Consider the following 144,179-nt stretch of genomic DNA (forward strand, 5'->3'; position numbering starts at 1 on the left):
TCCACCCCCCTATTCCCCCCTCCATCCCCCCCTATTCCACCCCCTCCATCCACCCCCCCTATTCCCCCCCTCCACCCCTATTCCCCCCTCCCTTTCCCCCCCACCCCCTATTCCCCCCTCCCTTTCCCCCCACCCCCTATTCCCCCCTCCATTCCTCCCCGATTCCACCCCCTCCATCCCCCCCCAATTCCACCCCTCCCTATTCCCCCCTCCATCCCCCCATCCATCCCCCCCTCCCTATTCCCCCCTCCACCCCCTATTCCCCCCTCCATCCCCCCTATTCCACCCCTCCATCCACCCCCCTGTTCCCCCCTCCACCCCCCTATTCCCCCCTCCATCCACCCCCCCTATTTCCCCCCCTCCCCCCCTCCATCCCCCCATTCCACCCCCTCCCTCCCCTCCCCCCTATATCCCCCCATCCCATCCTCCCCCTATTCCCCCCTCCACCCCCCCTTCCATCCCCCCTATTCCGCCCCTCCATCCCCCCTATTCCCTCATACCCCCCTCCATCCCCCCCTATTCCGCCCCTCCATCCCCCCTCCACCCCCCTCCATCCCCCCCTATTCCGCCCCTCCATCCCCCCATACCCCCCCTATACCCCCATCCTTCCCCCCCTCCACCCCCCTATTCCCCCTCCACCCCCCTATACCCCCATCCTTCCCCCTCCACCCCCTATTCCCCCCTCCACCCCCCTATTCCCCCCTCCATCCCCCCCATTCCACCCCCCTACCCCCCTCCATTCCTCCCCTATTCCACCCCCCCAATTCCCCCCCACTCCACCCCCCCTATTCCCCCCTCCATCGCCCCCCTATTCCCGCCCTCCATCCCCCCTATTCCCCCCTCCACCCCCCCCTATTCCCCCCTCCATCCCCCCCTCCACCCCCCTATTCCCCCCTCCATCCCCCTACTCCCCCTATTCCCCCCCTCCACCCCCCGTCCATCCCCCCCATTCCCTCCCTCCATCCACCCCCCCCATTCCCCCCCTCCATCCCCCACCCCTATTCCCCCCACTCCCATCCCCCCCACCCTCCCCCACCCCCCTATTTCCCCCCTCCATCCCCCCCTGCATTCCCCCCCTCCATCTATTCCCCCCCTCCATCCCCCACCCCTATTCCCCCACTCCATCCCCCCCTATCCCCCCCACCCTCCCCCCCTCCATCCCCCCATGCATCCCCCCCTGCATTCCCCCCTCCGTCCCCCCATCTATTCCCCCTCCATCCACCCCCCCATCCCCCCCTATTCCCCCCCTCCATCCCCCACCCCTATTCCCCCACTCCATCCCCCACCCCTATTCCCCCACTCCATCCCCCCATCCCCACCCACCCTCCCCCACCCCCCTATTTCCCCCCTCCATCCCCCCCTGCATCCCCCCCTCCATCCCCCCATCTATTCCCCCCTCCATCCCCCACCCCTATTCCCCCACTCCATCCCCCCCCACCCTCCCCCCTCCATGCATTCCCCCCTCCATCCCCCCCTGCATTCCCCCCTCCGTCCCCCCATCTATTCCCCCCCCTCCATCCCCCACCCCTATTCCCCCCACTCCATCCCCCACCCCATCCCCCCCTCCACCCCCCCCACCCCCCTATTTCCCCCCTCCATCCCCCCTGCATTCCCCCATCTATTCCCCCCCTCCACCCCCCACCCCTATTCCCCCACTCCATCCCCCCCTATCCCCCCCCACCCTCCCCCCTCCATCCCCCCATGCATTCCCCCCTCCATCCCCCCCTGCATTCCCCCCTCCGTCCCCCCATCTATTCCCCCCCTCCATCCCCCACCCCTATTCCCCCACTCCATCCCCCCCACCCTCCCCATCCCCCCCTGCATTCCCCCCTCCATCCCCATCTATTCCCCCCTCCACCCCCTATTCCTTCCTCCACCCCCCCTATTCCCCCCCTCCATCCCCCCCCTATTCCCTCCCTCCATCCACCCCCCCTATTCCCCCTCCATCCCCCATATTGCCCCCTCCACCCCCCACCCCTATTCCCCCCTCCATCCCCCACCCCTATTCCCCTCCCCCATCCCCCCCTATTCCCCCATCCCCCCCTATTCCCCCCTCCATCCCCCACCCCTATTCCCCCCTCCATCCCCCCCACCCTCCCCCATCCCCCCCCTCCATCCACCCCCTATTCCCCCCCCCTCCATCCACCCCCTATTCCCCCCCCCCTCCATCCTCCCCTCCATCCCCCACCCCTATTCCCCCCTCCATCCCCCCCTATTCTCCCCTCCATCCCCCACCCCTATCCCCCCCCTCCATCCCCCCCCCTCCATCCCCCCCCTATTCTCCCCTCCATCCCCCCCCTATTCTCCCCTCCATCCCCCCCTATTCTCCCCTCCATCCCCCACCCCTATTCCCCCCCTCCATCCCCCCTATTCCCCCCCTCCTCCATCCACCCCATTCCCCCCTCCATCCCCCCATTCCCCCCTCCATCCCCCACCCCTATTCCCCCCTCCACCCCCCTACTCCCCCCCCTCCAGCCCCCCCTACACCCCCCCTTACACCCCCCCCTCCACCTCCACCTCCCCCCCCCCCCCTCCCCCCCCTCCACCCCCCCCCTCCCCCCTCCACCCCCCCCCTCCCCCCTCCACCCCCCCCTCCCCCCCCCCCCTCCCCCCTCCACCCCCCCCCCCCTCCCCCTCCACCCCCCCCCTCCCCCCTCCACCCCCCCCCCCCCTCCCCCCTCCACCCCCCCCCCCACCTCCCCCCTCCACCCCCCCCCCCACCTCCCCCCTCCACCCCCCCCCCCACCTCCCCCCTCCACCCCCCCCCCACCTCCCCCCCTCCACCCCCCCCCCCCCACCTCCCCCCTCCACCCCCCCCCCCACCTCCCCCCTCACCCCCCCCCCTCCCCCCTCCACCCCCCCCCCCCTCCCCCCTCCACCCCCCCCCCCCCTCCCCCCTCCACCCCCCCCCCCCCTCCACCCCCCCCCCCCCTCCCCCCTCCACCCCCCCCCCCCCACCACCCCCCCCCCTCCACCCCCCCCCCCACCCCCCCCCCCCCTCCACCCCCCACCCCCCCCACCCCCCCCCCCCTCCACCCCCCCACCCCCCCCACCCCCCCCCCCCACCCACCCCCCCCCCCCCCCCCCACCCCCCCCCCCCCCAACCTCCCCCCCCACCTCCCCCCTCCACCCCCCCCCTCCACCCCCCCCCCCCCCCCAACCTCCCCCCTCCACCCCCCCCCCAACCTCCCCCCTCCACCCCCCCCCCCCACCTCCCCCCTCCACCCCCCCCCCCCCAACCTCCCCCCTCCACCCCCCCCCCCCACCCACCTCCCCCCTCCACCCCCCCCCCCCCTCCACCCCCCCCCCCCACCTCCCCCCCCCCCCCACCTCCCCCCCCCCCCCCCACCTCCCCCCCCCCACCTCCCCCCCCCCCCACCCCCCACCTCCCCCCCCCCCCCACCTCCCACCTCCCCCCCCCCCCCCTCCCCCCCCCCCACCCCCCCACCTCCCCCCCCCCCCCTCCCCCCCCCCCCCCCCACCTCCCCCCCCCCCCCCCCCCACCTCCCCCCCCCCCCCCCACCACCCTCCCCCCCTCCCACCACCTCCCCCCCTCCCCCCCCCCACCTCCCCCCCCCCCCACCACCTCCCCCCCCCCCCCACCTCCACCTCCCCCCCCCCCCCACCTCCACCTCCCCCCCCCCCCCCCCCCCACCTCCACCTCCCCCCCCCCCCCCCCCACCTCCACCTCCCCCCCCCCCCCCCCCACCTCCCCCCCCCCCCCCCCCCCCACCTCCCCCCCCCCCCCCCACCACCTCCCCCCCTCCCCCCCCCCCCCCCCACCCCCCCCCCCCCCCCCACCTCCCCCCCCCCCCCCCCCCACCACCTCCCCCCCCCCCCCCCACCTCCCCCCCCCCCCCCACCACCTCCCCCCCCCCCCCCCCCACCCCCCCCCCACCTCCCCCCCCCCCCCCCCCCACCACCTCCCCCCCCTCCCCCCCCCCCCCCCCCCCACCTCCCCCCCCCCCCCCCCCACCACCTCCCCCCCCCCCCCCCCCCCACCACCTCCCCCCCCCCCACCTCCCCCCCCCCCCCCCACCTCCCCCCCCCCCCCCCCACCTCCCCCCCCCCCACCTCCCCCCCCCCCCCCCCCCACCTCCCCCCCCCCCCCCCCCCACCTCCCCCCCCCCCCCACCTCCCCCCCCCCCCCCCCACCCCCCCCCCCCCCCCTTCCCCCCCCCCCTCCCCCCCCCCCACCTCCCCCCCCCCCCCACCTCCCCCCCCCCCCCCCCACCTCCCCCCCCCCCCCCCCCACCTCCCCCCTCCCCTCCCCCCCACCCACCTCCCCCCCCCCCCCCCACCTCCCCCCTCCCCTCCCCCCCACCCCCCCCCCCCACCTCCCCCCCCACCCCCCCTCCACCTCCCCCCCCCCCCCCCCCCCACCTCCCCCCTCCCCTCCCCCCCCCACCCCCCCCCCCCACCTCCCCCCTCCCCTCCCCCCCCACCCCCCCTCCACCCCCCATCCTCCCCCTAATTCCCCCCCTCCACCCCCCATCCTCCCCCTAATTCCCCCCCTCCACTCTCGCACTGGTAATTTAAATTGCTGCCGGGGTGATTGGCGGTTGCCGGGTCACGTGCCGCTCTCGCTCGGAGTCTGGCGCTCGAGCCACAGACGGACGCGGCTTCGCTTCGCCCGGGCTCCGCAATCCGGCTCGGCTCCGGCTTCACCTCCCCCACTCCCCAGGCGAGAGTCGCTGCACCCGGGACTCCAATCTTCAGTTTCCCCTCCTGGTATAACCGACTCCCGAGCGGCATGGGGGACAAGAAGAGCCCGAACAGGTGAGAGAGAGACAGAGAGAGAGAGCTGGAGCTGAGGGAAGACCTTTAAATGGTGGCGGGGTTGTCTGCTCCGGCCGAATGGCGGTGGCCTGTGCTGGCCGGCCTCGCCGTGCGGCTATGGCGACCGGAGATACATCTAGGAAGAGAAGAAGGGGGGGGAGTAGAGAGAAAGAGCAACGCGGCTGCAAAGAAGCGACGGAAGAAAACGGGCACGGGCGCGCCCCCCCCCCCCCCCCCCCCCCGGGCGATGGGAGGCGAGCGGCGCTCGTGTGTCTGTAATGTCGGGCTGTGTCTGGTGTGTACACACACACACACGCATCTCTCTAATGCTGTTCCTCCTTTTGTATTTTTTTTGCAGCTTTTCAAGGCCAAAGAGGCAAGCCAAACCTGGCTCGGAGGACGGCTTCTGGGACTGTAGTGTCTGCACCTTCAGGAACAGTGCGGAAGCTTTCAAATGCAGCATTTGTGATGTACGGAAAGGGACGTCCACACGGTGAGCGACCGGTTCTTTTTGTGTGTTGCCTTTTTTTGGAGGGGGCGATTTGTGTCTGGAAATAATTAAATACTGAAATACTGGTTGAATCCAGACTTGTTGATTTTCATGTCACCCTGGCTGGGTTGGATTCGATTCCATTTTCTTGTTTTGTAGTAGCATGGTTATGTAATGCCAATCTCTCCCTCCCTCTCCTCCTGTTCACCTTTCTGGACGATCGTTTAAGATGTGGGGTTGCCATGACATTCTTGTTGTAAATGGCAGGCGGGCTGGTGATGGGCATGATGATCATGGCTGAGGAAGAGGAGGTAACCGAGAATTGGTGGTGGGGGGTAGGGGTGGTGTAGCTTCTGGGGAATGTGGTGTTAATTCCTCAACCCCTTGCAAAACAGGCTGTTATGAGCCTGTCGCTTTCTCAGAACATTTCACGTCGAGGTGAGTGCAAGTTTGTTGTTGGGAGGGTTTTAAAATTGAATGTCATTGCAGATGGTGTGCAGAGGTTGCTGCTTTTGTTGATGTATTCTTTTTGCGTAGCGACACACTGCATGGTGAAGTAGTGTGAGGATTTATTTCTCTGTATCTTTGCAGTTTTTTATCAGACGTGACGAGCTTAAAAGTAAATCATTTACCAATAGTTTGGGTAAATCCACTTTCTTCAGCAGTTGACATGGCACCTCTGAACTTAAAGTGATGAGTACATGGAAGGGTTTCAGGAACTGCTTTTATAAGCCTCGATGATTGTCGTCATTTATGAAAATATTTTTCTCCTTTTTAAAAAATGACGGCATTTCTGTACTTACTTCCAGCTCTGAGTAATAATTGACTTTCTGCAGAAATCCCTGTGTGGGCTGTTTGTTGTGATGTGGCCGAGTTCTGACTATCTGACGCAGTGATTGAAACTCATTGTGGGGAAACACTTTCAGAAAGTTTTATGTCTTTTTTCTGCGGAAACAACTGATGCGTTTAAAAAATAGCCATAATAACCGTGAGAACAGTGAGCTGAGCACCTCATCCCCGTCGCAAACAAATGCGCTTCCCTGTCTCTTTAAATTGCTCCGACGTGTTGGATGACTTGGCTTTACAACATCGGACAGTTTCGCCAAACTGCTTAATTTTTGTTTGCTAGAATGTTATTGCTACATTTTTCTTTTCCAAGTGCTGAATATCGAGGCAAAATACTTTTCTGGGGGAGGGCCAAGCTTCCAGGTTCAGTCAATGAACTGGCGTAGCTTGTATCCCATGGGGCTACGAGGATGGAGTATGTTATGCGTAGAAGCGTCACGGTGGAATACATCTTTCAGCGTGTTCATTCAGTGATGCTACTCCACTGGTCACAAAGATTAACTGTCTGTCTCCCGGAATTAAATGGGAATGCAGAAACCATGTCAGTGAAAACTGAATTGTCATTATGTTATGCCCACAGGTCTATTGATTTGTAGGATTAAATCCTACACTACCAACCGTTTAATCAGTTGCATTCCCAAATTATTTTGAGACCAAAGCTACATTTTAAGAAAAATGTGCTGACGTTTTAATTGGGAAAACCATTGCTGTTAATTTGCATTTTTTCAGGCTAGGGGGATTGGCCATGCTAAATTGCCCCTTAATTGGATAAAATGAATTGGGTACTCAAATTTATTTTTTATAATGATTTGGAGGAAAATGTTACTGGTCTGATCAGTTTGTAGACGACACAAAGATTGGTAGAGTTGTGGATAGTGAAGAGGGTTGTTAAGAGGATACAGCAGGATATAGATCAGTTGCAGACTTGGGCAGAGAAATGGCAGATGGAGTTTAATCCGGACAAATGCGAGGTAATGCATTTTGCAAGGTCTAATACAGATAGGAATTATACAGTAAATGGCAGAACCTTTAGGAATATTGACGGGCAGTGAGATCTGGGTATACACGTCCACAGATCACTGAAATTGGCAATGCAAGTGGATAAGGTAGTCAAGGCAGAACGGTATGCTTGCCTTCATCGGTCGGGGCATTGAGTATAAAAATTGGCAAGTCATGCTGCAGCTGTACAGAACCTTCGGCACATTTGGAATATTACATACTACTCTCGCCACACTACCAAGAAGATGTGGATGCTTTTGAGAGGGTACAGAACGGGTTTGCTAGGATGTTGCCTGGTCTGGGAGGGTATAGGCTATTGAGTACCCAATTATTATTTTTTTCCCAATTAAGGGGCAATTTAGCATGGCCAATCCACCTAACCAGCACATCTTTTGGGGTGTGAGTGAAACCCATGCAGGAACGGGGAGAATGTGCAAACTCCACATGGACAGTGACCCTGGGCCAGGATTCGAACCCGGGTCCTCTGCACTGTTGTCCCAGTGCTAACCACTGTGCCACTATGCTGCCCTGGGAGGGTATTAGCTATAAGGAGAGGTTGGATAAAAAAAATTGTTTTCACTGGAATGATGGAGGTTAAGGGGTGACCTGATAGAGGTTTACAAAATTGAGTGACATGGACAGAGTGGATAGTCAGGCACTTTCTCCCAGGGTGAAAAGTCAATTACTGGGGGACCTAGGTTAAAGATATGAGGGGAAAAGTTTAGAGGAGTGTGCAAGGCTTTTTTTTTTTTACCCAGATGGTGGCGTGTGCCTAGAAAGTGTTGCCAGGGAGGTGGTGGAAGCAGATACATTAACGTTTTAAGAGGCAGCTTGGCAAATGCATGAATAGAGGGATACGGACCCTGGAAGTGTAGAGGTTTTGGTGTAGATGAGCATCATGATCGGCGCATGCTTAGAGGACCGAAGGGCCTGTTCGTGTACTGTTCTGTATTTCTGGTGCACCTCAAACATTATGGCTCGGGGGTGGAAAATCCAAATGTCAACTTTCAAAATGACTAACCTATACCAAAATTATTATCATGTTATTGGGTCATGTGATGCTGGTTTGCTGGGCTCTACTGATTGTATGCAATACTAAGATTTACAGTTATGAAACAACTTTGCTTTAAAGCCAATTAATTGTTTTTAGGAAACATGACAACCGGTTTGCGCATAGCAAGCTCGCACAAACAAAATATGATTACCATATAATCTGTCTCTGTATTGTTGATTGGAGAATAAATATTGACCAAAACATTTGGACTACCTTTTGTGATCGTCTTCAAAATAGTGTCATGGGATCTTTTACATTCACCTGAGAGAGTGCAAGGAACCCATGTCTCATCCAAAAAGCTGCATCTCTGACAGTGCAGCACTACTCTGTACTGTACTGTCGTGTCAGTTTAGATTTTGAAGCTCAGTTTTTGGGAGTGTGACTTGAACCCACAACCTGATGATTCACGATTAGGATCTGTTCAATATTCCGTATTTAATGTCAACCGGACTTTCAGCCCCGACCATAATCTTTGATCCCTTCAAAATGACTCCTTCCCTTCCTCTCCCCATAAACTCTCTCCTTGGCCACTTTCTCAGGCTGAACCATTAAAGGTTTTCCTGTCCTATGAAAGTAATAATTTGGAATGTTTCCCAAGATAAATGTACTATATCTGTTTAGCTCAGCAAGCAGGGGATTGGACTTGATTTTTTTTGATTTAAAAAAAAAAAAAAAAAAAAAAAAAATTTGAGTACCCAATTCTCTTTTTCCAATTAAGGGGCAATTTGGCGTGGCCAATCCACCTACCCAGCGCATCTTTTTGGATTGTGGGGATGAGACCCATGCAGACATGGGGGGAATGTGCAAACTCCACACAGACAGTGACCTGGGTCCTCTGTACCATGAGGAAGCAGTGCTAACTACTGTGCCACTGCTGCCCAGGAGATTGGACTTGATGATCTTGATTGTAGCTGCTGTGTTTGGACTTGGTGCCCTTGTGTGGAAATTGGTCAGAATTTTGAGATTGGACTGAGCTGTGATTCCCTCTTGAATTGCCTAATATCCCTTCAGCATTTATTTGGCTCGAGTGAATATGCATACTACTTGGTGGCATATATGAGTTTGGTGCATTTGAGTGCTATAGTGAGAGTTTGGTGACTGAGGGAGTATAAGGCTTCATTTTTATCTAACGTCTAGTCTGTCTTTTATTTAGTTAATTAACTTAAAAGTTGCTGTTTGGTTTAGAAGAAGGTGAATTTTCAATCCGCTTTAAACAAAGCTTCTACTTGTAGGCACTTGCAGCTGGAGCTTGTTAATTAGTTAATTGGATTAGGCCAGTTTTCAGAGGCTAGATTCACAGTATAAAAGGGATCCCCTACAGTGCAGACTTTGTTTGCACTGAGTGCTGAATTTGCTGCATTTGAGTGCTATAGTGAGAGTTTGGTGACTGAGGGAGTTAGGTGAGGAGGGAGTAAGGCGTTCCTTTCATTTTGTTTCCTACATTTCCGCAAAGAGTGCGAAGAGAGCCAGGAGTTTACAGAGTGCAACTGACTGGGAGCAGAGTCGGAGGGCGGAGATCCAGTTGGTCCACAGGGCAACAATATTCTGTCAGGTAAGAGGGGATGGAGGCTAGGACAGTTGCATGCTCCTCCTGTAGGATGTGGGTGGTGAGGGATACCACCGGTGTCCCCGCTGACTATACCTGCGGGAAGTGCACCCAACTCCAGCTCCTCAAAGACCGTGTTAGGGAACTGGAGCTGAAGCTGGATGAACTTCGGATCATCCGGGAGGCAGAGGGGGTGATAGAGAAGAGCTACAGGGAGGTAACCACACCCAAGGTACAGGACAAGAATAGCTGGGTTACAGTCAGGGAAAAACAAACAAGCAGACAGTGCAGGGAACCCTCGTAGCCGTTCCCCTTCAAAACCAGTATACCGTTTTGGATGCTGTTGGGCGGGGGGGGATGACCTACCGGGGGAAGGCCCTAGCGGCCAGGTCTCTGGCTCTGGGGCTCAGAAGGGAAGGGGGGAGAATAAAAAAGCGATAGTTGTAGGAGATTCAATGGTTAGGGGAATAGATAGGAGATTCTGTGGTCGCGAGCGAGACTCCCGGAAGGTATGTTGCCTCCCGGGTGCCAGGGCCAGGGATGTCTCGGATCATGTCTTCAGGATCCTTAAGGGGGAGGGGGAGCAGCCAGAAGTCGTGGTGCACATTGGTACCAACGACATAGGTAGGAAAAGGGGTGTGGAGGTAATAAACAAGTTTAGGGAGTTAGGCTGGAAGTTAAAAGCCAGGACAGACAGAGTTGTCATCTCTGGTTTGTTGCCGGTGCCACATGATAGCGAGGCTAGGAATAGGGAGAGAGTGCAGCTGAACACGTGGCTGCAGGAATGGTGTAGGAGGGAGGGCTTCAGGTATTTGGATAATTGGAGCGCATTCTGGGGAAGGTGGGACCTGTACAAGCAGGACGGGTTGCATCTGAACCAGAGGCACCAATATCCTGGGAGGGAGGTTTTCTAGTACTCTTCGGGAGGGTTTAAACTAATTTGGCAGGGGAATGGGAACCGGATTAGTAGTCCAGCAACTAAGGTAGCCGATATTCAGGACGCCAAAGAGTGTAGTGAGGCAGTGGGGAAGGGAACACTGACAAAGGAGAGTACTTGCAGGCACGGAGATGGGTTGAAGTGTGTATACTTCAACGCAAGAAGCATCAGGAATAAGGTGGGTGAACTTGCGGCATGGATCGGTACTTGGGACTACGATGTGGTGGCCATCACGGAAACTTGGATAGAAGAGGGGCAGAAATGGTTATTGGAGGTCCCTGGTTATAGATGTTTCAATAAGATTAGGGAGGGTGGTAAAAGAGGTGGGGGGGGGGGGTTATCATTGTTAATTAGAAATAGTATAACAGCTGCAGAAAGGCAGTTCGAGGAGTATCAGCCTACTGAGGGAGTATGGGTTGAAGTCAGAAATAGGAAAGGAGCAGTCACCTTCTTAGGAGTTTTCTATAGGCCCCCAATAGTAGCAGAGATGTGGAGGAACAGATTGGGAAACAGATTTTGGAAAGGTGCAGAAGTCACAGGGTGACTTTAACTTCCCAAACATTGAGTGGAAACTCTTTCGATCAAATAGTTTGGATGGGGTGGTGTTTGTGCAGTGTGCCCAGGAAGCTTTTCTAACACAGTATGTAGATTGTCCGACCAGAGGAGGGGCAATATTGGATTTAGTACTTGGTAATGAACCAGGGCAAGTGATAGATTTGTTAGTGGGGGAGCATTTTGGAGATAGTGACCACAATTCTGTGACTTTCACTTTAGTAATGGAGAGGGATAGGTGCGTGTAACAGGGCAAGGTTTACAATTGGGGGAAGGGTAAATGCGATGTTGTCAGACAAGAATTGAAATGCATAAGTTGGGAACATAGGCTATCGGGGAAGGACACAAGTGAAATGTGGAACTTGTTCAAGGAACTGGTACTACGTGTCCTTGATATGTATGTCCCTGTCAGGCAGGGAAGAGATGGTCGAGTGAGGGAACCATGGTTGACAAGAGAGGTTGAATGTCTTGTTAAGAGGAAAAAAAGAGACTTGTGGAAGGCTGAGGAAACACGGTTCAGACAGGGCGTTGGAGGGATACAAGATAGCCAGGAGGGAACTGAAGAAAGGGATTAGGAGAGCTAAGAGAGGGCATGAACAATCTTTGGCGGGTAGGATCAAGGAAAACCCCAAGGCCTTTTACACATATGTGAGAACTAGGAGAATGACTAGAGCGAGGGTAGGTTCGATCAAGGACCGTAGCGGGAGATTGTGTATTGAGTCTGAAGAGATAGGAGAGGTCTTGAATGAGTACCTTTCTTCTGTATTTACAAACGAGAGGGGCCATATTGTTGGAGAGGACAGTGTGAAACAGACTGGTAAGCTCGAGGAAATACTTGTTAGGAAGGAAGATGTGTTGGGCATTTTGAAAAACTTGAGGATAGACGAGTCCCCCAGGCCTGATGGGATATATCCAAGGATTCTATGGGAAGCAAAAGATGAAATTGCAGAACCGTTGGCAATGATCTTTTCGTCCTCACTGTCAACAGGGGTGGTACCAGGGGATTGGAGAATGGCGAATGTCGTGCCCCTGTTCAAAAAAGGGACTAGGGATAACCCTGGGAATTACAGGCCAGTTCGTCTTTCTTCGGTGGTAGGCAAAGTCATGGAAAGTGTAGGATTTCTGAGCATCTGGAAACTGCTGGATTAGGGATAGTCAGCACGGATTTGTGAGGGGTAGGTCTTGCCTTACAAGTCTTATTGAATTCTTTGAGGAGGTGACCAAGCATGTGGATGAAGGTAAAGCAGTGGATGTAGTGTACATGGATTTTAGTAAGGCATTTGATAAGGTTCCCCATGGTAGGCTTATGCAGAAAGTAAGGAGGCATGGGATAGTGGGAAATTTGGCTAGTTGGATAACGAACTGGCTAACTGATGGAAGTCAGAGAGTGGTGGTGGATGGCAAATATTCAGCCTGGATCCCAGTTACCAGTGGCGTACCGCAGGGATCAGTTCTGGGTCCTCTGCTGTTTGTGATTTTCATTAATAACTTGGATGAGGGAGTTGAAGGGTGGGTCAGTAAATTTGCAGATGATACGAAGATTGGTGGAGTTGTGGATAGTGAAGGAGGGCTGTTGTTGGCTGCAAAGAGACATAGATAGGATGCAGAGCTGGGCTGAGAAGTAGCAGATGGAGTTTAACCCTGAAAAGTGAGAGGTTGTCCATTTTGGAAGGACAAATATGAATGTGGAATACAGGGTTAACGGTAGAGTTCTTGGCAATGTGGAGGAGCAGAGAGATCTTGGGGTCTATGTTCATACATCTTTGAAAGTTGCCACTCAAGTGGATAGAGCTGTGAAGAAGGCCTATGGTGTGCTAGCGTTCATTAACAGGGATTGAATTTAAGAGCCGTGAGGTGATGATGCAGTTTGGTACGGCCACATTTGGAGTACTGTGTACAGTTCTGGTCACCTCATTTTAGGAAGGATATGGAAGCTTTGGAAAAGGTGCAAAGGACATTTACCAGGATGTTGCCTGGAATGGAGAGTAGGTCTTACGAGGAAAGGTTGAGGGTGCTAGGCCTTTTCTCATTAGAACGGAGAAGGATGAGGGGCGACTTGATAGAGGTTTATAAGATGATCTGGGGAATAGATCGAGTAGATAGTCGGAGACTTTTTCCCCGGGTGGAACAAACCATTACAAGGTCATAAATTTAAGGTGAATCGTGGAAGATATAGGGGGGATGTCAGAGGTAGGTTCTTTACCCAGAGAGTAGTGGGGGCATGGAATGCACTGCCTGTGGAAGTAGTTGAGTCGGAAACATTAGGGACCTTCAAGCAGCTATTGGATAGGTACTTGGATTACGGTAAAATGATATTGTAGCACGGTAGCATTGTGGATAGCACAATTGCTTCACAGCTCCAGGGTCCCAGGTTTGATCCCGGCTTGGGTCACTGTCTGTGTGGAGTCTGCACATCCTCCACGTGTGTGCGTGGGTTTCCTCCGGGTGCTCCGGTTTCCTCCCACAGTCCAAAGATGTGCAGGTTAGGTGGATTGGCCATGATAAATTGCCCTTCGTGTCCAAAATTGACCTTAGTGTTGGGTGGAGGTGTTGACTTTGGGTAGGGTGCTCTTTCCAAGAGCCGGTGCAGACTCAATGAGCCGAATGGCCTCCTTCTGCACTGTAAATTCAATGATAATCTATGATTAATCTAGGACAAAGGTTTGGCACAACATCGTGGGCTGAAGGGCCTGTTCTGTGCTGTATTTTTCTATGTTCTATGACTTATCAGAAGTGTATGGCTCTTGTGCCCCAATATGAATCTTTCAGGGGAAGAGTGGAAACATTTTGAGTGTTTTTGCAGAATAAAGACAACATCAAGCACTTTTTCCTAGTTTTGCAGTTTTACTGGAAAGGGCTTTGAGGAACAGTGTAGCTAAATGTTTTTTTTTCATTCCTCTGTTCAAAATTTGAGAATGTTGAGACTTTAATCCTAATAGTTGAAGATAGTGTTTTACAATGAGCTTGATATTTTCTTTGTATGAATTAGTTGACAAGCTTTATTATTTTGGATGTAGGCTGGAAATTGGCGTGGTTGAGGTGTTTTGTTCCCCTTTTTGCATTTAACTTTGGATTTTAAAAATGACTGAATCAACATGAGTTGCTGGAACAAGTGCTTAATAAGTGCCACAGTAGTTATCACTGCTGCCTCAGTGCCAAGGATCTGGGTTTGACTCTGTCCTTGGTGACTGGAATTTGCACATTCTTGTGTCTGTGTGGGTTTCCTCCCACAGTCCAAAAATGGGTCGGTTGGGTGGATTGGTCATGATCAATGCGTGGTGTTATGGGGGTAGGGTGGGGATTGGCCGAAATAGTGCTCTTTCTGAGGGTCAGTGTAGACTCGATGGGCCAAATGGCCGCCTTCTGCTCTGTAGGGACTCTATGCATAGATTCTACCTTGGCATTAATAGAAAACAAAGCTATATAGTAGCTCTTTTTATCTGTTTACTTCTGTTTTTTTTCCTTGATCTCTCCTTTTCCAGCCTGGGAAATTCTGTTCACGGTGTTGTGCTTCTTTGAAAATATTTAAATGAATTCATGAATTTGTTTTTTCATTTTGTTAATAATACGTGATTGGGTAACAGAGAAAGTTGAAGCTGTAAACCTTGCTGCAAAACTAGAATAGTGTGGTTGATGTGTCAAAGTGAGATTTCGGATATCTGTGCTGAGCGCATACATTTACTTTGCAATGCATTCATCCTCCAGGGATGATATAACAAGTTCCTTTGTACTTTGACTTTTTTTTATTACTTTGGCTTCATTTTGTTCTCGCAAACCACTCTACAATTCGACTTGCACCTTGGCTAACATTGGCTTGTAGTTTCAAAACGTGCAATTGAAGACAAACAAAGCAGATGATTAGGAACTGATTTGGGGTATCATTCATCTTCCTGTTTTAAAAATTATTTAAAGGCATTGGATATCTTGCTGAATGAGGAAAACAGCTTGTTGCATGAAGAAAACTCAGTACAAGCTTTGAAAGGGAAAGTCATTGCAGGCTATTCAAGGAAAATGGTTCCCTGCAGACTCACTGTTCGCTGTTGCCTGTGTATCTTAATGTTTTCCTTCGACCAAAACCCTTACCCCTTCAATATGCTCTTGTATCTTATGCTTTTTCATTATTCTAAAATTTTGCTGATGTAAAATTTCTTCATTCATCTACAATCTTTTTTCTTTTATAAGAGAACATGGATTGGATTAAACTTCTAATGTAAGTTCTGATCGTGTCAAAAACCACAAGAGTGATACTTAGCCAGTTAACATGGCTATTTCCATAAATCATTTAACTTGTGGTTGAGTGCTATTTGACCATATATTTTACTCGTGTTTTCATTGTGGGGGACAAGATGGCTTATTGAGGTATTTGTGAATATTTGCTCCTAGCTACAAATATAAATTAAAAGTTTGATGTCATCTATGGAATTGGATGCTAAAATTACTGTCACAATATTGCCACAGCTACCAAACCTGTAACTTATTCTCACTTATTCTCATGTCTACCAACTGTCAGCACTTCACAATCCGCTTTTTTTCCTTAGGATTGAAGTTTGAAATAAACAAACTAAATTGGTCAGTGGGCTCAACTGACGACTAAAATGTCATTTTTTTATCCCACTGGAGAAGATTGAAGCGTAAATGTTTGATGTGAGCTTATGGTTTCTGAGAGTTGCAGTTACAGGTGGTTTTATTTACTGCTAGTCTCTGAAGAGTTGTGTGTGTGTATAAAGAAAACGGCTAGCTTTTCACTCTTGCATGCAAGCTTGAAGTTCCTTTGTTCATGTGGTCTAACTATTTTAGTAATAATGAGGGACATCAATAATCAATAATAATGTAATTGCCACCCTCAGACGAAAGGCAGTCAGGTGCAAATGATCACGCAAGATTCTAGCTCCTATGTTATGTTCTTGAGGGGGGGGGATTCTTTACTCTGACTTTTTAATGGTTGCATTGTGAATTTGCTTTACCAGCAGAGGAAATAAATCTTCCTGACCGCATCAAAAAGCATAATCAACTGGAAATTTCTGTTAAGCCATGATAACAGACAGGCACTTGATGTTTGTTTGGCATTTTTCAGTGCATTATTTTGATGGAAGATTTTGGACCCATTTATTTTAACTTCAAATGTTGTATCGAAACCCATATTATTTGCATTTTTGTCCTTCAATTATTTCTAACCTTTCCAGGAGAGAGCCTACTTGTGGCCTCCAAGGCAGAAGTATGTTCTGCTAGAAAATGCAAAATAGAAACATACATACATAGAAAATAGAAGCAGAAGTAGACCATTCAGCCCTTCGAGCCTGCGCTGCTATTCATTATGATCATGGCTGATCATATTTAATACTCCCCACCCCCTCCCCATATCCCTTTAGTCCCAAGAGCCATTATCTAATTCCTTTTGAAATCTCTCACATTTTGACCTCCACCTTATTCTGTGGTAGTGAATTGCACAGATTCACCACTCTGGGTGAAGAAATTTCTTCCTTAATGCTAAAAGATTTACCCCTTATCAAGCTATGACTCCTAGTTCTGAACTCCTTTTTCCCCCCCCCCACCATCGGGAATATTCTTTCTGAATCTACCCTGTCTAATGCTGTTAAAATTTTCTAAGTTTCTCTTGGATCCCCTCACTCTTTTAAACTCCAATGAATGTAACTTAGTCTCTCCTCATATGGCAGTCCTGCCATCCCAGGAACCAGACTGCATCCCCTCCATAGCAAAACCATCCTTCCTCAGATAAGGACACCAAAACTACACACTACTCCAGGTGTGACCCTGCTATTGCTGTAAAACATTCCTACTCAAATCCTCTCTCATCGAAGGCCAGCATACCATTTGCCTTCTTACCGACTGCTGTGCCTTTTTACTTGCCTTCAGTGACTGGTGTACGAGGACACCCGGGTCTCGTTGCAGGTTCTCCTCTCCTAATTTATGACCATCCAGATAATAGTGCCTTGTTATTGCTACCAAAGTGGATAACCTCCCATTTGTCAACCTTGTAGTGCATATGCCATGCATGTACCCACTCACCCAGCCTGTCCAAATCACACTGAAGCATATCTGCATCCTCCTCACAGCTCACCCTCCCACCCAATTTTTGTATCAACTGCAAAATAACATTTAGTTCCTTCATCCAAATCATTAGTATATAATGTGAACAGTTGGGGTCCTGGCACTGATCCCTATGGTACCCCACTGTCACTGCCTGCCAATCTGAAAAAGATTTATTCCAACTCTATGCTTCCTGTCAGCTAACCAGCTTTCTATCCATCGCAAGACACTGCCTATGCGCTTCAACTTTACATAGTAATCTGCTATGTGAGACCTTGTCGAAAGCCTTCTCAAAGTCTAAATAAACCACATCCACCGGTTTTCTCGTTACATCTTCAAACAATTCCAGTAGATTTGTTAAAGCATGATTTCCCTTTCTCACAACCTTCTGAGGAAGACCTGTTCACAGAAAACAAAACTGATTTTCAGCACTTTTCTCCTCCAGTTTTTTTTTTTCTGCGACTTGTCCATTTTCTAGGTAAGTATTAACACTTGTTTACCACCTGAGCACAGAAGTCTTATTGCCTGTGCAGACTTGGAGACTACAGCTGTAATTTTTGTGCAAAACAGAACAACTTTGCAATAATTCCACAATTCTATTTGGTATGGGCCAGGGTTTAGAGAATCCCAAAGTGTATCATGGAGTTCACCTGACCCACAACTTTTAATAGATTGTGGTATGGGGAGCACACTGCCCACTCCACAGGTGTGGTACAGCAGAAATGGAAAAGTATTTTTTAAAGCAAAACAATGTTTATTCTATGAACTCAAGTTAACCTTTTTAAAACATAGTGAACATCTTAGCAACCAGTAATTCAAATACAACCCCCCAAAGACTACAACACGAAGTAAACCTTTCAGCTTTCCTTTTTAACATCCATAATATTTAAAACACCTTTTACACAAAGCACATCAGGTTAAAGTCACTACTGTTATTAGTTTTAAATCACCAGGATCGATTTACAGTCTTTAGGTTACAGAGAGAGACTCTAATACACCTTCTGGCTGTGACTGCAGCTATCCAGCTCAGAAAACGAAACTAAAACACACCCTGCAGCAAACCGCCTAAAACGAAAGTAAAAAGCCGACACAGCCCAGCTCCACCCACTCTCTGACATCACTGCAGTAATAAACACCCATTTCTTAAAGGTGCGCACACCCATTTCTTAAAGGTACTCTCACATGACATAGTTTAAACAAAGCCTGACATTTGAACCAAGGACCAGAGACCAGATAGGCTTTGTAAAAGGTAGACCGCTAACATCGAACATCAGGCTCCTGCTGAACGTGATCATGACCCCTTCTGGGGCGAGAACACCAGAGGTGATCATCTCCCTGGACGCAGAAAAGGCCTTTGACAGAGTCGAGTGGAAGTACCTCCATAGAGGTACTGGAGCGGCTCAGGAAAGGGTTCACCTCCTCGGTGAAGCTCCTGTGCAACACTCGCATGGCGAGCGTACGGACAAACAACACCAGGGGCACCAGGCAGGGATGCCCGCTGTCCCCATTGCTGTTACCACTAGCGATCGCTCTCGGAACAGCAAAAAACTGGAGGGGCATCCAAAGGGGAGGCCGAGCACAGAGCCTCTCTTTGCAGATGACCTGCTCCTCTACATCTCGGATCCACTAAGCAGCATGGAAGGAATCGTTGCGCTCCTGAATAGAGTTTGGTGCCTTTTCGAGCTGCAAAAGCGATCTTCTTGGTGAACCCGCAAGAGGGAGGGGCAGTGCTGGGGGACTGCCGTTGAAACCAGCCCAACACGCATTCCTCTTCCTGGGGATCCAAATCGCTCACGACTGGGCGGGGTTCACAAGTGGAACCTTCCAGTCTGGAAGTCAAAAAGGACTTGCAAAGATGGAACACACTCCCACACCCTCGTGGGGAGAGTGCAGACGATCAAAATGAACGTGCTGCCCAGATACCTCTTCCTACTTGGATCTATATCCCCAAGGCCTTTTTCAACTGACTGGAGAAGTTAATCAGGGCGTTTGTATGGGGGAGAGAATGCTAGGATCCCAGAAGAAGGTCCTCCAGAAATCAAAAATTCTAAGGGAGGGCTAGCCCTCCCAAACTGACAATACTACCACTGGGCAGCAACAGCAGAAAGAATAATGGGATGGATTAAGGAGCCAGAAGCTGAGTGGGTGGGCGCGGAGGAGGCTTCTTGCAGGGGGCTTCACTCCGGGGCCTCGTCATGGCGGCACTCCCATCCACACCCAAAACACACAATCAGCCCAGTGGTGGTAGCCACCCTCCAGACCTGGAACCAATTACGGCAGCAATTCAGCCTGACCTAATGTCTGACCAAGCCCCCATCTGCAACAACCATAGGTTTGTGCCAGCGCTCACTGATGCCACCTTTAAAAGGTGGAGACAGGATGGGAGGGGACACCTGACCGTCAGGGACCTATACTCTGACAGGATCACAACACTGGACGAACTGACAGATTCCAACCAGCTAAAGGCAACCAACTCCAATACCTGCAGCTTTAAAACTTGCTATGGTAGGAGACAAGGACATACCCACGATCACGCGACAGACACTACTAGAGAAATTACTGGACGCAACAACAGCGAAAACCGACCGGGAGAAGCAAGTACCACCAGAGGTGCTTTCCAGGCACTCCGCCCACCCAGTTTTGTTTTGCTTTGCTTGTTCTGTACGTATTTTATTTCTTTTTTAAAAAAACAGAAAAGAAAGGGGGATGGAGAAAGCACCCCCCCCCCCCCCCCCCCCCCCCCCCGCCCCATGACGTGTAACAGAATTGTGTCTCCGTTGCTTCTATGTATATGCACTTCCCCAGTTTTTATTTTTGCACCCTTGGTTTTTTAGTTATGTAGTGTGTTTGTTAACTCGTTTTGGTTTCTGTGTCGATCAGTAAATATACCATGTATTTAAAAAAAAAAAACCATTTAAAATAACAAAAACAGTGGTATGATATATGGGGGTGCTGTACAGAAAAGGATGTGATATTATGCTTGTTTACATATGATAATTGTTCCTTTTTCTGATGTGAAGAAAATATCTTGCATGTTGAATTAGAAATGGTATGGAGTGTTTTGGTCTTGTATGCAAACATTGTAAGAACATTATTGTGGCTATGGTCCCCTTCTAAAGGATAGTTTTGAAGAAGCTGAAACAGTTTGTACTATATCTTGAATTGTTAATTCTTGAAAATAATATAATTTTTTATTCACAGTTAATTTTATTGTATGTGAGCTGTGTTGCATTCCTGCCTCCACTAAAATTCCAGTATTTCATGTGGCACGTGGAAACTGGTTTTCCTGTGATATCTGCTGGTAAACAGTATATAAAGTAATTCATAGGCAGATAATTCACATGTACAAAAATGAAATGGGTTTGATGCTGGAAATAAAATATTGGGAATGCTCAGTAGGTCAGGCAGCATCTGGAAAGAAATAGAAAGTTAATGTTTTAGACCGATTTTTAAATTTTGCATCAGAACTGAAACAAATAGATGCAACAGGTTTGAAAGAAGCTCAAGGAAGGGGAAGATGAAGAAAGTACGTCACTGGGTAGAAGACAAGAAAAATTAAATGATACAAGCCATGATAAAAGAGCAATGGGAAGTGATGTAAATGACCTTGCAGAATCATTATTAACAGCTGCTTTGTGGAAAAATGGGAGCAGTGGTGAGGATTGGTGATTCTTGAAGGCTGTAAAGTGCTTAAATCAAAAGTTGAAACGCTGTACGTTTAGCTTATTTTGAACTTTATTGGAACAGTGTAGAGGACCGAGTTAGTGGAAAAGAAAATGACCCCGAGCTTCCTGCCGATTGTGGATTGAATGAAGATGCTGCACAAGTGATCACCCACTCTGTGTTTAATCTGCCCTAACTAGTGGGAACCACATCATGAGCAGTGCATATAGTACAAGTATATTGTTTCATCTGTACAGTTGAACTTTTAGGATATTGTTGTACGTGTCACTTTTGGTAACATGATCATAGAATTTACAGTGCAGAAGGAGGCCATTCAGCCCATCAAGTCTGCACCGGCTCTTGGAAAGAGCACCCTACCCAAGGTCAACACCTTCACCCTATCCCCATAACCCAGTAACCCCACCCAACACTAAGGGAAATTTTGGACACTAAGGGCAATTTAGCATGGCCAATCCATCTAACCTGCACATCTTTGGACTGTGGGAGGAAACCAGAGCACCCGGAGGAAACCCACGCACACACTGGGAGGATGTGCAGACTCCGCACGGACAGTGACCCAAGCTGGAATCGAACCTGGTACCCTGGAGCTGTGAAGCAATTGTGCTATCCACAATGCTACCATGCTGCCTGTTGATAGGTTGTTCAAACTTTAGTGCAGCTGTTGACATTAACTTAACCCCTTAGTATCCAGATAGCCAGGAGTTGGGGGGGCCCTACATAAACTGAATCTGACGAGGTTGGTGGACCAAATGGAGGAGGACTTCAAAAGATGGGACATGTTACCGCTCTCGCTGGCGGGTAGAGTGCAGTCGGTCAAAATGGTGGTCCTTCCGAGGTTTCTGTTTGTGTTTCAGTGCCTTCCCATCGTGATCACCAAGGGCTTTTTCAAGAGAGTAGGTGGGAGTATTATGGGGTTAGTGTGGGCGAATAAGACCCCGAGGGTAAGGAGAGGGTTCCTGGAACGCAGTAGGGACCGAGGAGGGTTGCCGCTGCCAAACCGAGGGAGCAAATGTGGCGATGATCCGCAAGTGGGTTATGGAGGGAGAGGGGGCAGCATGGAAGAGGATGGAGATGGCGTCCTGTAAAGGAACGAGCTTGGGGGCGTTGGTGACGGCACCGCTGCTGCTCTCGCCATCAAAGTATACCACGAGCCCGGTGGTGGCGGCAACGTTAAGGATTTGGGGCCAGTGGAGATGGCACAGGGGTGCAGTGGGAGCCTCGGTGTGGTCCCCGATCAGGGGTACCTACCGGTTTGTCCCGGGGAAGATGGACGGTGGGGTTCCAGGGCTGGCATCGGGCGGGGATTAGAAGAATGGGAGACCTGTTCATTGACGGGACATTTGCGAGCCTAGGGGCACTGGAGGAGAAGTTGAGTTACCCCAGGGAAATTCATTTAGATATATGCAGGTGAGGGCTTTTGTGAAGCGACAGGTCGGGGAATTCCCGTTGTTCCCGGCGCAAGAAATTCAAGACAGGGTGATCTCGGGTGTATGGGTCGGGGAGGGCAAGGTTTCGGCAATACACCAAGCGATGAAAGAAGAGGGGGACGCGCTAGCAGAAGAGTTGAAGGGTAAATGGGAGGAGCTGGGGGAGGAGATCGAGGATGGTTTGTGGGCTGATGCCCTGGGTAGGGTTAATTCCTCCTCCTCATGTGCCAGGCTCAGCCTGATACAATTTAAGGTGGTACACAGAGCGCACTTGACGGGGGTGAGGTTGAGTAGGTTCTTTGGGGTAGAGGACGGATGCGGAAGGTGTTCAGGGAGTCCGGCGAACCATGTCCATATGTTTTGGTCATGCCCGGCACTGGAGGGGTTCTGGAGAGGAGTGGCGGGAGCAATATCTCAGATGGTGAAAGTCCGGGTCAAGCCAAGCTGAGGGCTAGCAATATTTGGAGTAGTGGACGAGCCGGGAGTGCAGGAGGCGAAAGAGGCCGGCATTCTGGCCTTTGCGTCCCTAGTAGCCCGGCGAAGGATCTTGCTAATGTGGAAGGAGGAGAAGCCCCCTAGCGTGGAGGCCTGGATAAACTACATGGCTGGGTTCATAAAGCTGGAGAGGATTAAGTTTGCCTTGAGAGGGTCTGCGCAGGGGTTCTACAGGCGGTGGCAACCGTTCCTAGACTATCTCGCGGAGCGTTAGAGGAAGATCGGTCAGCAGCAGCAGCAACCCTGTGGGGGGAATGGGGGATTGCTTGGGGGGATGGATGAGCAGGAGATAACATGAAGGGTGGGGGAAACTGGCACGTGCTGGAGAGAGCCAGTGTATAAAGCTATGTAAATATACCATTTTGCCATGTATATATCTTGCTCAGTGCGATTTCGTGGTATTTTGTTACGGAGGGAGGGGGTTATTGTTTGTAAGGGGGGGAAAAATTGTGTTGTTGAAAAACTTTAATAAATATATATTTTTAAAAAAAACTTAACCCCTTAGTTTTTTGTCATGTGTTTCAAATTCAGATAAATAAGATAATTTGCACTGGATGCCATGTTTTGATTAATGCAGAATGTATACTTGCATTCATCTATAGCTCTTGTGCCCATCTAAACAGATTGAATGGTCATTGTTAAAGTGAGAGAATCAGCTTAGATTTAAGTTACATCTTCCATGATGTCAGGATGCCCAAGTGCTTTTTGGCAATGAAGTAGATTTTGAAGTGTAGTCTCTGTTGTAATGTAGGAAAACATGGGTGCCAGTTTGTATGAAGGCTCCACAAACATCAATGTGATCATTACTGGGTCATGTTTATGTTGGTTGTGGGATAAATATTGGATAGCTACCCAGCCTTTTTAATTATTCTAAGAATCAATGGGGAGGCAGTGACCAATCAGTCAGTGTGGGTCATATTTTTATCCATACTGGAAGTTCCCAGTATGGATGAAGTGGCTGACTGGCTCAGTGAACTGACTTGAATTATTTCTTTGTCAAGCAACATCTTTCAGAAAAATAACATCTCGGCATTTAACGTTATCTTCTGCATTTCATAAGGCAAACTCCAAACAATTTCTATACCTTTTTTTGTTTTTTTTGATGGACTAATTACAACCCTTTGAAAATGTTTAAATCTAATGTCAATGCGTTTCACCTCCTATCCAAGATAATCTTTATTAGTGTCACGAGTAGGCTTACATTAACACTAGCAACAAAGTTACCATGAAAATCCCCTATGGCACCTATTTGTGTACAAATTCAGAATGTCCAATTCACCGAACAAGCATATCTTTCAGGACTTGTGGGACAAAACTGGAGCACCCAGAGTAAACCCACGAGGACATGGGGTGAACGTGCAGACTCTGCACAGACAGTGACCCAAGCCAGGAATTGAACCCGGGTCCCTGGTGCTGTGAAGTATCAGTGCTAACCACTGCGATACAAGCATTATTATCTAAGTCTATAAAATGTGTTGACACTAGCCTTTCTCTTCACACCCACCCACCTCGTATAGTCTTATTAGGAATTCTTTAAAAATTGTTTATCAATCCCTTCCTTAAAATTTAGAATTGCAAATTAGTTTTATCTAATTTGGCCTGAATTAAATGGGCGCTCACTTAGGTCTCAGTTACTAAGTGTCCCTTAGCTAGCTCAACTGTTTGCTAGTGTTGCTGCTCCTTTTTTCTTATACCTCCTGTCTGCATTGCTCAGTCTTAAGCTTGTGGAATGCTTTGCTGTTCTGGTACTGTTGTTCCTTTCCTTTAGACTTGACTCTGTGCCATTCTTTTCTGCCCTCCAGGAACTTTTAATTGGCACACATGAAACTTGCTTTTTGTGCTCCAGTGCCAAACTGTTCATGTTTCTTTGATGCTAAGCAAGGTGATTTCTAACTTGATATTGTGCTCGTAGTAAGTTCTGTCTGCTTCGTAATAGTCAGTTATAAGGGTTTACTTTTGCCCTTGTGCAATTGTATGTGCTGGTTAACAAATAATCCTGAATTCTTGTTTTTATTTTGTTCATGGGCATTGTTGGTTGGGCCAGCATTAGTTGCCCATCCCTACGGGCTTTAAGAGTCAACCACTGCTGTGGGTCTGGAGTTGCATGCAGGCCAGACCAGGTAAGGATGACAGATTACCTTCATTTAAGGGCATTAGTGAACCAGATGGGTTTTTACAACAATCAGATTTTACTGAATTTAAAGTTCACTCTGCCATGGTGGGGTTCGAACTTGGGTCCCCAGAGCATTACTCTGGGTCTCTGGATTACTAGTCCAGAAACAATACGACTATACTACTGCCCCTTCTAATATAGTTCCTGGAAATACTGTGTTACGATTCCAGACCCAAAAATGACTAGGATAATGGACCAAAACCCCTATATTTTAGTTTATAAGACTCTGCAGGAAGAATGATTCGCTCCAGGAGTGATTGCATGAAGAAATAGGGGTTGGGCATTGTAAAACACCACTTTATTAGGATTACAATGTTAAACTGTTTAATTTTCACATCCAAACAGAATTGTTTACAATTACCCATTTTTAGTACCAATTATTTTTTGTAATTAAAGGGTGACTTAGCGTGGCCAACCCACCTAACCTGTGAATCTTTGGGTTGTGGGGGTGAGACCCACGCAGACATTGGGAGAATGTGCAAACTCCACACAGTGACCCGAGTCCTCAGCACCATAGGTACAATTACCCATTAAACACTACTCCATTCCATATTAATCAACAAGACAAGAAACCTCCAACACTCAATCCATTTTTAAATCAGCATGGCATAGAGTAATACTTGCTTTACAGAACAAATTTGGCTCCTGTTAGAACCCCTTCAGACACTGGCTGAATGTCGTCAAACAGCTGGCGTGCTTCCGTTTCTTCCTTGTCCTCAGACAAAGTACCGCTCTGCTTTAAAAATTATTACTCTTTTTCTAACTATCCTGCTGAGAGAATTGTGTTCTCAGTGTCTGACATGTCAGATTTCACACCTCTCCAAAGCTTTTCCAAAAATGTCTCTATATCCTTTAGCTCCATCCAGCAATTACATCATCTCCCCAAGCTGCAAAACAGCTTGACTTTCCAGGCTGAAAGCACATTAACTCCCCATAGTGCATTAGCCCAGACTGAAAACTACATTCCTCTGTCAATTTCGCCATCTGGCTCCTAAAACCTCCCAGGCCCTGCAAAACAAATTCCTTTTTAAAAGCAATACTATTGCAGTCAAACACACTATAACCCCAAGCTTTTAACCCTTAAATTGCCCCAATATTGAGAAGTCAATATTCTTAATCTTCCAGCGTCACAAATGTTAGAACCTGTTGTATTTTGCTGCCTCTCTTGAAAGGTGGAAAATACTACACTGACAGAAAATATATGGACTAAAACGAGGGATTTATTTACTGATAAATTATACTTGTGTGTACGATATTGAGTCAGCACAATAAGTTGGATAAATACAGAAAGGGTAAGAATCCAGTCTCCATGGATTAGTCTCGGAGGGCGGAGTGTCAGAGCAGTAAGTATCAGTAACTTATCTTGGGGATTCGCAGCCTAGTCTCCAGGGAGCAGACTCGGGGCTGGAGTATTAGAGCTGTAAGTATAAAGAAACTTACCTCGGGGATGTCACTAAAGCAGAAAAAACTGAAATTGGCATCACAAAGCTGTGACCTGATTGGCTGACAGGGAATCTGCACTAAATTTGGAAAAAACATAGTGCTATAGATGGCTGGGCGAGCGATGTGCTGTAACAGCACGATGTGTGAGCTGGCAGATCCTGCTCACAGTGGGACCACATCTGCAGCAAGTGTTTGTTGCTTGAGGAATTTCAGCTCTGATTTGATGAGCTGGAGTCTGAACTTCAGACACTGGCATATCTGGGGTGGGGTGAGTTACCTGGATGCTTTGTTTCAGGATGCTGTCACACCCCATTAAAGTACCTCAAATTTGATCAGGGACTGCAGGTTGTGAGGCAGGCAGAGGGATCCTGAATTCAGAAATGGAGCAGCCTCCGCTTTTGATCTTGTCCACCTGGGATGAGGTTCTCGCTCCCTGTATGGATGAGGAAAAGGACTGTAGGGAGGATAAGCTAACTGACCACTGCACCGTGGTACAGGAGGCCATTCAAGCGGACGGAGCAAAAAGACGAAGTGTTAGTTGGAGGGTATTCTATAATTAGGGGGATAGATAGCATCGTTTGTAAGCAGGACCGAGAGTCCCGCATGGTATGTTGATTGCCCGCTGCGGGATATCACTAACCAGCTTGAAAGTATATGGGAGGGGGAGAATCCAGTTGTCTTCGTTGTTTGCCCAATGTGGTCCACAAGGCTAGGAAAGAGGACCTGTTTGGGGATTGTCAGGAACCAGGAGCAAAATGAAAGAATAGGGGAGGGTTATAATCTGAGTCACGTGCGAATTGGCATAGGAATGAGAAAATAGTAAACGTGGCTAAAGGAGTGGTGCGTAAAGTGGGATTCCATTTCATGGGGCACTGGCATCCGTATTGGGACAGGAGGGGTCTGTGCAGTTTTTAAAAATAAATGTAGTGTACCCAATTAATTTTTTCCAATTGAGGGGCAATTTAGCGTGGCCAATCCACCTTGCATGCACATTTTTTGGGTTGCGGGGGCGAAACCCACGCAAACACTGGGAGAATGTGCAAACTCCACATGGACAGTGACCCAGAGCTGGGATCGAACCTGGGACCTCGGCGCCAAGAGGCTGCAGGGCTAACTCAGTGCGCCACCGTGCTGGCCCTTGTGCAGTTTTTAAAACAAAATGTATTTTATTACAAACATGCATCAAAACAGGTTAATAGCAAATAAACACCCCGGGAAACATACTTCCCCCTTCCACATCCGGAAGCAGCAGTCGCCCCAGCAGGGTGTATCCTGGCAACCGAGGAAACCCCCTCCAGACCTTTCGCACCAAGTCCCTAACCTGCAGATACCTGAACTTACTCTCCCTCGGTCGCACTACCCTTAGCTCCTTCAGACTGAATTCTTCCTCCAAATACAGATCCCTCCCCTTGACCAGCCCCACTTCCCTCCATCTCCTGTATACACTATCCATCCATTCTCTCTCTCTCTCTCTCTCTCTCTCTCTCTCTCTCTCTCTCTCTCTCTCTCTCTCTCTCTCTCTCTCTCTCTCTCCTCCCCTCCCCCCCCCCCCCCCCCCCCCAAATGATCGTGTCCACTTTCTGAAAAGGGGGCCTTTGGTATAAAGATCGGGAGAGCCCGAGAGATAAACAATGACCTCTGCAGAATATTCATTTTCACTGTTTGGACCCTACCCGCCAATGTTAAGTGCAGTGTATCCCACCTCCTAGGATCCTCCCTGGCCTCCTCCACCAGCTCTGTTAAGTTCTACTTATGGAACCCCGTCCATTCCCTTGCTACTTGAATCCCCAAATACATAAATCTACCCCTCGTTACTGAAAATGGTATCCCCCTAAATTAGCCCGCTGTCCCAGTTCATTCACCAGGAATACTTTGCTTTTCCAGTTTGTACCCCCAAAACGCTCCAAACCTCCCCAGCAGGTCCATAATCCTTCCCATACATTCCAACAGATCTGAAACATACAGCAAAAGGTCATCGGCATAGAGCGATACCCGATGCTCCCTCTGTCCCCTCATAATCTCTGCCGGCCCCCTGAGAGCCAATAGCTCTATGGCCAGCGCAAACAGCAACGGTGACAGCAGGCACCCCTGCCTCATACCTCTACAAGTCGGAGCTTTGTGAGCTCATATAAATCATTCTCACCCTCGCCCTTGGTGCCACATACAGCAATCGCACCCGTGCCACAAATCTCTTCCCAAACCTTCCCAAAACCTCGAACAAGTACCGCCACTCCACCTGATCAAATGCCTTGTCCGCGTCCATGGACACCACCACCTCTGGTACCGGAGCCCCCGACGGATTCACTACCACCTGCTTTTCATGAAGCCTGTTTGATCTTACGCACCCTCCCCCGGGACACAGCCCTCTATCCTCCCCGCCAACAACTTACCAATACTTTCACATCCGTATTCAATAGTGCTATGGGTCTATAACGACCCACATTCCACCGGGTCCTCCCCTTTATTCGGAATTAGAGTGACCGTCTCTGGCAACTCCCCCTTCACCGGTGCGTCATTAAACGACCCCAACAGGTGTGGTGCCAGGTCTGCCGCAAATTCCTTATAAAATTCCGCCGGGTACCCATCCGGCCCAGTGATCGTCCCTGACTTCATACCCTTGATACTATCCAACACCTCCCTCAGCCCCAGGGGCTCCTCCAATGCCTGCTTCTTTAATTCCTCCACCTGGTGAAATTCCAGCTCATCCAGAAACTGCCCCATATCCCCCTCCTCTCCCCCCGGGTCAGCCTCGTAAAGTCCCTGGGAGTCATCCCTAAACGCATCGTTTAGCCTCCCAGGCTCCGACACCACATTTCCAGCCCCAGTCTGTATCTTCAGCATTTCCCTGGATCCGGCCTGCCTACGCAACTGGTGCGTCAGCATGCAGCTCGCCTTCTCCACATACTTGTATTGCACCCCTCTAGCCTTGCGCAGTTGCCCAACCGCCCGCCCCCTTGTCAGCCTGTCAAACTGCCTGCCACTGCAACCTTTTCCTCTTAGTCAATCGCTCCACGGTGGGCACTCTAGAATATTCCCTGTCCACCTGCCCTGTCCACCTGCACTAATTCGCTCACTAGACGCTCATGTTCCTCCCTCCTTTTCCTATCCCAAACCATCGACCTGGGGCTCGACCTATCCATCCTCTGATCCAGGACACAGTTAAATCTCCTTCAGTGATCAACTGGTGTGTGGCCAAATGCCAGCAACCCCCTCATAAAACCCATTTCATCCCAATTTGGGGCATATACATTTACCAACACTACCAATGCCCCTTCCAATACTCCACTCACAATCACATATCTCCCACCCCGATTCCTCACCTCCTTCGTGCACTCAAACCCATTTTTTTGCTCATTTAAATCACCACTCCCCTCGATTTCAAATAAAACCCAAGTGAAAAAACTGCCCTGCCCACACTTTCTTAACCTGACCTGGTCCTTTACATGGAAGTGTGTCTCCTGCAGAAAGACCAGCCCTGCTTTTCAAGCTCCTGAGGTGTGCGAACACCCGCATTCTTTTACTCTGCCCATTCAGTCCCCGGACGTTCCACGTTAACAGCCTTACCGGAGGCTTATGACTCCAATTCCACCCTATACCTAGCTCATCCCAGATTGCCCCTTTCTCTGCCCCCGACCATGTCATCTCTCACCCCCTGCCACGTCGCAAACCCCCCCCTCTCCCGGCCATCCCTCTCCGCCTTCTCCCCCACCACCTCACTTCCGTTCACCAGCATAACCTGCTAGCACAGCGCGCACCCCCCCCCCCCCCCCCCCCCCACTCAGATCAAGGGGGAAGGTTCCCTGATACTCTTGCCCTCCCCCACCCAAACAAGACTTCTCCTGAACTCCAGACAGTCTTCTCCAAAAGCAAACAAACAATCGTTAAACACACAACGGTCCTATAAATCAGGAGGGGGGGTGGGAACATCCACCCCCAGACAAATTCCCCTACAACCCCTTACAATCTCAACCGTAAACAGCAGCCTACCCCCACTTCAAACATGCTCCCAACTATTAAAAGTGCACAGTTCCCAAGCATTGTCCACTCAGTCCTCCCCCAGTATATGCTCCATAATGAAGTCTTCGGCCGCTTCTGGGGTCTCAAAATAATACTCCCGGCCTCCGAACAGCACCCATACTTTTGTTGGGTCGAGTACTCCAACCCTGATCTGCTGCTGGTACAGCACTGCCTTGGTCTTGTTGAAGCCTGCCTGCCGCTTTGCCAACTCTGCTCTGGTGTCCTGAAAAATTTGCACGTTATTCCCCTCCCAGTCACAGGAATGCTTCTGGCCCATCGCAGAATCTTCTTTCTCCACAAATTTGTGGAGTCTCGTGCTCACCACCGTGGCGGCTCCCCAGCTCTAGGCTTCTGCCTCGGGGAACTATGCGCTCGGTCCACTTCAGGCGCCTTATCTACCACCCCTTCTGCCACCAGCCCCGCCATCACCTTCGTGAGGCACCTCGTGGCACTCACATCTTCCATTCCTTCAGGCAGGCCCACTATTCGCAGGTCCTGCCTTCTCGAGGCATTCTCCTCCTCCACCTTTCCCGTTGAAGTTTTACACAGGTCCCCTACGAGCTCCACCTCCGCCTCCAGAGCCACCCCACGATCGCTGTAGTCCGAGATCACTCCTTCGATCTCTCGGATCTGCGACCCCAGCTCCTCCAAACACTTCTCCACCCGTTCCAGAGAACTCTAGCTCCTTCGATGGCATTCGAGCGATCCTCATGCATTTCCTTCCTCTTCCGGCAGAATTCCTCTTTAATAAACACGATCAGCTCCTCCATCTGGAGCCTTCCAGTTTGCATCAGCCCTTCCCCCGCCGCCTTGCTTTAAACTGGCTGTTGCCGCAGTACAGGCCTGCTCCAAATCTTTATCCAGTTGTCTCGCTGTTTTCTGCTGGGTCTGATAGCCAGCAGACAAACCACTCCAGCAGACATACCAGTCCTGACTACTCCTCCAACATCCACCTATGCCTTTTCATCAAAATTCCACCCAGTATCAGGTAAAAAGAGCTCTTTTCTGTGCCTTTTAAGCAGGAGCTGCAATGAGTATCACCACTCACTCCCATGGCCACAACTGGGGATCTGTGCAGTTGGGATGGTTTTCACCTAACCTGATCTGGGACCAGTGTTCTAGCAGAAAGGATAAATAGGCTGGTCACAAGGATTTTAAACTAGTAAATGGGGATGGTGGGGAAGGGAAGGCCTCGGGGGGAACTCAAAACAGGGTAAAGAGTATAGAAATAGTCAGAAACCTAACTTTAGGAACTGCAGCTAATGGTAAAACTTCCAGAAGTATAATGGTTAATAGGAACCACAGCAGCATGTCAGCACATGAGAAGGTAGAGACTAATAGGATGAACAGGCAGGTCTGGTCTTAACGACTATGGAGGGGAAAGGAAATGTTAACAATCAAAATGTAAGATGTCTGGTAGTGGAAGTTGGGGATGTGGCTGAGTGCTATCAGAGGTTAACAAAGGAGGTCAGATGTGTGAAAAGTGTAGTGCACTGCAAGGGAAAGACCAATCAGTCGAACATATTTTAAAAACCTTGTATTTTGAATAAGGTCAATGAGCTGACAACACAAATAGAGACAAATGGGTATGATTTGGTGGGGATTACTGAAATATGGTTGTGGGGGCCTGGGAGTTGAATGTCCAAGGATATGCAATATTCGGAAAGGATAGATGGGATGGAACGGGAGGTGGGGCTGCTTTATTGGTTAAAGATGACATCAAGGCTGTATTTAAAAAATTGTATTGGCACCAAGGCCCAAAATATTGAATCAATCTGGGTGGAAATAAAAAACAAAGGGAAAAACTCCTTGGTAGGGGTAATCGAGCAGTACTTCCAAAGTGGAAAATAGTATAAACCAAGAAATAATGAGGGTATGTGAGAAGGGCACAGCGGTAACCATGGGTGATTTTAACATGCATATTGACTGGAATAAAATTGGCAGGGGTAGCCTCGAGGGAGTTTTCAGACTGGCTCCATAACATATTGCTCGGGTAGCCTCGAGGGAGTTTTCAGACTGGCTCCATAACATATTGCTCTAAGAAACAATCAGGAAGCAGGCTATTGGGCAGCAAGGTGGCACAGTGGCTAGCACTGCTGTCTTACCGGGCAGAGGGCCCGGGTTTGTTTCCGGCCCCACATCACTGTCTTTGTGGAGTTGGACAGTTGAGGAACAGTGGCGGATGTTCAGGGAGATATTAAACACCTCTTGATAAGTATATTCCTTCAAGGAAGAGGAATTACAAAAGGGAGAGAAACATTCCATGGCTAAAAAAGGAAGTCAAAGAGGACATGAAGGTTTAAAAACTAGGCTTAGCACGCAGTAAAAGCTAGTGAATTGGGAGAAGTTTAAGGTTCAGCAAAAGGCTACTAAAAAAAATCTAAAGAGCCAAGATGAACTACGAAAGGAAACTAGCAGAGAACAAAAGCTTCTACAAGTATACAAAGAGGAAGAGAATAACTAAGTTTTTAGATGACCATACCGGTGGGGTAATAATGGGAAACCTAGATGGTGGAGGCACTGAACCAATAATTTGACTCTGCCTCCATGGTAGAGGATAATAAATTTCAAAAAACTGCAGTTAATGCAGAGGAACTTGGTGCAATAACTATCACAAGGGAGAAGGTATTGAATAAACTAATGGGATTAACGGCAGATGTCTCCAGCACCTGATGGCCTGCACCTTAGGGTATTTGTGATATTTCAAAATTCTTTGGATTCTGGAAAGGTCCAGGTGGATTGGAAACACACCAATACGATGCCCCTATTCAAAAAGGAAATGGGGCAAAAAGTAGCAAACTGTAGACTGGTTAGCTTGACCTCTGGTGGGGAAGTTGCTGAAATTGATCATCAAGGAAGAAAATGACTGAACATTTGGAAGGACAAAGCTCAATCCACTTGTCAGCATGTTTTATGAAGTAAGTCATGCTTGACAAACTTGCTTGAGTTCTTTGAGGATGTATGTAACCAGCATGGTGGATAATGCAGTGCTGACAACTAGCATGGATTTTCCTTATTTCACATGGAAAATCTGCTTGAATACGGCAATACGATTTATCGCATTGTAATACGCAATCCACTGTAGCCCTCGGTCAATACCAACCAGACACCGCACTGAAGGAGAATATTTAAGCAAGAGGAGTTTTTTGGGGGACGGAAGAAAAAAAAATACTAAGAGGCAGCTCCCTGTAAAGGGCTGGCTGGCTTTGTGGGGTCTGGGGAGGCTGGGGGGGCGAGGTGGGAAGAGGAGCTGATTGGCAATGCGTTCCTCCCAAAATGTTTCGATTGGTTTCCTTGGTGCCAGCTGCTGGAAGATGGGGGCCCTGCGCAGAGGCCCCGGCCACACTCCTCTCCACCCTGCACACTGTACAGTGCATGCGTGTCATGTGATCCTTCACGTGGTCTCGCATCAAGGTTCCTGTACATGTATATAAAAGCAAATTACTGCGGATGCTGGAATCTGAAACCAAAAAGAAAATGCTGGAAAATCTCAGCAAGTCTGGCAGCATCTGTAGGGAGAGAAAAGAGCTAACGTTTCGAGTCCAATTACTTTGTCAAAGCTAACAGACAGAAAGTGGGAAATATTTATACTGTGGAGTGAGAATGAAAGATAAGTCATAGAAATTGTTGAATTTGATGTTGAGACCGGGAGGCTGTAGCTTCCGGTTAGGCACAGTAATCAGCCTTCCGGTCTCGAGACCGAATTCAACAACTTCAGATGATTAGCTCCACCCCACCTCGACCCATTTGTTTTCATTCCATTTAGTTTTAACTGTCTTTTAATATTTCTTTCTTTTTGTAATATATATATTAACCCCCCCCCCCACAGGCTTATCCACCTTTCCTTACCCTTTCTCCACTTTGCTTCCCCACCCCCCCTCCCCCCACATCTACATCTGTTACAGTTTGCCCTCTGATGTCAGTTTCTCTGCTGTTCGGCCTTTCACATCTTTTTTCCTCTCTGGGGATTGCCATTAGCACTCTTTCCCCTTGGATTCTGTGGCCATTAGCATCCGATTTCCCTGGGTTTCTGTGTCTATGACCATCTTTCATTCTCCCTCCACAGTATAAATATTTCCCACTTTCTCTGTCTGTGTCTGTTAGCTTTGACAAAGAGTCATTGGGCTCAACGTTAGCTCTCTTCTCTCCCTACAGATGCTGCCAGACCTGCTGAGATTTTCCAGCATTTTCTTTTTTGGTGTCCGTAAAAGCATTTGATTTGCATTTCCCATTTGTGTTTTAGATTTGTGCAATAAAGGTGTAAAACTGTACTTCAGATTGGTGGGCATTTTTTCTTTGAAATGGAAACACCGAATTTAGTGCCAAAATAATGGGTATCTAGAATATTGATTTCTGTTGGGGAAAGGTTGGCAGATCTGATAATGGGGAACCTATGGATGTGATATATCTAGACTTCCACAAGATGGTTGACAAGGTGCCGCATAAAAGACTGATCCAGAAGGTAAGATCACAGGGGATTGGGGGGTAGAGTACTACATTTAAAAAAAAAAAAGATACTTTATTCCAAACATACACAATAACAACTAATGCACCACCCATTAAAGCATAGTTAGCAGTTTGTACAGTTTTCCACTTTTAATCTTTTTTTACCCCTCCCACCCTCCCCATGCAACAAACAGCTCCTCCAACAACGTCAGGAACGGCCTCCACCGTACCTCAACCCTCTCCTGACCCCCCTCAGAGCAAACTGCTTCTTCAGCTGGAGAAAGTCCTACAAGTCCCCCAGCCAGGCTGCCACCCCCAGTAGCGTATCCGACCTCCAATTCAAAAGGATCCTTCGCCGGGCAATCAGAGGCAAAGGTCACGACGGGGGCAACATGGCAACATAGTGGGGGCAACACGGCAGCACAGTTGCTTCACAGCTCCAGGGTCCCAGGTTCAATTCCCGGCTTGGGTCACTGTCTGTGCGGAGTCTGCACATGGGTTTCCTCTGGTGTTCTGATTTCCTCCCACAGTCCAAAGATGTGCAGGTTAGGTGGATTGGCTATGCTAAGTTGCCCTTAGTGTCGAAAAATGTGGGGTGGGGTTACTGGACTACGAGGATAGGGCGGAGGTGTGCGTTTCTGTGGAGTGCCCTTTCCAAGGGCAGGTGCAGACTCGATGCACCGAATGGCCTCCTTCTGCACTGTAGGTTCTGTGACATCGGCCCCCTTCCCCTCCAGCAGCTCCGGCTCCTCCGAAAAACCAAAGATTGCTCCCATAGGATCCGGCCTGACCTCAGCCCCCACTATCCTGGACAGCATCCTGAACATCGCTTCCAAAAGCTCTCCAGCTTCTTGCTGCCTCAGAACATGTGAGCATGATTTGCTGGCCAATGCCCAATCTCACCCATCTGTCCCCTCACTCATCCTCGCCCAAGTCACGTGCACCCCTTGAACTGAATCAAGCTCATCCTCGTGCAGGAGGGGGCTGAGTTCATCTGCCGAATCGCCTCACAACAGAGTCCCCAACCTATCTCCCTCCCCAACTCCTACCACTTGTGCTTTATCCTCACCACCTGTGCCTTGTCCTGCTCCCCCAATCATCCATATATGCCTCAAATCCTCCCCTCCCCTCAAGTCATTAGGGTGGAGCTGGTGCTCCAATAACCTGTAGCTGGGGAAACGTCTGCAACCCCTTTTGCGCGCAGTCCACACTTGCATATACCTAAACTTGCTACCCCTTGGAAGCGCAAACCTCCCCCACAGCTTGTCCAGCCTCTGCGAACTTATGCCTAATCTGCTCCAGTCCTGCCCCTCTCCACTTCCCATCCATCACCCCCCCCCCCCCCCCCCTCCAAGGCTTTAACCTGTGGTTCCCACACAGTGGTGTCAGCACCGACATTTTATCCAGCCTAAAATGCCTCCTCAACTGGCTCCATATTCTGCTAGTCGACTGAACCACCAAAATCTATGTACACGCTAACGGCAATGGGGCCGTCACCAGGGCCCTCAGACTAGAACCCCTGCAGGATGACTCCTCCAACCTAATCCACTTTGTCCCCACCACCAACGCCTCACCTTCTCCACATTCGCAGTCCAGCAATAATGCATCAGGTTCGGGAGTGCCAACCCACCCTTTCTGTCTCTGCCTTTGTAGCAGAGCCCTTCTCCCCCTTGGCACCTTCCTTGCCCATATGAACTCCAAAATCAGTGCTTCCACCCTCCAGAAGAAGGCCTTGGGGAGAAAGACCAGGAGGGTCTGAAAGACTAACAAGAACCTTGGCAGCACATCTTTACCACCTGCACCCTCCCTGCCAACGTCAAGTGCATTGTATCCCACCTCTTGAAATCTCCCTTAACCTCTTCCACAAACGCTGTCAAGTTCCACCTGTGCATTGTGGCCCACCCATACGCCATCTGAATCTCCAAATACCTGAACCACTTTCTTGCCACCTTAAGTGGTATTGCCCCCCCCCTCCCCCAACCCTGCCGCATTCACTGGAAACTCATCGCTCTTCCCTATGTTCAACTTCTACCCAGAAAAGGCCCCAAATCTCTCCAGGCCCATAATTCTGCCCATACACTCCAGCGGGTCTGACACAATTGGGTGGTCCGCATACAGCAACATCCAATGCTTCTTGTACCCTCTCCCCCCGGCCCCCTCAATCCCTCGTGTCATGTGAGAGTACCGTTTTAAGAAATGGGTGTTTATAAAATAGCTGTACTGGATGTACCTTTAAGAAATGGGTGTGTATTAGAGAGCTGCAGTGATGTCAGAACATGAAAAAGAATTAAAGCAGCTCTAATACGCAATGAGAGAAAAAGAAGGAATAGCCTGTTGCTAACTTTTGGGTGGTTCTTAATTTGGCTCAGACACGGCAGTAAATGTTGCTCGTTGTGTCTTTACTTAATTTGCTCTGTTTTATAACCTTTGCTCTAGAGTCGCCAGGTATCTTTATGATACCACCACGAGGTTCAAGTTCAAGTGCTGATCAATAACTCAATACAGTTTCAAATCAAAACACATTTATTATACAGTCAATCACTACTCGTGCATAAAATTCTACTTACTAGACTATCCCTAACACTAAAAGGCCTATACTTAGCTTTGGACTGGCCCACCAGGTCAGGGGAAGAAATGGCCTTTCGTTCGGGTTCTGAGTCTGCAGGCTTCAAAGCTGGTATGGACTAGTAGCTAGAAGCGCCTATCTCGTAGCGTGCGTTGACTGGAGATTTACTTGGTTGGTGCAGCAACTTAGGCAGGTCAAGTTCAAAGGTTGTTTCGAACTGCTGAGAGACCCTGCCAAGAAGGACGATTTGAATTTGGGGTCTCTATTTTATAGTCCCCAGAGGCTTCACTCCGTTTGGGGCGGACCCCGTACCTGGTTCCAAGTGATTGGACTGCGTTCCGATCACTTGGATCGATTTCTCCAATACTGCAGCTGTTCCCTGATCGCTGGGCGGTCCCTAAGTGTCTGTTGGCCTTCCTTTGTCTTGGCTCCTGCTGGCGCAGTGGAGTCTGGCTTGACCTTGTTTTACTAAATGTTTCCAATTGTTCCCGGGGATCGCTTATTAGTATGCAGATAGTCGGTAGTTTCAGTGCTGTCTGGGTTTCTGCAAAGTCTAATACACAGGAAACTTTGCACCTGCTAGTTTTTCCTGGCTTGACTGAATTTCCCTGCAGTCGTTGCGGATCTCCATTTTAAGTCTGGAAGTGGCCAACCCAGGTGGCTACAAGCCCTAGCAGAACGAAACGAAAGAGAAAGGGAGATACAGATCAGGGAAAAAGATAGAGAGAGCGTTTGAACTTCAGAAAATGGCCATGCAACATGACAGTCAGTTAAAATTGGCGGAATTAAAGGAAACTTATAGTTGGATGATGGTGAGAAAGAGTGTCAAAGTCGAAGGCTTGGTGGGGATCTATGTAAATATGCCCAAGCATTGCCAAGGTTTGACGAGAGGGAGGTAGAAGTCTTTTTTATTTCATTTGAGAAGGTGGCTAAACAAAATAAATGGCCACAGGGCTTGTGGGTATTATTGATTCAAACAAAGCTGGTAGGTAGGGCTAGTGAAGTGTTTGCATCACTATCAGAGGAGGTATCTGGGTTGTATGAGGAGGTGAAAAAATCCATCTTGAGTTCATATGAACTAGTGCCTGAAGCCTACAGACACAGGTTTAAAAAATTTAAGGAAAGAACCTGGTCAAACATACATGAAGTTTGAAAGGATCAAACAGAGTAATTTTGATAGGTGGGTAAGGGCTTTGAAAATAGACCAAACGTATGAAGCTCTCGGAGAAATTATTCTTTAGGAGGAGTTTAAAAATTCAATTCCTGATGTAGTGAAGAGCAGAGGGTTAAAACAGCGAGATTAGCAGCAGAAATGGCAGATGATTATGAATTAGTTGAGAAATCAAAGCTTGGTTTCCGACATCAGTTTCAGCCTGTGAGTGATAGAAACTGGGGGCATGAAAAATACTCAAGTGGTAGAAGCAAAGGTGATCTGATGGGAGATAATGAGAGTATACCCAAGGTTAAAAAGGAAATCCAGGAGGGTGGAAGAGACATGAAAAGTTAATGTTTTCACTGTAATAAACTAGGCCATGTAAAGTCCGTGTTGGTGGTGCAAAAAAAAAAAAGCACTGAGAAGGCTGATATGGTAAAACAGGATAAGACAGTTGGGTTTGTTAAAGTGGCAAAGGAAAGCCCAAGTGAAGCGAAGGAGGTGCAGAAGGTTGTACAGCCTGATCAAGAGGTGATTTAGTGCCAGACCTCTTTAAAGAATTTACTTGTGTGGGTAAAGTTTACTCATGTGTATCAGGAGGAGCAGGTAAAAAAAGTCACAATTTTAAGAGATACAGGAGCAAGTCAATCTTTGATGGTAAGAGATGAGGAGTTATGCAGTTTGGGAAGAATGTTGCCAGAAAAGGTGGTAATATGTGGAATTCAGGGTGAGAAGAGTCGTCCATTATTTAAGGTAAGGTTGGAAAGTCCAGTGAAGAGTGGTGAAGTGGTAGTAGGAGTAATAGAGAAACTATCTTGTCCAGGAATACAGTTTATCTTGGGTAATATAACTGGATCGCAGGTGGGAGTGATGCCTACTGTGGTTGATAAGCCAGTGGAAAATCAGATAACTGAAGTGTTGAAGGAAGAGTATCCTGGGATTTTTCTGGATTGTGCAGTAACAAGGTCGCAAAGTCACGGGTTAAGACGAGGCGAAATCAAAGAGTGAAGATGAAGTGTAAGTTCAATTATCAGAAACTATTTTTGATCAGGTGGTTGAAAAAGAACAAGAACAGGCGGAGGATGAGGTGGATATTTTTAGTTCAGGAAAATTGGCGAAGTTACAACAGAAAGATGTAGAAATAAATTGGATTGGTGAAGTTACAACAGAAAGATGTAGAAATAAATCGATGTATCAGAACGCATACACGGAAGAGGAATCTGCGTTTATACCAGAGTGTTATTACCGTAAAAATGATGTCTTGATGAGGAAATGGAGACCGTTACTTTATCAGGCGGATGAAAAGTGGGCAGGAGTTCATCAAGTAGTATTGCCAGTAGGGTATAGAAAGGAGGTGTTGAGAGTTGCACATGAGGTACCAGTGGGAGGTCGTTTGGGAGTAAGGAAAACTCGAGCTAAAATACAAAAACATTTTTATTGGCCTGGACTACATAAAGATGGAGTTAAATTTTGTTGTTCAATTTTGTTGATCATGTCACACATGTCAAGTGATAGGGAAACCTCAAGCAGTGATAAAACCAGTTGCATTGGAAACATTTAGTACCCATTCCAGCATTTGAGGAACCTTTTGCAAGGGTACTAATTGATTGCATAGGACCGCTTCCTAAAACGGAAGTGGGAATCAATATCTTTTGACTATAATGGATTTGTCTACTAGGTTTCCAGAGGCTATTCAAGTACGTAATATTACAGCGAAAAAGATTGTGGAGGAGTTGCTTAAATTCTTTACTAGATATGGACTACCTACAGAAATACAATTGGATCAAGGATCATATTTTACCTCAAGGTTATTCAAAGAAGTTATGGATAGTTTAGGGATAAAACAATTTAAATCAGCTGCGTACCATCCAGAATCGCAGGGAATGTTAGAAAGGTGGCTTCAGACATTAAAGACAATGTTGATGGCTTATTGTCAAGATTATCCAGAGGATTGGGATAAAGGAATTCCATTTGTACTGTTTGCAATTAAATTCAGTCCTTTGAACTAATTTTTGGTTATGAGGTAAGAGGACCACTTAAATTGATAAGGAAAAATTGGTGTGAGCAGTCGGGACTTACATTGTTGGATTACTTGTTAAATTTTAGGGAACGATTAAATGGAGCTGGTGAATTGGCTAGACAGCATTTAAGAAGGTGCACAAAATGTGATGAAACGGGTAGTGGAGATAAAGTTTTAGTATTGTTACCAGCGGTAGGTGAACCTTTAAAAGCAAGGTTTTGTGGACTGTATCAGATTGAAAGGAAATTAAGTGAGGTGAATTATGTGGTAAGAACACCAGATAGAAGGAAAACTCACCGAATGGTCATGTGAACATGCTTAAAAGGTACTTTGAAAGGGAAGGAGGAGGTTTTAATGATTCTAACTTAGTGATGAACCAAATCCAGAGAATGTGAATTTGACGTACCTCAAATTAAATTGGAAAAAGAGGATGTTCTTAAAAATTGGAATAAATCTGTTGAGTTACTTCCAGAGGAGAAACTGACTGACCTGAAAGAGTTCTTGATATCACATGGGCAAGTTTGTGGAAATAAATTGGGGAGAATAAAATGGCTATTCATGATGTAGGTGTGGGAAATGCTGTTCCAATCCATAGACTTAACCCGTTAAAATTGGCACAGGTTAAGAAAGAGATTGAGAGTATGCTCAAAAATGGCATAATTAAAAGCGGTTGCAGCCAATGGAGCTCACCCATAGTGATGGTACTTAAACCAGACGCCACCCAACGGTTGTATGTGGACTACAGAAAGGAGAATGCAGTTACAAGAACGGACTCTTATCCTATCCCATGTTTGAAGGATTGCATTGAGAAAGTGGGACAATCCGTTTTTATTGCCTAACTGAATTTACTTAAAGGTTACTGGCAGGTACCTTTATCCGAAAGGGCGAAGGAAATTTCAGCTTTTGTGACTCCAGATGGTATATACCAATTCAAAGTTATGTCATTTGGCATGAAAAACACCCCAGCTACATTTCAACGGTTAACTAACAAAGTTGTTTCAGGATTACCCAATTGTGCGGTATACATCGACGATCTGGTAATTTTAAGCCAGACATGGAAAGAACATTTTAAAACATCTGATGGAGTTACTTGATCATCGATTGCCGACTTCAGGAGGTGGGTTTGGTGGTAAACCTCGCCAAAAGTGAATTTGGAAAAGCCCAAGTCACTTTCCTTGGCCATACAATCGCACAAGGTCGAATGGTTACATGGGATGTGAAACCAAAAGTTATTGGGGAGTTTCCAATACCATCGACACAAAGGGAAATAATGCGATTTCTTGGCATGAGTGGATTTGATCGATCATTGTGCCAAGTTTTTGTAGTGTGGTTGCTCCAGTGATGGACTTGCTGAAGAAATGTCAAAAATGTCAGTGGACAGCAGAGTTTCAACAGGCGTTTGATTGCCTGAAAGCTGTGATAATCAATGCTCATGTGTTGGAGAATTACAAGGGACTCTGTGATCTGATTGAACTAAAGTATTTGACATTAAAGAGAAATGCCCAGGCGTAGAGAAATGGATGGATCGTGCAGAGACCTTCCTGTTCAAAGAGACTGTCAATCAAGAAGAATTCCAGTTGGAGGAAGAAGAACAAAAATTGACTTATTATTAAATGTTTGCGTGTTTTGTTTTGTTAAAAGAAAACTTATATTCATTGTCCATAGTCCATATTTCTTAAAGGAAAGTGAAAAGGTGAAAAATGAAACCATCTTGAAGTTGATGGTTTTTTTTTTTCTTGGGAGGAGGTGTCATGTGAGAGTACCTTTTTAAGAAATGGGGGTTTATAAAATAGCTGTACTGGATGTACCTTTACATGTTTATTAGAGAACTACAGTGATGTCAGAGTGGGTGGAGCTGGGCTGTTTGTCTGCTTTACTTTTGTTTTAGTCTGTCTGCTACAGGGTGTGGTTAGTTTCATTTTGAGAGCTGGGTAGCTGCAGGCAAAGCAAGGAGCTGTATAAGGATCTCTCTGCAAACTAAGGACTCTCTCCAAATCAATTGGGCGATTTCAAAGTGCTGACTGCTCTCAATAGTGAATTCAAACCTGATCTCTGTTAAAAAAGGTCTTTTGTCTTCGGATGTTATTTGGGGATTCATTAAGGGTTATCTGTCGAGTGCTGTATTCTTTGAGGATTTATTGGTGTTGATAGTTGTTATGATGTTTACTGTGGGTTATATGTTTACTGTGGGTTAAAAAGTGTTAACTGGTTTCATCGATAAACATTGTTTTTATTTAAAAGTACTGTAAAGCTCTGTTGTACCGCACCTGTAGAGTGGATCGTGTGCTCCCCATACCACAATTTATTAAAAGTTGTGGGTCAGGTGATCTCCATGATAAAATTTGGGGTTCTCTAAACCCTGGCCCATACAACTCACCACTCAGCCGACCCCCGAAGGGCCATTGCCAAGGGCTCAATCGGCAACGCAAATATCAACAGTGACAGCAGGTACGCCTGCCCCATTCCCCCATGTAGCCCAAAATACCCTGAACTTGTTTCGTTTGGGTACACACTAGTGACAGGGGACACGTATAAAAGAGGAACCCACGCCACAAACTTCAGCTTAAACCTGCCCAGAATTTCAAATGGGCCATCCATTCTACTCTGTCAAAGGCCTTCTCCACTTCCGGTGCTCCCCCTCCTGGTGGAGTTATAACTACATTCAGCAGCCCCCAATGTTACTGGAGAGCTGCCTACCCTCCACATCAGTGTTCAACAAAGAGATGGGTCTGTAGGACCCACGCGTGTGTGCGCGTATGTATGTGTACTGACAAAGCAGGGGGTCGGGATAAATGGGTCCTTCTCTTGCTGACTGACTAACTGGCAGTGTGCCTCAACTGTTTAAAATCTAGATAAATCTGCAAGCAGGGACAGAGTGTAACATTTGGGGACGATACTAAAATAGGTGAGAAAGCAGGCAGTGAAGAGGAGATTGGATTGGATTTGTTTATTGTCACATGTACTGAGGTCCAGTGAAAAGTTTTTTTCTGTGAGCAGCAAAAACAGATCCTTTAGTACATGAAAATAAAACAAAAATACATAATAGGGCAACACCAGGTCCACAATGTAAATACCAAGACACCGGCATCGGTTGAAGCATACAGGAGTGTAGTATTAATCAGGTCAGTCCATAAGAGGGTCATTTAAGAGTCTGGTAATAGCAGGGAAATAAGTTTGAATCTGTTTGTGCGTTGTCTCAGACTTGGTTGTCTCAGACTTTTGTATCTCCTGCCCGATGGAAGAAGTTGGAAGAGTGAGTAAGCAGGGTTGGAGGGGTGTTTGGTTGTGCTGCGGCTTTTCCCAGGCAGCGGGAGGTGCACATAGAGTCAATGGATGGGAGGCAGGTTTGTGTGATGGACTGGGCTGTGTTCACGACTCTCTGAAGTTTCTTAATAAAAGCAAATTACTGCGGATGCTGGAATCTGAAACCAAAGAGAAAATGTTGTAAAATCTCAGCAGGTCTGGCAGCATCTGTAGAGAAAAGAGCTAACATTTTGAGTCCAGATGACCCTTTGTCACAGCTGGATTGACAAAGGGTCATCTGGACTCAAAACGTTAGCTCTTTTCTCTGCCTACAGATGCTGCCAGACCTGCTGAGATTTTACAGCATTTTCTCTTTTGGTCTCTGAAGTTTCTTGCAGTCTTGGGCTGAGCAGTTGCCATACCAGGCTGTGATGCAGCCAGATAGGATGGCGTTTACAGACTGAGTTTACAGACTGATGAGGCTAGGAGAATGGGCCAAAATTTGGCAGATGGAGTTTAATGTAGATAAGTGTGAGGTTTTCCATTTTGGCTGAAAAAATAGAAAGGCAAATTATTATCTAAATGGAAAGCAGATTCAAAATTCATCTGGGCAGAGGGATCTGGATGTTCTTTGTTCATGAATCATAGAAAGTCGCTATGCAGGTACAGCATATAATAAAAGGCAAAGGAATTTCAGTGTTTATTGTAAAATGACGAAAGAGTATAAAAGCAGAGAATTGTATAGTGTTGGTGAGACCAAATCTGAAGTATCCAGTTTTCGTCTTCCTATTTGAAGGATGGGATGGCATTGGAGTCAGTTCAGAGGAGATTGACCAGATTGATTCCAGAGATGATGGGTTTATCGTAGGAAGAGAGATTGAACAGTTTAGTCCTATACTCTCTCAAGTTTAGAAGAATGAGGGGTGATCAAATGAGGTACACAAGATAATAAAAGGTATGGATAGTAGACATGGAGCGGATGCTTCCTTTTGTGGGCCATTCTAGAACGAGAGGTCATATTGCGATAAGAGGTATCAAATTTAAAACTGTTGGGAAACTACTCCCAAAGAGTTGAGTGGAATTCACTACCCCAAGAGTGGTGGATGCTAGGACAGTGAGTAAATGTATGGAGGAGGTACAGATTTTTAATGGGCTGAAGGGGCAGGAGAACGGACATGATGGTAAAGTTAAGACTAGGATCAGCCGAATGGCGGACCAGACTCCATAGGCCAAATTCTGCTCATTTATTTTATGAACTACACCGTATGAATTTATGAAAGGGTTGACGTATGAGCAGAGATTGAACAGTTTGGGCTTGTACTCGCTGGAGTTTAAAAGTTTGAGAGGTGATCTGATCGAGGTATGCAAAATACTAAGGACGATTGAAGTAAACGTAGACCAAATGTTTCCCCCTGTGGGGCAATCTAGGAGGTCACAGATATAGGTTGGGAGGCGGTAGATCTGAGGAGGAACTACTCTCAAAAGAGGATGGTGAATTTGTGGAACATGCTGCCCATAGTACGTTAAGTCTGAAGCATTTATTCATTTAGAGTAAATTTTTTAAAAAGAAGAGAAAATTAGTACCCAATTAGGGGCAATTTAGCGTGGCCAATTCAGCCACCCTGCACATTTTTGTATTGTGAGGATGAGACCCACGCAGACATGGGGAAAATGTGCAAACGCCACTTGGATAGTGACCCGGGGCTGGGATTGAACCTGGGTCCTCAGTGCTTTGAGGAAGCAGTGCTAACCACCACCACCGTGCTGCCCTGGTTTTCGAGTATGTCTGAGTTTTGTTCTTGGTAAACTTTCAGGCATTATGTTGTATGTCGGCAATAGGAATTTCAGTTGCTCGTGAGAGTTTATGTAGATTTGGTCTCTTGCAATGTTTTTTGTAATTAGCCTGTCAAAGGTAATATTCATGGCAAACATTCCTCAAGTTCTTCAGCTTTTTGTTTAGTATTTCTTGGTAATGCCACTCTTTAGCTTGTATTGCAGATGCAATTCTGTTCAGTCAGCATTTTGCTTGACACTCTGCCATCTGAATGTAAGATTTGTTGTTTGTCTTTTACATGATTATAAAGTTGGTGTTCTAAATTACTATTTCCACATTTACAATGGAAATTTCCGATATTAGTTGCTGTAATTGCACCCTCAATGTTATAACCAATTTATGTGGGCAATTTGCATTATACATGTGGATACTGGAACTTGTGAAAATATTGGCTGATTGCATAACTTTAAAATGGAAGTGTATTACATGTGTGAGCCCTGGTCAACGATCCTTTGGCATTGACTCTCCCATATGCTAAATACTGCAAGATCAGTGTTTTTAATGCTGGTGGTTTAAAAAAAAAAGTTTACAAATTAACAAATATTGTTATACTATCATTCTACTCTTCACAGCTCTTTGTATTCCAAGCTAGTTATATTTGCTGTAATTTTCAATTTCAATTTTTTTTTTATAGTACCCAATTATTTTTTTTCCCCAATTAAAGGGAAAGCAATTTAGTGTGGCCAATCCACCTCCCATGAACATCTTTTTGTGTTGTGGGAGTGAGACCCATGCAGACACTGAGAGAATGTGCAAACTCCATACGGCCAGTGACCCGAGACTGGGATCGAATCCGGGTCCTCGGTGCTGTGAGGCAGCAGTGCTAACCACTGCCCCACTGTGCTGCCTAGAAATCTCAATTTTGATAGTTTCTAGGTTGTGTGTAATAAAGCAGTGATATATGACATTGGTACATTGTTTTCTGGATTGTACAGTGCAACTATAAACCAGACGTGACATTAACTGAATTGTTTCAGATCCAACTTGAAAGTGACTGGACAGGTAGATAGGGTGGGCAAGAAGGCATAGTGGATACTTGCCTTATTCACGATATAACATTTGAGAGGTGGGAGATTACGCTGCAACTGTGTAAAAGTGGTTAAGCCACAGCTAGAATATGCAGTTGCGGGAATTTGCGAGGAAGGTCTTCCGATAGGCCTGCCTCTTTGTTGCTGGAGATGGTGCGGTCAGTGGGAGGAAGGGGGTTGCTGGAGATGGTGCTGTCGGTGGAGGGGGTTGCTGGAGGTGATGCTATCAGTGGGGGGGTTTGGAGAGTGGGGTTGTCTCGGTGATTTACAGGCGAACTTTGGAGGAGGACAAGGTGTCCATGGAGGGGGTTGAGGCTAAGTGGAAAGAAGAGTTGGGGGTGGTGCGGGGTGCTGCAGAGGGTAAATGCCTTGACTTTGTGCGAGGTCTCCGTCACTAAGCCTGGTTCTGTGGCTCAGAAAGGAAGGGGGGAGAATAGAAAAGTAATAGTGATAGGAGACTCGATGGTTAGGAGAACAGATAGATTCTGTGGTTGCGAACGAGACACAGAATCTATGTTGCCTCCTAGGTGCGAGGGATGTCACTAATCGAATCAACAGGATTCTTAAGGGGGAGCAACCAGAAGCCGTGGTGCACATAGGCACCAACGACATAGCTAAGAAAAGGGATGAGGATCTACAAAAGTGATTTTAGGGAGTTAGGTTGGAAGCTAAAGAACAGGACGAGCAGAGTAGTAATCTCAGGATTGTTACCGGTGCCACGTGCAAGCGAGGCAAGGAACAGAGAGCGAGTGCAGCTGAACACTTGGCTACAGGGCTGGTGCAGGAGTGAAGCCTTCAGATATGTGGATCATTGGGATACATTTTGGCGAAGGTGGGACCTGTCTATGAAGGACAAATTGCACCTAAACTGAAGGGGCACCAATATCCTGGATAGGAGGAATGCTAGAGCTCTTCGGGAGGGTTTAAACTAGTTTGGCAGGGGGATGGGAACCAGAGATATGGATCAGAGGATAGGGTAGCTGTTGAACAGGCAGAAATAGTATGCAGTGAGTCTGTGAGGAAGGATAGACAGTTGGGTCGGGCCAAGTTGCACTGTTTCAATGCAAGGAGTGTCAGGAATAAGAGAGATGAACTTGGAGCATGAATCAGTACTTGGAACTATGATACAGTGGCCATTAAGGAGACATGAATTTCACAGGGGCAGGAATGGTTGTTAGATATTCTGGGGTTTAGATATTTTAAGAAGAGTGGGGAGGGAGGTAAAAGAGGAGGTGGAGTGGCACTGTTAATTAGGGAGTGCATCACAGCTGCAGAAAGGGAGGTAGTCGAGGAGGGTTTGTCTACTGAGTTAGTATGGGTGGAAGTCAGAAACAAGAAAGGAGCAGTCACTTTATTGGGAGTTTTCTACAGACCCCCCAAGAGCAGAGAGATGGAGGAAAGTTGGGTGACAGATCTTGGAAAGGTGCAGAAGTAAGAGTTGTCGTCATGGGTGACTTCCACTTCCCTAATAATGACTGGAACCTCCTTACTGCAAATGGTTTGGATGGAGCAGATTTTGTCAGATGTGTACAGGAAGGATTCCTGGCTCTCTGTCGATACGCTGTCTAGGGGGAGATGGCCATATTTGATTTTGTGCCTGGCAACGAACCAGGCCAGGTTTCGGTGGGAGAGCATTTCGGTGACGGTGACCATAACTCCTTGACTTTTACCATAGTCTTGGAGAGGGATAGGAACAGACAGTGTGGGAAAGTATTTAATTGAGTGATGGGAAATTTTACTGCTATTAGACAGGAGCTGAGCATAAAGTGGGAACAGTTGTTCTTGGGGAAATGCACAACAGTATTTGTGGGGGTTGTTTAAGGAGCACTTGCGAGTACTAGATAGTTTTGTCCCACTGAGACAAGGAAGGAATGGTAAGGTGAAGGAACCTTGGATGACAAGAGAAGTGGAGCTTCTAGTCAAGAGGAAGAAGGAAGCTTGCGTAAGGTTTGAGGAAGCAAAGGTAGCCAGGAAGGAACTAGAAAATGCACTAGGAGAGCTCGAAGGGGGCATGAAAAAGCCCTGGCGGGAAGAATTGGGAGAAACCCCAGGGCATTCTACACTTGTGTGAGAAATGAGAGGATGATCAGGGTGAGAGTAGGGCCGATCAGGGATAGTGGAGGGAACTTGTGTCGCAAGTCTGAGGAGATGGGGGAGGCCCTAAATGAATATTTTCAGTATTCACGAGAGAGAGAGAGACTTTGTTGCTTGTGAAAACAGCGTGAACCAGGTTAATAGACTGGAACAGGTTGATATTAAGAAGGAGGACATGCTGGAAATTTTGAAAAGCATCAGGATATACAAGTCTCCTGGGCCTTACGGGATATACCCAAGGTTACTACGGGAAGCGAGGGAGGAGATTGCTGCGATGTTGGTGGTGATATTTGCGTCCTCACTCTCTCCACAGGAGTAGTACCGGATGATTGGAGGGAGGCAAATGTTTTCCGCTGTTCAAGAAAGGGAATAGGGAAATCCCTGGGAATTACAGACCAGTCAGTCTTAGTCTGTGGTGAGCAAAATATTGGAACGGATTCTGAGAGTTGGGATTTATGATTATTTAGAAAAACATAATTTGATTAAAGATAGTCAGCGTGGCTTTGTGAGGGGCAGGTCATGTCTCACAAGCCTCATTGAATTCTTTGAGGATGTGACGAGACACATTGAGGGTCGGGCAGTGGGTGGGGTGTACATGAATTTTAGTAAGGCATTTTATAAGGTTCCCCATGGTAGGCTCGTTCAGAAAGTTGGGGGGCATGGGATACAGGGAAATTTGGCTGTCTGGATACAGAATTGGCTGGCCGAAAAAAGACAGCGAGTGATCGTGGATGGAAAGTATTCCGCCTGAAAGTCGGTGACAAGTGGGTCCCGCAGGGATCTGTTCTGGAACCTTTGCTCTTTGTGGTTTTTACACATGACTTGGATGATGAAGTGGAAGGGTGAGTTAGTAAGTTTGCCGATGACACAAAGGTTGGTGGAGTTGAAGATAGTGTTGAGGGCTGTTGCAGGTTACACCAGGACATTGACAGGATGCAGAGCTGGGCTGAGAAGTGGCAGATGGAGTTCGATCTAGATAGATGTGAGTGATTCATTTTGGAAGGTCGAATTTGAATGCTGAATACATTGTTAAAGGTAGGGCTAGAATTCTCCGAAATCCCAGCCAAGTGTTGACGCCGGAGTCAAAACCGGCACGAACGATGCTGGCATCAACAACAGGCCTCCAGGCCCAGTCATTCTCCCCGTCCTTGGGGGGGGGGGGGGGGGGGGGGGGCTAGACCGGCACCGGTGCGCTGCTCTGGTGCCGAACGCCGGCCCAGCATGGCCGGCGCGGGTCTGCTCATGTGCGCCACTGACGTTTCCGCGCCAGCCAGCGGGCAACACAGCAGAGCCCTACTGGGGCCCGGCGGGGAGTAACACAGCCCCCCCCCCCCCCCCCCCCCCCCCCCCCCCGAATTAGCGCGTCCGCCGATCGGTTGCCCCAGATCGTGGGCCTGGCCACCATGGAGGCCCCCGCCCCCCCCCCCCCAACCAGGACAGCCCCCACACCTAGAATGCCATGGACCTGCCCGGTAGGACCAAATGCAAACAACGTCGGCGGGCACTCGGCCCGTCAAGCGTGCAGAGTCGCTGTGGGGGCAGCTTTCAATGGCCCCCAACCGGCGACCACGCCGACGTAATTGGCGGCGATTCTCTGGTTGTTGGAGAATCGGCGGCCCGGTGTCGGAGCAGCATGGTGGGATTTGCGTGGGATTGGAGAATCCCGGCCAGGATTCTTGGAAGTGTGGAGGAACAGAGGGATCTTGGAGTCCACATACATAGATCCCTCAAAGATGCCACCCAGGTTGATAGGGTTGTTAAGGTGTATGGTGTGTTGACTTTCATAAACGGGGGGATTGAGTTGAGCCGAGGTTTTGCTGCAGCTTTACAAAACCCTGGTTAAACCACACTTGGAATATTGTGTCCAGTTCTGGTCGCCTCATTATAGGAAGGATGTGGATGGTTTGGAGAGGGTGCAGATGTGATTTATCAGGATGCTGCCTGGACTGGAGGGCATGTCTTATGAAGAAAGGTTGAGGGAGCTAGGGCTTTTCTCTCTGGAGCGAAGAAGGAAGAGAGGTGACTTGAAAGAGGTGTACAAAGACGATGAGAGGCATGGATAGTGGATAGCCAGATACTTTTCCCCAGGGTGGAAATGGCTGTCACGAGGGGACATAATTTTAAGGTGATTGGAGGAAGGTATAGGGGAGATGTCAGAGGTAGGTTTTGGTTTTTTTACAGAGTGGTGGGTGTGTGGAATGCACTGCCAGCAGAGGTGGTAGAGTCTGAGTCATTAGGGTCATTTAAGCGACTCTTGGACAGGCACATGGACAGCAGTACCTTGAAGTGGTGTAGTTTAGGTTGAACTTGGATTAGGATAAATGGTCGTCACAACATCGTGGGCCGAAGGGCCAGACTTGACTGTTCTATGACACAGCTGAAGGTAGTGTGCAGGATGTTAGCCGTTTTAGTTGCTATGATATGAAGAATCGAAAGTTCTTGTTCCTTTTCACCAAACACCATTTATTTCACTTCCACAGCCTCTGCACAAAGCTCTTAACAACACACCACCTGACAGAGGCCACCTGAAGCCCCTTTACATATCAGTGTCAATTAATGGATACTTAACATAAATGAGACAACTAATCGCAATGTCTCTTAACCCATTACTTAACACACGGCGCACTTCACAATGTCCAGGATAATCCGGCTGTTCGAATTGGTGGAGAATGCTTGTGAGCAGAATGCCTGTGAATAATGTGGGCGGGGCCCTGCAAATCGTGTAGATATGTTTTGGTCCTGCCCGAAGTTGAAAATGCTTTGGAGGATGGTGTTTAGCACCATTTTGACGGTCTCCTAGAAGCCATATTTGGGGTGTCGGACTGGCTGGAGCTGCAGGCAGGTGTGGGCAGATATTTTAGCCTTCGCCTCACTGAATGCTTGTCGGCGGCCTTTTGGGGTGGAGATCAGCTTCTCCATCCTGTGCTTGAGCTTGGTGGGGGGGATCTGCTGGAGTTTCTGACCCTGGAGAAGGTCAAATTTGCTCTAGGGGGGTGTGAGAGATGGATTCTACAATTGTTGGGGTTTGTTTATCATGCCCTTTCGAGAATTGGTTACTGTTGAGGGAGGTGGGGGGTTTTGAGAGGTTGTTGTGAACTGTAAAACTGTTTGAAATTTGTTGAATAAAAACGCTTCCAAACAAAAAAGTCACAGTGGAGTATTGCATGTAGTCTGGTCACCAGATGATAGAAAAGATGTAATTAGGAGAAGGTACAGAGGAGATTTATGAGGATATTGCCTGACTGAGAATTTTAATTGAGAAAAGATTGGATAGGCTCAGGTCGTTTACATTGGATTGGAGAAGGCTGAGACCTACTGGAGTGTATGAAATTGTGAATGTATGGGTAGAGTAGGGTAGAAAGGCCCTATTTGCCTTTGTTGAAGGGTCCATAACCAAGAGGCATGGATTTGGGTAGAAGTAGGCATAGAGGATTTGAGGGAAAATCTTTTCACCCAGAGGGTGATGGGGATCTGGAACTCACTGTCTGAAAATCATAGAATTTACAGTGCAGAAGGAGGCCATTCGGCCCATCGAGTCTGCACCAGCTCTTGGAAAGAGCACCCTACCCAAGGTCAACACCCCCACCCTATCCCCATAACCCAGTAACCCCACCCAACACTAAGGGCAATTTTGGACACTATGGGCAATTTATCATGGCCAATCCACCTAACCTGCACATCTTTGGACTGTGGGAGGAAACCGGAGCACCCGGAGGAAACCCACGCACACACTGGGAGGATGTGCAGACTCCGCACGGACAGTGACCCAAGCCGGAATCGAACCTGGGACCCTGGAGCTGTGAAGCAATTGTGCTATCCACAATGCTACCATGCTGCCCAAAAGTGGTAGAGGCAGAATCCCTCATACTTGGATATGCATTTGAAGTACCGTAAAAGGTTGCCAACCAAGAACTGGCAAGTAGGAAATTTCTATGATTCGGTGATGGGAATTTTTATATACCTGATCTCTCATACTCTTGGACATTTTGTTTCTTCACTGACAGTGCCTTTGGGGTTTAAATAAATCTGTAACTGCATCCAATAATTTAGTATTGTTCCCACACGCATACAATAGCCAAATCTCTAAACTAATATGAATTAATTTTGTGCTTGAGCGAACGCAAGGAAAATTGGTGTACTAGTTTCCCATTTATAAATTGTATTGTATAAGATGAAGTGCAGTTGAATTCTAATAAATGTATGCCGAGATTATTCTTGGCTGTCGGTCCAAAAAGAAAACAACATTGTGATCTTTGTACCTTTCCCAGTTTTAATCACTCAACCTGTATATAAGTCTAAATTAGAATGCTTCATTCTACAAACTAATCTTTTACATGATGTGGCGATGCCGGCGTTGGACTGGGGTGAGCACAGTAAGACGTCTTGCAATACCAGGTTAAAGTCCAACAGGTTTGTTTTGATGTCACGAGCTTTCGGAGCACTGCTCCTTCCTCAGGTGAATGAAGAGGTCTGTTCCAGAAACACATATATATAGACAGATTCAGGCAATCGTTTCAGGCAATGGGACCCTGTGTGAGAACTTCTCTGGCTACATCGAGGGCATCTTGAAACCCATCGTACAAGGTATGCCCAGCTTCTGTCGCGACACGACGGACTTCCTACAGAAACTCAGCATCCATGGACCAGTTGAACCAGGAACATTCCTCGTCACAATGGACGTCTTGGCACTCTACACCAGCATCCCCATGACGACGGCATTGCTGCAACAGCCTCAATACTCAACACTGACAACTGCCAATCTCCAGACGCAATTCTGCAACTCATCCGCTTCATTCTGGATCACAACGTCTTCACCTTCAACAACAAGTTCTTCATCCAGACGCACGGAACAGCCATGGGGACCAAATTCGCACCCCAATACGCCAACATCTTCATGCACAAGTTTGAACAAGACCTATTCACCGCACAGGACCTCCAACCGGTGTTTTACACCAGATACATCGATGACATTTGTTTCCTTTGGACCCACAGAAGAATCACTGAAACGACTACACGATGACATTAATAAGTTCCATCAGACTTACCATGGACTACTCTCCAAAATCAGTTGCACCATGGACTACTCTCCAAAATCAGTTGCATTCTTGGACACACTCTTCTCCATCAAGGACGGTCACCTCAGCACTTCGCTTTACCACAAACCCACGGATAATCTCACGATGCTCCACTTCTCCAGCTTCCACCCTAAACACATTAAAGAAGCCATCCCCTATGGACAAGCTCTCCGTATACACAGGATCTGCTCAGACGAGGAGGAGCGTAACAGACATCTACAGATGTTGAAAGATGCTCTTGTACGAACGGGATATGGCGCTCGACTCATCGATCGACAGTTCCAACGCGCCACAGCAAAAAACCGCACCGACCTCCTCAGAAGACAAACATGGGACACAACCGACAGAAAACCCTTCGTCATCCAGTACTTCCCCGGAGTGGAGAAACTACGACATCATCTTCGCAGCCTTCAACACGTCATCGATGAAGGTGAACATCTTGCCAAGGTCATCCCCACACCCCCATTACTTGCCTTCAAACAACCACGCAACCTCCAAACAAACCATTGTTTGCAGCAAACTACCCAGCCTTCCGAACAGTGACCACTACACCACACAACCCTGCCATGGCAATCTCTGCCGTGCCAGATCATCGACATGGATACCATCATTACACGTGAGAACACCACCCATCAGGTACGCGGTACATACTCGTGCGACCCGGCCAACTTGGTTTACCTCATACGCTGCAGGAAAGGATGTCCTGAAGCGTGGTACATTGGCGAGACCATGCAGACGCTGCGACAACGAATGAACGGACATCGCGCGACAATCACCAGGCAGGAATGTTCCCTTCCAGTCGGGGAACACTTCAGCAGTCGAGGGCATTCAGCCTCTGATTTCCGGGTAAGCGTTCTCCAAGGCGGCCTTCAGAACGCGCGACAAAGCAGAATCGCCAAGCAGAAGCTTGTAGCCAAGTTCCGCACACATGAGTGCGGCCTCAACCGGGACCTGGGATTCATGTCGCATTACATTCAACCCCCACCATCTGGCCTGCAAAATCCTACCAACTGTCCTGGCTTGACAATTCACACCCCTTTAACCTGGGGTTACCACATATCTGGATCTGTAAAGATTTAATCACCTGCACTTTAACCTGGTGTTGTAAGACTTCTTACTGTAATCTTTTACAGTAAGCTATTAATGAAAGAAGACAAGTGTGGAATTGACAGGATTCCACACAGCAAAAATAGCTTGAATAATTGGGATATTTTTGCTAAACTTCAAATTGAGTAAATTAAATAATTATTATGTGTGCAGCAGTTTTGTACCCTCAAAAATACAGGCCATGTTTTTGGAGGTAGGTTGTCCACAATGTTTAATGAATAACACACCCCCTCCTTATTGATTCTTAAATGTACAAGCGCCCTGCCCCAATCTCCCCTGAGTAATCTTTTCCTGAAGACTGATGGGAGAATTTTGAAGTTAATGAGAGCTATATCCTGCATATTCCCCAATTGTACCCTGTTATGACCAAGTATTTGATTTTCCACCTCTAACGTTCCTTGACCTTCCTCAACTTGTTGCCGTTGAAACCCTCATCTGTGCCTTTGATTAGAGGTTGACTTATTTTTTAAGAATAAATTTAAAGGACCCAATTCATTTTTTTTCCCAATAAGGGGAAGTTTAGTGTGGCCAATCCAACTACCTTGCACATCTTTGGGTTGTGGGGGTGAGACCCATGCAGACATTGGGCGAATGTGCAAACTCCACGCGGACAGTGACCCGGGGCTGAGATTGAACCTGGGTCCTCGGTGCCATGAGGCAGCAGATGTTTTACAATTCAATGCTCTTCTGACCGGCCTCCCATCCTATTAAAACCTGTACTCATTCAAACTTCCGTTGCTCATATCTTGATCCAAAACTCTCTCATTCCATCACTCATGTGCTTGCTGACCATAACTGGCTTACCTGTGTGCAATACCCAAGTTTTAAAATCCTTGTCCTTGTTTTCAAAACCTTTGGCGGTCTTGCCTGCCCCTCTGTTTTGTCTCCCTATTTGTTTAGTCTCCTTAAGCCCAATAGGCATTCAAGATCTTTACACTAATTCAGTTTTGGCCTCTTGTGCATCCTTGATTTTGATTACATCATTTTTCGCCATGCTTTCAGTTGCCTTTAACGCAAGCTTTGGAATTTCCATTTTAAACCTTTCTACATTTTTATCCCTCTTTTTTTAAGATGCTCTTTGATCAAACTTCTGGTTATATTACCTAAATTTCAAAAGATTGTTTGATATTGCTCTTGTTAAATGCATCATGTAAATAAGTTCCTTTTAGTATCTGTGATAAAGGAACCTAATTTCATAGTATTTGTGTCCTAATTTAAACTTTGTAGAGTATTAGGGCTACACGGTAGCACAGTGGTTAGCACTGTTGCTCCACAGCGCCAGGGTACAGGTTCGATTCCCAGCTTGGGTCACTGTCTGTGCGGAGTCTGCACGTTCTCCCTGTGTCTACGTGGGTTTCGTCCGGGTGTTCCCGTTTCATCCCACCAGTCCCGAAAGACGTGCTGTTAGGTGAATTGGACATTATGAATTCTCCCTCCGTGTACACGAATAGGCACCAGAATGTGGCGACTAGGGGCTTTTCGCAGCAACTTCATTGCACTGTTAATGTAAGCCTACTTGTGACAAAGATTATTATTCCATTTTTTTTCTTCATTTCCTCTCTGGCAAACTACACATTGCATGCAGTGTGGCAAAGTTGCAAAAGTTGTGTTTATGGAAAATGCATCTACATTTTAACTGCAAAGAGTTGGGAAAGCATGGGCTGGTGTAATATTTCAAAACTGGGTTCTCTGATGGGGTTGATAAGGCCATTAAAGATGTCTAAACTTCGTTATATTTGAGTTGCTAGTTGTGTTGTTGTTGTGTACTGTGGTGACATATAACCATAGAAAGCAGAAGGTGGCCATTTGGCCCATCTTGTCCATACCAGCCCAAGGACACTGAGATTCCTTCTCTAAACCCATCTTCCTACACCTGGTCCACAGCCTTGTAGCTCACAGCACTTGAAGTGCAGATCCAGGTACTTTTAAAAAGAGTTTAGGGTCTCTGCCTCCACCACCAACTCGAGCAGTGAATTCCAGACTCCCATTACCCTCTGCTTTTTCTTCCTCGTGTCCCTCTGCACCTTTGCAATTATCTTGAATCCATGTCCCCTGGTTCTAGAATTCTCCACCCAGGGAAACAATTTTATCCTGTCCACTCTATCTCTTCCCCTCATAATTTTGTACACAATTAAGTCACCCCTCGGCCTTCTTTCTTACAAGGAAAATAACTCCAATCTATCCAATCTCCTTGTAACTACACTTTTCTCGCCCTTGCAGAATTCTTGTAAACCTCTTCTACACTCTTTCCTGAGCCATTACGTTGTTCCTGTTATGTGGTGACCAGAATTGCGCACAATCCTCCAATTGTGGCCTCACCAGTGTTTTATACAATATATCCTTTTATATTCTATAACTCTGCCAATGAAGGAGAGCATTCCATATACTTTCTTTATAATCTTGTCTACTTGAACTGCTGCCTTTAGGGACCTGTGTACTTGTACACCCCAAGATCTCTCATTTAATTTACCCCTCTTAGTATATTCCATTTTCTTGTGTACTCCCTATACCTGTTGGACCTTGCTAAATGCATGACCTCTCACTTGTGTTCAAATCCATCTGCCACTTTATTATAATAATAATAATCGCTTATTGTCACAAGTAGGCTTCAATGAAATTACTGTGAAAAGCCCCTAGTCGCCACATTCCAGTGCCTGTTCGGGGAGGCTGGTACGGGAATTGTATAGAAACTGCAGATTTGTGACTTTCAAATATCCTTTGTTTTGAGCTGCAGAAGTAGCTAAAATAACACTGTCACAAGTCTGCTTACATTAATACTGCAATAAAGTTACTGTCAAAAGCCCCTAGTCGCCACTTTCCGGCGTCTGTTCGGGTACACCGAGGGAGAATTCATAATGTCCAAATTACCTACCAGCACATCTTTCGGGACTTCTGGGAGGAAACCCACACAGATATGGGGGGGAAAGGGCAGACTCCGCACAGACCGTGACCAAAGCTGGGAATCTAACCTGGGACCCTGGCGCTGTAAAGCAACAGTACTAACCAAGGGGATGTGTAGATTGCAGGTTTCATCAGAATTTTTTTAATTTATTCATGGGATGTGGGCCAGCATTTATTGCCCACCCAGAGGGCATTTAAGAGTCAACCACATTGCTGTGGGTCTGGAGTCACATGTAGACCAGACCAGGTGAGGGTTGTTGCTCTTTTTAACCTTGGTCTATTTGCTCTGTTTACGTCGCCTTTGCTCATGAGTCGCCAGGTATCTTTATGATACCGCCACGTGGTTGAAGTTCAGGTTATGATTAATAATACAGCACACCGCTTAGTAAGGATTAAAACCACGGTCATTTATTATATACAACAAGCAATATTAATACCCTAATACTACTTTCTATACAACAAACCTATCACTACTGGCCAATACTTAACTTAGGAAGAGCCCACCAGGTCAGGGAAACTAATGGCTTGTCCAATCAAATCTGGCCCGCGGGATTCAAAAGACTGCTACAGGTCAGTGGCTAGGTGTGTCTACCGGGTAGCGATCGCTGGATTCAAACTTCCTGCTGCCGGTGGCTGGTCTTGCGAAGGTCTCGAGCAGGCGAAGAGGAGAGAGCGAGAGATCTGAACTTGGACCTTCACTTTTATAGGGCCCAGGGGCTTCCCGCCTCCCGGGGCGGCCCTTGACCCTGAGTCCCAAGTGATTGGATCCTGTCCCCAATCTCTGGGGTCGATGTGTCCAATGGTGAGGCGATTCCTCGATCGGGGGGGGTGGTCGCTCACCTGTCTTTGTTTCGGCCACTGCAGGCGCCGACGGGTCTGGCCCGGTATTCAATTGCTAATGTTGCAATTGTTCCCGGGGATAGCCGCCTTAACTGTGGATGTCTGAATTGATTGGCTGCAAACAGTCCTGAATGCAACTGTGAATACCTGGGTTGATGGGCTGTTGATAGCCCTGTGTATCGATCTGGGCTACCTTCCCAGAGCCGAATATGCAAAACTTGTCGGCAGCTGCCTGCTTGTGTCTTCTTGGCTGCTTTTCCCAGCAGTCTTTTGGGTTAGCCGTTTTAAACTGAGTTTTTGCCAGATTAATTGGAACGCAGCCATTTTACATGGCTACAGTGTGACGGGTTTCCTTCCCTAAAGGACATTAGTGAAGCAGATGAGCTTTTATGATGTCTTATGAAAACTTCCTATCTATTACAGGTCTTTGAGACTCTTTTCAATTCCAAATAAAATATTCTTGTTTCACTCCATATTCCATTTTGTGTTCTTGCATGTGTTCATACCACTTCCTTCCCTAGATGAGAGCGACTGGGATTTAAATTTTTTTTACTCTTACTGTAGAATCTGAGATTTAGAACCTGTAAACACCATTTCTTGAATGCCAGTGGTACAAAATTGAAGAGATGACCCCCTCTTGCATGCAAGAGACCAATATTTGAGTTTAGATTTTGAATGCTGGCAGATTATTTTACTACTGGCTTAGGGTTTTAACCTATGTGCAATGTTGGATTATTATTTTAATGTAGCAGGTATATGTACTAATAAGATTCACTTCACATGATGTAACTGTCTGGTTGCCCTGAATTATTATCAATGATAAATTGGCGATTTAACATAGTAAACTGGGGTTTGACCTTCATTTGACCCTAAAGTCTAATTTATCTGTCTGAGCAAATAGGATTTGCCTATAATGGGAATGTATTATCCCTCTTAACTATTTTTAAGGTTTCATCTATATGCTTAGACAGAATTTAAAAAATTAAAAATTGGTCTAAAGACCTTCAACAGTGTTAATTCTCTTTAGATTTTTTAAAACTCTGAAGACGTGGATTCTTGTTTGTGATTTGGTCGCTTAATTGAAAGCAATTTTACATTTTTATGAATATAGTTTTGCAGTTCCGATAAGGGAGTTGACTCTAGCAACATAAATGTGTGGAACGACACATGGGTATTGCAAGTTGAGTGCCAAATTAATTCCTAAATGCATGATCGGGAAGTTGAATGGTAGCCAGATGCCATAAAAGATCAGCTTTCATATCCAAATATCTCCAGGTTATTGCTGTGACCGTCATGCAGATATCGTGCAGTAAAACTAACTAACTGGAAGTTCTGGCTAAGGTAGATTTGGGACCTGCCTCCTCACCCTGCTCGGTAGTAAAATCATGGTATAAGCTATGGTTCAGTGCCCCTCAAATAATCTCAAATTCTTCTGGGGAAGCATGTGAGATATTTGATCTTGGGTGGCAGCACCAAAATACACTTCAAGATGTAAGTTAAAACTGCAAATGTTGAAAATCGGATAGACAGTTGAAAAATCTTCTCTATGACCTACTATGTATGCAACATTCTCTCTTTTACTCTCAACAAAGTAAACTGCCAGAATTGTTACTGCCAGCTGATTGGAAAACTGTTCTCCACTCTGGGAGACTAGCAATTTTCCTCCTCAGCATTTCTGTTGTAAGCTGATTGTACAGTATTTAAGATGCTGTAGCTCTTTGTTTGCAAACAACGCATGTTCTGGAGAAACAACTTTACAAGAATTTGGACTATAGTAAAAATATTGTTTAAAAAATTAAATATTTGTGGCATAAGCGATCGCACCAGGACTATTGCTGAGTGTTCAGTGGAGCAAGTCACATTCTGCAGCATAGAATACTGCTTTCACTGAATCCCCACCTACAGTGCACATATTTGCTCTAGATTGTAACAAGGCGTACAAAGGACAAACAAATTGCCCAGTTACAATTAACTCATACCTTTTTGATATCTTTGTCTCCTTTTCCAACCCCTTGCTGAGCACTAGCTAATTTGGGATTAAAATGACAACATCCATGATTTTCACCTTTATCATGGAATATGTCGACAGTAGTGATGGTGCTTTGACCTGATCCACTTTATTTTCGGACATTGTTTGGGAGGAGATGCAGTAGCAATCTTTACTTGGGCAAAGATTAAATTGTGTACGCTATTAGGAAGGCTATCGAAGTGGGGACCCATTTGGGGGGGATAGCATTGTTGGCAAATTTTATTTGTGGTTAACGTAGATAACTGCTGCAAAGACAAGCCTATAATGGGTGTGTAACATTAGCAAGATGCACTCTCATGTGAAAGGTCGGTGATATCCTATTGTAGTTAGTAGCCTTTCTCTGATTGGTTGCCTCAGACCTCTGATGCATGCTCGATGTTTTCCTTCATATGGAAGCAAATTCCCCAAAGTTGGGAGCCCTACCTCCTGGCACTTTATAAATGCCAGCATCTCAAGATTCACAGTCTCATAAATAGATTAATCTAGCGGGAGTACATAAATGGCTCCCTTCACTTTCATACCAAAATAATGAGCTTCTGGTCCTAATGGCTTGGCTAGTGTTCATTAAGCAATGGAATCACTTTCAATCCGAGCTTCAGTGGTCCTTCAATTTCTCTAGACTCACTTTCTCAAGCCTTTGTGAATTCACTGACTCTGCCTGATTGACCTGATTTGCATCAACATGGAGAAACTTCTATTTTCCATTATCACGAGTTAGGTGCTTACACTTTGGTGTGCTTCTCTGCAATGTTTTCCCTGGATAATGTTTACCTTTTGGGACAAAAACTTGCATTCCCCCACTTTACTCTCCTGCAGAAAACTCTGGATCATGTTTTGCTGTTGTTGAATGGGTCTGTGGATGGGCTGTTTCCAAGCTCCTGTATATACTGCTGTTTTCCTGCTTGGGAGGAAGTAGGAGGTACCCAACAATAAGCTGGGAAAGAAGAATAACAGGAGTAAACTCTCTGGAGCTAAGAATCACTTGGGGGACTGGTGCCAGGAATTGAATGACTATTTGAGGTACAGTGTAAAGTATACTTGTGCAGTGGGCTTTTCAGTTAGTTTCAAAAAGTAAAAGGGGAAAATTCTGCCCTGTAGTTTAAAGTGTTACTTACAAAAATTATTTGGTCAATATTGCTTTTAGTCTTTGTAAAACGTGAAATTTTGTCATCCTTTCACCTCGTCACTGGAAGTTTGAATTTCTTACCTACTGATTTCTATGGGGATCATAACATTTGTGAGTGAGGAAAGTCTTTTTGTACCTGTAAGCATAGTTAAGAAAAATATATGTTTTTAGTTTGAGTGAGATAGGCTGGCAATAAGTTTGAGTGAGATACCGGTATTGTACCTACGAGTAGTATTTTAGGCTGGCAATCTGGGTGCGATACCCGCGAGTAGGATTTTGCAAAGACAGTCAGGGTGCGGCCCTGGTTTATACAAGAGATAAAATTAACAAGTCAAGCAAAGTGCGAACAGACAAGCTGGGGGCTTGCAATATTTGGTGTGGCAGAGGAGCTGCGAGTGCAGGAGGCGAAAGAGGCCGGTATTCTGGCCTTTGCGTCCCTGGTAGCCGGGCGAAGGATTCTTCTTCAGTGGAAGGATGCAAGGCCCCCAAGTGTGGAATCCTGGATCAACGATATGGCGGGCTTTATTAAATTGGAGAGGGTGAAATTTGCCTTAAGGGGATCGGTGCAAGGGTTCTTCAGGCGGTGGCAACTGTTCCTAGACTTCCTGGCAGAATGTTAGAAGATGGTCAGCAGCAGCAATGGCGGGGGGGGGGGGGGGGGGGGGGGGGGGGGGGGGGGGGGGGTTGGGTTTGTTTTTCTTGAGTGGGTGTGTATATTTGCTTTTGTGTTGATGAAGGCTGTTAATTTATTATTTATGTATAATGGGGGGGGGGGCTTTGTTCTTTCTGTATTTTGTGAAGTTTGAATTTAAACATTTTTTTTTTAACTTGTGGGTTTTTTACCCCCCCCCCCCCCCTTCCTTTGCTATCTGTGGCTTGTCTTTGCCTCGCCTCCTCTTCTCTTCACTGCCCCCCCCCCCCCCCGACCCCCAAATTGGCTGTTGGCAACAAACAGTTCCTGGAACAAGTTGGTGAGACTTTGAAGCCCTCTTCTGATTCCCAGATGGCAAATTTTATTTTCTCCAGTTTGGAGAAATTCCGACAGGTTGGACAGCCAGTCTGCAGCTTGGGTGGTGCTGCTGATCACCAGCTGAGCAGGATTCTTCGCGCAATCAGGGAGCCAAAGACCAGAGTGTCAACCCCCCTCCCCATGGGTTCTGGCTGGTCGGATACCCTGAAGACTTCCATTTTCTGGCTTGGCTCCATCCTCACCCACAACCTTGGACATTGCCTCAAAGAAGGCTATCCAGAACCCGATCAATCTGGGGCATGCCCAGAACATGTGGGTGTGGTTGACTGGACCTCGCTGGCACCGTTCACACTTGTCCTCCAGCTCAGAGAAGAACCTGCTCCCCATAAGCATAGTTATGATAGATAATGGTTTAATTGCTAAGATATGTTACTCTAAAGATCTATAGAATAGACAGCACCGAAACAGGTCATTCGGCTGAACGAATTCATGCTTTTCCCAGCCAACTTTATCACCATAACCCTCTTTCTCTTCCTATATCTATCTAGATTCCCCTTAAATGCACCTATACTATACGCCTCGACCATTCCCTGCGCGAGCAAGTTGCATCTTCTCACCACTCTCTAGGAAAAGAGGTTTTGTCTGAATTCTGTAATTGATTTATATAACATGAATAGGAGTAGGCCATTCAGTCCTTCAAACTTGGTCTGTCATTCAATGAGATTGTGGCCGATCTTCAAGACCATTTTCCTGCACTCTCCCATATCTCTGTTTTTAATATGTAGAAATCTTTGAATCACAGACTTGAACATACTCAATGACTGAGCCTCTATAGCCCTCTGAGGGAGAGAATTCCAAGATTCTCCACCTCCTGAGAAAAGACATTCCTCCTCCTCCATTATCCTAAATGGCATGTCCCTTATTGTGGTACTGTCTCCTGATTCTAGTCTCTCTATCTAGTCTGTTTAATCCTACCTCTTGGGACAATCCCTCCATCCCAGGAATTTATTTGGTGACCTTTGTTGCAGACCCTCTATGACAAAGAAGACCAAAATATATAATAATATAATTATTTGTGTCATAAGTAGGCTTACATTAACACTGCAATTAAGTTACTGTGAAAATCCCCTAGTCTCAACAATCTGGGGCTGTTTGGGTACACTTTGAGGGAGAATTCAGAATGTCCACCTAACCAGTCTTTTGGGACTTGTGGGAGGAAACTGGAGCACCCGGAGGAAACTCATGCAGACTTCGCTCAGACATTGACCCAAGCTGGGAATCAAACCTGGGTCCCTGATGCTGTGAAGCACAATGCGAACCACTGTGCTACCCTGCCACTCATAACTGCATGCACTACTCTAGGCGCATATCACCAAAGCTCTATAAATAATTGCAGTGAGATATCTTTTACTACTATACTCAAATCCTCTCTTAATAAAGGCCAACATACATTTGCCTTCATCATTCCTTGCTGTACCTGCATGTTAGCATTAAGTGACTCGTGAACAAGTGACCCAAGTCCCTTTGAAGCTCAGCACTTGCCAGCCTCTCGCCATTTAGTTTTTCCTACCAATGTGGATGATCGCACATTTTCCCACATGTATTCCGTGTTCCAGATTTTTACCCACTCGGTCTCTCCAAATCTCCTTGAAGCACCTTTGCATCTTCAGTTCACATTTGCACTTAGTTTTGTGTCATCAGCAAAATGGAAATATTACATTTGATCCACACATTAAAATATAGTTGGGAGTTCAAGCAGTGATCTTTGCGGTGCACTCATCCTGAAGATGTCCCACTTATTCGTACTGTCTGTTTTCTGGCCATTAACCATTTCTTAATTCATACCAGTATATTCTTCCAAATCTGATGTGCTCTAATTTTGTTTACTAACCTCTTGTATGGGACCAAATCAAAAACTTTCTGAAAATCTAAATATACTATATCCACTGGTTATCTGTTATGATATTTACATCCTCTCAAATTCCAACAGGTTTGTTAAACATGATTTCCCTTTCATAAATCTGTGTTGACCCTGCCCAATCCTAACATTATTTTCTAATTGTCCTTTTACCACCACCACTCTTCCTTTCATGTCTAGAGTTCCTGGTTTTCTCTCACTCCTTTCTTAAGTAGTGGGGTTACATTTGCCACGTAGCAACCTGCAGGAACCATTCCAGATTGTCTAGATATTCGAAAGATGACCACCAATGCATCTATTAGCTTTGCAGCCACCTGTTTCAATATTGAGATATAGATCATCAGGACCAGGGTATTTATCTAAAGTCCCAAGTTCTCAACATTACTTTGTTTTACTAGCATCTTGCAGTTCCTTGTTTAGACTAGTCCCTTGATTTTACTTTATTTCTGTGAGATTTTTAGTATTTTCCTCTGAAGACAGGCACTGCCATTTCCTTATTCAAATTTTACATTCTCCTGACTCCGCTTGTAATGGGCCCACATTCATTTTTGGTCATCTTTTCCTTTTTTACATACCTAGACAAGTTTTCAGTCCGTTTTTAGGTTTCAAGATGGTTCACTGTCTCATATTCTAAAGATTTATTCATCTTTTTCTTGGTCTTTTGCAGGATTCTAAAATGCTCCAATCCTCTGACATTTTACTTTGATAACTTTATATGCCTCCTCCTTTACTCTAAAGAATTCTTGATTTATTTTGTTAGCTATGGTTGGATCACTTGCTGGATTTTTATGCCTAAAAGGATTTTTTGGTTTTTGTTAACGAGTATTAGTTCTTTAAATGTTGCCTATTGCCTGTCTAACAGCTGCAGAAAGGCAGTTCGAGGAGTATCACCCTAATGAGGTAGTATGGGTTGAAGTCAGAAATAGGAAAGGAGCAGTCACCTTCTTAGGAGTTTTCTATAGGCCCCCCAATAGTGGCAGAGATGTGGAGGAACAGATTGGGAAACAGATTTTGGAAAGGTGCAGAAGTCACAGGGTAGTAGTCATGGGTGACTTTAACTTCCCAAACATTGAGTGGAAACTCTTTCGATCAAATAGTTTGGATGGGGTGGTGTTTGTGCAGTGTGCCCAGGAAGCTTTTCTAACACAGTATGTAGATTGTCCGACCAGAGGAGGGGCAATATTGGATTTAGTACTTGGTAATGAACCAGGGCAAGTGATAGATTTGTTAGTGGGGGAGCATTTTGGAGATAGTGACCACAATTCTGTGACTTTCACTTTAGTAATGGAGAGGGATAGGTGCGTGTAACAGGGCAAGGTTTACAATTGGGGGAAGGGTAAATGCGATGTTGTCAGACAAGAATTGAAATGCATAAGTTGGGAACATAGGCTATCGGGGAAGGACACAAGTGAAATGTGGAACTTGTTCAAGGAACTGGTACTACGTGTCCTTGATATGTATGTCCCTGTCAGGCAGGGAAGAGATGGTCGAGTGAGGGAACCATGGTTGACAAGAGAGGTTGAATGTCTTGTTAAGAGGAAAAAAAGAGACTTGTGGAAGGCTGAGGAAACACGGTTCAGACAGGGCGTTGGAGGGATACAAGATAGCCAGGAGGGAACTGAAGAAAGGGATTAGGAGAGCTAAGAGAGGGCATGAACAATCTTTGGCGGGTAGGATCAAGGAAAACCCCAAGGCCTTTTACACATATGTGAGAACTAGGAGAATGACTAGAGCGAGGGTAGGTTCGATCAAGGACCGTGGCGGGAAATTGTGTATTGAGTCTGAAGAGATAGGAGAGGTCTTGAATGAGTACCTTTCTTCTGTATTTACAAACGAGAGGGGCCATATTGTTGGAGAGGACAGTGTGAAACAGACTGGTAAGCTCGAGGAAATACTTGTTAGGAAGGAAGATGTGTTGGGCATTTTGAAAAACTTGAGGATAGACGAGTCCCCCAGGCCTGATGGGATATATCCAAGGATTCTATGGGAAGCAAAAGATGAAATTGCAGAACCGTTGGCAATGATCTTTTCGTCCTCACTGTCAACAGGGGTGGTACCAGGGGATTGGAGAATGGCGAATGTCGTGCCCCTGTTCAAAAAAAGGGACTAGGGATAACCCTGGGAATTACAGGCCAGTTCGTCTTTCTTCGGTGGTAGGCAAAGTCATGGAAAGTGTAGGATTTCTGAGCATCTGGAAACTGCTGGATTAGGGATAGTCAGCACGGATTTGTGAGGGGTAGGTCTTGCCTTACAAGTCTTATTGAATTCTTTGAGGAGGTGACCAAGCATGTGGATGAAGGTAAAGCAGTGGATGTAGTGTACATGGATTTTAGTAAGGCATTTGATAAGGTTCCCCATGGTAGGCTTATGCAGAAAGTAAGGAGGCATGGGATAGTGGGAAATTTGGCTAGTTGGATAACGAACTGGCTAACTGATGGAAGTCAGAGAGTGGTGGTGGATGGCAAATATTCAGCCTGGATCCCAGTTACCAGTGGCGTACCGCAGGGATCAGTTCTGGGTCCTCTGCTGTTTGTGATTTTCATTAATAACTTGGATGAGGGAGTTGAAGGGTGGGTCAGTAAATTTGCAGATGATACGAAGATTGGTGGAGTTGTGGATAGTGAAGGAGGGCTGTTGTTGGCTGCAAAGAGACATAGATAGGATGCAGAGCTGGGCTGAGAAGTGGCAGATGGAGTTTAACCCTGAAAAGTGAGAGGTTGTCCATTTTGGAAGGACAAATATGAATGTGGAATGCAGGGTTAACGGTAGAGTTCTTGGCAATGTGGAGGAGCAGAGAGATCTTGGGGTCTATGTTCATACATCTTTGAAAGTTGCCACTCAAGTGGATAGAGCTGTGAAGAAGGCCTATGGTGTGCTAGCGTTCATTAACAGGGATTGAATTTAAGAGCCGTGAGTTGATGATGCAGCTGTACAAAACTTTGGTACGGCCACATTTGGAGTACTGTGGACAGTTCTGGTCACCTCATTTTAGGAAGGATATGGAAGCTTTGGAAAAGGTGCAAAGGAGATTTACCAGGATGTTGCCTGGAATGGAGAGTAGGTCTTACGAGGAAAGGTTGAGGGTGCTAGGCCTTTTCTCATTAGAACGGAGAAGGATGAGGGGCGACTTGATAGAGGTTTATAAGATGATCTGGGGAATAGATCGAGTAGATAGTCGGAGACTTTTTCCCCGGGTGGAACAAACCATTACAAGGTCATAAATTTAAGGTGAATCGTGGAAGATATAGGGGGGATGTCAGAGGTAGGTTCTTTACCCAGAGAGTAGTGGGGGCATGGAATGCACTGCCTGTGGAAGTAGTTGAGTCGGAAACATTAGGGACCTTCAAACAGCTATTGGATAGGTACATGGATTACGGTAAAATGATATAGTAGCATTGTAGCACGGTAGCATTGTGGATAGCACAATTGCTTCACAGCTCCAGGGTCCCAGGTTCGATTCCGGCTTGGGTCACTGTCTGTGTGGAGTCTGCACATCCTCCCCGTGTGTGCGTGGGTTTCCTCCGGGTGCTCCGGTTTCCTCCCACAGTCCAAAGATGTGCAGGTTAGGTGGATTGGCCATGATAAATTGCCCTTCGTGTCCAAAATTGACCTTGGTGTTGGGTGGAGCTGTTGACTTTGGGTAGGGTGCTCTTTCCAAGAGCTGGTGCAGACTCAATGAGCCGAATGGCCTCCTTCTGCACTGTAAATTCAATGATAATCTATGATTAATCTAGGACAAAGGTTCGGCACAATATCGTAGGCTGAAGGGCCTGTTCTGTGCTGTATGTTCTATGTACCGTCATACCTTTTTTAACATCGATTCTCAATCCAGCACAATTCTCCATTCTCACCTCATTACCTTGGTGACCATCTTGTATTGATGGCTTGTTCTTCGGTAGCATCCTTGATTATTTTGAAGATTGCTGACCCATGGTGTGTGCTGTGACTTTACTAAGGGGCGGAACGAAGAGGAGACCCCAATTCCCAGCTGGAACCAGGATCAAATCCTGTGCTGCTGTTCTGAAGCACGTGCTAGCTGTCTAGACAACTAAGCTGATGAGCTCTCCTGATGGCCTTTAGTTTGCCCTGCCCCAAAAGTCTAACCACCGTGTGTTTAATTGTGGCGGTTTTGGTTTCAATTCTAACTGAATTTACAACATGAAAAGCAAACAGCTTGAAGGACGACTGAGCTGTTACTTAGCAACCAGAGGCCACTTTAAGTTAGAAAGACTGTTTGAATTTAGTTTTGACTGGACAGAAAGTAGTTGGCGCTTAGCAGCTAGAGAGGATTCTTGGCTCGTATCAGAACTATGAAGAAGTGAGAATAAAGCAATTCCCAGAAACTAAAGAACTGCTAGTTCTAGAAACCAGAGAAGTTCCAGGAAAATTAAAGTCTTAGAGACAAAAGGAACTGGAATTTGATCAAATAGTGGAGGCGTTAGTTATGATCTTTCAAAAGTCACTGGAGTCCGGGAAAGTCCCAGAGGATTGGAAAATCGCTGTTGTAACCCCCCTGTTCAAGAAGGGAACAAGGAAAAAGATGGAAAATTATAGGTCAATTAGCCTAACCTCGGTTGTTGGCAAGATTCTAGAATCCATTGTTAAGGATGAGATTTCTAAATTCTTGGAAGGGCAGGGACGGATTAGGACAAGTCAGCATGGATTTAGTAAGGGGAGGTCGTGCCTGACAAACCTGTTAGAGTTCTTTGAAGAGATAACAAATAGGTTAGACCAAGGAGTGCCAATGGATGTTATCTATCTTGACTTCCAAAAGGCCTTTGATAAGGTGCCTCACGGGAGACTGCTGAGTAAAATAAGGGCCCATGGTATTCGAGGCAAGGTACTAACATGGATTGACGATTGGCTGTCGGGCAGAAGGCAGAGAGTTGGGATAAAAGGTTATTTTTCGGAATGGCAACCGGTGACGAGTGGTGTCCCGCAGGGTTCAGTGTTGGGGCCACAGCTGTTCTCTTTATATATTAACGATCTAGATGACGGGACTGGGGGCATTCTGGCTAAGTTTGCCGATGATACAAAGTTAGGTGGAGGGGCAGGTAGTATGGAGGAGGTGGGGAGGCTGCAGAAAGATTTAGACAGTTTAGGAGAGTGGTCCAAGAAATGGCTGATGAAATTCAACGTGGGCAAGTGCGAGGTCTTGCACTTTGGAAAAAAGAATAGAGGCATGGACTATTTTCTAAACGGTGACAAAATTCATAATGCTGAAGTGCAAAGGGACTTGGGAGTCCGAGTCCAGGATTCTCTAAAGGTAAACTTGCAGGTTGAGTCCGTAATTAAGAAAGCAAATGCAATGTTGTCATTCATCTCAAGAGGCTTGGAATATAAAAGCAGGGATGTACTTCTGAAGCTTTATAAAGCATTAGTTAGGCCCTATTTAGAATACTGTGAGCAATTTTGGGCCCCACACCTCAGGAAGGACATACTGGTACTGGAGCGGGTCCAGCGGAGATTCACACGGATGATCCCAGGAATGGTAGGCCTAACATACGATGAACGTATGAGGATCCTGGGATTATATTCATTGGCGTTTAGGAGGTTGAGGGGAGATCTAATAGAAACTTACAAGATAATGAATGGCTTAGATAGGGTGGATGTAGGGAAGTTGTTTCCATTAGCAGGGGAGACTAGGACCCGGGGGCACAGCCTTAGAATAAAAGGGAGTCACTTCAGAACAGAGATGAGAAATTTCTTCAGCCAGAGAGTGGTGGGTCTGTGGAATTCATTGCCACAGAGGGCGGTGGAGGCCGGGACGTTGAGTGTCTTTAAGACAGAAGTTGATAAATTCTTGATTTCTTGAGGAATTAAGGGCTATGGAGAGAGCGGGTAAATGGAGTTGAAATCAGCCATGATTGAATGGCGGAGTGGACTTGATGGGCCGAATGGCCTTCCTTCCGCTCCTATGTCTTATGGTCTTAAGATACTGTTCATTGAAGTTGAAGACCGCTGCATTGTCTCTCTCACCACTTCACAGATTTCAACTAGGTTGGTCGAGCAGGAGTTTCCCTTTTGAAATCTTTGATTGTCATTTATATTTTTAGCTTCGCTTTTTCTTGTTTTAGTAGGGATTATTCCTACTATCAGTAGGGATTATTCCTACAATCTATGTTAAACTGGCTGGTCTATAATTCCCTGGACATATTCTGTCTCCTTTTTTTAAAATATAGCTATCGTGTTAGCTACCCGTCAATCATCTGATACTACACATTTTCTAACAAATTATTAAATGTGTGATGGGTGTCTGTGCTGTTTTTAGATTCTTTTCAAGTATGCTGAAGGTTCAGGTTGGAGGAGTCCTCTCATTCTATTAGTCGGGACTGGATGTAGCCTCTTATCGCTAACTGTCATTGGGTGACCCCTAGATGTGCAGAGCACTTATTTTGCAGTCTACCATCGTGAAGTGAATCACGGGTCCATGATCAACAGTCCAAACTATGTTCTTGTTCATTTTAGGACCTAAATACTTTGTTGCTTGGTTGAACTTCAGATTTCTTTGCAAACAAGTTACTGCTAATTTTTTACCCTTTGTAAGCAATAGTTTTTTGGGGGGAGGGGCTCAGGTATTTATAAAATAATTTTGAGCTATAGACCACATGGATGTTGAAGTGGTCAGAGTACAAGTGGTCAGAATACAATCAGTAGCATCTCTATCAACAATGTGTTGTGTTGAGGCTCTGCAGCGTTTGATGTAATTTCCTTTCTTCTGACCCACGCCACCAAACTGTAGATTGTCGGCAGTTTCATGCTTTTAAAAATTTTAATGGGAGGTGGGTGCCACTGACTAAGCCAGCATTTATTGCTCATTCCTAATTTTCCTTGATAAGCTAATGATGTGTCTGTCACCTGCTATCGGCACTGCAGTCGACACGGCGTAGGTGCATCTGCGATGCTGTTCGGGAGTTTCAGGTTTTTCAGGGTCATTGAAGGAATGGCAAAGTCCGGATGGTGTGTAGCCTGGAGGAGAACTTGCAGGTGGTGGTGTTCCCATGCATCTGCAGCCCTTGGCCTTCTAGGTGATGAAGATTATGGGTTTGGAATGTGCTGTTGAAGGAGCTCTGATATATTGCTGTAGCGCATCTTGTAGACCGTACACATTGCAGCCAGCCAATGTGCATCAGTGAATTGAATATTTAAGGTGATGTATGGGCACTATTAAACTAGGCTGCTTTGTCATTGATAGTGCGTCATGGATAGTGCTGAGCTTCTAAGTGTTGGAACTGCACACATCCAGGCAAGTGGAGAGTATTACAACACACTCTCTTGTGCTTGTAGATGGTGGGCAGGCTTTGGGGTGCCAGGAGGTGAGTTATTCTCTGCAGAATTCTTAGTCGCTGACATCTTGTAGCCACAGCATTTCTATGGCTAGTCCAACTCCGATTCTGCCCCCCCCCCCCTCCCCAAACCAAGGATGTTGATAGTGGGGGATTTGGTAATGGTAATGCCATTGAATGTTGAGGGGATATTAATATTGTGCTTAAATTCACTTAATAGCACCTTTGTAGAATGACCACACGCTAGCTGTCTAGCCAGTTGAACCCAACTGGCCTCCAGGTAAAACTAGAAAGTGAGAAATAAAGACAAACTGATCAGCTGGAATCAAAATCAATCCTTTCTGCTTTGTATCTGGAGTTAGCAGCTCCTTTAACTTGTTTTAACTCTTTCCTCCTTCTGTAAATGCCATTAAAAACAGATGAACAACTTAATTTCCATTTTAGTATGCTTCTGGACCAAAGAAGGATTCTGCAGGAAGAAATGAGGATGGGTTCACTGGGATATGAAGAACCTGCAAACACATCTTAGAAAGACAATAAGAGATTGGAAATGTGTTTAGAAATATCTCAAATCAAAATTGCCTTGTGGGGAGAGAAGGGATGCAACTGACTTTTCCTCCTCCGCCCACTCACTCCACTACCCTCGACCACACCAAAACCTGGAAATACGTCAAGTAATTTTACCTGTCAAAAAAATTTATATCCACCAGCACAAAGATTGCACTACTGTGTACTTTAATTTCTTTCCCCAGGCTTTGTAATACAACTAATGGAATATTGTTGTGGCTGCACCCCAAGTCCCCTCAAAATAATGTTCAATTGCAATCTAATTGTAACAGTTTTCTGTATATAGTGAAGCCATGCAAAACTGAAATGCATGATGTGACACTGAAACAGTCTGAAATCCAATGTAATAAAAAGATTTGGTTACTTTGAAGCAGTGGTAGGGTGGCGCAGTGGTTAGCACTGCTGCCTATGGCACTGAGGTCACGGGTTCAATACCAGCCCCGAGTCGCTGTCCGTGTGGAGTTTGCACATTCTCCCCATGTCTGCGTGTGTCCCACCCCCATAACCCAAAAGATGTGCAAGCTAGATGGATTGGCCATGCTAAATTGCCAATTGGAAAAAATAATTGGGTACTCCACAAAGTTTTAATTTAAAAAAAATAAAATAAAAAAAAATTAAGCAGTGGTTTTGACCCAGGTTGTTTTTGAACATGCCCTTTTTAAAGTTGTAATTTTATTGTCAGTATCTCCATGTTTTATTGATAAGTATTGGTCTTCTCACTGAAATTGTCTAGCATGAGACTTAAATGATTTGGATGCAGCAGAAAAAACACTTCTCATTGGAGTCAAAATGTTAACTCTTGATTCTCTCTCTCTCTCTCTCTCTCTCTCTCTCTCTCTCTCTGAATGCTGCCAGACCTGCTGAGTTTTTCCAGCACTTATTTCACATCTTCAAGTTTTTGTTTGTATTCAACATGTCGGTGAAACAGCAGTTTGCCAATAAGAATGCATTTTACTAGCTGGTGTATTTGTTCAGAAATGACCTACACCAGTTTTCTGTTACGATGCACATGAGTCATGTAGATCAAGTAGCATCTGGGTAGGAAATAAATCATTATTTTGGGGCCCTGTAATGTTCCTAGGAGGGCGTGCGGCTAATTAGGTGACTGTGCAGGGTAAAATTAAAGCTCCTGGTCAGGGGCTGGTGGCCACGGGAAGCAGACCATTTTACAAGGTGGCAGGACTGAAACACAAGAAAAGCCCAGCAAAGTGAGTAAACAGGAAAATTAATGTGCTGGCAGGGTTGGTTTCTGAAATAGATGGATGCAGTGTGCAGGCTCAAATAATAATATAATCTTTAGTGTCACAAGTAGGCTTGCATTACACTGCAATGAGGTTATTGTGCAAATCCCCGAGTCGCCACACTCTGGCGCCTGTTCGGGTACACGTAGGGAGAATTCATGTATGTCCAATTCGCCTAACAAGCGCATCTCTCGGGACTTGTGGGAGGACACCGGAGCACCCAGAGAAAACCCACACGGATACTGGAGAAAGTGCAGACTCTGCACAGAAGTGACCCAAGCTGGGAATCGAACCCCAGTCCTGGTGCTGTGAAGCAATAGTGCTAACCACTATGCTACCGTGCCACCCGTAATAAGGAAAGTGACAAAATTGAGTTGGGTGCAGTGCTATTGGAGTGGTGTGAGTCAATCAGCCCCAAAACAGGCTTGTGCTGGAGTCAACAAAAATTCTGCAAATGCTGGAAACTTTAAATAAAATCAGAAAATGCTGGATACTTATGTTTCTTAACCTGTACACACTGGGGCACTTTGAATACTATACTGATGGGAAGGTGGATGGAATATATGTCTTACCTGTGTTCAGATATGGTGCCACTGGGCTGCGGTGCGAGATTTAGAGTGTAGAGGAAGGCTTTCAGGGAAGAGTTTCAAATGAAAGACATCCTGCAGGATAATGGCTACCCTGATCGGGCAACTCAAGAACAGGCCGAAGGCAACTGAAGATAGTTGTTTTACGCTGCTACTATGCAATAACAACACGAGTAGGCTTCGCTGCTAACAGGATGCTGCCTAAATTGAAAAGATATTCTGCCTATTGCACAAATGAGTAATTTGTGTGTGAAATTTAGTGCCAGTGTGATGCTAGGTATGTACGCTGGTGGTGGATCATATCAAACAGCATATCCACTGATCGCAGTGGGCAAAGTACAGACTGTGTACCCAACCAGCCCATGCTTGCAAAACGGTGTCCAGTATGAGATGTGATTCTGTGACTGGACAACATTTGCTAAGTAATCCTCATCCTCACGGTGTTAAAAATTTATGCTGACAATTTAAGATAGTCAGTCGGGCTTACAGTGCATTGCATGTACTGGTAGCTACACAAATTAATACCAGGACCCTGTTTTTTAAAATAAGTTTAGAGTACCCAATTAGTTTTTTCCCCAATTAGGGGCAATTTACTGTTGCCAATCCACCTAACCTGCACATCTCTGGGTTGTGGGGGTGAAACCAATGCAGACATGGGAAGAATGTGCAAACTCCACACGGACAGTGATCCAGGGCCGGGATTTGAACCCGAGTCCTCAGCGCTGCAGTCCCAGTGCTAACCACTGCACCACATGCCGCCCTAGGACCCTGTTTTTGCAGACAGAATGAACATGTACGCATTGTGCCTGTTCCAGCTAAACAAAATAAGTGATGGGTTCATTCCACAAGGCAATGCCTCCACCAATCTGAGTCAATGCTTCTAAATTGTTTGATTTTAATCAATGCCTGGTCGTTAATTGTTAGTCGCCATCAACTGGTGTATTCTCCATGGCGATGCCTCTACCAATCAGTCCACTTGTCAACCCACTTGTCAACCAATCCGCATCCTCATCTCCTACGGTATAAAGTTGTTGTTTTCCCTGACATTGGTATTCTTGGTGATTATCCTGATGAGTGCAAAATGAAAAGCTTCTGCAAAATATCCTCTTTCAGCAATACTGAACCGTATTTTGCAAATGTGGCCAGTGCCATTGAATTAATTGGATGTGTTTCTTTTAAGAAGCATTCTTGTCATGCAATTGTGTTTTGGACAACTACATATTTTGAGTATATCTTGTAGTGGTGACTGAGGATCGTGCAGTATTTCCCAGATTTAAAAAAAGCTGAGTGCCAGGTGTATTCTATTAATTACAGGAAATAGGAGCTGGCAAAGTGACCCATTGGTGCCCGAGATGTGTTTTCCTTGCCTTTGGCAGCAAGGTATACCTTTTTTATATTTAACTTTCCCTGCTGTAGATGCATTATAGATAAAAAGTTAAACATATGCAACTAAATGTTAGTTTATATTCTGTGTTTTGTTGGATTTGAAGTGCAGTCCATGCTGAACTTTTAGCATTCGGACATGTCCAATTACTCCATCTGTCTATAAATGGCATTTGTTTGTTTTTTTAAATCAAATTTTTGGACACATTTACAGCTAGTTTGCTGATTCATATACTGTCATGACCAGTCCCCCAGGTAAGGTTCCCCAAATTTGCTATCCCGGGCGAGGAGGAAAGAACTGGCTTGCATTCTTTATTCGACCCCTTCGGTTGGGAAGATTCATTTTAAAAGCACCTCTTCCTTTGTGGATACCTTTTTGTGACACAATATTGATTTAAAAGAAGCCACTTTAACCAGGCTTTCTTGAGTTAGAGTGAGTTTATTAGCACCTCATTGTGAGAAAAATGATATAGCACATGGATATACATTCACACAGGTTAGAAATGAGAATAAACTCCAAAAGTAAGTGACTTGTTGGTAAAGAGTAGATGGTGGAGCATTGCGACCGTTGTGATTCGTGATTCCTGTAGCGCTGACTTCAGGTGAATAGTTTGGAAATTCCAGTATTCTATGATTTGGCTGAGCGACTGTCTGGTTACTTTTTCAGCTGTGGCCTTGCTGATTTGGCTGGCTTCAGCAATGAGAGCGAGCTACCTGCAAAAACATTTTCAGAGGTCGGCTGTGTTTTCCTCTTGTCACACGCGGACACGCCTCATACTAGTTGACAGTCATCACATTTTACAGCTGGCTTTTATCCCAGTCTTTGTATATTCCTGAAAGGTGAAAATCCACAAACTGCTCTGGAATGTTGCTCACAGGATATAATTCCTGCTGAGGTGGTGATCAGATCCCATTATCTCCAAAGAAGATGATAGTTTCTATATGGCTTTTGTGCTTTTGATACATCTTGCCTGGAAACAAGATGCGGTTCCTTTGCTTTTCTTAGTATTGTTATGGGCCAGGGCTTCGAACTCCAAAGTATATTATGAAGTCCACCTGACCTACAATCTTTATGTTGAATTTGGCTAGGATGAGCACAAGAGCCTTCCCTTCAGGTGTGACACTTTAATCAAAACAAGCTTTATTCTGAGAACTTGGTTCATATAAATATAAAAATACAGCAAGAATTTTTATCGATTAAAAGCATAACGACACCACCCAGCTACAGTAATCTACGTATAACACGTAATGAATTCCCCTTAACTGTTCCAATTCAAAAACACATTCCACTAAACCAACATCCACTAAACCAAAAACCCATATTCAAAGGCGTGGCCCAGCACACTATTCTCACTTGACAAGACTAGTCTCGGTCCCTATGATTCTGATCCGGTTTTCAACCAGCAGATTCAAATTTCTTCCGGAAAGCAATTATATCTCTAAAGCCGTCACCAAGGTGATTTTTACTGGAACAGATATTTAAAATGAAAATAGAGAGAGACAGACCAAAACTTATTCACCTGTCTGTAGTCCACAGCAGTCAAAGCAAAACCAAAAACCTCACACAGCCACAGGTGAAAATGTTTTTGCAGGTAGCTCTCTCTCATTGCTGAAGCCAGCCAAATCAGCAAGGCCACAGCTGAAAAAGTAACCAGACAGTCGCTCAGCCAAATCATAGAATACTGGAATTTCCAAACTATTCACCTGAAGTCAGCGCTACAGGAATCACCAGCTCCACCCACACAATGACATCACTGAAGCCATGATAAGATAAAAACAAGGGACACTCATGACAGTATCACCCACCAGCATTTAAACTAGTGAATGAATTTACATACCCAGACATGGCCTGTTTAAAGTTCAGTACGAAGTCTTACAACACCAGGTTAAAGTCCAACAGGTTTGTTTCGATGTCACTAGCTTTCGGAGCGCTGCTCCTTCCTCAGGTGAATGAAGAGGTCTGTACCAGAAACACATATATAGACAAATTCAAGGATGCCAAACAATGCTTGGAATGCGAGCATTAGCAGGTGATTAAATGTTTGCAGATCCAGAGATGGGGTAACCCCAGGTTAAAGAGGTGTGAATTGTCTCAAGCCAGGACAGTTGGTAGGATTTCGCAGGCCAGATGGTGGGGGATGCATGTAATGCGACATGCATCCCAGGTCCCGGTTGAGGCCGCACTCATGTGTGCGGAACTTGGCTATAAGTTTCTGCTCGGCGATTCTGCGTTGTCGCGGGTCCTGAAGGCCGCCTTGGAGAACGCTTACCCGGAGATCAGAGGCTGAATGCCCTTGACTGCTGAAGTGTTCCCCGACTGGAAGGGAACATTCCTGCCTGGTGATTGTTGCGCGATGTCCGTTCATTCGTTGTCGCAGCGTCTGCATGGTCTCGCCAATGTACCACGCTTCGGGACATCCTTTCCTGCAGCGTATGAGGTAGACAACGTTGGCCGAGTCGCACGAGTATGTACCGCGTACCTGGTGGGTGGTGTTCTCACGTGTAATAGTGGTATCCATGTCGATGATCTGGCACGTCTTGCAGAGATTGCCATGACAGGGTTGTGTGGTGTCGTGGTCACTGTTCTGAAGACTGGGTAGTTTGCTGCACACAATGGTTCGTTTGAGGTTGCGTGGTTGTTTGAAGGCAAGTAGTGGGGGTGTGGGGATGACCTTGGCAAGATGTTCATCGTCATCAATGACGTGTTGAAGGCTGTGAAGAAGATGACGTAGTTTCTCCACTCCGGGGAAGTACTGGACGACGAAGGGTATTCTGTCGGTTGTGTCCCATGTTTGTCTTCTGAGGAGGTCGGTCCGGTTTTTCGCTGTGGCGCGTTGGAACTGTCGATCGATGAGTCGAGTTCTTCATCCAGACGCACGGAACAGCCATGGGGACCAAATTCGCACCCCAATACGCCAACATTTTCATGCACAAGTTTGAACAGGACCTACTCACCACACAGGACCTTCAACCGATGTTATACACCAGATACATCGATGACATTTTTTTCCTTTGGACCCACGGCGAAGAATCACTGAAACGACTACACGATGACATTAATAAGTTCCATCCAACCATCAGACTCACCATGGACTACTCTCCAAAATCAGTTGCATTCTTGGACACACTCGTCTCCATCAAGGACAGTCACCTCAGCACTTCGCTTTACCGCAAACCCACGGATAACCTCATGATGCTCCACTTCTCCAGCTTCCACCCTAAACACATTAAAGAAGCCATCCCCTATGGACAAGCGCTCCGCATATACAGGATCTGCTCAGACGAGGAGGAGCGTAACAGACATCTACAGACGTTGAAAGATGCTCTCGTACGAACGGGATATGGCACTCGACTCATCGATCGACAGTTCCAACGCGCCACAGCGAAAAACCGGACCGACCTCCTCAGAAGACAAACATGGGACACAACCGACAGAATACCCTTCGTCGTCCAGTACTTCCCCGGAGTGGAGAAACTACGTCATCTTCTTCACAGCCTTCAACACGTCATTGATGACGATGAACATCTTGCCAAGGTCATCCCCACACCCCCACTACTTGCCTTCAAACAACCACGCAACCTCAAACGAACCATTGTGTGCAGCAAACTACCCAGTCTTCAGAACAGTGACCACGACACCACACAACCCTGTCATGGCAATCTCTGCAAGACGTGCCAGATCATCGACATGGATACCACTATTACACGTGAGAACACCACCCACCAGGTACGCGGTACATACTCGTGCGACTCGGCCAACGTTGTCTACCTCATACGCTGCAGGAAAGGATGTCCCGAAGCGTGGTACATTGGCGAGACCATGCAGACGCTGCGACAACGAATGAACGGACATCGCGCAACAATCACCAGGCAGGAATGTTCCCTTCCAGTCGGGGAACACTTCAGCAGTCAAGGGCATTCAGCCTCTGATCTCCGGGTAAGCGTTCTCCAAGGCGGCCTTCAGGACCCGCGACAACGCAGAATCGCCGAGCAGAAACTTATAGCCAAGTTCCGCACACATGAGTGCGGCCTCAACCGGGACCTGGGATTCATGTCGCATTACATGCATCCCCCACCATCTGGCCTGCGAAAACCTACCAACTGTCCTGGCTTGAGACAATTCACACCTCTTTAACCTGGGGTTACCCCATCTCTGGATCTGTAAAGATTTAATCACCTGCTAATGCTCGCATTCCTAGCATTGTTTGGCATCTTTGAATTTGTCTATATATGTGTTTCTGGAACAGACCTCTTCATTCACCTGAGGAAGGAGCAGCGCTCCGAAAGCTAGTGACATCGAAACAAACCTGTTGGACTTTAACCTGGTGTTGTAAGACTTCGTACTGTGCTCACCCCAGTCCAACGCCGGCATCTCCACATGTTTAAAGTTCAGTATGCCCATTTGCAATTTGGGGTATTCCCTCCATGATACTACCTAAAATTGCAATGAGATATGTTCTAAATCAAATACGCAAACCTCAAACATTTATGGACATAGATCTAAAATTATAAAATAATAATACTACAATGGCTCTGAAACTAGGGTCGGTTGAGACTTTCCAGGTATCTGTAAAATGAGGTGTAATGTGAGCTGATGGGGGTGGGAATGGAATGCTGTCACCACATGTACAGCAAAGAGTGGGCTAGCTGTCTCACCTGGGAAAGGAGTCAGCAAGGATAGACAGATGCTGCTGGGATAAGCACTGCCCAGTGTTAACCAACTAAGTACCTGTTTATTACTCTTAATGCAACACCTTCATATCATGTTATAACCTATTTGTGCCTGTGATTACTAATCCATTTGAAAAATAGTCAATCAACCCAAAATGTTGGCGCAGAGAAGCCCAACAGTGCAGAAGGAGGCCATTTGGCCAATCCAGTCTGCATCAATCCTCTGAAAGAGCATTCTACATAGACCCATAGTTCCGTGCATTGATCATGGCCAATCCCCCTAATCAGCACATCTTTGAGAGCCACTGTATTATAGCACCCTAAAATGAAGGTATGAAAGGATCCTTCCCTTCAGAAATGTTTGTATGATAATCGGTCCTGTGAAATACCTTGAGAGATATTTCACTGCATTTTATAATAATTTAAGGTGGCTAATATGCAATTAACGATTCTTTCATATGTTCTGAAAACTAGTTAACTTTTCATGCTATTTCCATCTGATTAGAATTATTACTAGAGTGCATTAATTGTATTAAAATTGTAGACTTGTTAGATATCACATGACAATGTAGAGCATTCTAGTTGATTGTCGTGATGCTGCTGGAAATGTAATAATGTACCACAATAACATTGCATTGCCTTAGTTTAAGCTGCTCCCAATGTGCTAATATTCCCCTGTATTCAATTCTGGTAATTGTTTCCTATTTTTGAAAGCTGTTTAGTGATTCTATGTCTTGTGTTTATGGCATTTAAAAAAATATTGCTCAAATATATATGGGGGGGGGGGGAAGAGAATGGTGAGTAGACATCCAGCATTCACCCAAGGTCACAGGTGTAACCCACCAATAAATCTAATTGGTGTTGCTGGTATTTAACTCTAATCACAGAACTGATTGTGCCTAACTGATTGTAATAATCGCTTATTGTCACAAGTAGGCTTCAAATGAAGTTACTGTGAAAAGCCCCTAGTCGCCACATTCCGGCGCCTATTCGGGGAGGCCGGTACGGGAATTGAACCCGCACTGCTGATCTTGTTCTGCATTACGAGACAGTGAGAGCCTTCTCCCGCGGATGGAAATGGCTAGCACGAGGGGACATAGCATAAAACTGAGGGGTAATAGATATAGGACAGAGGTCAGAGGTAGGTTCTTTACGCAAAGAGTAGTGAGGCCGTGGAATGCCCTACCTGCTACAGTAGTGAACTCGCCAACATTGAGGGCATTTAAAAGTTTATTGGATAAACATATGGATGATAATGGTATAGTGTAGGTTAGATGGCTTTTGTTTCGGTGCAACATCGTGGGCCGAAGGGCCTGTACTGCGCTGTATTGTTCTATGTTCTATGTAGCTGTTTAGCCCACTGTGCTAAACCTGCCATTATAGAGGTATGCTGGAGACATCTTAAAAGGTCGGAATACAAAGGAGTGCAATTCATGCTGGAGTTCTATTAAGCTTTGGTTAGGCAACATGTGGAGTTCCTGTTAAAACAACAACGACTTGTATTTCTATAGCTCCCTTTAAAATAGTAAAACATCACAAGGTAGTTCATGGAGCAGTATGAAGCAGAATTTTGACATTTGCCCATTGGTCCGTACGTCCCTACTGAATGGTGATTACTGCACTCATTTCATTAGATACAATGAATTCAGATTTCTTTCACTGGTGAATGTAGCTGTTAGAAGATTGCAACTTGTAACTTTTAAATTTACCGAATACTTTTGCAAAACTAATTCTTGAACAAAAGCAAAATACTGCAATTTCTCCAAATCTGGAATAAAACCAGAAAATGATGGGAATACTCATCAGGTCTGGTAACCTCTTGGGGAGAAACAAAATGTTTTTCAAGTTGATGACCTTTCATCAGAACATTATAAACATTTAACAAATATCTGCAATCTGACTTGTACTTGTGCCTAAATGTTTCTTGTAAAGAACGGAGGAACCCCCCTTTGACTTGACGATCAATTAGCTGAGAGCTTGTTTGTTTTTCTCTCTCTCTCTCTCTCTCTCTCTCTCTCTTTCCCCCCCCCCCCCCCCCTTCCAAGGAAAATACAACCGATTAAACCCAAACATAAGACTACCTCTCTGAAATCTGTTCCCTCGGCAATGTGCTCATCTTCCCTGATAAGAGATTTCAACATCAGCAAGTTCCTAATTTTAAGTTGCCTCATTTGTTTTTTAAATTTAGAGTACCCAATTAAGGGGCAATTTAGTGTGGCCTATCCACCTACCTGCACACCTTTTGGTTGTGGGGGGTAAGACCCACGCAGACACTTGGAGATGTGCAAACTCCTCATGGACAGTGACCCGGGGCCGGGTTCGAACCCAGGTCCTCGGTGCCCTGAGACAACAGTGCTAACCACTGCGCCACAGTGCCGCTACTAAAGTTGCCTCATTTAGCGTCATTTCCCTTAATGTTATGAGTGTAATAGAACCGCTATGCACGCTTAGCATTGGTATTTTAGTTTTGTGCTGAGGCTGACTTTGTGTGTGACCCAATTGATATTTTGGATCTGCATCTCCTACTTGTCACCTCCCTCCGAACCACCTGCTTGCCACCTCTCTGACCTGTCCATTACCTAGACCTGCTGTGCAGCAGAGTCCAGGAGAGGAAGCAGTGAGCAGGAAAGAGTCAGCCAGTGGGAGGTAAGGATAAAAAATTGGTGCATTTCTTTTATAGTTTCAAACTTGTATTTTAACATCATTTTCATTTGTGAATTTAGGAATGTACAGTATTTGAACTTGCAAGGTATATATGTTAGAGGATATTTTCTGTCCTATTTTTGCTTTTAATGCCCGTCTTGCTGCCTGTTCCAATCTACATTCTTCTGGTTAGCGGCTACAAGATTACTGCACCCTTTGGAATTTCGGTTTGTAGTTTTTGGACACTGGAAAACCCCTCTGTTTTGATGGGCTGGTCCAAAACCACCCACTTTAGGTTCTGTGGCAGAACTTGTTGAAGCAGCCAATCAGAGTGTAAGCAGCCAATCAGTGTATGAGGAATTTTCAGCCTTCTCCTATCGTTGCCTGTGGTTGGTGAAGGTGGGTCTTCTGGAGAGTGCCACCTTTTCAGTTTTGTTAAGCAGCCAGCGAGCAAGGACCCTGAAGTCTCTCTCTCTCTCCCCTTCTTTCTCTGGACGATTTTTAGAGACATTCTAGTCAAATCTGCGAAGACCTTGTGTAAAGGAGCACAGCCATCTGAATTGGGAAGGAGATCCTGAATGTTAGCATGCAAGTCGTTTTCCCAAAGGGAGGTGAGAGCCTTGTCTGGTGGTTGAAAGGCAGAAGTGCACCAACCTAAGCATCCTGTGTACAGCACCATCTGGTGGCCACCGACAAGAACTGCACTGACCTGAACACCCCGGACCTAGCTCCTTCTGGCGGCTGAACTTGCCCCGACCTGCAGTTCTTGGGTGAAACGCCATCTGGTATCCAAAGGGTGGAATTACGCCAACCTGAACCTCTAATCTAATTCCCAGAGGCTGCAATGACAATAGTGAAGACTCATTTCAGACCTCCTACTTAACCCCCATTTTAAAAAAAAAAAAAAAAAAAAAAAAAAATGTATTCCTCACCAACCCATGGGTGTTCGGGTGGAGGGTGGGCCAGAGTATTGGTATTAGTGGTAGTCTTGTAGACCGTTCTCCTGTTATTTCCTTATGTTCATCTTTTCCTTTTATTAATAAATAGTTTGTTAATGTTTTACTTACAAATCTGGTGTCTGTAACTCATTGGAGCAGTCATGTTAGGGCAGTTGGGGCAGCACGGTAGCATAGTGGATAGCACAATTGCTTCACAGCTCCAGGGTCCCAGGTTCGATTCCGGCTTGGGTCACTGTCTGTGCGGAGTCTGCACGTCCTCCCCGTGTGTGCGTGGGTTTCCTCCGGGTGCTCCGGTTTCCTCCCACAGTCCAAAGATGTGCAGGTTAGGTGGATTGGCCATGATAAATGGCCCTTAATGTCCAAAATTGCCCTTAGTGTTGGGTGGGGTTGCTGGGTTATGGGGATAGGGTGTGGAGGTGTTGACCTTGGGTAGGGTGCTCTTCTCCAAGAGCCGGTGCAGACTTGATGGGCCGAATGGCCTCCTTCGGCACTGTATATTCTATGATTCATGGGTTAAAGATCTTCGGAAAATACGAATTATTGGTTAATTCACTTGGGTCTGTGGGGCTGGAATTGACCACTCATTCGCCAGGGTGTCATAACAATGTTTTTCTTTCTCATGAGAAAGGTCCTACAGGAAGTAACTGCTGTTTTTTACACTTGTAATAGAAGAATCTGATTCATTTAAAGTTGTTTCACTTAAAGTTGCACTTTTCAGGAAAGCACAACACGAGGACTTAATGTAATTAACTTCCATTCCTGAACTACTTCCCCTTGGAATTGAAAAGATGGATCCTTGAAGAGCTCCCCTTGTTTACCCTTGTGATTTCAAACCTTTCTTGATCTGGAACCCAAATGAATCGTTTAACCCCATTATGAAGAAAGACAACTGAAGACATCTTGCCTATACCAAAGCTTGGAAAGGAACCATTTATTGTTTACTGTTTTCAAACCTCTAATTCCTTTGAATTGCAATTACTCGAGGCTTTATTTTACCAGCTTCTCAGACCCGGGGTTTTATTCACTTATTTTGCATTTAAAAATTCAATTCCCTAAACTAAAATGTTATTATCCTAAAGCATGTGAATCATGAAATTACATATCATAATATCCTAAACCAAGTATAAACTCCTAAAAATGTGGGACTCAAATAGATGGGATGGGTATGACTTTGTACACTGCACCTTGTGTTCAGAATTCTTCACATTGAATTATTCTCTCAGCAAACCAGCTACTGAATTGCTTCACTGTAAATTTCAGACAGTGAAATAAATTGTTGTGGTTCGATCATTTTTTTAAAATGTGGAATGTATGATAGAGAAATTTGATACTCCACAAATACAAAATTAGTTTTTAGGGCCAGTGAATGTGTTCAGAAGTGATTCTGAAATTAGTACACTATTTTAAGTTTGAATGGAAGTTGTCATTAGTTCAAGGATTTTCTATGGAGTACAGTCTAGTAAAGCATAGTATCACTGACAAACTTTTGATGTTTCATGTGTACAATTTTGGTAAAGTTAATATGGTGAATTCTGACCGTTTCACCATAATTACCATTGCAAAGTCAGGTTCAGTACTCCTTGAATAATATTTTCGAACCACAATAGGCATGCGTGGATTTTATGCAAAGACTAACCAGAATAAGAATGCTAGGATACTTGGAAGTAGATATGTTATTCCTTTTTAACCTTTAATTGTAGAGTTATTTCTTTAGTCCCTATCTGAAGTGGAGCTGTGCTCGGTTACAGTGCTGTCTTGTCTGCTGAAAGAAGAATGCAAATTATAGTGAATTTAATGTGTAATGAAGCATAAGATCTATTTGTTGCAAGGCCTGAATATCTTGACTGATTGCAAATATTGAGGGCCAAGCCTGATTTGGGGTTTGCACTGTTTCCTTGGCTTTTTAGGTCATGCAATTGTGATTATATCTCTGTGCAGACAAAACAGCAAACATGTTATATCAAGAAATGGTTAAGTGCATTGAATATACAATTGCTAAGGGCTCCACAGCATTCTAGCTATTTTTGTTGAAGACCTGTAGTTGTGCCATTCGCTAGTTTCAGTACAGCTGGAACAGTGCACCAACCCCAGATCAATTCCTCAAATTCTCAATCCTTGTCCTCAAAAAAACCTTTACACCATTTTCTTAAATAACTTTGCAAACTCTTCTTTCCACCCAAATACTACATTCCTCTGATTTTGGTTTTCTGTACATTACGCTTTTGCGTTATTAATGACTGAGCTTTCACTTGCTCTGGTCCTGCTCTTTTGATGAACCCCAAGTGTTCACGTGTTTTCCACTTGAGAATTGAAGAGTCTTCACAATATCGTGGGTTGGATCCTCTGCCCAGCCACGCCACATTTCTGTTTCACCTGCCGGCAGGCTGCTCTGTTACGCCAGCCGATGGGGTTTTCCAATGTTGGGCAGTCCCACGCCATCGGGAAACCCCCAAGTTGCTGGCAAAACAGAGCATCTCATCGGCAGAGAATCCAGCCCCATGTTTATAACTGAGTAGCACAGTGACTTGGGGTTTGCAACAAAAAAAAAAAATCAATTTTTGCCTGCACAGAATCCCAGCACATGAAGACCCGAGTTGAAGACTAACAGGCTGACATCAGCAGAAATTGTAGGGGATGCATGTGTGATAGCACTATATTATGTTTATCTCCAGCCTGGTTCTGTTGTTTGAACCATAAGAATATAAATAGGAGCAGATATGGCCAACATGATCCCTTGAACCTGCTTGACCATTCAGGAAGATCATAGTTGAACCTCGACAACTCTCCTGTCCCTTTGTCTCCCCATGTCTTGATTCTCAGGTACCAAGAGAATCATTAATATCAGCCTTGAATATAGAATTCATCGAATCATAGAATCCTACGATGCAGAAGGAGGCCATTTGGCCCATCGAGTATACACCTACTCTCTGAAAAAGCACCCAACTGTAGGACACTGAGGGGCAAAATACAGCATTGCCAATCCATCTAACCACATCTTTTGGACTGTGGGAGAAAACCGGAGCACCCAAGGAAACCCATGCAGGCACAGGGAGAAAGTGCAAACTCACAACTGCAGTCACTCGAGGCCGGAATTGAACCGGGTCCCTGGTGCTGTGCGGAAGCAGTGCTAACCACTGTGCCATCGTGTTCCCCAAATATACTCAACAGCTGGGCACCTCTGAGGAGTCCATTGTAGATCTACACAGATTTTTTAAACTTTTGTCCCAGTTGTAGTAAAGTAAAAGTTAAAATGGTCTTGTATATAAATTAGCGTGCAATGAATATGAAAAAGTCCAGATTTAAACATGGTGTGGCAGTGAAAAGACCAATGGTCAGAGATACCACCTGTCATTTAGTTAATCCCTGAATACAAAATAGGTGTAGTTAAGCTTTAAGTACTGCCTAAAATACTTGAAATCAAAGCTTCTGTTTTTAATTGTTTTATTATCTGTTGCAGATCACTTTGTTTTACAGCAGGATGCCTCTTACTCTGTAGAGAAAATACATTTCACAGATGACTTCACTGCTGTAGATTGCAGTGAGACTACTTGGCCAAAGTAAATACTAACATGGAGAACTATTTGACATACTTGTGCTGAGATGAAAGCTGTGATAACTAGCAGTTTGTTGAATCTGACAGCTTGTCACCTTGTTTGACTTGAAATTAATCCTGGGAGACCCACCCATGTGTCTTTGAATCCTATAGTTGTGCTCGTATCATCTGAGGGTTCTTGTGCAGTTCTTCTGAAGACATTGAGACCAGTTGACATATCGTGTTAAATATATAGATGTTCACTCTTTAATGCTATGAATAGCTATAGAAATGCTGCATCTTTTATGTACATTGGGCAATCAATGTGGTTATTCTGTACTGAAAAACATGTATTTTTGATGCATCTTTAAAGAATAAAATATGCAAACCATGCCACTTCCTAAATGACGGTAAGGAAAACCAAGATTGTGATGCGGGGACAGAGATTAAGAGATTTCCTGGAGGGTTTTAAACATGGAGCGTTTTAAACGTGGAGAGGCGAGAAGTTTTACTGAGAGTTCCAAAAAGCAGGACCAGAGCAACAGACCTTTGCCATTAAAAGGACAAAAGAAAAAAAGATGCCGTGCATCATATCATAGAATACCTATAGTGCAGAAGGTGGCCATTCAGTCCATCGCGTCTGCACCGACCCCCTGAAAGAGCACTCTACTCGGGCCCTATCCCTGTAATCCGACCTAACTGTTGGACACTAAGGGGCAATTTAACATGACCAATCCAACTCACCTGCGCATTTTTGGACTGGGAAGAAATTGGAAAACCCAGAGGAAACCCATGCAGACACTGGGAGAATGTGCAAATTCCACGCAATTGCCCAAGCTCTAATTTAAACCCAGGTCCCTGGTGCTGTGAGGCATCAATACGAGCTACAGTGCCGTCCATAGGATCAAAACTTTTAAGAGTTGTGAAAATTGAGAGGAAATGCTGTATTTTCTTTTGTGGACAAGAATTTCTAATTTAACACATGGGCCAGCGATTTGATACAAAGAATTGGACAAGTTGGAGTTTATAGAGATTAGTGAAGAAAACATTTTAATCTGGAGGCAGCACAGGCATGTGAGAGGGGTTCAGTAACTGAGGTGTTTAGCTAGGGGTGGAGACAAGTAATGTTTCTGAGATTGATAGATCAGTTTTTCTAATGGACGGAATGTAGGATTTGAGCTGGTCTCAGTTAGAGATGATACCAGTGGTCTGTAATTAATGGTCTGTTTCAGCCTGAATGGGCCATCAGTGACGAGACTCTAATGGCTGTTGACTGTGTGTTTTGTTTCTCTTGCTGAGCAGGAAGAAGGTGTGACTCATATATGAGCCTTAATGTCAGACACACAACCTGACTTGGAAGACTCAATCAAGGCCAAGATATGTTGCTGGAGTAAATGAGCTAGGCTAAGCAAGGCAATGTAAAGTTGAATTGCTTTTCTGGCCAATCTTCCCTGGTTTGATGGTGTTTATTCTTTTGCTACCAAAAAGTGAAAACATGAAAGCTAATTTCAATTAATTTGAGCTGATGCTACCCAATTCTGTTTGACCCTCTGGGTCTAAATTGACCCATTGTCAAATAGTGTGTTTATGAAGTTAGAATTGGTTTGAAGCACAGCTTGCAGTTCTGATGAAAAGTCATCAACTTGAAACAATTCTTTTCTCTCAGAAGCTGCCCAACCTGAGTATTTCCAGCATTTTCTGTCTGGAGAAATTACATTTGGCATAAAGCACAGATGACAAACAGTTGCTTTAAAATGCCCAAATTCATTATGACCATGTGATCTTTTCTCGAAAGCTAGGTCAACTGAGTTTGGTTTTGCTCATACCAAATTAAAATGGGTTGGTGTAGCGTATGCAAATGTCCCTCTTCAAATGATTAAGGATCAGTAATAGTTGATGGTCTTTGATTTTATTTTTAGGCCTAATTACTGGGACTTTGAAGCAGATAGAAACCGTATGGTATGTACAACAGAGCTTGGTTCATTTCAGAAATTAGCAAGGGCTACAACAGTTTCCTCCGTGCAACCTTCTGCATCTCCATACCAGCCTCACTTGTAATCTCGCCCTTTTGTCCCTAACCATAGACCAAATCTGATATACCCAGCATAAGGAGTGTGACTGGCTGCTGGAACAAAGTGTCCAGATAACTTTCCTTTACCTGATGCATTGCCATCTCCAAAACTCATCAACTCCTTGGAGTTAAGGTCTCAAGATGTAGACAATTTAAATATAGTTGTTCTGGGTCACACTTTCTACCAACTCCCAACAAGCTACAGCTGCAACACTTCCACCTGCCTAATCACCTTCATTGTATTTTGTTAAACTAATTAGCGTTTCAAATTTGGAAATATCAATCAACAACTTGTAGTTTTATCAAGTTGTTTAACTAGGTGGCTATTACATTTAATACAGTACTTGTACCTGTCCTAGTTTAAACTACTACCCCAGTTTAGAGAAAATAAATTTAAAACCTGCATACCTAGCCTCTAGACTTCAGCTCTCCATTATCATTTTAGAGGCCAATAACTTTTAAAAAGAAACTGTACATCCAGTTAACAATTGAAAGAATAATGCAGCAAGATTTCACATGGTAAAACTTGTTATATCCATAAAGACACTTTTGACTAATCACTTCTTTGTAGCCAACTTATACTTTAAACTATAGAAATATACTGCCCCTTTTTTCTTATCACACATTGCACTTCACAGAATTACAATTCTTATTGCAAACAGTTCAGTTATTTTCAGCTTCCAATGGGTTGCTTTTTTACTTTACCAATTTGAGTAACCTCTAATCTCAGAAGTATTCCTCTCTGTGAGGATTGTACTGTAGATTTATTTCTCTAGCGCCAAGCAAGGCAAATCTTCCAGCCTCCTTTAACTCACAGGCTCACTCTTCAATCTGAGCACAAGCTCCCACCCAGTGGTGAACAATAACAATATCACTCAAGGTGTAGACCTGGCGATAGTTTTTTTGCTATTTCTACCTCTTTGCTGGCTGCAGACCACACAAAACAAAACTGCTATCTGATATGCATGGGTTGATACAGAAGCCTATAACCTAATCTCAAAATGGCTTCCTCCACCCTCTTCTCTATGGAAATGGAAAACACATGAGCTTTGTATTTAAGTAGAAATACCAATTAGTTAGCCTTGACCCCAACTTCCATTTATCTTACAAGCAAATACAGTTTGCAGCACACGCTGTTTACAACTTGATACCTATAACTTCTCTTTGGGACAAAAACAGAAAATGTTGGAAAATCTCAGCAGATTTGGCAGCTTCTGTGGAGAGAGAGAAGCTGTTAACATTTCAAGTCCGTATGACTTTTCAAAGCTGTTTCAGTTTGAAGAATAGTCATAAGAACTCAACACATTTTGCTTTTACACCTCTTTACACCTCGCCGAGAGACCAAACTCGACCTTGAATATAATGGGCATTTATTCTGGGGTAAAGTATTCCAAAGATTCACAACCCTTTGAGTGAAGAAATGTCTCCTTGTCTCTGTCCTAAATGATCAGCCCATTTATCTTGAGACTTGTTACCTGTGTTCCAGATTCCCCAGCCAGGGAAAACTGCCTCTGTCTACCCTACCAAACCCGGCACATTTCAATTAGATTACCTCTTATTCTTATAAACACCAGAGAACATCGGGCCAATTTACTTAGCCTCTCAGGAGACATCCATGTCATCTCGGGAGCCAATCTGATTAACTTTCGCTGAAACACCTCCAATGCAAATATAACCATCCTTAAATATGGAGATCAAAATTGCACATAGCAGTCCAGGTGTGGGCTCACCAAAGCCCTGTACAATTGTAACAATACTTTATTTGTGTGCTCCAATTTCCTTGTAGTAAAGGCCAACAAGCAATTTGCCTTCCTGATGCTTTGCTTTGCTTGCATGCTAATTTTCTGTGTTTTTGCTTGTGCACCCAGGTCCCTATGAACATAGTCATTTGCAAGTTGTCTTTTAAAATATTTTCAGCTTTTCTTGTCTCATTCCACACTGTGTGCCCCATCTGCCATCTTGTTATCTATTAACTTATCTCTTTCCAACCTGTGTTTTCATCACTGCTTACAATTTCACCTAGTTTAGTATAGTCAGCTAACTTCAATACATAGCTCTGTCTCCTCCTCTAAGTAATTAAAATAGATTGTAAATGGCTATAACCCTAACACTGATCCTGAAGACGCTTCCACCAGTTACAGACTGCTAACTTGAAAATATCACGTTTATCCCCATCTCTATCCAGTTTGTTAATAATCGTCTACCCATACTAATATATTACCGAACTCCATGAGCCCTTGTGTATTAACCAAACACACAGCTTATCAAATGCCTTTGGAAATCCAAGTATGTGACATCTACTGGCCCCCTTTTTATCTACTCTACTAGCTGCATCCTCAAAACTCTCAAAAATCTGTCCAATGCAATTTCTTATTTATAAAGCCATGTGACTGGAGCAATCATTTGATTCTTGTAAATAGTGCCTTAAGAGATTCCAACATTTACCAGCAATGACAGGCTAACGTGTTCCCGGTTCTCTCCCTCCTCTTGAATAAGTGTTACGTTTGCTATCTTCTTCCAATCCACTGGGACTGTTCTGGAATCTAGGGAATTTTGAAAAATCCAAACCAGTGCATCATGTATATCTGCAGCTATGGCGCGGTGGCAGTGGTTAGCATTGCTACCTCACAGCTCCAGGGTCCCAGGTTCAATTTCGACCTCGGGTGACTGTGTGGAGTTTGTACTTTCTCCCCTTGTCTGCGTGGGTTTCCTCTGGGTGCTCTGGTTTCCTCCCACAGTGCAAAGATGTGCAGGTTAGGTGGTTGGCCATGCTAAACTGCCCCTTAGTGTCCAAAAGGCTAGGTGGGGTTACGGGGATATATGGAGGCATGGGCTGAGGTGGGATGTGTTTCCTGGGCCCAGTGCACTCCTGCACTGTATATCCTATGATGATTCTACCTATTTTAGAACACTAGAATATAGGCTGCCAGGTCTTGGGAATTTGTCAGATTTTAGCCCTCAAGTTTCCCAATACATTTTCTCTGCTGATCATCTTTACCTTGTGTTCCAGAATCTACCTAGAAGCAGGGACTGAGCTTGTAATTGATTTGATATTTTTTAGAGTAAGTTTTTTAAAAAAAAATTATTCCTAGTTCTGCCCAGGAAAATTCCTTTTAATTTTCTTTTTCAGTAATGTCCAAATTTAGACATTGGCTTCAAAAAGATGTGTGATGAATTACTTCTTGGGTGCAGTCAGTTCTAAATGGGTAAAATAGTCTTCTGCCTAGAGATTTCTCAACATTCCAAACAAAATTTGATTAATCTACCTTCTGGTTCAAGATCTATTTACATGACCCATCACTAGCATTTAGGCTGTATTCCATTGCACCTCCTGGACTCTGCTGTTGGCTGCACATACTGAGAACTGTATTGCCACTGGTTGAATTAAGGTCAGTTTCTAACGAGGCCTGGCAAGTATTGATTGAGGTCAGTCTTGGGAAGTTTGCCAGAGTACCGATAAACTGCTGCATGATCCTCTGGGAAAATTGTCTTTTTTTTTTTAAAAATTGTAACAAAGGGGCAATTTAGCGTGGCCCATCCACCTACCCTGTACATCTTTGGGTTGTGGGATGAGACCCGTGCAGACACTGGGAGAATGTGCAAACTCCACACAGTCAGTGACCTCGGTGCTGTGAGGCAGCAGTGCTAGCCACTGCAACCGTGCCGCATTTGAGAAGTTGTCTTGAAGTTACGCTGCCAATTTTATGTACAGGCATATTTGAAGCTATACTGTTTCTGTGTGAGTAAATGCACCGTTTTAGCTCATGGACAATTTTAAGTTGTGATCAACTTGGAAGCACTTTTCTGAAGAAACACCTCAAAGTATTAACCTATCATAATTAAGTATTACCCCTAATGGCTGTACAATATTGTGTCTGGAGTACTTTGGTTTCATTTAGCAGCAACATTGGGGCATCAAGTGAAAGACTAGTTTAGAGCATTATTTGCAGATGTTAGCGTTCTGAAAACTTGCTGTTAAAGTTGGAATGTGTAAGCAGTGTACCTGGAGTTGTGTCGTTATCTTGTATGCTGAGAAGAGATGCATCTTGACATTGTTCTGTGCATTCTCCACGCAGTATAATGAAACGTGATGGACTCGAGGGAAACATTTTATTGAACATGTTGTCATGTCATTGACGATATATGGTGCTTCATCTGATCTGATTCTGCTTCATATTGAGAACTGTGCCTTTATATGAGTGCGTGGACTTGAGCTTAAATTTGTCCGAAGAGAAGTTTTAACTCCATTTATAATTAACTGTTTAAGTCTCCAATGAAATAGTGACTTCTTATAAGCGTGTGCCAAATCATCTGCAGTTATCAACTGTGATTTTTAGTCTGTAGAAAGCTAAATCAAACTTGCAATGCAAAGGGACTAAAGTAAAATTATAATTGCACTTGATGCTGAGTATTTTTTCCCAACTGGGCAATACAAATTCCATGTAATACATCAGCATCTCCATATCTTTATAATTTGGGTCAACATGTCTGCAAAAACATCTGCCAAAGACTTTACTGTGTACACGGCAGTATTCCATTTATTGATGTTCATAGTTGCAGAAAATGCTTGTCACTGAAACATGTTGCTATACTGCAACCTGCCAAATTGGCCTCCAGTTTACAGAAGCAGTTTAAGAAATAACACAACTTATTTTACTTTGTTCCAGAACAAAATGGGAAATATTAGAAGCCCAAGATGTGCAACCACAACTAAGTTGAATATCGCTGACTGTACCTTGGAATCTGATCAAAAATTATGTTGTGCATACCTTCGTACTTGGGTTAACTAGAGTAATACTTGTGAATTATCGTAGTTGTCTTGAGGAAAGGCTGGATAGGGGTGGCTTTGCATATGAGGAAGAGGTGACTTGATTGAAACATACAAGATCCTGAGGGGACTTAACAGGGGAATCTGGAATGTGGGGCCATTGTTTCAGGATGGAGATGGACAAAAACCTTTTCTCTCCGAAGGTTGAGAGATTTGGGAAATCTTAAGGCAGAGGTAGTATCTCTCCTTAATTATCCAGAACTTATCTGTGGGTAGGCAGGAATGTGGAGTTGAGGTTAAAATCAAATCAGCATGATCTTATTGAATGGTGGAACAAACTCCAGGGGTCGAGTGGCTTTCTTCTAATTAATGTGTTCATATGGATAGTTGTTTTTCATATCCCTCTGTGCTAAGCATTGGCAACTCTGACCACTGAAAATCTTGGCACTGATAACTGACATTAAGTTCAGATATTGCTACCGATCACTCAAAGACATAGCTTATCTGGTAATTTTGTATCTTTGGTGCCTTGACCAGACCATTGAACTAAAACACCATCTCTATCTACTTGTCCCTTTTCATAATTTTCACCATTATATTGCCCTGCATTTTTCAGTTTTTTTTTTAGTATTTATATTTCCTCATAACAGGCAGCACCCTGGAAGATCTTATTGTACCCTCTCTAAACTTGAATGCACTTTCTCTGCAGCTCAATGCGCACACTTTTGAATGTCTTAATTGAGTTTTCATTTTGACACTCAACATGACATTTCACTATCCATGTCATCTCTTCCACAAAAGAGCTTTAACAGTAAATTTTAGTGCTTCTGATTCCAAGAGCCAATGTAAGATCTTTCATAACAGTATGTCCTGATTTTTGGTTGCCTCATTCAATGTCATTACACTAGCATTGACCCGGCCGCTCGCATCCGTCATCACCGGCCTCAAACAAAATGCAAAATCTTGTCTCAATACTGATTACCACATACAAAATAGCCTGGTTGCTGGTAGATTCCAGGAAGTATTGCTCTCAGGAACTGTTCAGGATACCCTCTGTACACTCATCCTCCAAGCCAGTTTTACCAATTTGATTTGTCCAATCCATATGAAGAAGTTTGAAATTGCCTGCATGAGTGTTGAGGATTGCGGCTGCAAATGCTCCTTTCTTGATACCTGACTGATTACATTTGCGAAGTTTCCAGTTTGGATTCCTATTGTTGATTAGATCATGGTGTGGCATCCTGCAGTTTTGGGGTTTTGGTTGTGCAGGTTGTAAGATTGCATCTGTAATACTGTGTACAGCTATTGTCTTGGCATTAAGAAAGGATATCTTGCATTGGAAGTGGTACAGCAGAAATCCACGAGATTAGACCCTGCGGTGAGGGGGTTGTCCTGAGGATAGGCTGAGTGAATTTGGCTTTTATTCTCTGGAATTTAGAAGAATGAGACCAATCTCATTGCAATTTACAAGATTCTGAAGGGCTTAACATGGTAGACACTTCATGATTGTTGCTATTGGTTGGATAATCTAAAACACAAGTTGGAGTCTTCGAATAAGGAGTCAATCACTTGGGACTGAGATGAGAAGTTGCTTTATGCAAAGGGTTGTGAATCTTTGGAATTTTCTACCCCTGAGGATTGTGGCTGCTCCATCGTTGAATATATTTAAACTGGGAGACACAAGCTTTTGTTAGTCTCAGGGAATTGAGGGATATGGGGAGCTGGTAGGAAAATGAATTGAAACCCAAGGTCAGCCATGATATTGAATGGCGGAGCAGACTCAATGGATCATAAAAAAAACAATGTCACAAATAGGCTTACATTAACACTGCCATGAAGTTACTGTGAAAAGCCCCGAGTCACCACATTCCAGTGCCTGTTCGGGTACATGGAGGGAAAATTCGGAATGTCCAAATTACCTAACCGTTTCGTTCGGGATTTGTGGGAGGAAACCATATGTGCAGACTCCGCACAGACAGTGACCCAAGCCGGGAATTGAACCTGGGACCTATATCTAGCTCCTACCTGAAAACATACAATGTTTTGGCCTCAACTGCTTCTGCGGTAACAAAATGTTACCAATAAAGTATTGCAAAACAAGTAATTAAAGCAAATACCCATTTTTAAACAAAGCAAAAACAACAGAAGGAATTTTGCAAGTAAGTGAATTACTTCAGACTATTTGATCCTTCAAATTGCAGACAGATGTAAAATTTTATTTATATAAATTTAGAGCAGCCAATTATTTTTCTTTTTCCAATTAAGGGATAATTTAGCCTGGCCAATCCACCTAACCAGCACCTCTTTGGGTTGTGGGGGTGAAACCCACGCAGACATGGGGAGAATGTGCAAACTCCCCACAGACCGTGACCCAGGGTCAGTATTCGAACCCAGGCCCTCAGTGCCCCAGTCCCAGTGCTAACCCCTGTGCCACATTCCGCCATAGACAGATGTAAAAATGATAATTGCATTCATTTTAAATCACAATAGAAATCCAGTTGCCCAAAATGCAAAACCCATTTCTTTGACTTGAGATTTGCATAACTGGAGATTGAAGAATCAGAATGATGCAGGACTTATAGCAGGAAGCCATTTTCTGCAGAAAAGAAAACAAAAAGCTGAAATATTTTTAACAAAATTAAATTAGTTTCAGATCGAGGGCCTTTCTTCAGAGCTCCAGTATAGAAATAGCCACTTTCCAGTACAGAACTTAAATATTGTAAAAATGAGAGGCATGTTTCAAAGCTTTTAATGTTGCTCCCAACAGACAAACTCAACAATGTCAAATTTCTATTATCATAATTTATACTACAGGAGAGAAGGGTGCTGATTGGTTGAGGGGACCTTCTATAGATCTGTGGGCTGCCCTAAATGGGGCCCTAGATATTTGCTCATCTTGAAAGCTTGATGCAGAAATAGGGTGCATCAAAGCTATCCTACGGGACAGTAGCTATTCCGATCAGATCATTGTTCACTGATTATCATGCAAACTCGCAAATGGGCCATAGGCTATCCCTTTCAGTGCCTGGTCTACCTCTAATTATTCTGGAAAGGTAAAGTATCTCAAAATGTGAATGGTGGGTTAGGCCAGCGTTTTCATGCCCTTACTGTGCAGTAGCTGCATGAGTTTCTTTTCATGAAGAGGATGCTGCCTTCATCACGAAAATATGGTTTTCCTATCACACAATTGAGTCATGTCATCTATGAATTTCTATACCGGTATGATGCAGGTCCATAGGCCAGTGACTGGCCAATCGAATCAAACATGTTCCTTTGGCTATTCATGATACTTAACCAGCCTGTGCTTGTAAGATCCAAAACAAAATGTCTACCATTCGATGTGATGCCAAACTTGAGCAGCACTTGCTGAACAATCCCTAATGTGCTAATAGCTACACGAATAACCAACTTGAATAATGAGTTAAGCTTGTAACGTGTTTCATTAATGCTTGCTGGAAGTAACATGTTTATGTGCAGCATCCAGATCTCTGCCAACTAAAGGAATTTATCCAAACCTCCTGGCTCTTTGAATTACTCAGGAGCTTAGCGAGCCTTTCGTTCCCTATTGCTTTCTCCATGACAACACCTGAGTCAACCTGCCAACCTCTCAGCACCCTTTTTTTTTCTCCTGTAGTATGAGTTATTGTGATTTTGAAATTTGGCGTTCTTGCATTTATCCTGATGAGTGCAGGATGAAAAGCTCCAACGACATCGTCTCCTTTCAGCAATATTTAAGAACTTGAAATCTTTGACTTGAAACATTGACTGTTTTCTCTCCATAAATACTGCCAGACCCGCTGCATGTTTCCAACATTTATTTTTATTTCAGATTCCGCATACGCATTTAGCTTTTGTTTTATGATATTTTTAGAAATGTATTAACTGATGTATAAACGGTCACACTTACTCTAAATTGAGCCCAGACATGCTGCATGTTTTTCTAATAGATCATTTACTCTGCATTTAAATTAATATAAAATTCATTTTTACTCATTTACTGGATGCGGGCATCGCTGGCTAGGCCAGCATTTATTGTTCCCATGCATCTGTAACCTTGTCCTTCTAAATGGTCGTGGTCATGGGCTTGGAAGATAATGTCTAAAGAGACTCCCTGCACCTTGCAGATGGTACACACTTCTGCCACTGTGGTGGAAGGAGTGAATGTTTGTGCATGGGGTGCCAATCAAGTGGGTGCTTTGATCTGGATGGCGTTGAGCTTCTTGTGGTGTTGTAGCTGCACTCATCCAGGAAAGTGGAGATTGTTTCATCGCACTCCTGACTTCTGCCTTGCAGACATGCTTTGGAAAGGTTGAGTTAGTCACCACAGGATTCCTAGCCATTGCATCTCCTGCGGCGATGGTTAGATTCTGCCTTGATTGCCATTGCCTGGCACTTGTGTGATGCAAATATTGTTGCCATTTGTCAGCCCAAGCCCGGATATTGGCCAGGTCTTTCTGCATTTGGATATGGACTGCTCTTCCTGTCAGTTTCAGTGGAGTAATGATGTTGTTCATTACTGCAGCAAAATCCAAATCATTGTGATTATTCATTACTTTGTGGTATTTGTTAATTATCAAACTGAGGCACTAACCATTTCACAGCATAAATAAAGACACTGGTTTCAGATTGTAGGAGACATTTTGCTAATGGAAGCTGCTAGAATTTAACAACCATGAATGTAGCAACCATATACTTTTATACCATTTAATCTCTCACTACGTCCCATTGCATTTATGCGTATAATCGAACAAAAATTAACAAGTCAAAAAAGGAAACATTGCAATGGTGACCAGAAGCTTGGTGAAAACGATAGGCTTTGCGTTGAAAGTTTTTAAATGAAGAGACAGATAGGGAAGCAGTTTGGGGCAGCACAGTGGAGCAGTGGTTAGTACTGCTGCCTCACTGCGTCGTTGACCCGGGTTCGATTCCGGCCCCGGTTCACTGTCCGTATGGAGTTTGCACATTCTCCCTGTGTCTGCGTGGGTCTCGCCCCCACAACCCAAAATGATGTGCAGGGTAGGTGACTTGACCATGCTAAATTGTCCCTTAATTGGGGGAGAAAAAAGAATTGGGTACTCTTATGTTTTAAAACAAAAAGATAGGGAAGAAGTTTGACTTTAAGGCTGAAACGACTGAAAGCTCAGCATGGGTGGGCAAAAGTGTGTGCACAAGAGACCAGAGTTGGAGAAACGCTCTTCTCAAAGGGCTGAAGGAAGTTATGGCGATTGGGAGGATTTGAAATAGAGAACTAGTGTTACGAAAGAGCTTGACACATTTGCTTGTTAATGCCACTTCCAATGGACTTCAGAATCCAATAGTAAAGGACCCTTTTAAATTTAAAATTAAACTAGTTATCATTTCATGTAATGTACCTGGTAACACACATACAATTTTGGGCAAGGATATAATTGCTATTTATATGGAGCCTCTGGCATACAAGCATAATTACAAGCCTAATTTATTGTATGCTTGAGGTGGCTTTTGCAATATTGTTAAAGCTTGCTGTGTTGGAGTTCTTTCAGATTATTTCATTACTGGAGATACTTTCTAAAATTGGTAAAAAGTGAGTGCATGGCAAGAGGAGCAGCAAAAATTAAATTTAAAAAACATAAACATACATGAGAAAGCTGTTCATTCTAACTATGAATGTCTTTCGATATGAATTTCTAGTTCTAAGAATGTTATATATTTTTATATATTTTATCTAGTATAATTTGAAATTTTTTAACTAAGTTTTGACTTTATTCTAGCAATTTATGTTAGCAGAACCTTCCTCCGCTTGAGTGATATTTCCACTAATTAGACGAGCTTTGAACAATAAACCACTGTTCAACAAATGTTATTAGAAAATTTATGAACCCATTTCTCAATTTAAAAGCTGGTGTCGGTGACCACATTTTTGGTGTGAAACCAGTGAATTTTTTAAAAAATGCTTGTGTTCCTTTTTTAGAAGGTGTGTTAGAATAATTTTTAAGCATTTGTATTGGAACAGAATCAACCAGAGTTGTAAATAAAGTGGATACTGATTTGCAGGTTTAGCACACGTCAATGTTTGGTCCGATGCATGTCTTTATATCCCACATCAGGAGGTGTTTAATCTTCATGTAATTTTCCTTTGCTCCCATGTTCTGTTCATCCAGCTGCAAGGATATAGAACGCACCACATAATTAGATTAAGAGGAGTGAATGACAGCTAATTTTATTCTGTGCTTCACAGATGATCTTATTAAGAGGACATTGGTAATTCTATTAAAGTTGCAAGATAGATGCTTTTGAGAGTTACCAATCCATGTAGCCCAAACATTAGTTGATTACTTTACAATACTGTAGTTTGCTGTAGACTTCAAACCTGTGTACTGAGCCTCTTTTGGGTTGCGCCTATGGTTCTCATTATTCTGACATTGTTAGCATACTTTCCTCCTCCCTCTTCTGCTGCACTGAAAATAATGCTGTCTTATGGTGTGAAGCTGGGCAGTATGTACCAGTTTGCAAATACGACCTATTTAATTGGAAAATTTGGGTCAAGAACCAAAATTAGGTGTAGGAGGGAAAAGTAGATGTGTATATAAAGGCATATTTTATTGATGGGAATGCAATAGTAATGGCTACATAATACCATGCTGGGGCCTCAAAATCTCTTAAAGAAAGGGAAAACTGCAAAAGGTGAGACAAAGTGAAGCACTCCGTGATAAATGATTTATTGATTGCTTAGTCTCTATTCTACTATCAGGGTTAACAGTAAATGCTGAAACTTGAATCATCAATCTGCAGGTAAATGTATATTATTGTATAGTCTGCAGAAAACATTACGTTGTGCTGCTGTGGGACAAAGTGTTAATATCTGAAGTCCTTCCTACCTCTACCCAAAGCAGTGTTTCAAATAGTTGGCTTGACAAGGGGTTATCTTCTGCAATTGCAAATTGAGTAAAATGTTTGGAGCAGATCAGTGCATGGAGCCATTTCATTCAATTCAAACTATCCTGTGATTGGCACCCCTGAAAATTTGGCATTGCATACATAAGCCAGGCATTACCATGATTCTTTACAGTTGTTTTGATGAACAGTTGGCACCCAGAATCTTTACCATGTAAGCTTGTATTGCAGCTGCCCATAATATATCCAATAAGCCAGAATGAAGCGCTCCTAGAATCATTGACCTCTTTCCATGCTGTGTCCATTCATTCAGCCCGCAATTCTTCTGCTGGCTGGTTGGTTGAGCTATTCAATTAGTTCTGAAATTATTTTCCCTTGGAAGTATTTGACCAATTCGTTTTTGAATGCTTCCAATCAATTTGTTCCCACTACCCTTTGAAGCACTACATTCCAGAGCAGAACAATAACTGTTTCAAAAAATAATTATTTGACGCCTTATTTGCCAATTGACTTAAATCTGTGTCCTCTAGTTTTTGACATTGGAAATGTTGTTTCCTCCTTTACTCTATCCTAAAGCTCTTTCATGACTTTAACACCCATGATGCATCCCTTTTTCATTTCTAGTCTCTTCACATAAATAAAGTCCTGCATCTGGCACTATTCTTGTAAATCTCTTCTATATCGTTCCCAAGTATAGTGCCCAGAATTGGACTTCAGATGGGCTCTAACCTGTAATTTCTAAAGGGTAATCATACGATCCTTTCATGTGTACTCCATGTCTTTATAACAAAGCCGAGAGTCCCATATGCACTTTTTTAAAAAAAATGTATATTTTTATTGGGTTTGCATTTATTTATAACATTGCTAGGAACGTCACACAAACGGGGAATCTATGCAATGGGAATACTTAAGGCGTGCATACAAAGGTTACCTTTGCCCCGCACTCGCCCCCGCGCTCTCGGTCCCTGCGGGCGCCACTGATTTTGCTGGCTGTCATTTCCTGACTGTTAAAACCATTGCTTCATTACAGCCATTAATTTTGGCTAACCCTGCTGCTGTCTTTGGACTTAGTTCACTGTTAATGGGATGAGGATCTGTGTAACTCTGGAGGGCTACTTAGACTCTGTTATTAGTTGAAAGTGTAGCTTTTGAAAAGCCAATTTGACCAATCCGAGTTCCTGTTTTTATTCCTAATGTCTGGGATGATGCATCTTAAAAGCTCAGGAAAAAATTCACTTGTGTTGGATGTCACAACTAATCTGTTGATGTGGCATTGCAGTTATCCTCCACCTTCAAATATTTTTGATGGCAGACTTCCACCTTGTGCACAAAAAGTTTGTATTGTAGCTGCTTATTAGTTTATAACAAACCTTTAGCAAAACATCTGTGTGCTGCCCATATGATTGAAAAGGTTCTTTAAAAGCAAGATGCTTATTTGACCCCCTAAAAATTGAATTTAGTTTTGACTAAAGTAAAATGGTTTGGACCCTTGAGCTTGTGTTAAGAGTTTTTCTGTTCTTCAGACTCGTGGCAATTGTATACACTGCCTGTTACCTCCATTATTGCTACCAGCGGTAAATCAGTACGCAACTGTAATTTTCCACATGCCTGCTGGTCTGTAATTGTAATATTTGGCATTTCCACGGGCTAAATGGGCTGTAGATGAAGCTTCCACATGTCCACTTAAATATCAGCAACAGCACTGTTACATTTGGCTTCTTGTGCTGACTTGAAATCTCAGCTCCTGCAAAGGCCTGGTTCCGAAGGAGGCCTTTTGTGCAAGTGGTGTAAATTTTAAATTGTCCCCATACAACAATATTCCCTAGCCCCAACCACATTCTTTCCTTTTTAATTCAAATTTATTTTACATTGGCCTCTTTCCTTCTCATGGCAACAGTGCCTTCAAACATCGTGCTCCAGAATTTCCTCAAGGGAAGAAAGAAGTGGAAGGATTTAGGAGCATCCTTAAAACTTAACTCTGTGATCAAGTTGTTCGTCACTGCTCTTAATTTTTTACTTGGGTGAATTCAGCATCTTTTCTTGGAGCTCTGTGAAGCCCTTGGATTATTGCATAATTATATTATAGTATGGATATTTCCGATATTGACTATTTTTGTAGCAATTTAAAGTGGAAAATTAATCGGTTAAATATTAATATAGCTTCCTAACATCTCTTGGGAAGTTTCTTGTTTTGTATCTGCATACTTTTGCTGACTGGTAACTGGATCGTAATCTGAAAATTTAAGAGCAGAGACTGCATTTGGGCTTTTAGCTGTATATCCTCTAATTCACTTGAAGCGAGTTTAATTAATTCCTGTTTTGCACTCCAGCTGCTGCATTGTGTATTGTGTTTTTGGGAATGTACGTGCGCACAGTAAGGGTAATGCATCAAATTTTTGCTTGCAGAAAACCAAGAATAAACTCTCAGCTGGTTGCACAACAAGTAGCGCAGCAGTATGCAACACCTCCACCTCCAAAAAAAGAGAAGAAGGAAAAAGTTGAAAAAGATAAGCCTGATAAAGAAAAAGAAGTGAGCTCAAATGCAAGCAAAAAGAACAGCAACAAAAAGATCAAGTAAGTGGAATTTTCAAACTATATGTGCAGGTTCTGAACTTAATGAGCTTCCCTGTGAGTAAAAGGCAAACTAAACATTTTTTCACTTTTTTTTTTGGTTAGTATCAGCAAACCTCAATAGGAGTTATGGTATCAGTAAGGTTTTAAATACTCCTATAGTTCAGAAATTGTGGTGGTGCAGCATTCTGCAGACCCACTGGAACCTGCTTAAACACATAACGACATGTGAAATAGGAACAAGTAGGCCATATGGCTCCTTGAGCCTACTCTACTACTCCGTAAGATTATGGTGGGACTCCACCTTGTCCTTCTATCCCTATATCCCTCAATTCTCAAGTGCCTGAAAATCTACCAATTGAGTCATTGAACATCTGGAGCCCACTGGGGTAGAGAATTCCAAAGATGTAAGTCTCTTGAATGAAGAGATTGCTCCTTATTTTAGTCCTGACTGATCACCCCATATTGAGACTGCCGCTTAGTTATAGACTCCAACCAGACAATTGGTGCAGTGCAGAAGGTAATTTGGCCTAGCATGTCTGCACCGGCTCTACGAATAAGCAATTCACTTTCTCCGCCTTCCTGTAACCTGTAACTTTGCACATTCATACTTTTCAGGTAGTGCTGTAGTTCATTTCTGAATGCTTCATGAGCCTGCCTCCACCACATGCTGCGTAAAAAAGCTTTTTCTCAAATCACTTCATAATGTTGGTTTCTTTTGCCAAAATTGGTTAAGATGTGGAATGAACTTCCCAAGTGTGGTTTAGGCAGGTTCAATCTAAGCATTCAAATGGGAATTGGAGTGTTCGCTGAAAAGTAAGAATGTGCAGGGGTTGTGGGAAGGAGGTGGGTGAATGGAACTAAGGGAATTACTTGTAATTTCAGAGTATAGGCTCAGTCTATAGCACCTTCCTCATAAAACAGCCCCCTCATCATCCCAAGAATCAACCTGGTCAAAATTTATTGCACTCTCACTAAGGCAAGTATATCCTCCTTTGGGTAAAGAGACCTAAACTATGCACAGTAAGTACTCTAATATGGTCTAATGCTATACAATTGTAGCAAAACCTCCTTGCTCTTATACTCCTGACTCCCTTGAAATAAAGGCTTTCTCTTTATTGCTTGCTGTATCTGCATGTTAACTTCTAATCCATGTACAGGCACACTCCAATACATCTGAACGTCAACCTTTTTAAGTCCTGTACCTTTTGGAGAAAATATTCCACTTTTTCATTCTTCCTACAATTTCATACTTCCCAACATTATATTTTATCTGCCATCTTCTTGACAACTCACAACTTGGCTATATCCCTTTGCAGCTGGTGCAGAGATTATAGCGTGTCTTTAAATGGACAATAATGCGATAAGCATGGTTTCGGCACACTCCCCTGAGCGATTCTGTACCAGAATGGTGGTTAACTTTTGGTGATGTTGATTCTGCTCACCATAAACTGGGCAAATTCAACAAAGAAATCTCATCCTGGAATTCCACTGGAAGTAATTTTTTTACATCAATAGCAAAAAGGGCTTTAGAAAATAAAATCTTAAAGAATTTTGATAATCATCTTTTGGTAAATATCAAGAGTGAGATTAATAAATGTTTTTTGATTCAGCTGATTACTTTTTTAGAGTATATGTTTACTCCTTATGGATTCCAGTCATTGAATAATCAAAAGTGATGTTATTCTTGCTTAGTAAGTCTGAAAACGTTTCTACATTTTTGATAATCTGACGACTATAACACTTGTGGTAGAATAATAGAGGTATACTATATATGGTGGAATTCCACAAAAACAGCAGTGTGGCTTTATTTTCAGGCCGAAGATGGAACTTGAAAAAGGACCTCCTAGTGAAATCAACAGTATACAGTCTGGGAAAGTTGCAACAAAAACTGATAGCTTACACGCTTCAAGGTAACTTGTTTTAATTGCTAGCTAAAATGTAGTTGCAGCATGAAATATCTTGTTCTTTGAACTTGTTGAAAGTGTTTAGAATCATAGAATCCCGACAGTGCTGAATGAGGCCATTTAGCCCATTGAGTCTGCACCAACCCTCTGAAAGAGCACCCCACCTAGGCCCACTTTCCGTAACCCCACCTAACCTGCACATCTTTGGACTGTGGGAAGAAACCTAGGGGAAACCCACATAGACACTTGAGAAAATGTGCAAACTATACACAGTCACTTAAGGCTGGAATGGAACCTGGGTCCCATGCGCTGTGAGGCAGCAGTGCTAGCTATCCCCTTATAGTGGCTTGACGTTTAGACCATAAAATAGAGCAAAATTAGGCCATTTCGGCCCATCCAAGTCTCTGCCATTCGATCATGGCTGATATGTTTCTCATCCCCATTCTCCTGCTTTCTCCCTGTAACCCCTGATCGTCTTATTAATCAAGAACCTATCTGTCTCTGTGCTAAAGACACTTTGTGACTTGGCCTCCGCCGCCTTCTGCAGCAATGAGTGCCACAGATTCACCATCCTCTGCTGAAGAAATTAATACTCATCTCCGTTTTAAAGGATCGTCCCCTCAGTCCAAGGTTGTGCCCTCAGGTTCTAGTCTCTCTTAGTGGAAACAACATCTCTACATCCACTCTATCTAGGCCTCTCCGTATTCTGTAAGTTTCAATTAGATCCCCCCCCCCCCCCTCCCCCTCATCCTTCTAAACTCCATCGAGTAGAGACCCAAAGTTCTCAACCACTCCTCATATGACACATCCTTCATTCCTGGGATCATTCTTGTGAACCTCTTCTGGACCCTGTACAAGGCCAGTATATCCTTCCTTAGAAACGGGGCCCAAAACTACTCCCATTAGTTCAAATCGGGTCTGACCAGAGCGTTGTACAGCCCCCACAGTACAACCCTGCTTTTGTATTTGTGGCTTCTCAAAATGAATGCTAACATTGCAAATGCCTTCCTAACTGCCAACTGAACCTGCATGCTAACCTTAAGAGAATCTTGAACTAGGACTTCTAAGTCCCTTTCTGCTTCAGATTTCTGAAACCTTCCCCATTTAGAAAATAGTTTATGCTTCTATTCTTCCTACCAAAGTGCATGACCTCACACTTTTCCACAAAGTATTCCACCTGCCACTTCTTTTCTCACTTTCCTAGCCTGCCCAAGTCCTTCTGCAGCCTCCTGCTTTTTTTGTTTTCCTTTTTTAAAAGTAATTGGGTACTCTAAATTTATCTTTTTAGTTTTTTAAAATAAATTTAGAGTACCCAATTCATTTTTTCCAATTAAGGGGCAATTTAGCGTGGCCGATCCACCTATCCTGCACATCTTTGGGTTGTGGGGCAAAACCCACGCAAACACTGGGAGAATGTGCAAACTCCACACGGACAGTGACCCAGAGCCGGGATCGAACCTGGGACCTTGGCGCTGTGAGGTAACAGGGCTAACCCACTGCGCCACCGTGCTGCCCGGTCTGCCGCTTCTTCAACACTACCTGTCCCTCTACATATCTTTGTATCATCTGCAAACAATGCTCTCAGTTTCTCCTTTCAAATTGTGAATGTATATAGTGAATAGTTGTGGTTCCAACATTGACCCCTGCAGACCACCACTCATCACTGGCTGCCCACTGAAAAAGACCCCTTTATCGCCACTCTGCCTTCTGTCAGTCAGCCAATCCTCTATCCATGACAGTACCTTGTCCCTAATACCATGAGCTCTTATCTTATTTAACAGCCTCCTTTACGGCCTTGTCAGGCTTTCTGGAAATCTAAGCAGATTATGTCCTCTGGCTCTCCTTTGTCTAACTTCCTCGTTACCTGTTTGCATGATGGATCTGCAAAGGATTGAACACCACCTTATTTCATGATATGTTGATGAATAGCATATCTTTGGAGCTCCTCAAATTAGTGGAAAGTAAAAACGCACATAGCCAATCCTGCTCACTTAAGATGCTTCTTTGACTAATTATGTACTGTCTTGATGCACGCGTTGGCAATGCGAAAATCACAGCACATCCAACATTTCTGACATGAATGAGGGGGAAAGATTTTTAAAATATTGCCCATGCATTGAAGAAAGTAACAAATATTTTCATGGCTCTTTTGCCATTTTGGATCTTTCCTCCAGGGACACTCGCTGATGGGAAGAAATCATAATTTCCCTGGTGCAGCTGTATTTAAATTGTTGTCTAATCTGGGAGCTGATACAAAGCCACCAGAAACCAAAAAGGCACATTACTAACAAAGTACAAGCCTGGTGACTCATTAAATTAAACAATCTCTATCTTAAAAATAGAAAGTCTAAAAAATACTATGCAAGTTAGGCAGCATTTTGTGGACAAAAACAGTAAACTTTCAGATCTGATCACCTGAAGTGTTTGCTGTTTCTCTCCACAGATGTCTAACGTGGTGAGTATTTCCAGTGTTTTTCTGTTTTCATTTCACATTTCCTCTTGATAACTTGCTTCATATTGATATGGAGATGTACTTCAGGGAGCAAATCTTTTTTCTCTCCTTTCCCACTGCCTTTCCAGAATTAATGTTCCTTTTTAAGTGTGGTGTCTGTATGAAAAGCAGAACAGTAGGTTTGTGACGTTTTTAGCATCCTTGTTTGATCTCCATGTAGGACCTATAAATAGATCATTATGTGGAAGATGACCATTCTATGAAAGTGTCCTCATAAGTTGAACCTGTTGTGTGTTCTTCACTACAAACCTGAATGTTGAAATATGTGATTTGAATTGTCATGTTATGCAGTGTGACGACTTGCTTTCCATCATCAATAGTAATCATAATTTTGCACTTTGCTTCCCAGTTGCTGGTCAAGGATATAAAGCTTGAAACAGGGTGTGGCATTAAGATACTTTAAAATTCCTGGTTGTCAACACTGCATTCGCGCGGGTAAAAGTTGGGTGGGACCCAATTCATTTTTTCCAATTAAGGGGCAATTTAGCGTGGCCAATCCACCTAGCCTGCAATCTTTGGGTTGTGGGGGCGAAACCATGCAAACACGGGGAGAATATGCAAACTCCACACGGACAGTGACCCAGAGCCGGGATCGAACCTGGGACCTCAGCGCCGTGAGACTGCAGTGCTACCACTGCGCCACCGTGCTGCCCTGTCATTTTTGAGTACATTTTATTTTTTATCATTAGTTGATTAATAGAACTGTTGTTTTGCATCTATTAGTATTTTATATCCTTACGAACAAAATATAGGCTTCTGAAGAGCTGATCCCCAAGTTCCTTTTTTGGGAGGACGACTCAACTTATTGAAAATATTGCAAACAAACTTAATCAAATGGATTTTCAGACCAACCATTTTGAATTTTTGTTTTCATAGAACCCCTACAGTGCAGAAGGAGGCCATTTGGCCCACGTGTCTGCACCAACCCTCTGAAAGAGCACCCTACTTAGGCTCACTCCCCCACCTTATACCCGTAACCCCACCTAACCTGCACATCTTTGGAATGTGAAAGGAAGCCGGTGCAGAAACCAGAGGGAACCCATGCAGACGCTGGGAAAACATCCAAATTCCGCCGTCGCCCACGGCCAGAATTGAACCCGGGTCCCTGACGCTGTGAGGCAGCAGTGCCGCCCTTATTCATTAATTCATGGGATGTGAATGTTGTTGCTAGGCTTGCCCTTATTGGCTATCCCTAATTGCTCTAAGTTGGTGGTGAATTGCCACCTTGAACCACTGCACTTGTGTGGTTTAGATAAACTCGCAGTGCTATTTCATGGAAATTTGGGGAAAGGTCCAAGGTTATTACATTAGTTGTTTGAATGTATAAAGTGTAAAATATATCACACAATGGATTAATACTTTGGACAACATGTTTGCACTAATGCCTGGTTATTCAGGAGGTATCAAAATATCACAAATCTTTTTTCTGGTGGATGTATTAACATTTTAATATTAGTGGTTTAGTTGGGCAGACCCCGGAGTTAAAATTTTGTAAGTTTGAGTCCATTACTAGTGTCTGTTTAATCTAGTCATAATTCTTCAGTAAGCAAATGCTGTCTTTGTGATGAGTCTTTAAATTGAAGTTCCAGGTGTCTTTGGGTTGAGACATTATGCTGAGGCTGTAGATGCAACACCTACCCTTTTACCTCCTTTCATACACTCTAGGGCCACAAATATTCCTTCCAGGTGAAATGGGGTTTTCATTGTACTTGGAGCTCAATATATTTTGTTCACTGTTCATGTTGTGATCTTTTCCACAATGAGATGGATTGAGTAATCATTTGTAAAACACCTCTGCTCAGTACAGAAAAATAACCCTCAGCTTCCAGTTGTTTGTTGCTAAAATGTCTGTGCCATTCCCACTTTGATTTCACTGTTCTTGGCCTCCTATACTGTAAGTGAAGCTCAACACAAGCTCAAACAGCATATTGTGTAGTACCTGATGTTTTCTTTAGGACCGTCACAGCCTTCAGACCTCCACATTTAATTCAACTAAGTCATATCTATTGCTCCCATTTTCTTGGGAGCAAATGATCTTGGGCTGGCAACTCCATGAGGAGCTCTTCTGCATGCACTTTTCTGCCATATATTGTCACTTTTTCCCTTTCTCTTCTCTTTCACTGTGTAAGTTCCTCTGGTTCTGATGGTGGGTGCATTTTGGCCCTAACAACAATATAACTATTAGTTTGGGGTTACTCTAGCCAAGTACCCAATGCTTATCCCGCAGCCAACCTTGCAGTTTGTTTTCCTCAGTAAGCACGAGATTTTTTTTCAAATTTGACTTCCAAATTCCTGGACATTAAGACTCAGTTCTCTATGGGTCTACGCTGTAAGACTGTGTAGGGTCCCTGATCCACTATTCAGATGCATAAATTTTAAAGTAACTTTGTCTAATCTACAGCCCAGCCCCACCACTGCTTTTAGCTGAGTTTATGACTAACCTAATGGTTCCTTAGTTTTTTTTTTAGACCAAGGCAGTAAATTTCTGGCAAAAATCTAAACTTAATTTCCCACTTCCCTCTGGATCCTAGAGTGCCCACTGTTTTGCAAGACTGAAAAATAATGACGATTGATTCTGCCCACCACCTGGATCTTTCTCCCCACAGAAATACCTCTCTAGCCAGCAATGTGTCCACCAAAGCTTTAGCTTTACCCTTCAAATAATTCTGTACTCAATAGCCCTCAAAGCCTGACTTCAAACCTAGTCATCAGTTTGTCAATGTTCTAAACTGACTCCCCACCAGACGACTTTAATTTTAAACTCCTTATTGTTTTTCGTTTTCCTGCTTAACAGGTGGTAGCAATTTGATTCTTGCTATATAGTCAGCTCTCTGTAATTTGAGTTTCCATATCCATTTGTGTGCCTATTCTGCAAAGCTGAGGTAACTCCTTTTCCTCTTCTCTTTACCCTCCTATCATTTCCGCCCCCTCCCACTCTTATTTTACCATCCCAAATTCCTACCCCAACTCATCTCCTTGACCTTCCTACTCTTGTGCTGTCCTAGGCTTAACCCTAGTTTATTTTATTCTTTTAATGGGATGAGGGTCAGTGGCAAAGCCAACGTTTTCACATTTCTAATTGCCCTTGAAGTTGCAGCTTGCTTCTGTGTGCCTCTTGGCCTCCTCCAAAAGGCCCATCAAGGGATTTGTCGCTATAAGCAGTAACCCTCATTGTTTTCCCTCTTTCCGATTCAACTTTCTCCTCCCAATGCTGGAATTGTGGGCGCTGCTACTGGATAAGTTTTTATCGTCCCCTCTGCTTGCTCCTCCAGGAAGTCTGCTCATTTCTGAGTAAGTCCCTTGACCTGCATAAGCTAGGCTATACCTTCAACCACCTACCCCACCCAAACCTCTGGTGGTGTGACCCGTAGCAAATCAAGTCTGCCCACCTCGCTCCTTTTGAGCCTCTCACTTAACTCTGCCGTTCTTCTTTCATTTGCAATCTTGCTCGCTGCTGCCCACTTATAATACAATGCTTTTTTAAAAACATTTCTCCTCAAGATAACTTCACTGCTTTCTTCCCTCTGTACTCAGCGACATATCTTCTTTGGTGATTTCAAGTTCTATCTCTCCTCGGAGTTCAATGCACTTTTATATTTCCCTATTCTCTCATTCTATATAAACTCCCCTAACCATTTTCATGTTTCAACCTCTTGATCTTTTTATCTCGTGTGACTTTGCAACTCCCATCATCCCAAACACCGATGAAGCCATCTCTTTTACTTCCTTGTATCGATCCCCACTCAGAGCTCATTCCCGAATCCACTTCCTGTCTACTCGGGAGGAAAAGCTCTGCTCCTAATTTACTTGGAGCTGAGCTTTCAAATTTTCAACCACGTAGCCAGTCACTATGATATCTCTGCACATCCTCACCTCCACTTTTAATCCCCTAGTTCTCATTAAAATCTTACTCTTATCAAGTTATTCTTCTGGTATAGCCCCATCCCTTCCCTAAATCAGAAGAAGCAGGTGTGAATATTTATGGTGAACGCAAGTATAATCATTAGTCACCATCTATGGCTGGAAAACGCTGCTGGGTCCTGGTCTTTTGCAAAATTGCTCATTATTGCAGGATCATTTTTTTTAGGATGAAAAGATCACCCCGAACTTCCTTTCCCCCACATCATTATCTTAAGCCCCTCCCTGCCTTCTCCAGCCTCTCCTGCTTGTGCAAGGAGCTTGTGGACTTCTTTGTCACTAAGATTGTGACCATACATTCCGCTAGATCTGCTTCTTCCCTTCCTTAGCCTAGTAGACCAGACTTCCTCTAAGGCCCTGTGTCCGAGTGCTGACCTGGCATCTTTAATTTTCTCCCCATCTCAGTCATGTCCTCTTTGAGCTAAGCTAAACTTGTTCATAAGACAAAGCTCCCTTGTACCTAATTCCCACACAACTGCTGACCAAACCCTTATCAGCCTCCATGTTAGCCAACGTTAACTGTGCTTTATCCTCCCGTCCATGTCAGGAAAAGCAAAAGTGGGCACCAGGAGGACAGAAAAAGATGCAAAACAGCAGGGGCTAAGACACGGTCCTATTTCTCACCATTCTTAATCTCAACTGTCAAAGGTGAAACCATCAAATTGAATGGTGGTACCATGCATGTTATTATGGAAGGGCCACATGAGACTGAAAAGTTTGTTGGATCAAGATGCTCATCCACAAGGCCTGCATTTGCAGCATACTGTTGCCTGGCAGTAAAGCCAAGACAACTTTCCCACAAGAAAAAAGACTTTTAAAGTGCCATCTTGGATGGCAAAGGTGCATTCTCCACATCCCCTGGAAAGACCATTAAGAATGAATTTTTCTGGAGCAAACATGCTAATCAAGCTAAGAAAACTTCACTGGCTTGGGCACATGCACAGGATGGAACATCCCTAATAAGCAATACCGGGAGGTAACCCATGCCAAGCGAGCAGCTGAGCATCCAAAGCCCCATTTCAAGAACGCTTTGGGAAATTTGAAAGTTCTTGAGATCCATCATGACAAATGGGAAAGTCTAGCTGATGATCGATGCAAATTGCAATGTGATTTCAGAAGATGGTGCCCCCCAAATCAGCGCACATCTTTCTCAGAACTTCATGTTTGAACCCCTTCAGTCTATTTCTTCCCCTCCACAGTACTGATATAGCCCTCATCCAAGTCACAAGTGACCTTGCATGTGATTGTAATCATCAAAAACTATTCCTTGACATAGTTGGACGTGCCATTTTCATCCAACTCTCTGCTCTGTCATTCCATCACCAAAACTGCCTGCTTTAACATAAACTGATGCAGGGACAATATTGTTTATCAGCTGTTGAAAGCCTTTGTTTCCTCCAGACTTGATTATTCCAATGCTGTTCTCATTTACATTGATTACCAATTTGGCAATGCTTTTGCTTTTAATCTCTTCCATGTTTTCATATCCCACATGGTCTCCCTCTTCTCTATCTGAGTAAGCTCTTCCAAGATCTCTGCATTCTTTGGACTGTGTCTCTTACACATCCCTGATTTTAATCGCTCCACGATTAGTGGACATACTTTCAGCTGCCTAGCCCCTAAGCTCTGGATTGCCATCCTTCAGCCTCTCTATCTCTTTAATCTTCTCTCCCCTTGTTCAAGACACTTTCTGAAACTTGGCTCCGATCAAGTTTTTTTGACATCTGTCCTAATATCTCCATGTGCGGTTGTGTCATTTCTTGTGATCGATCTTGTAAAGCACGTGGGATGTTTTATTACATTTAAAAAGTTACATAAATAAAGTTATTGGTCATGCTTCTGCTAAGACCATTTACAGGTTTCCTGGACCACTTTTATTTGTTATGGCCTTGTAACTCCAGACGTTTCTCTCGTTCCCTGGCTCTGCACTTAACTGTTAAGGCTATACTTCATTTCTGATTGTGTTTACTTTTGGTTTTTTTTTCCACCACCTGTACTGTCTGACCTGCTGAGTATTTCCAGCATTCTTTTACTTTAGATTTCTAGCATCTGAAATATTTTACTTTAGCTCTGTTTGCCGTCTCAGATGAAAGGTAACAGGTAAACCTCGACCGACATTGCCAAAAATAGATCAACTGGCCTTGACCTCGATATTGTTTGTTGGAAGGGCCTGTGCATAAGTTGTCCCCCTCATTTGCTGATAAAATGAGGAACAATTGCCCTTAAATTTCCTTTTGTGAAGCACTTTGGGACACCTGAAGGACAAAGGCACTATAAATCATAGAACATAGAACATACAGTACAGAAGGAGGCCATTTGGCCCATCGCGCCTGCACCGACCCACTTAAGCCCTTCCACCCTATTCCCCTAACCCAATAAAGCCTCCTAATCTTTATGGACACTAAAGGCTATTTAGCGTGGCCAATCCACCTAACCTGCACGTTTTTGGAATAAATCAAGTTCATTCCTAACTCTGCATTTTACATTTTATCAATATCTTCATTGTAACTGTAATGCTAACTTTCCTGCGTAATCACACTAATAAAATAGCCCAACAGTATTAAAGATACACTATTCTTGCCGTTTAATGAGGAATTCACCTGAGTTTTCTGCTCTTTCAGCCAACCATCGTTTCTTCCAACTTTTTGCAATGAGATTTAATTGTGTCCTTCTGAAATGCTTATTAATTGCGTGCATATTTTGTACAAAAATAGTGATTTTGTAGAAACATTGAAAAGAGGTAGTTTGAGTGTGATCTTATTGCTGATTGGTTGTGCTATTATGTTTCTAATAGGTCAATGCGTGTTAACATTTTTTCTGCTGATGACTATTAATTCTGTTGACCAATGTATTTCTTGAGTTGGGGTAACCAGATGAGAAAACCATCTTGAGGGACAGTGTGCCATCAGTAGTTCTCTGTAGCCTCCTTGGTGTATCTTGTATAACAGTGTGTAATAGATGAAAAGTCTAGAATAGGGTCATTGGCTATGGTGGTTGTTAAGTTGGATTTATGTTACAATAATTGACTTGCTGATAGCTGACTAGTTTTTGAAGTTATTTTAATGTTTCTTGCCTAATATACAGGCTGCAGTGGTTTCCCCAATGTAGATGAGTCCAGAAACACACTGTATGTTGCATATTCCTGGTTCCTTATGAGATGGTTTCTTGTCTTTGTGGGTATGAAGGATGAATTAAAGCTTCTTAGAGGAGGTGTGTGAAATCCACCAACTTGAGTATACGTTGCTGCCTGTGAGATGGAACCATTGTATGGGAGGCTGACTCTTGTCGTAATGGAAGTAGTTTTGCAACAAATAACCATCGAGCATGTGTTAATCTTGTGCAAAGAAAGTCCATTTGAGTTGAAGTGTAGATTTAATATGGCAAAGTTATTGTTTAGGTTTTTCTTTCACTGAGTAGGCTTTCTAATGAGAGTTGCTCTATGTAGTCCGAATCAATTTGCTCGATGTTACTGCTGTCACCATGAAAACCTTCAAACTTGAGGCAAACATTGTTTCCTTCTTTAAAAAATGGAATTCTGAACAAAAAGGTAACTTTTCATGTGTCGATTGATTAGATGCCTTTTGTGAACTAGTTGCTTTCTCTTTCTCAATGTTGAATGTTACGATGCAATGAAGTTGCTTAGTTATTGATGTATACTGTGTAAATGTTTGAAATGATCCCCATCCCATATTTATTTAACATGTTTCTGTTGCAGGCCCAAGCTGAAAAACGTGGACAGAAGTACAGCACAACAGCTTGCAGTGACAGTGGGTAATGTTACAGTAATTATTACAGACTTTAAAGAAAAAATACGTTCCTCTTCCACATCATCATCAACAGTCACATCCAGTGCTGGATCTGAGCAACAGAACCAAAGTAGCTCTGGATCAGAGAGCACAGATAAGGGTTCATCGCGTTCCTCGACGCCAAAAGGTGAAATGTCAGCAGTAAATGATGAATCGTTCTGAGCTTTGCCAGGCTCCAGACCTGCACATGCAATGTGAAAAGTATGAATTAATACTTTTGACATTTTTTATGTATTCCCTTGGTTTTATATTTTCCTAACAATCATTTATAATGGATGTGCTCCTGAATCTACTTTTTTATAAATCTGCTGTGCACAATTTCCATGTACATTATGTATTTTGTTACATTTGACTTTTATTTATTACATTTGCAAATTCCACCCTTTTCAACATATACTTTTTTGTAAGTTTTGTTGCCAGCAACTATGCTGATTATTAGCGATTTTAGAGATGTTAAATGTCTAACTGGTTGAAACAGAATAAATGGTTGTTCGAAACCAACACATAAAACACTGGTGCTTAATACACTGTGAAATAAATGCAGCATTCAACAGATAAGATTAGGACAGTGCATTCCAGCAGAGATGATCCAAGTTCTGCAAACTATTGTAATGAAAGCTGTCTTGTCCTCAGGATTGTTAACTCTTCAGAAGCAGAAAAAGCTGAGGAGAAGTACACTTGAGGCAACTGAACAATAGCTGGATTAGTTCAGTGTCTATTAAGCAATAGATGTGGGTTCCTCCTTACACTTACCTGAAAGCTGTGTCATTGTGTGCTATAAATGTAATTATTCTTAATGCTGTAGTTCCCAGCCACCGAACTAATCGAAAGATGCAGTGCCTCAACTGGCAGCATTGCTGATTTAATTTGTTTCATATTGACATATAAACTAAAGCAGCTTACATGTGGGAAAGAAAAACATTTAATAGTCCAGCTCAATGGCAATCAAATTAAGACCCCCTTAGCTCATGTGCATGTTGCATTGTTATTGGTAATTGATTTTTTACCCAGGAAGTAGAGATCAGCAGTAAATAGATGTTCAAAAGCAGCACTGATTATTACTGAAACATGCATTTAGTTTCTGAAGATGGGAACATTTGAAACTATTTTTCACCTTCAAATAAACTGCTTTAGTTCTACTTCTACAATAAAAACATGATTTTTAAAAAAAATTAGAGTACCCAATTCATTTTTTCCAATTAAGGGGCAATTTAGTGTGTCCAATCTACCTATCTTGCACATCTTTGGGTTGTGGGGGCGAAACCCATGCAAACATGGGGAGAATGTGCAAACTCCACACGGACAGTGACCCAGAGCCGGGATCGAACCTGGCACCTCGGCGCTATGAGACTGCAGTGCTACCACTGCGCCACCATGCTGCCCTAATAAAAACATGATTAACATGATTTGACACATTTGGTATCCAACTTCAGTTTTTGCAATTGCCGGCAATGTTTGTATGTTACTTAACTATCTACATCTGTATGGTTGAAGCCAAATCTCTATTAATTAAAACCGTAATGGGAGAAAATGTAGGAGCTTATGCTGAATGTCTTGCCATTCCTTAAAATAAAACTAATGTGCTTCTGTTACAGATGCAAATAGCAGGAAATTTCTAACCATTTTTGTAAGCAAATTGTAGCTCCGTGTTCCTCTAAAATCTACACTATTCCTGGCCATGCTAGTTACAGAAGGCCAATAAATCGTGGAGAATTTAAATGGAAATTAACTGTGCAGACTGCTCTTTACAGTCTTAATGTATTTTTTGCATGCTTCCCGTTTGTCATTTTTTATGTCTGACTTTTGGTACTCCACTTTTCAAATCTGTTTTATTTTTAAATCTTGAACTGTTTAAATTTGAAACACCTGGTTTCTGTTTTCCACCCTACCCCCCATTTGTAAAAGGTACGTGTTTCTTTATTATAAAACGACTAGCTTTAGTAATGGAAGTAGTGTTCCCTTCTTGATATGCTGAGAAAGAAAGACCCACCTCCTGATTATGAAATGAACTGTTAAGTGACCAGTTACGCTGATAAATACCAGAGAGCGTGCTTCTTCGGAGGCCTTGTACTTGGCAATCACTTACCATTAGTGCATAACATTTGAGTGGTTGCCTCCCAAGTATTATGAAATATTGCTTCCACAAGGTTATGGGGCAAAGTTGATACCAATTGAGTTTCATGGAAGGAACTTATTCTAAATTTCAATTAACAAATGTGAACCACTTATGCTATGGTGGTATTGAATAACTAGTAAATCATACAAAATACATTGTGTAATGTACTGAATTTTAACTACATTTTATCATCAAATATTAAGATTTTATTTGATATTGTCACTAACAGGTAGAGATTCCCATTGTTCTTTAATATCCAAGTATCAGGATAGGGAGATTCTGGGTGAAAGATGAGGAATAATATGTGTATTTCAAAATGCAAGCTCCAGGTAACAATTAGTAAATTATTCCCTTGTATTAAGACTTGCATAAGTCCAGACTGTGATTTATCTTGGTATGAAATGATGCACTTAGATTTTGCAAACTTTGATATTTTTCTTTCTTGTAAATTGTACCTCTGGAATTTAATCCTTCTTTGTGCAGTGTTAACACTTAAAATTGCTTGAAATGAAGTTTAGTCAAACTCGGTTTAAGAATGTTTAATGCTTCACTTAATATTGTGATCTAGGAAGGTGGTAAACTTGTACTTAACGATTTATTTAAAATATGATGGCCTTGCATAGGCATATGAACACTAGCTGTACAGATAATTTAACATCAGAGTGGAACATAAAGGTTAGTAAATACCACACTGATGCTGGAGCAAGCATAAACTGAATGCAATTTTCATGTAATGTAATGAACCCGCAGTCTATTGAAGAACTATTTTCCTTTTGGTTAGGTGCTGTCCTTTAGGGTAATAGCCAGCTTCCTCTGTGCTGCTTAGCCTAGTTTTTCTTTACTTAGGACCTGACAGCTTTTCTGCAGTGCCTCCTGAATTGAAACTACACCGCCAAATCGGCATGTTGTTGATGACTTGGAAGCAAGTCGCTATTTTAATGTTCTATTCTGTAGACTGAATTGGTGCACAGACTTTTTTTAACAGTCTTTAAAGCAACAGTAATTCTGCAAGTTGAAATTGGTAAAGTGTTTAAACATAATGAGCCACTTTCAAAGTTAATACAACTTGTGTAAAAACATTTCTAACTATTTCTGGAAACTCATATTATTGGAATGAGTGGCACTTCATCTGCCTTACCAAAAATATTTCAGTCTACTTTTATAAACTATTGTAACTTAAATTATTGAAAAAATGTAATGTTTGCTGGAAATATTAAAATGCTTGTAAGTAACTTGAAAGGGTTCAAGAGCCAACCTTTAGAAAATTGCAACAAACTGAAGTTTTTTTTAATGCGCAAGCAGTTCTGTTCTTGTGTATGACTTGTAACCTTTATTTACTGTGTAAAGATGGTTACATTGTTATTTCTTAGCTTTGTTCATTGGATACCCATATAGAATGCTTGTTTAAAGTGGCATAACATAATCTTGTGAATTTTGTTATTGTATTATACAAGGTATATTTTCATTTGCCCAGAAAGATGTCCTGTATAATGCTTTGGAAGTTTTTTGCTCTGTAAATTAAATAGGGCTGACAGCGTGCTGGATTTGTTTTCTTTAATCTTCATGCTGATGTGTTCATGGTGGTTTTGTGAGCTGGTAAAATTATTTCCAGGTCTTAAATGTTTTGGGGACTTTATAATCTACACTGCTTTTTGTCTAGCAAATAAAAGATGTTAATATATTCCTGTTACTGGCATGTGCACGAATATGTTATTAGAAGCCACTTTATTATTTCCTTCTTAACTGCTTCAAATAGAAATGTCTATTTATGAATTCTGCTTGTAGTTTTTCACAAATAAAATAGTTTAAACAAATCTAATTGTTTATTTTTTTTTTTGTTAAACACTTCTAAGTACTGTTACGTTGAAACATAATTAAACCGAACCAGTGGCACTGAAAGAAGGCACCTTAATTTTAATTCATGGGATGTGGATGTCGCTGGCTCAGCCACTATTTTTGCTGATCCCTAATTGCCCTTGAACTGAGGAACAGTTAAGAATCAACTGTACTGCTGTGGGTCTGGAGTCACGTTGGCCAGACCAGGTAAGGGTCACAGATTTCCATCCCTAAAGGACATTTAGTCAACGGTTCTCTTTCATTTCTTCATATGAGCTGCTACATCAGATATACCCATTTCCAGTTTTGCGTCCTGTCAGAAAATCCACAGAACTATGTTGGCACAAAATGTATACAGAGTTGCCACTTCCTCCACATTAATTTTGCATACACATTGGTACAGTTGCCCATAATTTCTTTGCTTGCTCCAGGCTATAATTAAACTCCAATGTCTTGTGCTTGTTTCAGACAAATTAAGTGGTAGCGATATGCTTCTGCAAATGCAACACAAGTTGAACTTGCTGTAACTGAGGAGCTTGTTTGCACTGTCAAACACAAATTCTCACTTCTAAAGAAATGGAGGACTGTGATCAACCACCAGAGAAGGAAAATTATTTGCAGGTGTGTAAAAATAAATAAAATGAGCTGACTTGACATTTAGTTAATATTGGATTGATTTCTCAAGTCAGCACTTTACATATTCTAATTGTATTTATATTTATGATTATGAAAGAGTTTACAGGATAAACTACCAAGTTACAATAAATCTCTGTACTGTTGCTTTGGTGTTCTGTAAGAGAGCTTAGTCATAGGTCTGCGCAGTGGCACAGTGGTAAGTGCTACTGCTTCATAGCGCCAGGGACCTGGGTTCAATTCCCACCTTGGGTGACTGGAGTTTGTAAGTTCTCCCGGTGTCTACATGGGTATCCTTCAGGTGCTCCGATGTGCAGGTTCGGTGAATCAGCCATGCTAAATTGTTCCTTTAGTGTCCAAAGATGGGGTTACGGGGATAGGATGGGAGAGTTGGTCTAGGAGGGTGCTCGCTCAGAGCACACGATGCAGACTCGATTGGCAGAATTGCCTCCTGCGCTGTAGGAATTCTGTGATTGACTTTTTCAATGTTGGGACAAGCCAATGCTATTCTGAATTGGTTTGCATATTCTAGAAAGTTATATTTCCATTAATTTTGGAAAATAAAACTAGGATAAATTCTAATTATTTCGCTAAAGAATGTTCTAAAGATGTTTGTAAACAAATTATTGAGGCTTTTTTCTGTATCCTGCAGTGAAATATTTAAGCACTTATTTTTTTTCTACAAGTTGGATACCGTAGATTGAGGCACTTAAGACAATCCCCATTGTTTGGCCCCCAATTTTCAGCCGCAACACCATAGTAATCAGCCTCAATTTTTCATCCACAAAAGAATGTTTTACTTTCCGATTCATCTATAATTGTGTGCAAGGGACCAAGCAAGTGATATGGGCTATATTGCAAAGATGCACAGGAGTTTAAGATACACCCATATGGTGAGTGACATGTGTAGGTTATAAGGACAGTCCTAGCAACTAACTGGTTAATTTAACATTAGTGGTGGCTATGGTCTTGGAATCTATAATGAGAGAAAAAAATCAAAATGCACTTAACAAGTTTGAGTTATTGTGGAGATTGTGCTGGAAGAATCCAAGTTTTATGTTTTGAAGAAACCATGTTGATGAAGGGAATATCTACATGGATCTTAAGAAGACATTTGACAAGTACCATATAAAGGCTTGTTACCAAAATCGAGGCTTGTGCAATACAATCCATGTCCAGTAGGAAAAATTGGCTTAAGGACAAAGTGAGCTTTTTTAAATAATTGAGAGAACCCAATTATTATTTTCCAATTAGGGGCAATTTAGTGTGGCCAATTCACCTATCCTGCACATCTTGGGTTGTGGGGATGAGACCCCATAGACACCGGGTCATTGTCTGTGTGGAGTTTGCACAATGACCCGGGGCCGGGATCGAACCCGGGTCCTCAGCGCCGTGCTCATCACTGTGCCACCGTGTTGCCCCAAGGACAAAGTTGAGTTGTGGTGCACAGTTGTTAATTGTGCTAGGCAATGGTGTTTCCCAAGATTCAGGGATGGCACTACTTTCATTTTTGCTTTATATGAATCATTTTCGTCTTGGCAAATTTTGAAATTTTAATTTCTATTCCATGGTGCCAAACTTGGATGATATTGGATTATATGAATTGCCTGCAATAGGACATAGACTAATGGAAAGTGGCAGTGCAATTTAATGCAGAGAAGTGAGGTGATGTACTTTGACAACCGGGTGCAGAATAGTTCCAAGGATAGGATTTGATTTCCAGGTGAAGTTATAATGGTGGGCTTGTCTTGGAGCACTGGAGATCGAGGGGAAATTGGATAAAGAGGTGTATAAGATTATGACAGGCTTAAGTAAGATAGACAAGAAATATGAACACTACCATTAACTGATGTACAAGGCCTGCAGGACATGGGTTTAAGATGTTGCAGAAGCGATGCAGGCGGAATGTGAGGAAGAATGTTTTTACCCAGCCAAGTGGTAATGATCTGGAACTTTGCTTGTGGGCAATCAATTATTTCTATTGGAAACTGGTAAACTTTCATGGCTACTGGGATCGAGCAGAGGAGAGGGACTGACAGAATTGCTGCATGCGGATCTGGCATGGTCGAAATGGGTCAAATGGCTTCCTGTGTCGTAAATGACATACGGGCAGAATTCTCATTTTGAGACTAAGTGCGGTAACAGGTGATTGTTGCAGTGCCTGTCCCACCAACTAGATTAGTGGGATCCTGTGCTTGGAACCTAATTAATTATGCACAAGCGTGTTTCCCCTCAAGTCACCTGGTGGACCAGCAGCTGGTTCCGCCACTCTGCCAGCTGGTGGGTTTGAAGGTGCTTGCGCCATATTTAAATACCACACATTTTCATCACTCTTTGCAGCCCAGCTATCTTCAGCTCATGCCAGATATCAACCCAGAGAGATAAGGTCAGCAGCCTCAAGAAGTCTGTCCCGTGATTCAATCACAGCCATCACCTGCGAAGTGCCCATTGCCCACTTGAACCCCACTACATTTGGAGTCATCTTGCATCCCCCTCCAGTAAACTGTGGTATCCATTTGAACGCCTTTATTGTGAGCTTTTCTTGCAGCCTTGTCACTGTGCAACTTCCCTCTCCTCTGCCTTCCATTGTTACCATCCTCATCCACCTCCTTGCCTGTCTGCGTGCTATTGTGAACCCTCATTTCCTCCACTCTCTTCCGCCCCCCCCCCCCTTTGTTAGCGTCTCTCTTTTCCCCTCACTCCCCATTTGCAATGATTTGCAAAGGCGAATGATCTAAAGTACAGATTTTGCCATCTGTCTTTAACATTTTGCATTTTACTGGGGGGAAAAATGCACTGGTAATTTTATTCCATTTCCAATATCTGGTAAGCATTGTGAATTCATGTGTTAAGTTTTGGACCTTTATTGCTCTTTACACGCAAAGGTAGGTTTGCCCAGTTTTCTCAAACTATAACTAGTGAAAATGTTGATGACTTTCACTGTTTGATTAACTTAACACACAAAGTTACATATCCCTTTTAAAGCTTGTAGGGATTTCATGGAGGATTAAATATAGCTTTCATGTAACACAATATCAGTAAAATATGACCTGGATTAAGCTCTTGGAAGTGTTTGTGGATGTTTTCCAGATAACTGTGGTTTGTCTTCTATGTGCTAAACCTAAGAAACTGTTTAACTATGGGCAATGATCAGAATATATTGCCATGTAGCGCCTCCTCTCTCTCAAGCAGTGCCTTGGAGTTGAGGATGACATATTTTGACACTAAATTGAGTTCTGAAGTGGACTGATGAGTTGAATGAGTGACTTATAGTCTCTGTTACAGGTTGGAGGAGGGGATGGGTAGGCTGCCCAGGTTCCCATGCGCTCCTTCGCTTTCGACGTTGGCTTCAGCTTGTTCTCTGGTGAACTGTTCAGACCCTTCCCAGATGCTTTTCCTCCCATAGGCCAGGGATTCCCAGGTGTCGGCTTGGATGTTGCATTTTTTTCAAAGAGGCTTTTTGGGGTGTCCTCAGTGTTTTCTCTGCTCTCCTGGGGCTCGTTTGCTCTGTTAAAGCTCCGTGTAGATCACTTGTTTCAAAAGTCTCATAAGCCACGTGGTCAACGTGGCCCACCCAGCAGTGCTGATTGAGCTAAGTAGGAGTCCATTCTTGGGATGCTGGAATTGTATTAATTCAGTAAATTACAGTTTTGCATTGGCCATTTCTAACTCCAGCCCCAATCATGGCAAATCAAGTAAAATTTGTACAATTTAAATCTGATAAGACGCACAGCCCCATATTCAATGTCTGAAATTGATATATATGAATAGAAAAGACAGATTTTTCCTTGTGGCAGGACTTTTGTGTTCACTGAACAGATTAAGCTGCAGGGTATTGAAGCTTGTCAAAGCCCAGCTGCTCAGTACATAGCCTGCCAGCTGATATATTTAAACTTAGTTTTTATTGCTAAGTATGCTTGGCTTGTAGCACAGAGGCATATGCTTTACTTGTGTCACTTTTTAAAGAAGTGCTGCTGTGCCTGCCAGCATACACATTTGGGAATAAACTGGGCACTGATCATTTAGTCTGTCGAGTACTGGTGAGACCTTTTGCTTTGGGGATGCAGTACAAGTTGTCAAAGATCACTATGCATGTAGCTTTGTGACCCTCCCATCTCTCCCACTGGAATTGTTGGCTTCATAGTCATGTTTTACAAACTTTAATAAACTATTGGATTGATGAACTTTCTGCTTGTGCAAGGTCCATAGCCAACTGATCTTGTGAAGCAGTATAATTGTTTTACAGCTCAATTTTCTTGAACGGTCGATGTTGGTAATCATTCTCTAGCCATTTCCACCTTCCCTGAGCCCATCTTTTGTTTCTTAATTCCCTTTCTACCTTGCATCATTATCACATTTGTTATTTATTCAGTCCTGCCTTTCGTCCTATCACAGTTCTTCTTTTTCCTACCCAGCCCCCTTTTACCCTGGGTCTTTACTTGTTTCTAAACTGTTAAATCACTAACTTTAAATTTTGAATTTGATTTATTGTCATGTGTACCTCGGTACAGTGAAAAGTATTGTTCTGCATACAGTCCAGACAGATTGTTCTATACATGAAAAAGTCCAGACCGATTGTTCCATACATGATAAAACATTTGATAAATACACGGATGTAAATATATAGACACAGACATCGGGTGAAGCATACAGAGTGTAGCACTACTCGGTAGAGAAGGTGCATGGAGAGATCGGTTCAGGCCGTAAGAGGGTCATTGAGGAGCCTGATAACAGCGGGGAAAAAGTTGTTTTTGAACTTGTTGGTGAGTGTTCTCAGATGTTTGTATCTCCTGCCCGATGGAAGAGAGAAGAACCCGAGTGGGAGGGGTCTTTGATATGCTGCCTGCTTTCCCAAGGCAGCAGGAGGCGTTGACAGAGTCAATGAATGGGAGGCGGTTTTGCATGATGGACTGGGCTGTGTTTACGACTCTGTAGTTTCTTACGGTCTTGGGCTGAGCAATTGCCATATCAGGCTGTGATGTAGCCAGATAGAATGCTTTCTGTGGTGTAGAAATTGGTAAAAGTCAATGGAGACATGCCAAAGTTTCCTATGGAAGTATAGACACTTATGTGCTTTCTTTGTTGTAGTGTCGACATGAGTGGACCAGGAAAGATTGTTGTTATGTGCACTCCTAGGAATTTGAAGCTGTCGACCATCTCTACCTCTGCACCATTGATGCAGACAGGGGTGTGTAAGATACTTCACTTCCTGAATTCAGTGACCAGCTCCTTAGTTTTGCTGACGTTGAGGGAGAGATTGTTGTTGTTACACCATGTCACTAGGTTCCCTATCTCCCTCCTGTACTCTGACTCATTGTTGTTTGAGATGCGACCCACTGGTTGTGTCATCCGCAATCTTGTAGGAGTTAGAGCTAAATTTTGCCACAGTTGTGTGAGTGTGTATAGGGATTATAGTAGGGGACTAAGTATGCAGCCTTGCAGGGCCCTGGTATTGAGACTTATCGTGGATGAGGTGTTGTTTATCCTTACTGATTATGATCTATGGGTCAGGAAGTAGAGGATCCAGTTGCAGAGGGAGGAGTCGAGCCCTAAATTTAGAAGTTTTTTGATATGAACTTTGCTGGGATTATGGTGTTAAAGGCAGCGGAGCTGTAGAACTTAGCTGGGATTATGGTGTTGAAGGAATAGGAGTCTGACGTAGGAGTCAGCTATGAAGGGTCATCAACATGAAGCATTCATTTAATTTTTCTTCACAGATGCTGTATGGTAGTGTTTTAACCAGTGGGCATAATCAAAGAGTAAGGGAGATTCCCATTTAAGGCAGATGAGGAATTTCTTCTCTACGGTAGTGAATCTGTGGACTTTACTGCAGAGATTTGTAAAGGCTGGGTCGTTCAGTATGTTCAAGGCTGAGGTAGACTGATTTCAGGGAAACTGGCATTATGGAGACAAGACTGGAAAATTGAGGGTTATATCAGATCAGCCATTATCTTGTTGAATGGCAGAGCAGTCCTGATGGGCCAAGTTGTCTACTTTCTACGTCTTACGGTCTTAACCTTTCCTCTCTTTTATTTCCGATGACCAGCATTCACAACATTTTGCTTTCTAGAATTCCTTTTTTTTTTTTTTAATTGGAATTGTCTTGTTTAAGTATGATTCAAAGTGGTGAATTGAGAATTGGTAGTGGAATGTGAAATTTATTTCTCACACCTGTGATAATTTGGCCAGAATGACAAAAGGAGCTTGTATCAATTAATGTTGCATCCTTCATGCACCTACACCTTTTATGTAATTTTTCTTCACAATGACTCTTTCCAGCGTATGAGAAGCATTTTTGTCAAATTGAATTTCATACGCTGAGTAACTGTATTGATAGAGATTGGTGAGGACCGAGAAACTCTGTTGCATAATTGACATGATGGCACTTAAGCGTGGCCTTCAGGTCAAATTTAAATTGGGAGCAATAAAATATGAGCATTTGAATATGTATGCAAACTAACAATTGAAATCTAAAATTGTGCAATGTTCCTAGAAATTAGACAATGCAAAATAATAGGTGCCTAGTCTATTACAAAGCTATAATCTTTAATTTTGGGTCGCTGCAAGCAAACACCAATCACCCTCCTCAAGCTGATTTTGACCGCATTAGAAAGCAACCCAAAATTCTTCAGCCAGCCTGCCAGCTCCTTGATTATAATGGCAATGCCATAACTGCATTAGGATCTTGTCATCTGTTTGTCTCCAACAAGACCATCAATGCAATACTGCGATTCGAAATCGTCAAGCCTGACAAGGCATCCCTGCTTGGTGCCCATGCATGCAAGCTACTCAACCTCGTACAGCGAGTCCAGGCCGTGTCCTCTTCCAATGTGGACCTTCAGACTGACATTGATGACATCCTGGCACAATACCCAAATTTGTTTAGTGGAATGGGTACGCTGCCATACTGCTACAAGATCTCACTCCGGCCTGATGCCATGCCTGTAATCCATGCACCACGCCGGGTGCTGGCTCCTCTGAAGGAACATTTAAAGGCACAGCTGCAGGAGCTAAGACCAGGGCATAATCTCTAAAGTGACGGAACCGACTGACTGGGTCTGCTCGATGGTCTGTGTGAAGAAGCCCTCAGGAGAGTTGCGGATATGCATAGATCCCAAAGATCTTAACCGGAACATAATGCGGGAACACTACCCGATCCCGAAGCGGGAGGAACTGACCAGTGAGATGGCACACGCCAAATTCTTCACAAAGCTAGATGCATCGCGTGGTTTCTGGCAGATACAACTGGATGAGTCCAGCAGGAAGCTCTATGTTCAATACACCTTTCGGAAGGTACTGTTATAACCAGATGCCGTTCGCCATTGTTTCAGCCTCTGAAATCTTCCACAGGATCATGGAGCAGATGATGGAGGGCATTGAGGGTGCGCGTGTCTACGTAGATGATGTAATCATATGGTCCACGGCCCCTGAGGAACACATCTCTTCTCAAACAAGTCTTTCGACGTGTCCATGCAAACGGCCTCAAGTTGAACAAGGCCAAGTGCTCCAATGGCATGTCATCCATCAAGTTCTTGGGCGACCAGATATCCCAGCAGGGTGTGCAACCAGATTCGGACAAAGTCAAGGCCATTAACGCCATGAAGACCCCGGAAGACAAAAAGGCAGTACTATGCTTCCTTGGTATGGTAAACGTCTTGGGAAAGTTCATTCCCAACCTGGCATAAAACACCACGGCTCTCAGGCATCTTGTGAAAAAGTCCACTGCATTCCAGTGGCTACCCACACATCAAGCAGAGTGGCTCGAGCTAAAGGCAAAGCTCGCCACTGCTCCGGTACTAGCGTTTATTGACCCGGACAGGGAGACAAAAATCTCCACGATGCAAGCCAGGACAGCATTGGCGCGGTGCTCCTCCAGAAGGATGACTCCTCGTCCTGGGCTCCAGTGACTTGTGCGTCAAGGGCCGTGACTCCTACTGAACAGAGGTACGCCCAGATAGAAAAAGAGTGCCTGGGCCTCCTAACCGGCATTGTAAAGTTCCATGACTACGTTTACAGTCTACCAATCTTCACAGTGGAGACTGACCACAGACCCTTGGTCCCTATCATTCATAAGGACTTGAATAACATGACGACCAGGCTTCAACGCATTCTCCTTCGACTCCGCAGGTATGATTTTGAGTTAGTATACACACCAGGCAAGGAGTTAATAATTGCGGATGCCCTGTCACCTCGCCCTGTGAACAGGTTGACTTCATCTGCCAAATTGAGGCGCAGGTGCAACTGTGTGCCAGCAACCTCCCGGCCTCAGATAAAAGAATGATCAACATTCGAGAAGAGACTGCCAAGGACCCTCTTCTTCAGCGCGTAATGCACCACCTTGCAAATGGTTGGCAAAAAGGGCAATGCCCTCAGTTCTTTAATGTGAAGGACGACCTGACAGTCGTCGAGAGGATCCTCCTCAAGCTAGATTGTATCGTTATTCCTTGCAGCCTGCAGAGCTTAGTGCTCAAACAAATCCACGAGGGGCACCTCGGTGTCAAAGTGTAGGCACAGGGCCTGGCAGGCTGTCTATTGGCCTGGAATCAACCAGGACATATCCAACATGGTCTTCAATTGTGCGACCTGCCAGCGCTTCTAGCCTGCTCGGGCGAAAGAAACACTCCAGCAACACGAGATTGTGACCTCTCCGTGGTCCAAGGTGGGAATCTACCTTTTTCACGCCAATTGGCGTGACTATGTGCTCATCATAGATTACTTCTCAAGTTACCGGGAAGTTGTGAAGCTGTCAGACCTCACATCAAGGACAGTCATCAAGGCCTGCAAGGAAGACATTTGCCAGGCACGGTATTTCACTCATGACAGTGAGTGGCAATGGTCTCTGCTTCCACAGCCAAGAGTGGTCCAATTTCGCCAAATATTACCAATTCAAACACATTACCTCAAGCCCACACTACCCGCAGTCCAACGGGAAGGTCGAGAAAGGGGTCCATATAGTGAAGCAATTGCTCTGCAAGGCTGCGAACTCTGCTTCTGACTTCAACCTTGCGCTGTTGGCGTACAGGGCAACCCCTCTGTCCACTGGTATGTCTCCGGCACAACTCCTTATGAATAGAGACCTGCGGACGACTGTTCCAGCCATACACTTACCAGACCTGGATCACCTCCCTGTGCTGCAAAAGGTGCAGCACCTCGGGAACCGGCAAAAGCTGACGTATGATGCTCATGCTACTGATTTGCCTGTGCTATCTCCGGAAGATGCCATTCGCATCGAGCTACCTGATGGAGACTGGTCAGCCCCAGCTGTTGTTGTTCGACAGGCTGCTCCCAGATCGTTTGTGGTTCGTATGGCTGATGGCTCCATTGTCAGGCGCAACAGAAGGGCACTATGCAAACTTGCCTGCCCACCACCAAATCTCACCTTTCCAGATGTTATGCCTCCTCCGGATACCTCTCACCACGAGGCCACCAATCTGGCAGCAATCCCGCCTGTGAAGGCGCCGTCATCCCCACCCCCACCTCTCAGGTGGTCGACAAGGATCTGGCGCCAGCCCCAAAGATTGGACTTACAGACATTTATCTTGTAAATATTGTTCTGTATCTGCACGCTAGACACCTTACATGTACATATTAATTCACTCGCCATTTAATGTAAATAGTTATACATGTACATACAGTCGCATATGCTGTAAGCAACTGACATTTTTTTTTTTTTAAGGGAGGATGTCATGATATGCACTCGTGCATATGAGAGACAGGCAGTGACAGACACCCAGTACAGCCAATCAACACACAGGACAGAACACAACCAATCACCAGGCAGAACTAGAGGGTGGTCTCCCACTATAAAACACACGAGGCATCAACACTGCCTCTTTCCACTGGTGACAACTGTAGTGACAGTCAGGGTGTATATATCAGTTAGCACATTTTACACATGGCTCAGAACTAGTCTGGTCTAGTTAGTTATAGTTAGCACATTTAGATTAGTAGAGTGTCAACCCACAGCAAGCTGTGTGCACTGCTCCAGAAGTTCAATAAAACGTATTGAACTAACGTCTAAGTTTGGTGTCTACTTTACAGTACAACTGCATCCAGTTGCAGTCCGTGTTACCCCAGGGTGAATAACACGACAGTGTCCTGGGGCCAGGGTGGAACCCAGGTCCTCAGCGCCGTGAGGCAGCAGTGCTAACCATTGTGCTACTATTGGCCCTAACAGCTGATGATTTAAGATCTCATTGCATCTGTTGAAAAAAATCAAGAGGTTAGTCCTCAAACTCGCCATGCTTATTGAAGTTTTGAGGGTTTTAAACTTTCATTTGCCAGTGCTTCCTTGCATATAACACACAAACTTTGAATCCTGATTTGCAGTGGGAATTACAATTACTAAACCTTAATCATCTTTAAGCTGCTTTGTTCCTGTTTTCAGGTTCTTCATGGGTTGTTCACCAGAGGCCCTGGAGTTCACATCAGCACTACTGGCAACTGCAAAATGGAGGAATCTCTCTCCCGCCCAAAACACGTGACGTCAGCGTACGGGACACGTGACCTGCTCTCCGCTCCCGCTCCAGGCATGAAGACTGGGTGAAGTCAGGGGAAAAGGCAGAAAGTAGAAATTCGTCGGCCGAGTCGGTGGCGTCTCTGGGCTCGTCAGCAGAAAATATGGCGGAAGCAGCGTCTGGGTCTCCAGCCACTCCATTAATGGCCAACATGCTTATGAGCACCTTAGCGACAAAATGTGACTGGTGGGCTGTGTCAGGGGACCCTTGCAAATTGCTGAAAGAGGCCTTGGGCCCCACCCTAATGATTTTGGAGGACCAACGAGATGGTGAAGCCCATGGAGCCATGATAAAAATATGGAGGTGGCCCTTTCGAGACATAGTGACCATGTTGACTTGTTGGGGTCCCATGTTCACGTTTGCATTTTTCTCTTCCTGTTGGGGGTTAAAGTTTTTTGTATTTTGAGCTTGGGTTTGGGGTTCTGTTCTAATTGTCCCTGTCAAGTTTCATTTTTTTTTTTGTCATAATTTTTCTTCACTCTAGGTGGTAGCCGCCCTGTTGGCGAGTTAGTTGTTTTAGATAATGAGTTTAGTGTTTTTATTTTTTGGGGGTTTAGCAGAAGTAGGCTTTTGTTGATTATGCTTGCCTTGCTGTTTTCTGTAGGTGTATATGGCGGTGTCTGAAGGTCAGCAGGTGGGACAGTGGGGAGGATGTGGGTGTCGTTTGCTGATGGTGACTGCAGATTTTGGTTTGTTTTGTCTTGAGTGAGTTTGGCAGGCATCCTGGATGGGCCTAGTTGCTGTACCTTCTATGTACCTGTTGGATAATCCCTCTTGGTGGCTAACTCTGGATTGAGGAAGGGTGGAAGGCCCCCAATTTATTTGGTCACCTGGAATGTCAGGGGGTTGAATTGCCCAGTGAATATTTGCTCATCTTCGATTAAATTCTAACGTACTGTTTCTGCAAGAGACTCAGTTGCAGGTCAGAGACCAGACAATATTGCCGAAGGGGTAGGTGGGACAATCTTTTGGTGCGGCAACATTAATCAATAAAAGGGTTCTGTTTTTTGCCACTAAGATCTTGGCTGACCTAATAGTAGGCATGTTATTGTCTGTGGTTCTGGTTAATATTTATACTCTAAACTGGGATGATATGTGTTTTATTAATAAGCTGCTGGCCTCCATCCCTGATTTGGGTTCGCATCTGCTTATTTTGGGTGGTTACTTAAATTGTGTCCTGGATCCCAGTCTGGATGGTCTAAGTCCAAATCTCATGACTCCATCAAGGGGGGGTGGGGCAGAGCTTTGTTGTTTTTCATGGAATAGATAGGGGGGTGGTCAGATCCATGGTGCTTTTTGCATCCAGGTGATAAAAGATTTGCGTTTTTCACCCATGTACACCAGACATACTGGCGTATTTTTTGTGATGGGTAGGTTTCTCCTCCCTTTGGCGGATTACTCGGCGATTGTGATCTCAGACCATTCCCTACATTTTGTTGATTTGGTACTAGAATTGGGTCCTTCCCAGCGTCTGCCACAGAGGTGGAAATGGCATGATTTGCAGACAAGAGATTTTGTGAACGCATGTCCTCCGCCATTCAGGGAAATATTAAATTTAAGTTCTCATCTTCTACACTGTGGGAATCCCTGAATATGGTTATCGGGAGGAGATGATTTCCAACAAACCTACAAAGAGCACATGGTAATATCAGTGAGGGTGGAGCACCAGAGACTGGCCGACTGCATTCTTCAGGTGGACCACCAGTACTCGCTGCAGACACAATTTGATCTATTGTCAACGGATAGGGCGGTGGGCCAGTTGCCCCCTTGAAGGGCCAGTTGCCACCCTTGAAGGGTATATTTTATCAATACTGGGAGAAGAGCAGTTGCCTCTTAGCTCACCAACTAAGGCGATAGGCAGTTTCCCGGGAGATCGTACAGGTACGTGATTCGAGTGGCTGCCTGCTGGTTTCCTCCCCTCGGGTCAATGCGGCTTTTGAATCATTTTATCGGGGCTCTATAGATCTGAGACTCCGGCTGAGGGTTCGGTCATGACTGATTTTTTTGGAAACATTATCCATCCCAGCTTTGGAGGGGTGGTGTGAGCAGTTGGAATTTGTTGGGCCCAGATAAATTATGAAATGCATTGGGTTGATGCAGACTAGTAAAGCTCCTGGCACTGATGGCTTCCTCCATTGAATTTTATAAGAAGTTTGCGGAGCAATTCGTACCTCTAATTAATGATTCACTATCCCAGAATTTGTTGCCCTCTACCCTTGCATAGGCCTCTATCTCTGATCCTCAGGAAAGACAAAGACTAGAGTGTGGGTCATACCGACCTATTTCACTTTTAAATGCAGATATTCAGCTACTTGCTAGCACTGCGGTTGGAGCCCTGCCTCCCAGAGGGGTCTCGGAAGACCAAACCTACTTCATTAAAGGTCATCAATTTAAGGGATTAGGTTAATAGGTGTGTTTTCTTGTTAATCTTGTTTTGTGTTTATTTTGTAACTCTGGTTCTTTTGTATGATGTTTTTTATGAACATTTTTTTAAGGTATAATGGGACCTACCCTACCCTGCCTCCTGTACCAGACCATTGAGTCTGTAAGTAATGAAAATGTGGACAACATTTCCAGCAGTTTAGGGAATCAGGCATATGTGCAAAGCTTCCTTCATTTTGTCTTTTTATGTCAAGCTTTTTAAAACTTATTTACTATTGACAATACCAGCACTGAAGAATATTTTTTTCCTGGAGGTTAGTGCATGTTCAGTGTTTGGCCCATAATACCAATATGACCACATGGGCAGTTGTAATTCATCTGAAGTGGAAGTAATCAGACATCAATTGAAATATCATGAAAGAGCAACCTGAGCAGGCTGTGTTTTGCTCAATTTAACAGGTGGACTGATTTCTTTTCCGAACAAAAATCTTACAATGTGGATTTCAAAGCAGTAAGCTCTTCAATTTTCATGTCACTATTTGTGTTCTATTATCAGATGTGCTTCTAATGAAATAGCCTTGTTTTTTAAAAAAACAAATAGATGTAATACTAAGAAATAAACATTGAACGTGACACATGATGCCAGATAGTGGAATAACTGATACTGCACTCTGCTGCATTTTCAAACTCTGCTACAACTAGTGCCAAGGTCGAGACCAAGTGCTGTGCCTCAGATCATATTACTAAGCCATACTTGGGGTTGACCCAAGTATAGTTTGGCAGGCTGCCTTAGAACTGCTTTGCCTACCTGCTTGGGAAAGGATTGAATAAGGTAATTGATTTTTCTTAAAAACTGAAAAAAACAGAAAATGATAGAATTTTTAGAGGCAAGACAAGAGGGGAAACTTAATCCAAGACACAATTAATTAATTCTTGGAAAAATATGGGCTAATAAATAAGAGCGAGCAATGATTTATCAAACTCAAGTTGTGTTTGACTAACTAGATTGATTTCTTTGTTAAAGCAATAAGAACAAGGAGCAGGAATAGACCATTCAGCCCCGCAAGCCTGGTTCACCATTTAATACGTTGATGGCTAATCTGATCGTAGCCTCCAATCTGCATGCCACCTACTGTCTATGATCTATCACCATCCACCACCCTGCCCCTTGCTTACTAAGAATCTATCTACCTCTGCCTAAAAATATTCAAAGACTGCTTCCACCACCTTTTCAGGAAGAGATTCCAGAGAATGATGACTCCAAGGGAAATGTTTTTTTGCCTCATCTGTTTTGAATGAATTTGTTTGCAATCACCAGCTTTTGGAGCAAGCTCCTTCATCAGGAGAGATTGAATAAACTGGGATTGTTCTCCCTAGAAAGACTGAGGCTGAGGGGCGACCTGATAGAAGTTCATAAAATTTTGAGGGGTGCAGATAGGGTGAACAGTTCCCAGGGCGGAAATGACGATTACAAGGGGGCACAAGTTCAAGGTGAGAGAGGGTAGGTTCAGTGGAGATGTGTGGGGGAAGTTTTTTACACCGAGGGTGGTGGTGGCCTGGAATGCACTGCCAAGTGAGCTGGTTGAGGCAGATACGTTAGCGACCTTTAAGACTTATCTGGATTGACAGATGAACAGACGGTTTCTAGAAGGGTACAGGCGTTTGGTCTAGATAGGACACTTGATCGGCATAGGCTTGGAGGGCCGAAGGGCCTGTTCCTGTGCTATATTGTTCTTCGTTTCAAGCAAACCTGTTGGACTTGAATCTGATGTTGTAAGACTTCTTGCTGTGCCCACCCCAGTCCAATGCCGGCATCTCTACATGTTTTGAATGGGTGACCCCTTAGTTTTAATTTCTTTCAAATACATTTAAAGTACCCATTTTGTTTTTCCAATTAGTGTGGCCAATCTATCTACCCTGCACATCTGTTTGTGGGGGTGAAACACACGCAAACACAGGGCGAATGTACAAACTCCACACAGACAGTGACCCAGAGCCGGGATCGAACCTGGATCCTCAGCGGTGTGAGGCAGCACTCTGCCACCGTGCTGCCCTGACCCCTTACTTTTAAACAGTGACCTCTAGTTCTAGATTCTCCCACAAGAGGAAACATCCTTTCCACATTCACCCTGGGAAGTCCCTTCAAAATCTTATGTTTCCGCTTACTCTTCTGAACTCCAGTGGTTACAAGCCTGCCCATTCCAGGTATTAGTCTGGTAAACCTTCTCTGAACTGCATTCAATACATTTACATCTTCCTTAAATAAAGTGACCAATACTACTCCAGATGTGGTCTCGCTGATGCATAACCTCCCAACTACTTTTTATATTAATTCCCCTCGCAATAAATGATAACATTCGATTAGTTTTCTTAATTACTTGCTGTACCTTCATACTAGTCTTGTGGTTCATGCACAAGAACACCCAAATCCCTCTGCATCTCAGAACTCTGCAATTGCTCACCATTTCGAAAATATGCTTCACTTTTATTCTTCCTGCTAAAATGAGCAACTTCACATTTTCCCACATTATACTCCATTTGCCCAATTTTTGTTCACTCAACCTGTCTATCTTTTTTTTTTAGCCGTCTTACGTCCTCCTCACACCGCTGAGGACTTGGATTCGATCCCGGCCCTGGGTCACTGTGTGTGGAGTTTGCACATTTTCCCCGCGCTTGTTTGGGTACTTTGCTACCTATTAAGATTGTGGAAAATTAAGATTAAAAGGGGGAATTGACGATGCCAGTTGTCTGAAGGGGATTTTGATATGGGAATTTGCATACCAGTAAGGAAAGTAAGTGCCTAGGAGAAAACAATGGGGTATAGACAGTGGTTATCACTGTTGCTTCACAGTGCCCGGGTTCGATTCCCAGCTTGGGTCACTGTCTGTGTGGAGTTTGCACATTCTCCCCGTGTTTGCGTGGTTTTCGCCCCCACAACCTAAAAATGTGCATGGTAGGTGGATTGGCCACGCTAAATTGCCCGTTATTGGAAAAAAATAATTGGGTACTCTAATTAAAGAATTTATAAAAAAAAAAAAAAAAAAAGAAAATGTGCGCAGGTGATCCAAGTTAGTCTTCTGGGTTTTGGAATACCCTCACATTTAACCTCAGTGGGGTTCTTAACACTATCCTGTTTTATCAGCAAATTTGGAAACCATCCCATCCATTTCTTCATCCAAGTCATTTATATAAATTGTAAACAGTTGAGGTCCCAGCACTGATCCTTGTGGCACACTACTCATTACATCTTGCCAACCTGAAAAAGACCCATTTTACCTACTGTTTCCTGTTACCCAGCCAATCTTCTATCCAAACTAATATGTTGCCCCCTATACTATGAACTGTCGGGTGGGTCGCAGACCGATCAGTTGCCACTTTCCTGATCACGGGAGAAGCATGTAATGGCTGTGACTGGCTTTTAAAAATCTCGGCGGCGACTGTTGAGAATGCCGGCCACAACCGGCCTTTAAATGCGAGCAGTTTTCCCATCAGTGGCAGAAAAGAGCATCTGTGCTTTTTGCGCAAAATCAGAGGAGAGATTCCTCCATTTTGTAGTTGCAAGAAAGCAAGGCAATAAGACTGTGAAGAACTGAAAATGGATCCTTTTGTTACAAGGGAGAGAGGGCCAGAGACTCAAACCGGCCAGGATTTCAGTATTGAACCTGCTGGAGAGAGCTGCTCGGGACAATACATGGCGGGGCACAGCAGTGCTAGTGTTAGCTACATAGGATGAGTCCATGACAGGACAAAGCAGTGCTGGTGTGAGTTGCATATAGAGCTCCAGGGCCTTCTGGTGAACAGCTGACTAAGAAGAAACTGAAATCCTGAACAAAGCAGTGTAAAGATGATTTCTTGAGGTATGACTTTGTTACTTGGGCTTTGCATCCTAATTTGCATTGGCACATGTGTGTTATGTACAGAGAAGTACTGGCAAATGGGAGTTGGATGCTAACAGTGTCTTGTCTTTCGAAATGAAAAAATGAAAATTGCTTATCGTCACAAGTAGGCTTCAAATTAAGTTAGTTAAAAGCCCCTAGTCGCCACATTCCGGCGCCTGTTCGGGGAGGCTGGTACGGGAATTGAACCGTGCTGCTGGCCAGCCTTGGTCTGCTTTAAAAGCCAGCTATTTAGCCCAGTGTGCTAAATCAGCTAATTCAGACATGCTTTCAATTCGAAACTAACTGAACCTTAAATTGCAAGGGATGGATGATGATTGCTTTATGCACTGTGAAGAAATAGATAATTCCAAAAGTCATCTAAGTTTGGCAAGTGCGAGTACAAAGCCAAAACTACAATATGTTCCCCACACTGCTACGACACATCGAAGAAAACAGTGTTGGTAAGGGAACTGTCAATAGACTGGCAAGCCCTATTCAGCCAGGTGCAACAGTTTTTGTCACTACTTTCCAGAGAAGAGGTTTCAGATTTTGAAAGAGAAGAGGTGGGTATGAAATTCTTTTGCAACCTGAGTCAATTATTAACTTGCAGCTGACTCCAAATGAAGAGACTGAACCTCTGTTCCGCACCTGTGACAGCACATTAAAAACCTACCATAAGTGTAAGAGTAGCATCTCGGGAGTATTCAGTGCTGAGTAAAACAAGCATTTTGTTGCTTTTGCCCTTCACAATGACTTACATGTGCAAGGTTGGATTTTCCCTTTTCACAAAGATGAAGACAGCACAAAGGAACCGGTTGAACTCTGCGCCTGATAAACGCATTTCCCTCCTGTGAACCTGATTGGAGAGAGATCGTGAGGACAAGCAGCCTCACCTGTCGCATTACAGGAAAGCGAAAATAGTGTGTTGTGAAGGTTGGCCGGTGTGGGTCCCGAAGGTCGGGCAGTTTGTAAAAGTGGGTCCAGGGAAAATGTTTGAAAAACACAGGTTTAGGTGATATTGATATGTGACCTGCATCTACACTTGATCAGAAACCTGAAAGGTAAATGAATGTCACATTTTGATTATTTGTGATGTTTGATTATTTAGATGTAATCTAAAATCTAACTGCTTTGTTGCAATTATTGGCAGTTACCATACATAATTGTGGCCCATCCTTGCTGCATCTGTTTAGCTGATCTTAATGACAACAGCACACCGGGGCACTCAAATTGGCTTCACTAAAATAAGATAGCCATAGTCCCAGATGACTATAGGCTGCTTTCCCCTTTGAGGGGAAGAACTGAGGTGATGATTTACCCTGAAGATCACCACACCTTAGGCGAGGAGCAAGGTTGAGAAGGTGAGGGCTTCATAAATAACTTAAGCTGGTAAGGGAATTGAACTCGTACTGTTGGCCTTGTTCTGCATCACAGACTAGTTGTCCAGCCAATTGAGCTTCTCTGCCTGTGGGTTAGAGAGGGGCCAGATCGTGTTGGACATTTGATGAGGACTGTATTGGGCTTCCCTTGGTCACTTGCTGCCAAGGTTCATGGAAGAAGAATGAGCTTTGTGGTACAGGACAGGAGAGGCAACTCTTAGAAAGGAAGAGAGAAAACTGCAGGGAAAATTGGCTGTACTGAAGAAAGGGTTTGATATTTTAATACTGAAGAGAGAACATAGAATTTAATATCTTTGCTCTTCTTTTATTGTATATTTGTTCAATTTTCTTACGTGATGATCCATTCTGCTACCAATGTGAAAATTAACTTTTAATTAATTTGGGGATAATCCCATCTTTATTACCCCCTTGATTTTCCTTGGGTCATTACAGGACCTTTCGAAATCTCATTTTTTTATTTTCTGTATTGGAACAGCATTCAAGTTTTTCTTAAATGTAACCTCTCGTTAGTCTGACTTCTGGTGTTTGGCCCACTTGCCAGGGGGAAGTCTTTCCCTCTAATCAATCAGAACCTACCATCATCTTCCAAACTTCTAATAGGTCACCTCTTAACCTTCTCCATTCCAATGAGAACAGTCCTACATTTTTTAACATTCCCTCAACTGACATCCTTCATCTCGGTAAATCTCCTTCGTAAGGATATTTTCCTGAAGTGTGTGTGGTGATGTGCATCACTGTGGGTACACGGGGGGGGGGGGGGGGGGGGGTTTAATGTAAATACATGTAGGCTAGCTAGACACTAGAGGGAGCACCAGAGACATCATACACACACACACACACACACACTCAACCAATAGATCAGTTAGATAGGACACGACCAATGGACATTCACGATACACACAGGTGACACGACCACAAGAGGGCATTATACCAACCCATATATAAAGGACACCACACACATGATCTGCCTCTCTCCAGTGGAGACAGTCAGTGAGTAGAGACACTGGGTTGATTCAATATTACACCCACCATGTGGATTGCAGCAACTGGTTAGTCAGTCTGGGTAGCTATAGTAGGATTAGCAGTAGTGTCGAACCCGAGCAATAGAAGTGTAAATAGTTTAATAAACGTGTTGAAATTATCTCCATGTCTGAACCTTCCTTTGTCAAGTGCACCACAAGGAAGCCGCTTATGCTACACCTAGAGCATAACACATCAGTGTGGTGCTCGGAATTGTCCACAAGCCTCCAGCTGAGGTTGAACCAGTAATTTATGAAGTTCCAAAATGATTTCTGTGTTTTATTGTTGTTGTCATGTTGTTAGGGTCCAGTAGCTGTTTGTTTAAAGTAGGCAAAGTTTGAAATCTCAGTTACTCACTAAGAGAACAAAGTCAGAAGGTTCCACAGTTTCAAACAAATTTACAATACCTATTTTGTGCTCTAACAGTCAGAATTAACATGAGGTAAATGTGAATTTACAAACCAACTATGGCCGAAGACACTGCAAATTGTGACCAATTCCTCAGCAGCCCACCCAGCTGTCGGTGACCACTGGGGATCTCGTTAACTCAGTCGCCCTCAGACAGAATTTTCAACTCTTCACTTTCCAAGATCAATCCTCTGAATTCCCTCAAAAGCCAACTCGGGCTACCTCAGCAGCTACTCGCCTCCCGATGTTTCAATCTACGCCTGGACTGCGTTCCACTGAAGATTTTCCCAGAACTAAAAATTACCTCTAAAATATTGACATGAACCAAAAGCTTGATATTTGTCACAATATTAATGGATGCAAAGTAACTAAGTGGTTGGCTTTTGATGTGAAAATATTTATGCAACTTTCAAATGTAACTGGGTGTACTTTCAGGTCAAAACGAAAAACAGCTGGTGTAGGAGAGAAAGACTACAGCCGAACAAAAAGGATACTGAGGCTGCTGTCAGGAATAATATAAACAGGATAGTTTAGGTGGAATAAGAGATCACCTAGCTAACAGTGACCACAAAATAAATCAGTTTAAATTAATTGCAGAAACGGACCAAAAAATATCAAAGTTTAAAAATGCTGAGCTGCGAAAGAGCTAATTTCAGTTTAAAAAGGGATTTAGCACAGGTGGGTTGGAAAAGGCCATTGCAGGGAAAAGTAGTAAAAGAACAATAGAGAGCATTGACAACATGCAGAAACAGCAAGTTCCCAAATTTCAACAGCGAATACCCTTCAAAAGATTTTAAATAGCTGTACGTTTTGGGATGTCTAGAGGTATGAAAAATGCTATATTAATGCACATCTTGTTTTTTAACTGCTGCCATTTTTTTCTCTACCTGCCCTCCAACCTTTTGGGTTTCCTGGCTGCCTTCATGCTGTTTGGGAGTCTCTGGGGAATGGAATTCTTAAAAATATTATATAGAATGTTTACTCATGAACAGCCCCTAGAGGTCAAGCAGTTATTTATACAGTTATTATTTACACAGTTATTCTAACTGTAATATCTGTCCTATTGTTCACTGTCTGTTTTATCTGTATTGACAGTAAATTAAAAATCCGCACAGATAAGTCACATCTTTTTTTATTTCATTTCCATACAAGTCACACACCTTTATTCTTTCATTTCCATACAAGATACTTACAGGCTGCATTTCACCTTCAGTGTTCCTAACTCTTAATATTTCATTTCTTTTTTTTTTAACGCATTTTATTCAAACTTGTATTAAAGTAGTTACAGCAAATAAACACCCCAGGAAACATTCTTCCCAATGATCAACTATACAGTTTGTACAGATTTTCCTCCTTTTTCACCCCCCCCCCCCCCCCCCCCCCCCCCCGTCCCGTCCCCTGTTGCTCTCTTTGGTTGGCTCTTAATTTGGTTCTGTTTAATCACGTTTGCTCAAGAGTCGCCAGGTATTTTTCGACCCCGCCACAAGGTTCAGAACCGAATACTGATCAATGACTCGACACACCAGTTAGTAAGTTCAAAAGCAATGCTCATTTATTTACACCGTCAAATCTACTCGTGTATAAACTCTACAAACCAAACTACCACTATTACTAAAGCCTATACTTAGCTTCGGGTGCCCACTCAGTCAGAGGAACAATGGCCGTTGCTCGGTTCTGAGGCTGCTGGGTTGAGCTGTTTACAGGGTAGCAACTAGGAGCGTCTATCTCGTAGCGTGCATTGACTTGGGACTTGCTTGGTCTGATGCAGCTGCTAGGCAGGTCTCTCTCTTCGGTGAGAGCCAAAGCCAAAGGAGGAAGATTCTCCCTTGGGGGATACCTTTTATACAGAAAAGGGCTTTGCACGCTTTTGGGCGGGCCTTGAACTTGGCCTCAACTAATTGGGTCTTTCCCAATCATCTGTATCGATTTTCCTCCAATAGAGGGGTAGTTCCCTGATCGCTGGGCGTGTCCTGGTGACTGTCAGTCTGCTTTGTCTTAGCTTCTTCTGGCGCCGGGGAGTCTGCCTTAACATTGTGTATCTAAATGTTTCCCTTTTGTCCCCGGAGATGGCTCATTAGTACGTAGATTGTTGGGTAGTTTCTGTCCTGTCTGAGAGTTTCCGGTTCTAATCAACAAGATAGAGCTTGCACCTGCTTGTTTATTAGCATTGTCCAATTTTCCCTGCATTCTTTGTGGGTGTCCATTTTGTAATCGGGACGTGGCCATCCCAGATGGTTACACCCCCCCCCCCCTGCGATGAACAGCTCCTCCAAACACGGTCACAAACATCCCCCACCTTTTCTCATACTCCCCTGCTGAGCCCCTTAACTCATACTTTATCTTCTCTAACTGCAGTAAGTCATACAGATCACCCAACCATGCTGCTACCCCCGGTGGCGATGCTGACCGCCACTCCAGCAAAATTTGTCGCCGTGCAATCAGAGGCGAAGGCCATGACATCGGCCTTCCTTCTCTCCATGAGCTCCGGCTTCTCTGAAACCCCAAATATCGCCACCAAAGGGTCCGGGTCCACCTCCTCCACTGTCCTGGCTAAGACGGCGAACACTCCCGCCCAGAATCTTCCCAATTTTTCACAACCCCAAAACATGTGCGCATGATTCGCTGGCCCCTGCCCACACCTCTCACACTCATCTGCTACCCTCTGAAAGAACCCGCCCATTCTCGCCCGAGTCATATGCACCCTGTGCACCACCTTAAACTATCTTGCTCATCCTTGCACAAGAGGGGGTCCCGTTTACCCTTTGCAGTGCCTCACTTCATACTCCCCAATTGATCTCCATTCCCAACTCCGCTTCCCATTTCTCCTTGATCTTCACCACCCGCTCGCCTCCCTGCTCCCCCAGCCACTTGTATATATCCCCAATTCTTCCTCCCCTTCCACATCCGGATGCAGCAGTCGCTCCAGCAGGGTGTGTCCCGACAATCTAGGGAACCTCTTCCAGACCTTTTGTGCAAAGTCCCTAACTTGTAGATACCTGAACTCACTACCCGTCGGCAGCTCTACCCTCCCCCTTAGCTCCTCCAGACTTGGCGAACCCTTCCTCCAAATACAAATCCCTCACCTTGACCAGCCCCACTTTCCTCCACTTCCTGTATACACTATCCACCCCCCCCCCCCCCCCCCCGGCTCAAACCCATGATTCTCGCACATCGGCGTTAGCACCGACATCCCTTCCACCCTAAAATGCCTCCTCAGCTGATTCCATATCTTCACCGTGGACTGCACCACTGGGCTCCCTGAATACCTACTCTGAGCCATTGGCAATGCTGCCGTCACCATAGCCCTCAAACTAGACCACTCACAAGATTCCTCCTCCTTCCTAACCCACTCTATCCCTTCTCCTTCCCACCACCGCCACACCTTGTCCACATTCACCGCTCAATAATAATGAAGCAGGTTTGGCAATGCCCAACCCCCCCCCCCCCTGCTGCCTCTGCCTCTGTAGCAGGACCGTCCCCACGCTCGGCACCTTCCCCGTGCATTTGTTTTTAGTATTTCTGCATATGAATTTTCTTTAGAGCGCCACAGAGATATGAAATTAGAATCATCTTATTCCTGTACATAGAAAAAAAAAAGTGCCATTACTTAGTATGCAAGTTAGAATTGAGCACCATAGTTCATGGTTGTTATCCTCCGTAAACTAGGATTTTAAAAAAGTATATATCCCAAAGTGCCATTAAGTGCAGTGCGATATTTTTGAAATCACATTTGACTCAATATTTTACAGGAAAGGGAAAAGATGCCTTTATGCATATCATCAAAGTGAAGCACGTGTTTTATTTTGTTCAAAATGTATAGTTCAAACTTTTCTGTCTGGTAATTACAGAGTAGC

General features: G+C 44.4%; 1 protein-coding gene across 1 annotated transcript; it reads left to right on the plus strand.

Annotated features, from left to right (window-relative positions):
* Positions 1-4,584: 4,584 nt before the first annotated feature.
* On the plus strand, positions 4,585-120,065 carry rybpb (RING1 and YY1 binding protein b). Its single transcript, XM_072472241.1, has 5 exons — positions 4,585-4,779; positions 5,138-5,272; positions 103,828-103,995; positions 105,810-105,905; positions 116,045-120,065. Exons 1-5 carry the CDS (start codon positions 4,754-4,756, stop codon positions 116,295-116,297), a joined length of 678 nt encoding a protein of 225 aa, XP_072328342.1. The 5' UTR covers positions 4,585-4,753; the 3' UTR covers positions 116,298-120,065.
* Positions 120,066-144,179: the final 24,114 nt, after the last annotated feature.

This window comes from Scyliorhinus torazame, chromosome 13, assembly GCF_047496885.1.
Source record: "Scyliorhinus torazame isolate Kashiwa2021f chromosome 13, sScyTor2.1, whole genome shotgun sequence".
Classification (NCBI taxonomy): Eukaryota; Metazoa; Chordata; class Chondrichthyes; order Carcharhiniformes; family Scyliorhinidae; genus Scyliorhinus; species Scyliorhinus torazame.

Excerpts from the sequence above, each read along its gene's own strand:
- rybpb (XM_072472241.1), top strand. The coding sequence starts at position 4,754 with ATGGGGGACAAGAAGAGCCCGAACAG. Across the intron at positions 5,273-103,827 it reads CGGAAAGGGACGTCCACACG|AAAACCAAGAATAAACTCTC; the intron begins GTGAGCGACCGG and ends TTTTGCTTGCAG. Across the intron at positions 105,906-116,044 it reads GATAGCTTACACGCTTCAAG|GCCCAAGCTGAAAAACGTGG; the intron begins GTAACTTGTTTT and ends TTTCTGTTGCAG.